Source organism: Dasypus novemcinctus, chromosome 2 (genome assembly GCF_030445035.2).
Source record: "Dasypus novemcinctus isolate mDasNov1 chromosome 2, mDasNov1.1.hap2, whole genome shotgun sequence".
NCBI lineage: Eukaryota > Metazoa > Chordata > Mammalia > Cingulata > Dasypodidae > Dasypus > Dasypus novemcinctus.
Genome location: NC_080674.1, coordinates 290,083 through 434,261, shown reverse-complemented (window position 1 = coordinate 434,261; position 144,179 = coordinate 290,083).

The window sequence follows — 144,179 nt, the reverse complement described above, 5'->3', positions numbered from 1 at the left end:
TCAGCAGCACCAGGAATCTGTGTCTCTTTTTGTTGCGTCATCTTGTTGCATCAGTTCTCCATGTGTGCAGTGCCACTCCTCAGGCTGCACTTTCTTTCGTGCTGGGCGGCTCTCCTTACGGGGTGCACTCCTTGCACGTGGGGCTTCCTACATGGGGGACACCCCTCCGTGGCACAGCACTCCTTGTGTGCATCAGCACTGTGCATGGGCCAGCTCACCACATGGGTCAAGGAGGTCCTGGGTTTGAACCCTGGACCTCCCATGTGGTAGGAGGATGCTCTATCTGTTGAGCCAAATTTGCTTCCCTCTATAGAATGTTGGCATCAAAAACCACTGTGGGATTCTAGGATGTGTAGATGCCTGGCACACAGTAAACACGTGGAAAATGCTAATTTATGTCAGAATTACCTGAGAAGTGAACTTTACAGGACACACCCCAGTGGACAGGGCCAGCTCGGTGGACCTGCCAGGTGCACGTGGGAAGGAAGGTCTCCTGAATGACAGTGAGCAGCCTGACACCCTCGGCTCTCCGTCAGCTCCCCACCTACATCTAAGCAGTGACAGCCACAAAATAATCTCCCAGAGAAAAGCTTGTGGTGCTCAGTGGCCAGGTTGGCCAAAGACCAGCTCCTGTGTGAATACATGCAGCTAGTCCAAATCCATGTAGCTTGTTTGAACTGCTGGTTTTGACTAGGGCCTCAACATACAATTACTATGAAATTCTAGAGCAATGTGGGGACAGATCTTATAGGAAGGGCAAAGGACTTTAAACAGGTAACGACAAAAACACAGACTTTTAGAAATGACAATTTAACCAAAGTTATACACTCAAGAGAAACCATTGCAGCAAATTACATACATGCATTGAGGAATTAGTGAAATTGTAGTGAAATTTGGAAAAATTAACCACAATGCAACATGGACTATAAAAAGGATGGAAACAAGAGAAAAGATAATGGAGAAAAATCTAAAATAAATTCAATCGGAATCCCAGAAGAAGAAGAGAGCTGACTGGACAAAAGCAATTTTCACAGTGATAACTGAGAAATTTCTAGAATTGATGAAATTCAGTTCAATGCATAGATTGCAGAATCCTACTGAACTCCAAGCAAAATAAATAAAAATAAACCCATCTCTGCACAGGCCATGGAGCAAAAGTTAAAGGGGGAGAGGTTTGGGTGAAGACACAGTCACTGTCCAAGGAGCAGATGACCAAAGGCAATTGGTTTCCTGAGGAAATGGTTATCTAGTGTAAGCTGTTCTCAACAGCATTAATGGAAGCCCAACAAGAGAGGAAGAGCATCACAAATATACTAAAAGCAAATTATTGTCAACCTTTAATTCTATACCCAGACATGTTTTAAAAGAGGAGAGAAAAAAGAAGAGGAAGGAAAAAAATGGAAAGAATTTGCCACTAGCAGGCCCACACTAAAGGAAATGGTAAAGAATATATTTCAGGCAGAATGAAAATCAAAACAAAGGAGGTATTAAATAAATGGGTAAATACAGATGATTAAAGACACTACAAAATAATAATAATGTCTTCTGGATTTAAAAATACATAAAATTAAAATACTCAACAATCTTATATAGGTTGGGAAGGAAGTAAATGAATTAAAATGTTCTACAATCCTCGTATACTCTTGGAGAAAAGTTGGTTAACTTCAAACTTTGATACAAGTATGCCTGATGTAGCTACTAGAATAAAAGCCTGGAAATAGAACAGAAAAATAGAAAAACAGGAGAAGTCAAACAATAAAAAGCCATTATGTTCCAAAGCACATAAGGAAACGAGACAAGACCATAGAACACGTAGGACAGATAGAAATCACATAACAAGATAATGGATATAAACAAAATGAACTCAGTAATTTCATCAAATATAAATGGACCAAATGATCTTGTTAAAAATTAAAAATGGGCAAATTAAAGAAAAATAAGAAACCAGACAGGATTAAAATAAAGGAATGAGAAAGTTTGAAAGTAAAATTCCTCATGAATACCAAAAAGAGCTGGTCTTTCTTTTTTTAATAGCTATATTATATTAAATGTAAGAATAATATCTAGTAGCAAGCTTTACTAGATATAAAGAGGGTCACTTCATAATAATAAAAGTTGCAATTCATCAGGAAAATATAGTTGTAATTGGTATCTGTCAATTATTGAACTTAAAATGTGTCATGTTACTTGGCAAATAAAAACTCACAAAACTATATGGAGAAATACATAAATCTGCAAGCATACAGGAAAAATTTTAACACCCCTCTCTCAGTAATTGATAGAAAGTCACAAATTCATTAAGTATTCAGAATAGTTAAAATATGATTAAAAAGTTAAATTAATGGAAACATATGGAATATTCCACCAACCTCTATACAAAATGCATTCTTTCCAAGCATCGATGTAACGAAGTTGATTGACTACTAGGCAATAAACAAGTCTCAATACACTGTAAAGGATTCAAATCACACAGAGCAAGTTATCTCACAATAGTGTAATCCAGCTAGAATTTAGTAAAAAGATAATTAGAAAATTATCTTCACAGGTTTATAAATTAAGAAGCAATTTCTAAATAGCCACTGTCAAAGACAATGAAATTACAGCGCAAATTGGAAATATATTTTAACTAAATTATATGACAATCTTGCATTTGAAGACGCTGGGAAGAGTTCTGGGTGGCATGCGGTGTAAGTTTACTTCTGCATCTTTCCACTTGGTATGCAAGTGCCCGCAGAAGGGACTGCTTGGTGGCAGGGTTCCCGTGAAAGTTCCCCAAGGTGGATGAGGGCAGACGCATGGCATGGACGGGCTGCCCTGGGGCCAGGCAGAGTGCACAGAGGCCTGTGGGGTGAGGGGTGAGGGGTAACGAGCTTAGAAACCACAGAGAGGGCCCAGCCCCCGAGCCTGACAGCATCAGCCAGGGGTGTCCCGGAGAAGGAAGAAAGACGCTTGGAAGCTCTCAGAGGAGCGGAGACACAACGGGACCCAGAAAGTGAGAACCCAATAAACCATGACAACCAAGGGCCCAGATTTGGAAGTCCAGGCCTCGAGGAGCTGTAGGAGCCCCAGGCAAGGCCCCCCATCCAGGGAAGACACAGGAGACGTTCCTCTAAGGAAATGTTGCCAGGCCCACCCAAGCACCTAGAATCTTTCCACAGCACCAGAATAAAACAGTTCCCTATGACCAAAGAGAGCAAAACATACAGACATAATCAATCAATCAGACAAACACACAAACAAAAACGCCATCAACAGAGGCAAGTGATGATCGACAAACTGGGAAACCAATACTTGACACTCCTGCCAAAGGCAAGAGCTTTTATATCTGATACATAAAGATGTCCAGACATCAGGAAGGAATGGTCAAAAACCAAAAAGAAAATAGGAAAAGGCCATGAACAAAGAAATAAAAACCATCCTTACTAAACGGGAAAGTCCTAGCTATTTGGTGGAAAAGCACCTAAAATGGCCACCAGTGGGAAAGACTGATTTTCTCCTGGGAACTCTGGCAAACGTCCATGAATTTGCTGCCGGGTTCAATCCAAACACAGCTTCCTTCTGCCAGGGCTGCAGCCCCTGCCTAGTTCTGTGTTGACCACACAGATATCCTGGGTTTTGTCTGGCGGCTGGTGACTGCTGTTTGACTGCTGAACTGAGGACACATTTTCTTTCTTGCCATTGGAATTTCTCCCACAATATTGGGAAACACATAATTATACTACATTGATTCTTTACAAATTTATTTTTAATAAAAGTTTGATTGTAAGATAAAGCACAGATGGTGCAAACCCTACAAAGGAAACATAGTCATTACAAGTTAAGCATCCCATAGCTCCTGGTGTCCAGAAACAAAGCTCTGCTGGTGACCCCAGGGCCCCCCCCATTTAGACCTGACTGTCCCCTGTCACAGGACCTTCTTCTGTGGGTTCATTTGCAGTTTCTCTCCAGGTGTGCTGCCCCAGTGTTGTGGGTTACTCCTCCTCATTTTTCAGTTTGTTAGATCATCTGCCTTTCTTAACCTACAGACTTCTCCAATTATCTTTTTCATTTTCTAGTTGGAAAAAATATAATGAAAATATTCTTCTCCCTATCCATTTTGTGGTTACCCAGTACAACTCATATAAGAAAGGCAAATAGATACTTGATTATTAACCTTTATTTGGCAGTTTTCAAGATAATGAGTTGGTTCTGTATCATTCTCTGGAAGTGATTTATAATTTTAATATTATTATTAACTCATGGATATAGACATAATTGCTATGTTTTCATTAATTGGAATCTCTATATGTTTGAAGTTCAAACAGTCCTATGTTTGGCCAGTGGGAGATCATCTGATTTGGCCCTTGGTCCCTTTGACATGCTCCAAGAGACACTGGCAGTTTTGCACATTACCCAGTAGGAAAGGTTTCCCAGCTTTTGTGATACTATCTTCCCTGCACCAGACATCGGGCATTTCTCCAAGAAGGCTTGGTACTTAGGACCACAATTATGAGTATGTGGGGCGCCCATCGTTGCTGGGTTGGTCGGCGTTTCTAAGCATCCAGAGAAGAGAGTTGGTATATTTACATGTACACAAAAAGACGAAACATCCCAGGAGCTCATATTGATATTGTCAGCTCAAATTCAGGATTACGGAAATTTTTACTTAACCTCTTCTGTATTACGTTTGTATCTCCTTTTTTTTCCATACAGAAACCTCTGCTTCTCAGTCACATGGCATAATATAATTAGAGTCTCTCGTAATTATTCATTCATTTTGTTCCACGTTAAACACAATCTCAGGATATCAGTAGTAATTACCACCCAAAGCAATAGAATTAATGGGGATGGAGCTTGTTGTTTTATGTTGTTGTTGGTTTATTTTTGCATGTGCTTCTACATCCCCTGTAGGTCTGCCCTATGTAGCAGGTCTGAGTATCTCAACTTTCAATACTCTACTCTTGCTTTTAACCCTAACTTAATCTCATTTCTACAAGTTCTGCTTTATGTTCATATTTACCACCAGCCCCTGTTACAAAACTTCTCTAGTCATTTTCGTTTTTCTTTACCTGACCCTATAGTAAATTTCTCAGAAAGGGCTCATGGGAATAATATAAGGGCTTTTGCATATTGATACAAGCTTTTCTACACTCTTTTCAGGCACTTTCGTATGCATCACATTTTTGTACTTTGCAGATACTGCATTTTTGCAAATTGAAGATTATCACCACCATTTTTCCAACCCCATGTGCTCACTTCCTGTCTCTGTGTCACATTTTGGCAATTCTCATACTATTTCAAGTTTTTTCATTATTATCGTATCTGTTATGATGACCTGTGATCAGTCGTCCTTGATGTCACCACTGTCATTGTCGGGGCACTATGAATCGAGCCCACACAAAACAGCAAACCGAGCTCAAAAGTGTTGTGTGTGTCCTGACTGCTCCACTCTCCAGCTGTTCCCCCATTCCCCTCTCCCTATTCCCCAAGACACAACAATATTGAAGTTAGGCCAGTTAAGAACCATACAAAGTCCTCTAAGTGTTCCAGGGAAAAGAAGAGCTGCACACCTCTCACTTTCAGTCAAAAGCTAGACATGATTCAGCTTAGTGAGGAAGGCATGTGAAAAACCGAGCGGCCAGGGCCTCTTGAGCCAAACTGTTAGCCAAGTTGTGGGTGCAAAGGAAAAGTTCTTGAAGAAAATGGAGAGTGCTACAGCAGTGAACACACGGATGAACAGTCTTACTGCTAAAACAGAAGGTTTGAGGGGTCTGGATCGAAGATCAAACCATCACCATGACATGAAAGTACAAAGTGAAGCAGCAAGGGATGACATAGAAGCTGCTGCAAGTAATCCCCAGAAGAGCTAGCTGAGACAACTGATGAGGGTGGCTACACCAAGCAGTGTAGATGAGCAACCTTACACTGGAAGAAGATGTCTTCTCGGCCTTCCATAGCTGGAGAGGAAAAGTCAATGCCTGGTTTCAAAGCTTCAAAGCACAGGCTGATTCTCTCGTTAGGGGCTAATGCAGCTGATGAAGCTGAAGCCAGTGCTCATCTACCATACTGAAAATCCTAGGGTCCTTAAGAACTATGCTAAATCCCCTCTGCTTGTGTTCTATAAATGGAACAACCAAGCCTGAACGGCAGTACATCTGTTTACAACATGGTTTACTGAATATTTGAAGCCCACTGTTGAAGCCTACTGCTTAATAAAAAGATTCTTTTCAAAATGTCACTGCTTATTGAAAATTCACCAGGTCACCCAAGAGCTCTGATGGACATGTGCAATTAAATATAGTTGTTTTCATGCCTGCTCACATGGGTCAAAAAGTTATCCTGACTTTCAAGTCTTGTTATTGAAGAAATACATTTCATCAGGCTATAGGTGCTATAGAAAGTGATTCCTCTGACAATTCTGGGCAAAGTCAATTGGAAGCCTTTCGGAAAGGAATAACCATTCTAGCTTCTGTGAAGAGCATTCATAATCCATGGGAAAAAGTCAAAATATCAACATTAGGGAAGTGGATGTGGCTCAACTGATAAAAGCATCCACCTACCATATAGGAGGTCCAGGCTTCGATACCCAGGGCCTCCCGGCCCGTGTGGAGCTGACCAATGCACAGTGCTGATGTGTGCAAGGAGTGCTGTGCCACGCAGGGGTGTCCCCCACATAGGAGAGCCCCACGTGCAAGGAGTGCGCCCCTGCAAGGAGAGCCACCCCGTGCGATAAAAGTGCAGCCTGCCCAGGAGTGGCATCGCACTGACACAGCAAGATGATGCAACAAAAAGAGACACAAATTCCCAGTGCCGCCTGACAAAAATGCAAGCAGACACAGAAGAACATACAGCGAATGGACAGAAAGCAGACAATGGGGGGAAGGGGAAGAAAAATGAAGGAAAAATAAATCTTTAAAAATACATAACATTAACAGGAGTTTGGGAGGCGTTGACATGAATTCCTTATGAATGGCTTTGAGGGGTTCAAGACTGCAGTGGAGGAAGTAACTGTAGATGTGGTGGAAATAGCGAGAAAGAGCAAGAATTAGAAGCAGAGCCTGATGAGGGGACTGGATTGCTGCAATCTCATGGAGAAGTAGAGAAAGTGGATTCTCGAGATGGCATCTGCTCCTGGTGAAGATACTCTGAACATAGTTGAAATGACGACAGAGGATTTAAAATATTACACATACTTAGTTTATAAAGTAGAGGCAGGACTTGAGAAGATTGATCCCAAATTTGAAAGAAGTTCTGCTGTGGGTAAAATGTTATCAAACATCATCACATGCTTCAGAGAAGTGTTTTGTGAAAGGAAGAATCAATCAATGCAGCAAACTTCACTGTCCTGAGAAATTTCCACATCTACCCCAACCTTCAGCAGCCACCACCCTGATCAGTCAAGGGCCACCAACACTGAGACCAGACCCTCTGAGAGCAAAAAGATTATGACTCACTGGAGGTTCAGATGATAGTCAGTATTTTTTAAGCAATAAAGTATTTTTAAGTATTTAGATATTTACATTTTTTTAGTCATAATGCTGTCTCACACTTAATAGACAACAGTATAGTATAAACAACACTCTTGTGTGCACTGGAAAACCCAAAAATTCATGTGACTCACTTTATTGCAATATTTGCTTTTTTATGGTGGTCTGGAATCAAACTTTCAAAATCTGTACGGTATGCCTGTATACCTGAAAGTTCTGATTATAAAATCCTTGGCTCGGATTGTCTATTCTTCAGTACCCAAATAAGTTGTAGTATAAAGTGTTCTTGAAAAATCTGATGATTACGTATTTTCCTAGATGCTTAAAGGAATTTTCTTATCTTCTTTGGTTAAGCCCAGGAAATTTCCCGAAATAGGTCTCAGGGTAGGTCATTTTGGTCCATATCTTCAGAACTTGCTATGTGTTTTCAATATGAAGTTTTAATTCCGCTGCTGCTTCTGCTTTCTTAATTTGCTGGAAACGTCCTTGGGTTCTTGTTTCCAGGACTTGTTCTGCTCCCTCTCACGTTGTTCTTCCTCTCCAGGACGTCGACTATTTATAGGTTGAATTTTCTTTTTTTCAGCATTTGTCAATTTCTTTCAAACTTTTTACTCTATATGTCCTTTCTCATTTTTTTCTTTCTACCTTCTATTTCTTTTCTTAAGTCTTATTTCTGTTTTTTTTTTCTTTTTAGCTTACTGTTCATTTCCAACATCTTTTATTCTACTTATTTCCTACATTCTTCATTTCTACATTTCTCCAGTTGAACTATTTATTTTGCTTTTTCCTGTCTTGTATCATTTTCTTAATGTCTTTTAACTTATTCGGAAGCACGCTGTTGGAGGTTTAACCTGTTCTGCTCGTCTGTCTCTGTTGGAATGCTATTCTGTTCCTCATTCTCTCTCCTTCTTGCAACTTTATTCGGGACTTGACTTGGTACTTGGCACTTTTCCGTTGCTCGCTTTCAGGGGAACTCAGTTTTCCTGACCTTGACAAGGTGGCGTGGATCGGGTAGTTTATTTTACTACCTAACCTTGTCTTCTGTGTTTCTCTCTAGAGTTCAAAGAGGTCCACTGCAGCCTGAGGCACCGGCTCTGCCCCTCCCTCTGCTCAGCTTCACCCCCAGGGCCTCCATCCTGCTCCATTCTGGTTCTAACTCAACAGTCTCCCCCCAGCGAGGAACCCTGCCCTGGAAGGAGCTGACTCTGGGCCTTGGACTCGACAGCTCGTCTCAGCCTCGTGCCCTTCAGAACCCAGCTGCCATTCTCCAGGCGGCCACCAGGCTATCCTGCTGCAGCTGCCTTCTTGCTTCCTGCTATTTCTTCCACTCTGAGGCACCACCCAGCGTGTCTCCTGGTCAGCGGTGGTTTGTCCACGCGCACGCGTGTTCTGGTTTATGGGGATAACTTGTACCCTAGTCTCGTGGTGCCTAGTTTTGCTCCATGCTGCTCTGCCTGTTTTTACGGGTGGATTTGGAGATGCAGTAACCATAGCTACTACCTTCCCAGAGCTATCTGGCCCTTTTCTTTTAGTTGTAAATTGTGGGTACAGGTGGGGGATAGAGATCATTAATTGATCTCTGAAATACTCTTTCCAGAAAGGATTGACACCATAAATGAGCAGGAGGGCTGCATGACTCTGATCACAGATACTGAATTCATCCCTGACTGGTAAGCTCAGCTCAGAACTTGCCTCTTCTTAGGAAACTCAGACTTAACAAGTCAGAAATAGACAAGAAAGATGTTTTCATCTCAAACATGCCCTCTCCTTCTCTTACAGATGCCAACAGATTCTCTAGCAAAGGAGATACTTTTACTTGGTGAATACAAATTTCAACCATGTGGTGAGAGCACAAAACTTTGCTCCAAGAGCTTCTGCCTCCCCCTCCACTCAGGCAACAAGGTCCATTAGCAGAGGAAATATTTTCCTTCAACCACAAGGAAGCCCTGCTCCTCTGCTGCTCCTCCCGCCGTGGCGCTTGGCGTCCCCGAGCGGCCGGCATGTTCTAAGTCTCCCCCGGCACCATCGGAACCGAGACTGCCAGCCCCACTGGGACCGGTCGTGCTCTCTTGGCTTTTCGCCTTTGATATCTATGTTCTTGTTCTATATTAATTTCAAGGGTTGCTTTTTAAAAGTACAAAATGACTACTTGTGGCATATTTAATTTAGAAAAATTAGAAAATAAGGAAAAAGGCAAGGAAAAAAGTAACTCATATTACAGGATATGGATATTTGCCTGATATGTTCTTCCTTATTTTATGATAACAATAGAAGCAGTAATTTCTGTAGCTAACATAAATTCCAGACAAGACCCCAGGCCAGGGGTGGCAAATCCCAGGACACCAGTCAAATCTCAGAATGGTTGTTAAATGTTTAAATCGTCGGGAAAAAGTCAAAAGAAATGTTTCATGACATATGAAAATTATATGAAATTCACATTTCAGTCCGTGAGTGCAGTGTATTGGAACAGAGCCACATGCGCTTGTCTACACGGACCTGTGGCTGCTTGAGGGCCACATCAGCAGGGGCAGGCAGCGAGGGCTGAAGGAGACCGACGCCACAGGCCAAAAACATTTACTGTCTGGGCTGATACAGAAATCCGCTTTTAATCCACTCCACAATTCTGTGAGGAAGTCACCATTTTTAATCCCCATTTTGCATGGAGAACTGAGACTTAGAGATTGAATGATTTTCCCACGTTTATCAGTTTAAAACCATGGCCTCGAGACTCCAGCCCCAGCCTGCCCCTTAACTGAGGGACCCCGGGTGACTGGGTCGCTCCCTTAGGTCACTTCCGTGCGCCGCGTTTACGTAGCTAACGCCCGAGATGACGCTGCATGATTCCAACGTAGCTTTATATTATTAGTATTGCCCCATGTTCTGAAAACGGGACGTAGTTAAAGTCATCACAGAAAGTTATCGTAGCCCTGAAACTGTAGGTAATTTTTAATATTTGCTGTTAACATACACTGGAAATCAGTGCCTGTGTAAATCTCTACCCATATCTGTTTATTTCTTTGTGGCACAATCCAACAAGCAGAATCAACCGATCAACCTCTTTTCGTCTTGTCCCGGTTCTCGGCCCACATTTCCACGCCGCCAAGGACTTTTTCCTCCCACCGCTCCCAGCTGCAGTGAGCGTACCCAGCGCACCTGGCTCTGGCTGAAACTGGTTTTGCTGTGTCACTCTCTTGTGTCCTTTTGAGGGATGAGGCACAGAATCCTGTTTAAGTTGCAATGTCTTAGTTGCCAATAAAACGGAACATGTTTTGTGGCATTTTGGCCTTTTTTGTCAGGTGCCTATTGATTTCTTTGGCTCATAATTTCTATTGCTTTTTCATCTTTTTTAAAATGTGTTTTTAATTTATAGATTAGAACTCCTTTTATTAAACATATTAACTTATCATGCGTCCCATTTGCTAAAAATATATCTCCACATGGGTGAAATTGGCAGTTTAATATGGTCCTTTTTTACAAGGATAGAAATCTGAAAATTTAATGTGGCCAATTCTGTGTGTATTCTCCCATTGCTTTTATGCACAGAATGTTCAGGTTCACTCAAACATTGGTTGATATCCACCTTCTGTCCCATTTTTCTTTATTTTTTAGTGTTTCGTGTGTTACTGAAATTCCATTCTCTGCTTTACTCCCCAGCCTCGATTCCCTTCCCTGCCTACCCCACAAAGGGCTGCTGTGGACAGGACAGTCAGCACATCCTCGCGGGCTGCAGAGACAACTCTCCAAGACGGGCGGGGAGCCACCTCACTTAGCACTGCCGGGACGAAGGCGCACAGCAGGAAAGCAGGGTTTTGTGGAATGCGGAGGTCGTGATTAAATCATCTTTTCCAATTCACCTTGACATCTGAAAACGTGCCTGTTGGATGCACTGATGTGGGATGCATTTGAATCAATGATGTAAATGGAAAATTTGGAGCGGGGGAGGAGAAAATGTCTTCTCAGTGCATTTCTGCATATGGCATCTGCCACATGCTACATAGTGACCTAAAACAAGACCAAGCCAAACCCAAACAATCATTTAATTAAAAGAGGCGGTGTTGGTCAGCTGCCCCTCGGCCCTGGAGACCAGAGCTCCAGGTTCTGATCTGGGTGGAGGTGGGAGGTCCCAGAGTGCAGACCCCAGTCCCAGCTCCTGAGGAGCTTGTTCTCCTCCCCCAGGAGCTGCCCCGTGACATTCTGGAGGGTGGAGTGACCCAGCACCACGACACGATCAATCGTGTGCAGGCGTAAGGGGAATGGAGGAACCACCGGAAGCCTGATTCCAGGCTCAGAGCCTGCCACCCCCCCTGGCCAGTGTCCTTCTTTGTTTAGGTCACCTAGAGCCCATGCCTCCGTCTTCTAATTTGTAAAATGGGGATCCAAAGGTGGCCCTTTCTTTCCGGTTGTTAGGACAGTGCCTAACACTTATTAATTATAAATATTGAAAAGCATAACTGCTGGAAAAAGAGCCAGATAGTTGTTGCAAGACTGAGTAGGTCGTAAGTATGCTTTAGATAACATAAGTTTTAGATGTTTAATGCAAAGACTCTACAAGGTGGGAAAACACACACTTCCATCTGACTCTGCAGCAATGGCGGAGTAAGGGATCTTGGAGGGAACAAATGGAAACATTGGAAAAGCGGTATGTTTGAATTAGGAAATTAGGAACCGTCAAGAAATCAGAGTCTTAATTTTGTCCGACAGTAAAGAAACATGGCTGGGGGGTGGGAGAGAAGAGCAGTGAATTCATATTTATACAGAGAATACTTAAATTATTCAGAAGGTAAGAAAAGTACTTGACTGTGAAATCCCAAAGGTTAATGAAATCGATCCTTTGCAAAAGAACGAACTTCAAAAGATGTATTAAAATTTACTTAGATGTTTAGCATGTTAAGAAAAGTCTTTCAAAACATCCCCTCTTTTCTTTTCCTGTCATTTTAGAAGCTCTGGAAGTTTATGGGGCGCCCCTGTTCTGTCACTTGCTTTCCTCCTGTCTTCACGGCACTTTCATGAGCATGTGCTGGAATTCTCTTGCCTTTTCTTCATCTTCTTGTTCCTACAAGCTGGCTGGAATAAAGAGGTCATTGTCAGCAGGCCACCCTGCCCAGACATCCACAGCCGAGATGCCGTGCAGGTGAAATATTGATCCGTCTTCGGTGACTGATGGCCCTCCACAGAAAAGGGTGTGCGGAAGCCAGAGATCTGCTCCCGCAAACCACAAACGAAGCATTCACGGGGCCCGCGAGCTAGAACTACTCCCCACGACAATAAACGCCAGGACGTTTTTATTTATTTACCGTGAGCAATGACCGGTGGTGGGCTCCACATTGAAAATTCATCTTACAAACCAGCACTGGACTGTCTGCTTTCCTCCAGGGATGAGGATCCCACCTAAAGCTGCCTGCCAGGCCCGGGGTGTTGCATTTGGCCGGAGGCACGGGACGGGTTCCAGGGGCACCCAGGGAAGGAGGGTGGCAGAAGGGGTTGCCGGAGCCTCTGCAAGCCTGCCCAAGAGGGTGGGGAGGAGTCCTGCCCCCCAACAGGAGGCCTCTGGTCCTTGGCCCTGCACCTGGGTAGGTTCGTCCTTCTAGACCCATCCGGAGAGCAATGCATCAGCAGGGGCAAGTACTGCCTATTCAACTCCAGGGGCGCACACGGGCCAAAGAGAACCTGGTTCCAACTTGTCCCTGGACATAGCTCCCAAGCCTGTGACAAAGACGTCCATCAACATCAAAACTCTTCCACTGTCCATAAAACACCAGCCCTGAGAAACACACGCCACCCCTAGATGGGTAGTTCACATGAGAAAGCAGAACGTCCTGTCATCGTGTGTATTAGTCAGTCAAAGCGGTGCTGATGCAAAGGACCAGAAATCGGTTGGCTCTCACAAACTATTTACTAATATTTGGGGTAAAAGCTTATAGTTTCAAGGCTGTAAAAAGTCCAAGTCGAGATTGGTTTCTGACCAAAGTCGGTTGCCGCGTGTTGTAGCAAGATGGCAGGTGATGTCTGCCTGGCTTGCTGGGCCTTAGCTGCCCAGCTGCCCTGTTCTTTTCAGCAGCAACTATCAAGTGAATGACTCATCTCTCCCTGGGGCCACAGGATCAAAATTCTTTCCTCTTCCATGTCATGACAAAGTTCTCTCCTCTGACATCCATGGAGCTCTTACTCTTTTCTCTTGTCTCTTCTGTGTTCTTTTTGAGTGAGTGCCCATTTATATAGCCCACCAAGGGGGCAGACACTTAAACTGAGCTACTCCCTACTGATGTGGTCGAATCAAAGCCCTAATCTTAACATAATTTAATCAAAGACATCTCATCTGAATTTCAACCATTAAAGGGTATCTTGCCCAGAAGAACAGGCTAGAGGCCTGTCCAGAAAACTGCAGGTTCTCCTGCCACCTGAAGGTGACAACATCAAAAAGCTGCATCGAGGTCTCCTGCCTCCCTGGAAGGAGAGGACCCACCACCCTCAGGCTGGAGACCCTTTGCACAGGTGAACAGCTGTTCTGAGGTCTCACAGGTAGTCCCAGGCCAGGCTGGTGTGAAGGATTCTCCAGTGTCAGTGCCTTTTCTCAAGGTGACCTATCCATCACAGAGGGACCCCAGGCAGGGAAGAGGGGTTCCCTGGTGCTCAGGGGGCAGTAGACAGGGGCTAGGCAAAGCCCATCCACATAGGACCCTGCGAAGCTGGGGGGTGCCTATCGGAAGTCCTGGGTGGTCGCAGTGCCCCCCAGGCAAGCTTGGGGAAATGGCCCACTTGGTGATGTGGGTAAAACCCCTTGTGGCTTTGCTGACCACAGCCCCCTAGCTTCCCATAAGCTACCTGCTCCAATTTCCTACAATAAAACCCTTTATTTGGGACACACAGGTTGGTTTCTGTGCCCCTGATGGAACCCTGATGATGCATCTGAGTGTGCATAGAGAAGACTTAGATACTTTCTGGGCCCAAGTCACATTTTTTTTTAAATTAAAGTTCTCTTTGCACTTTTTATGAGCAGCAGGTGAACTGAGTCCAACACAAACCATGCTTTTGAACAGCCTATGGTGCAGTATCCGTTCTAGAAACACAAAAGGGTGATTTCCAAGCCCAGAGCTCCCTCACCCACAGGCATGACAAGTTATGAACTCCTGAGGAGTCTCTAGTCTCTGGATGGTGCCTGAAGTGATCAAAGGTTTGTGATGACTCCAAACCCACCCAATGATCAAGGAGCCTGGGCTGAGGCTCGAGGGGTAAAGGACACACCTGTTGGCTTCCCCAGTAAAGAATGTGCCAGTGTGTGTTCAGTGTGACTTCATTGTTTCAAAAGAAACCTATGGGACTAGAGCCTGCCTTTCATTATCTCATGATAAGATGGGGTTAGTGAAAGTGATAACAAAAGTGGGAGGAAAAATAGCTCTCCAAAAAGAATATTCTGGATGATGAAAAGATGACAGGGCAGTTGGAGCCTTGTTTTCTGTGAATGCTAAAACAAAGGCAGGTGGCTTCTTCTCCATCTCACAATCACTGACCCTCTCCTTATAACAGTCTGAGTGGGCTGCAGCCTGGGAAGGATTTGACTGAGAGGTCAAATTATTGACAAGTGGATCCAAAGAGCAATGGCAAATGGCAGCAGGCTGCTAATCCTCCTGTATCAAAGCACGAAAAGGTGGCAAGAGCATTTTCCCCAGCCATACAGGTTCCCTACCTTCTCACACTCATAAAAAAACTTGTTTCTCACAAAGTTCTGTCTTCACGTAAATGTATTTGGTCTTACACTTTAGGCATTTTCCCTTATAATGAGGAGAAAGCTTCCAATTTAAAATTGTACCTTAGATCATTCTTTCCCTTTCGTGTAGTATTTGCTTACTTATCAAAGATGGTAGATAAATCAACCTAAAAAACAAAAGCTATAAAATATGTCAAAAAATTAGAAAATAAGAGAAAAGCAATTTAATGATGCTTTCCAGAAGAAGAACCCCCAATAAAATGATGATGACTGGCCCACTACTTATGAATTATCATGTGCTATCTGCTCAGCTATAAACTTGGGCTTGCCCCTTCCATTGGTCTTAATGTGTATGAAAATTTAACTTGAAATGTACACTGGACAACAGCAGAGGAACACAGGAAGCCAAGATTTCTAGCATTTTGAAATTCTTGTCCTTTGGAATAGAATCATAAAAAGAGAGATGAACTGTTGTCTATTTTTTTCTGCCAAGCTGTATTAGTCAGGGTTCAATAGGGAAACAGAAGCAAGAGGAAATATCTGTAAATATTAATAGAATGGGGTTTTATAAAATTGTCTCATGTGACCTTGGGGATGCACAAGTCCAAATTCCAGAGGGCCACCTGCGAGCCAGGAATGCTTATGAAGGCCCTCCACGGGTTCCAGAAGAGGCTGCCTGTCTGAAGTAGAGATGGGAATTCTTTCTTCTGACTGCAGAAATCACTTCTCCTTTTAAGACCTTCAACTGATTGGATGAGATGTCACTCATTGACAGCAATATCTTCATTTGATTGTAAGTGCAATCAGCCATAGATGCAATCAATCATTAATGATTCAAGTCTACAAAATGTCCTCACAGTACAATTAGGCCCGTGCTTGCTTGATCAAGTAACTGGGCACCATTACCTGGCCAAATTGACACATGAATGTAACCATCACAGTCCACCCACCCCTTGTCGACCTCACAGCCATACACATCATCTTAAACCATACTTAATCTCCAAATACAAACAATGACAGACCTATTTTTCACCTAACAATATTCAACTGTCCTGCATACAGTGGGAAACACACTAAATCCCTCCAGAGTAAGGTGCAAGTCCTTGGGTACTGTTTATTGACTTCTAAACTTGACATCCTATAATTTAAATACCAAGGCATGAAACTAATACAACTTACGTCATATGATAAGGAGATAAGATAGGGAAGAAAACAAAGATATTCGTTTCATGCACATATGAGATCATACTCATAACACAACAAGGAATGAGCATTCATGACCATTACAGTACTTGTTTCTGTAACTGGTTACATGATCAAAGCTTGTGTTTATCACTACCTTCTTCCACTACTCATTCCACGTTCCCCTGTAGTTCTTTACCTAGTGGGGTAACCCATCCCTTCATTCCTGAAGATTCTGGGCCATTGTTCATCCTGGCTGGATTGAGTTGTTGCAGTTTTCCAATGACTTTAGTCACAGGGCATGGCGGTACTAAGAGACTCTTCTTTACCTCCATTGTGTAGGTGCAGTCCTATTTCGCCTTGATAGTCAGGATCAATCACCCCAGACAGTACAGTAATTTCCTTCTTTGTCTGTTGATTCAGAGGCATGAAGAACCTAAAATGGCCATAACTGAGTCTTCAAAAGGCCATCCCACCATTCTATTAATCCAGGTGCTCCAGGACAACAGGGAACATGGTAAGACCAGTCAATTCCACGAGCATGTGCCTATACTTGCACATCATTTGCTGGGAAGTGAGTTCTTTGATCAGGAGCAATGCTGTGTGGAATTCCACGACCATGGATAAGGAATTCTGTAAGTCCACAGATGGTAGTTTTGGCAGAAGTTTTCCATGCAGGAAAGGCAAACTGCTACCTGGATATGTGTTTATTCCAGTTAGAACAAATTGCTGTCCCTTCCATGACAGAAATGGTGCAATGTAGTCAACCTGCCACCAAGTAGCAGGCTGACCACCTCAGGGAATGGTGCCATATCAGGGGCTGAGTGTGGGTCTCTGCTGCTGGCAGATTGGGCACTCAACTGTGGCTGGGGCCAGGTCAGCCTTGGTGAGGGGAAGTCCATGTTGCTGAGCCATGAATAACTTACTCCCAGTCTTGAAACAAACTGACTCAGAATGAATATTCCATAAATAATCATTATATAAATGGACATATTGATAGAAGGGTGAATGGGAGGATGGATGGATGGGTGGCTGGCTGGCTGACTAGATGTTTGGATGGATAGATGAATGGACATATATCACATACCAAAGACTCTGAGGTTTTCTGGCAAAATGCCCTGCAAGCAGGATTTCTTCTCCCATTTCCCACCTAAAGTCCTTGTATACCTTCACCAGACATCACATGCACAAACTCATACTCAGACCCTGATCTCTAAAGTGTGATGAATAAGAAGCCATGAAGCAGTCAGGACCATAGAATTCCTAATGCAACTGGAAGGAGAGTTGACGAAACAGTGGTAAACGTGACATAAGGCTGTGGCTACACTGCTCAGAGCCGAGTGTGTATTTGGTGGTATTCCATCCATGGTGACCCTCATAAGCAAATGAGCCTTGACAAAGATCAATTTTCAAACCTGGTGATGTTTTTCAGAAGGAATTAGTATTAATGAAGCTATTTTAGATCTGCGTCTTGCCAGCACCTCCCATATGCAGGCACTTTTTTAGGTCATATTGTAGGTGACAAATGATGCTGAAGGTGGCCACACTGCTGTCAATAAAGATGGATCTGATATGGCTATGCATCTTCCTTCTCCAAAATTTCACTCTCTGAACTTCAGCTTTCTTGTCCATAAAATGGTAAAAAAAAATATACTGGCTAAGTTAAGTGTTATCATCAGGATTAAATAAGATCACAGTTGTAAAACCCCTGGAATGATGTCAGCATCTAATGTGTATTCAACAACCCTTCCTTCTTTTCTTTCTGTCTTCCTTCCTTTCCTTCTTCCATTACACATTTTTAACCTCAGATTGAAGTACAACTAAAACGTATTTTTGCATTGACCATAATATGCCAAAAGAAGAAAAGAAAGCAATGTCAGTTGCCAAACTTTTCCAGCAGAGTAAGGAGGGCTTGGAAGGAAATGCCCTGGCGTTCTCAGCCTGAGCCTTTTGGAGTTATAGGGTTTTGAGGGTTATGCAGATGAGTTTTCCCAGAGTTCCCTTTGTACTTTCAGGATATCAGTACTTTCAGCAGGACCCTATTCAAGGACCCAGGTGGGAGGTGCAGCTGGTGGAATCCCAAAAGGGCCCTGCTTTCAGGTCTGTACCCAGGTGTGACCTGACAAGCAGGTGCCAGGAGCACCGTGGGTCAGTGCAACCCAGGGCTCAGTCTGCATGGAGCCACAGAGCCAGCACTCACCTTCCAAGGTCTCCACTTACATTAGGTGGAAGGGAGTATTCTTGGAAGAAACAACTAAAGCTTAGCACTGACTGGTTAGGGACAGTAGCACTATTGTGAATGTTCACCTGAAGAAACCCAAATTCCAGAAAATATTGCCCCACTTTTACTTCTGGACATTTGTTGTTGAACAAACCATTTTTCTTCAGAATTAATGAAGCTAGGCACATATGTCATTATCCAAAAGTCAGCTGAACCCACTCATCCTCCTACCTCTCATAATTCCTGGTCAAGAAAGGTCTTTTCAGGTCAAAACCACCAGCACAGAAGAAACTGGATGCCCCAAAGTAAACAAAGGCAGCCCGGGGGCAGTGCTGGGAGCGAGGCACCTGGTGGTCTCCCCACAGTGACTGCCGGATGAAGGACTGGTGGCGTTAATGTGGGCGAGAGAAGGCTGACGGCACCGAAAGCCAGTGCCATCTCTGGCAGGTGAAAACAGCCAGTCTCTGCGCCTCCATTTTTCTAACTGAAATTCGAGGAGGATGACTTGGATTCCTTAATCCTATTAACAAGCCTTTCTCACCACCTGCTCATGGAAAGGCCCAAGGAAGATGCACTTTCTAAACTGAGGACCCTCCTGGGAGGCCGACCCCCCTCCCAGCCCACACGTGATGTGCCCGAAGAACTGCTATTTCTCGTCATTGGCGCCTGTCCCTCCCACCTGCCTCTCCAACCCTCCCCCCCCCCATCCCCTCTACAGTGTGGGCTGCTGCCTTCTCGAGAATGGCCTCAGCTGTTGCCCACTCAGAATGACTGGTCAGTGTTACCAAACCTAGGGGAGAGGCCGAGCGGGCAGTGTCCTCCCTGCCCCTGCAGGGGAGTGGACATTGGGCGGTCAGGCGTGGCTCATGGACGAGCACCGTGGGTGGAGCGGCACTCTGACACGAGGGCTGAGCCAGCGTTCCAGTTGTGGAATTTGGGCAGTGTGGCACAGGTGGTTAGAGGACTTCATTTGCTCAGTGTGGGGAGCATCTGGAGCAGAGGAGGCTTTCCAAGAAGGTAGCTCTAATGATTTTAATTTTAAACGCCGTGTCTTGTGTCCACGGGTGCTTAAGGTATAGTAAGGGTAGAAGCTCTTTCTTACTGAGTTTACCAGGAACCAAGTCATCCATGCCCTTGAACAAGGAGTAATGAGAATATCAGACAGACGGCCACGCCCACGCAGACACACCGCCCGGCTGTGTCCTCCACAGCACGCCCACGTCCTCACCCCCGGGCCTGCAATGGGACCTTATTTGGTAATAGGGTCTTTGAGGAGGTGATCAGTTAAAACGAGGCAAACTGGAGAAAGGTGGGTGCTCAACGCAGTCCTGCTGGAGTCGCTACGAGCGGAGGGGGTGTGGGCAAAGCAGCAAGAGAGAGATGGCCCTGGTGCAGGGGCAGTCGCTGGCGGTGCCACAGGTCAAGGAGCACGTTGGGGGGCGGCCCCCACCGGAAGCCGGGTACAGGCATGGAAGGGAGTCTCCCCTCTAAGAGGAAGCAGGCCCTGCCGACACCTTGTAGCTTCAAGAACGGTGAGGGACCAAGTCCCCGTCCTGCGGCCCTCTGTGAAGCAGCCCTGGCAAACTGAGACACACACGGACGAAACAAACAGCAACGTTGATTAGAATTCACTGAACTTCAATACTACTGTCAGGAAAAAAGAACACGTGATATCTTCCGTTGTGTTCTTCAATGCTGAGTCCCAGGAATTGATGTCACCAGCTCCGTATCGGCAGGACGCAGTTGCACGGTGGGAAAATGTAGACTCGGCCTCGGTGAGTATGAGGCAACTTCTCACATCGTGGTGTGCCCACACAGCTCTGGGTAAGTCTGTCATCCAGTCTAACACGGAGGTATTGTCCTGTCCCAATGTCCAGTAAACAAATGGACCCCTAATCCGTCTGATGCTATCAGAAAACCACAGAGAGGGCAGTGTTGGATGAAAAGTGTCTGAAATAGTTGACTTTTAAGGTCAGCTGTGATAACATAAAGTTTTTACCATAAAAAAAGAATAACTCATAACTGTCAAAATGAGAGGAGAAAATTCCTAGGGTTCCTTTTCCTAATACAATGTACAGATTTTCCGTCAGTTTTTTTGCTGCTGTGTTTTCAAACTTGGACACACATCTCTACAGCACATTTCAAGAACCAGACGATTTTTAAAATTAATTTTTAATAATGTGTAATAATCTGAGTGGCCCTGGTCTGTGTGCAGAATTAGAATTCCTCTGATAGAAAAAGAAATATTTGTGCAGAGTTTTATGAGCAAAGTTGACCTGAGGCTTCCGGAGGCTGGTGGAGAAATTGCAGGGACTCCGCTGCTTAACCCTTTCCCTGCTCTGCTTTGCGTTTTCTCAGTCTGGGCCAAAGCCTCAACTGCTTTGGTTTACTGTACAGAGAGAGTGAGGAAGCAAAGCACCCTGGCATTATCAGAAAGACTTTTTAAAACGGAGCATGGGCTTTGTTTTAAAATGTCCGGAGACCACAAGGCCACAAGTCAAGGACTTTATCCCACCAGGCTCGGAGTCTTGGGTCCACAAAGCTCCTGCTCAGCTCTCCTGTACTCCCTCTGGACCGAGGCCAGGAGAAGGGCTGCGGGCAGCACCCGGCCTCCCCCTCTGCCAAGGCCAAGCCGCCTGAACCTCGTAAACGTCCCCCAGGGACTGAGGGCTCCTCACTGCCACCTCAGACAGGCCACCGCGCTGGAATTCTTCCCAGAGGCTTCCGAGTCATCAGTGGGGCCAAGCACATGGTTCAGGCTCCGCTGGGCAAACCCCCAGTATGGCCGCTGACCCCATCACGAGTGCCGTTGACCGCGGTTCGTCTCCGTCGTCAGTGTTTGTCCTGATCTTCTCCAGACCCCAGACTCCCTGCCCTAGCTCTGCGTGTGATAATAATTATATTTGCCAGTGATGTCAAGTGACTCAAGGGCACTGGCTCTTTCAGAGAATGTTCTTCCCAAAACAAGGTTGGAAAGAAATTCATTTCCAGCCCCCAGCCCCCATGGGGAAAAAATAGACCTAAAAACAGAGCTATGAGGGTTGGAAAGAAGAATTACAGTAGCCGCTGCAGGGGTTGATTCTCTTTTCTTTTCCAGCTGTTAATATGAGGTCCCTTTGAGCTGGCTTGAGCTATTTCAATATGCCAACCGCAGAGGGCTGTGTGGGCTGTTCAGAAGAACATGCTTCTTGGTGAACCCTTAAAAGAAAATCATCCGTTCATTTTAAATCTCGCTCTAGGAGCAGATAGTATAATACTTTTTGTTAATCAACAACAATTTAGTGTTTCAAACAAAAGAGAGGATTCTTACCAAAAAAAAAAAACAAACCCAATAAACAAAAACCACTAACTTAAGTTTGCCCAACCAGCTATCTTAAACTGGGGGCTAATCTTCATCACAGCCAGAAATAAAACACACATAACTGGGGACACAGATGCGTTTTCCTGCATCAGGTGACATGCTGCCCCGCCCTCCAGCCCCGTCGTACTCGGCGCTGGTTCAGACGTGCCCCGCGCCGCCACAGAGCAGGGCCTCTTGCGGGGCGGCTGGGTTCTTCTCAGCTAGAAGAGGCCATGGTCTCATGGACATGAGCTGGCTGCAGAGCACGTGGGCGCCCACGAGGAGGAAGGCACCATAAGGAGGAAGGCACCCATGAGGAGGAAGGCACCCACGAGGAGGAAGGCGCCCATAAGGAGGAAGACGCCCATGAGGAGGAAGGCACCCACGAGGAGGAAGGCGCCCATGAGGAGGAAGGTGCCCACAAGAGGGAAGGCACCATGAGGAGGAAGGCACCAGGAGGAGGAAGGCGCCATGAGGAGGAAGGCACCATAAGGAGGAAGGCGCCCAAGAGAAGGAAGGCGCCATGAGGAGGAAGGCGCCATGAGGAGGAAGGCACCCACGAGGAGGAAGGCGCCATGAGGAGGAAGGTGCCCACGAGGAGGAAGGCACCATGAAGAGGAAGGCGCCATAAGGAGGAAGGCACCCATGAGGGGGAAGACGCCATGAGGAGGAAGGTGCCAGGAGGAAGGCACCCAGGGGGAGGAAGGCGCCATGAGGAGGAAGGCACCAGGAGGAGGAAGGCACCATAAGGAGGAAGGTACCCATGAGGAGGAAGGCGCCCATAAGGAGGAAGGAGCCCCCCAGAAAGGTGCCCACAAGGCAGAAGGCGCCCACCAAGAGGACGGCACCCACCAGAGGGGTGCCCATGAGAAGGAAGGGTGCCACGAGGAGGAAGGTGTCCACCAGGAGGAAGGAGCCCAGGAGGAGGCCGACGCCGGCTGGGCTGGCGGCCATGCTCGCCCATCCCCGCAGGCCTTGCCCTCACTTCCTGCCTCGCTCCATCCGACGTAGAGTCTGGGCGAGCCCAGGAGCCAAGGGTGCTGATTCAGAATGCCTCTCTTGAGCCTCCTCTGGGGCCCACCTTCTACGCCGTCCCTGTGTGTCCTCATCGGGTTTTGTCATACGGTCGTGAGCCTGTTAGAGCAGATGCCCTCACGGCCACTGTGACATTTGGTGTCACACCGCAGGATCGCTGCGTCTTTCACCCCGCATCTCGAAGCCACGCTGTGTCCATGCATCTAAGAAAGGCCCAGCACACCAAGCCGCCGCGGCAAGGCGACTGTGGGGAAGGACGCCTTCCGGGGAGTTGAGGACTTTGCTAATAGGATCGGCTCATGCCATCTGTTGGGGGAGAGATGGTGCCACTAACATTTCAAGCTTGGCACATCCAACCAGGCAACAGCCCCTGCCCTTCCCTCTAGCACCCCGTGAGGTCTCACAGGGGCCACTTTTCTTCCTAGCACAGTACCCTCCTGAGACCACTCCCCAGGGCAGAGCCTGACATGGTGGCCATGGCCTCTCTGCCTGCAAGTGAGGAGAGCCCCCTGCCGCACCTGGGTACCCATGTGGCCAGTCCCACTCAACCCCTTCCAAGGCATCCCAGCCCCCCAGTGGTTCCCGTGCTGCCTGACCTTGGCGTCCTGCTCCCAGCCATGTGCCAGCCCTGCACGCTGCCCTTCCCAGCCCCCATCACCAGCAGAGTCTAGTCTGGGCTGTGGAGGGGCAGGGCAGCGTCCAGGAGAGGAGCAGTGGGTTTCCCAGGGGACATGCAGAACAAAGAACCACAGCAGCTTTACAGTTGGGGCGCTGAGACCCTGGCGGTTCCAGGCCTGCGGCTTTCCCTTAGCCCCCCACAGCACCTGCGCCAGGCAGCCCACCCCCGGTTCTGGGGAGCACTGTCCTGAGGCCAGTCCCTGAGGGTGGGATCAGACCCTGTGCGGGAGGCGCCCCCATGGCACCCTGGTGGATTCAGAGGGTGGCCCTGGTGAGTTCTTGGAGAAGAGTTCTCGGAAAGAGCCTTGGCCCTTCTAAGGAAACCACAAGGGGTGGGCAGCGCTGCATCTGGGGCCAGGGCTGCGGGGGGTCACTCGCACCCAGGGTCAGCAGGGGTCAGGGCCAGTCCTCCCAGAGCAGGGTGAGCAGGCGCTGGCCTCCTGCTGGACGCCTGGACCTCGGAGCCAGGGCAGCGGGCCCGGCACTGCCTCCTGCCCTCTGACCCTCCGGAGAGCTGGGTGGACACCTGCCTGTGGCCGAGCAGCAGGGGCTGGGGTGCCAGCCACTCAGAGCAGGTAGCAGGTAGCGGGGCACCCCGGCCAGAAGGGCGCTTTCCTCTTTTGCAGGAGAAATGCAATGCCAGGCACTTAGTTCCTTTATTTTAACTTAAAGGGATTCAAGCCACGTTTGTAAAAGTCTTTAAAATATCTGTTTTAAAGGTTTTATGGTCATCAAAGCCATTTCTTTAAAACAAAATGTAATAAACACAAAGAAGTCCGGTGTGAGATGGGGGGCACCCCATGTAAAGAGCAGTGCACCTCCACCGGGGTATCCAGCAGGGAGTGCCCCATTTCACATACAGGTTTCCTTTTCCCTAAAACCTTCTTTGTGCCTTCAGAAAATTATTTGTGTGTCTGTTTCCCCCTTGCCTAAAATAAAGCCATGAAATGCCACAGAAATGAGCTGCTTCAAAACCTTTCTTAAAACAAGGAGTTCATCAGTAACAAATATTATTCTGTTGGAATGTGATTACTTTAAATCCCTCTGCAAACATTAACTAAAATTATAAAACCCTCACAGAGGTTCATTTGAGGAAACTAGAATGAAGGTCTTATCTGTAGGACATATTTTACTCCAATTTCAGAAACCTCATTTTTCAATAACATCATTAGCAGTAATTTTTGAGGCTGTAATCTGAACCGGACATATTTTTAAGTGCTCAAATACCTGAAAGTGTCTAAAGTAACTCTCGTGTAAGGCCGTCACAACATGCACCAATAAAACCTTTTTGCCAAACCTTCAGTTAACAAATCTACAACAGTAATTAAGAGCAATAGCTCATGGCCTTTGTAGAAATGAAATGATTTTCTGAACACTTTCCCCAAATCAAATTCGTGCAAGCAAACGCAAATGTGTACTTAATCTTGCAAAAGTGTGAAATTTTAAAGTAGAATTTAAATGTTATAACTTTTATTTTTTAGTTTCCACTATCAAACTTTACTGTTTACAATAAAAAAGAAATGCCTTTTTCCATGAAGGAAAAGGACTACCGAGGAAATTAAACCACAAACCCATGAAACATGTAGCTCCTGCCCTGAATGTCCTTTACCGAGCAGGTGACAATATGGATCAAATCCAGTGACTCCTGTTCTTGCTACGTCCAGCACGGCTGCCGTTGTTTTGCAGTTTGCCTGACAGGGAACTCAATGAGAGAATTCCAGAGTCTCCAGCCCCTGGAGAGGAGGAAAGGAATTTATGGGGCCTAGTCTTTGTCCCAACTGCCCTGACGCCAGAAGACTTCCTACACAGTGTTTGAGAGTGGGGCAATTTGGCTCGCCAGAAATATTTCCCAGCCCTGCCTCACCTTCGCTTCTGGGCTAGAGGGAACAGAATCGCGCCTCCTCTGGAACCTCGCCCAGTGGCTCCGAGGGCTGCCAAGGGGTCAAGACGGTGGCGAGTGCCAAACCCCGGCAAGGAGCAGAGACCCCTGCCGGCCGAGCAGGGCGCTGGACGCCTGCTGAGATGCCCATGGCCCATTCAGCATTCCTAATCTGCCTTAGACTTGGAGAGGGAGCGGGGAGGGGCCTTTCCCACACAGGGCTGACGTGAAATCTGAGAAACGTATTTCTCCAAAGCTGTGCTCTGGGGAGCCAAGGCTCTTCGTGGCGATCACAGCTCCGTGGCCCAGCCCTGGGGCCATGACACAGACCAGGCCAGTCCGGGCTACCCGAGTTACGCCTCCTCTTGTGTGATTTCTGCATGTGTTTTTTATTTTTAATTATTTTTAGTCCTTGGACTTGGGATGGATATGACCCTGGCCCCCAGATCTTCTTGGTCATTGTTCTGTGACTGTAGACGCTGGTTTGAACTTCTGGATCCTGGGTTGGGAACGCTACCAATAAACCCAGGGATAGGGCAGGGTTGAAATTCCCGGGAGGTTCGGAGAAGCCAGTCCGTTTTCAGGCTCTTCCTCCTCCTATTTTCACATCTTTTCATATTAATTAGAGCAAAAGCGGGGTGGTCATTCCACCGTTGTGCTTCCTGCTGGTCACCTGCCCCGATTCCGAATCATGTTGGCAACTGCCAGAGGCGAACGGGCTCTGAAATTCGCAGCTGGGTGTCGGACGTGGGAAAAATGACTTGTCTGTTCTCTCGTTCCTTCCCCTTCGGCGGTGCTTTTATTCTCGTGACCCATCAGCATGCTTGGAGAGGTGCAGAGGTCCGTCCAGGAACCAAGAAAGGGGCATCGGCGGGAGAGTGTCGAGGACGCAGGGCCAGGGCTGTTGGGACGTCGGACGCACGCGCACGAGCCACAGGCGGTGAGACTGGTCGCTCGCCCTGCTCCCCGGAGCGCTTCGTGCCACGCTCGCCCGGCCCTGGGCCGCGTCGCCTTCCCCAGCTGAGCGTGCCCTCCAAGGGCGGCCGCCCTGCGCCGAACAGCCGCTGCTCTCTCCCAGGAGCCCCAAATCGTCCTGCGGGGACGACGCTGATTTCTTCAGTGAAACCCCGAGGCCGCAGGCCCGGCCCTGAGGACCCGGTAGGGATTTCCGACGCGGGCTCGGGGGAGGCCGGGTCTGGGCCGCGGGCCGCCCGCTGTCGCATCCCGCGCCCAACGCCCGCCCCGGCTGGGCCGGTCTTTCAACCCGTGTTACAGTCATGACCGATGTCACCAGGCAGGGGCCGGGGAGGGCAGCCCCGGCCTGCTCAGGCCTAATTGTTGAAATGTACGCTTCGCTCCCGTCCCACAATGGCTCCCAGGGCAGAGGGAGCGAACGCGGAGGTGCCGAGCCGGGAGGAGAGCCTCGCTCCCTGAATAGACTTGTTAAGGACCGTGGCTGATGGAGGCGGCCGGCCCGCGCCCTCCCCGGCCGCCCCCGCGCCCCGCGCCTTTGGAGGTACGAGTGAAGCCGAGCGCAGCCCCCCCGGCCTGCATTTTCTCCCCATTTCTGCCATGCAAAGATAATCAGGTTTATGTAAAGTATGTGTGCTCTTTTGACAGCCCCCGGTATCTCATTAATTCAATCACACCAAACCCCATTGTTCCCAAAGTGTTTGAAATGCGGAGAGGGCCGGGGCTTTTCTAATCCTGTCAATCACTGTTAACATTTTTCTTCAGTTGCCATGGCCAGGGCCAGAGTTCATGAAAACACAGAAGAAGAGCCAACAAAACAAGAAGAAAGCCTCATTTGAGCCACTCTTTTTAAAGGACCTCTAGCAGGCACAAAACATGGGAAGTGAATGTAGACAAGTTTGGACGCGATGCTTGCAGAGAGGAAAGAGGGTAAAAAGGGAATTTGAAAATCAAATAGGCCCATAAAAACTTGACCCAAGAGTCTCTGGGAAAAACCCGATGAATCGCTCCCTCGTCGAACAATGTTCTTTCTCTCGTGTGTTCTTCAGGAGGACAATGCCTCCTATTTTATAACACATGCCACCGGTGTCCTTACACCGCCGTGCGCGGCTCAGGCCGCCGGAATGCGCGGGGGACGAGGGAGGCCGGCGCCGCCCAGCGCCCGCTCCCCGCCGCCTCCAAGCGAGCACTGGGAAAATTATTCATGCACCGAGGCCACAGAGCTGCCCTGTCGCCCGGCGAGATCACGTGACACCCTGGAGGAAAGGCCGACGAGCATCCACCCGGAGACACTGTTAAATTCCCATTTTATCCGCATGAGCGTCCCGCAGCCCCGGCCTCTCGCGCTTGGGCCATCACGGCTGTTTTTGTCCCTCCACGGGGATTAATGACACCCCGGTGCCAGGCCGGGCACGGTGAAGCGACCACATGTCCCCCGAGCGCCGAGCATGAAGCCACGTGCCTGCGGGCCACGGGCCCAGGGTGGGCTGGGAGGGACGTGGCCAGAGGGAGGTGGCACTGGCTGTGGGTGTCTCGCCTCCTCTTGGGAGCCAGGGGCCCCTCAGAAGGCAGGCTGATTTCCGCCGCAGTTCACAGCACTCCCTTGGTCTTCTCCTTGTTTCTCCCTTCCAGGGGCACCACGTGTCCAACCCCAGGAGACCTCTTCCGGAGTTTCTGCGAGGCGCTTCGGGCGCTGCAGGAGCGACTGCTGCAGCATGTTCTGGCCGGTTCTAACAGGATCTTCACTGCCTGGCCTCTCCTGGATCCCCTTGATTTGGGCACCTGTTGAGGAATGTTCCATGGGGCGCGATGTCAAACTCAGGACCTTCCGTTCCAAACGCCAGCAAAGGGCCAAACCCAGGACGCAGCCGCAAGACCCCCGCCCTTGGCCGCAGACAGCGTCCTCGGGGACCCTTGCTCCCCCCGCGCCACCTGCCCTGGATTCTCCATCGCCCACCAGACACCAGGGCTCATCCTTCCCACACGCAAACCCCCCAGGGGTCCCCAGGGGTCCCAGGCCCCCGCAGCGGCCTCCTCTGGAGACCCCCTCCCTCATCCCTCTGTGGCTCCGCCGGCCGCCCGCGCCCTCCCACGCCTCCCCTCCAAGCTCACACAGCCGTGAAGCCCCCAGAGGCCCACCCGCCTGCCCCCCGTCCTTGTTGCTCCCTGCCACCCCCTGCCCTGATATCCCTGCCACCTCCCACGGCATTTCGCATCGCACGAGTGTGCGCCCATGTTCTGCCTCGCTCCTGGGGGGCGAGCACCCAGGTCCCCTATCCCTGGTTCGTCCAGCGGCGCCGCGAGGACGTCTGGGCGGAAGGCCTAGGGAATGTCTGGAGGAGGTCCCGGAGGGGCCGGCAGCCCTGTGCGGTCCATCGAGTGCCCGCAGCGGCACCTCCAGGCTTTGCCCCGTGGCCCCTGCGCACCGGGCATCCTGCCAGTGACGAGCTCCCCTTCTGCTGCGGTGGCGAGGACGCTGGCCCACACTGCCCGCCCCTGCTCCACATCCGCTCTCCTTGGCTAGACTCACCTCATCACACTGCGCATCTGCTTGTCAGTTGCCTCAAACCCTGATCTGGACGCAAGCAAGATATAAATAAGTTCCTCAGTAATTTGCATTCATGCCCCAAAAAGTCCCCAAAAGTCACAAACAAGTTTGGCTTAAGAGCAAAGTAAATCCTTTCTCGAAGTAAAGAAAATACTATTATAAAAAAAAAAAAAAGATCAAAAAAGAAAATGTGAGCTCCTGGCTGTCTTTGTTTTTTAAATTGCCTTATGTGATAGAATTTAGCTCTACGCCGGCTCGTTTATTCTCAGCTAAGAGCCATTTATCATCTCCTCATTTATTATTGCTTTAGTACCACCTTTAATATCTGATGATCATTTAATTCACAGAGTGCATGTGGCAGCATGTTTTCTTCATTGAACCTCTCAGTGTTCAACATTTTGTTCCCAAGAAAGCACCGGAAGTAATCGTGAGTCTTGACTCTGGCACTGGACCTGCTGGGGTGCAGCTGTCAGAGTCCCTCACGTGACACCACCTTACCTGAGGGCGCCTCACCTGAGGGCACCTGCATTCCTGGGAGCCTCCACCTGCTCCCCCACAGCTGGGTCAGAGAAAGCTTCTTGGGCTTTGTGATTGCCATGCATTTCCTGTAGTTTTTTCCTGTTGAACAGTTTTGAAAAAAGAATACTAACTCAGCTAATTCAGAAATATTTTCACCTGCTTCATCATTCTTATATTATTAAAGCTTACACAGCTCACTTTTTAATCAAATGGTATATTAGTTTAATAAAAAATTTCCTATTCATTTCCTCCCTCCAGCAAAACATACTGTACTTTTTTTTAAGAAACTATTTCTCGCTTTATATTTTATAGGGTACTTATAATAGATTCTCTCTCTGGAAGCATTTATAATTATAAAGTTGGTGCAAAAGGAATTGCGATTTAGGACTGTGAATTTTAAATCATTTTAACTAAGCTCAGATACATCTTTATTAATTAAAATAGAAACTATTACAATCAACATATTTTTACCAATGAGAAATAAGCTTGCTTACTCCTATAGCGTAAAAATTTGTGCTTTGGGATTTGACAAACCATTGGAAAGCATTTTCCGCATCCTGCTGGTTGTGGAAGCATTTTCCCTGCAAAAACACGTCGAGATCTTGAAGAAGTGGTGGTTGTTTGGTGAGAGGGCAGGTGAATAGCCCAGTTCGTTCAACTTTGAAGCATTGGTTGTGGTCAGGGGTTGTCATGGAGAATTGGGCCCTTCTGTTGATCAACGCTGGCTGCAGGTGTTGCAGTTTTCGGTGTAGCTCATTGATTTGCTGAGCATACTTCTCAGATGTGATAGTTTTGCCGGGTTTCAGAAAGCCGTAGTGGAGCAGACTGACAGCAGACCACCAAACAGCGACCGTGACCTGTTTTTGGTGCAAGGTTTGGCTTTGGGAAGTGCTTCGGAGCCTCTTCTTGGTCCAGCCACTGAGCTGGTCATTGCTGGTTGTCGTATAAAATTCACTTTTTGTCGCACATCACAATCTTATCAAGAAGTTGTGTAGAAGAGCAGATGACACTTCAAAACAACAATTTTTTTGATTTTCAGTCAGCTCATGAGGCACCCACTTATGGAACTTTTTCACCTTTCCAATTTGCTTCAAATGCTGAACGACCATAGAGTGGTTGCCATTGAGTTCTTAGGCCACTTCTCGTAGAGTTTAAGAGGGCTCGCTTTGATGATTGCTCTTAGCTGGTCGTTGTCAACTTCCGATGGCCAGCCACTACGCCCCTCATCTTCAAGGCTCTCATCTCCTTTGCTAAATTTCTTGAACCACACTGCACTCTACTCCCAGTGGCAGTTCCTGGACCAAATGCTTTGTTGATGTTGTGAGTTGTCTCCCCTGTTTTATGACCCGTTTTGTACTCAAATAAGAAAATCGCTTGAATTTGCTTTTTGTCTTAACATCGTTTCCATAGTCTAAAATAAATATAAAATAAACAGCAAATAACAAGTCATTAGCAAAATAACACAAAGTGAGAAATGCACATTAAAATGATATATAACATAAGCACATGTGTTTAAGAATGTATGCCGGGAAGTGGACTTGGCGCAGTGGTTAGGGCGTCTGTCTACCACATGGGAGGTCTGCAGTTCAAATCCCGGGCCTCCTTGACCTGTGTGGAGCTGGCCCACGCGCAGCACTGATGCATGCAAGGAGTGCTGTGCCACCAGGTGTGTCCCCCATGTAGGGGAGCCCCATGCGCAAGGAGTGTACCCATTAAGGAGAGCTGCCCAGTGCGAAAGAAAGTGCAGCCTGCCCAGGAACGGCACCGCACACACAGAGAGCTGACACAACAAGGTGACACAACAAGAAGAAACACAGATTCCCGTACCGCTGACAACAGAAGCAGACAAAGAAGATGCAGCAAATAGACACAGAGAACAGACAACTGGGGTGGGGGGGGGAGGGGAGAGAAAATAAATACATAAATAAGTAAATCTTAAAAAAAAAAAAAAAAGAATGTATGCCAATAACAAATGGCAAATTTCAGCAATGCAAAATACAATTACTTTTGCACCAACCTAATAATCACCTTTCTTCAGTGGCGATGCCCTTTCACCCCTCCTCATGGTTTGGATTTGACTCCTTCTAATACCATACTGAATATTCCTTTTTCTTCCCCTCACCTTTTCTCTGAGGGGCAGTTTAGACAACTCTAAATTTCCCATGAACATAAAAGGAAGGGATTGCCTCAATAATCCCAAACTATATATGAGCCCAAATATTTAATATTTGGTCTCCCCACAAATTATAAAGTAAAACCACATTAAGGCTTTGATTTAGAATACTTTTGCAAGGGATGATAAGTAAGTTTTTTCAGCTGTGAAAAGTATTTTTGACATGGTTATGTTGTTTCTTGAGTTGCTCCTAAAAACAAACAACCAAATGAAAAAAACAGCTTTCATTGAGGAGTGGATGTAGCTCAGTGTTCGAGCACCTGCTTCTCCTGTACAAGGTCCTGGGTTCAATACCCATTACCTACTGAAAAAAAAAATTATGTTTGCTTCCAAGTAATTTGCATGTCAATCCCCAAGTTCTCTTTCTATTAAATCAAGATCCTGTGGACCTTTCAAATTTGATATATTTGAAAATAAAATCATTAAATCTACATTAAAATTTTTCTATTTCAAACATTTTACTGATGGCAATAGGATTTCCTGAAATATGCGCCAAAGAGGGGGCTGACTTACTGTAGTGTGATGTCCTTTCTGATTATGCTTAATTCCCTGAGTATTTGCCAGCAAGCCCCCTCACCCACACTGGTCAGCTGGCCGCGGAAGGTGCAGCCTCTTCTGAACCAGCACTGAGCTACAGGAGAGCCACAGAGAGGTGAGCTGGCCACAACCCCCCAACAAATTAAGCCGGGCTGTTTCTTAGACAAGAACCACGCAGCCCTGCCAGGCCTCACCTGAGCGTGTGTGGACTCTCCCAGAGAGCTCTAGAGAGGTCTGTGGTAGGCAAGGGTGCTGGCTCACACCAGTGAGTCACAGTCACACCTGGGAGCCTTGAGGCCTTCCTTGCAGGGAGGCACTCATCAGAGAGCTGGCAAGATGGTCATGAGTCAGGCCGAACGTCCGATGGGGGCAAAAGGAAGCATTGCCTCTATTTCCAAACCTGAAACCTGCACTTTACATGCCTGACATACACTGCGCTACTCATTCGTTTAAGTTGAAATCAGACGATGGAGTACTTTGAAAGAAAACTGTGGTGAGCATGGGTTTAAATTGATGCAACCTTTTCCAGAGGTGTTTATAATTGTAAACTCAATCATAAGGTAAAGGAACAAAACTGTGACTCTAAGTCTGTTAAAAACAGACATACTGTGCCCTGCCCCCACTCTGGTTGACCAATCTAGTGAAGTAAGATGCCCCAGTGTGCTGGTCACTAACAGAACCTTTGAATCACTGGCTCAAGGTGGCAGAGTCATCTTCCACTTGAAAGGGCTGTTGCGACTGAGCCAGTGATGAATCAAGAAAACTGTAGGAGAGGCACACAATGCCCTTGTTGGTCCCTCCGCCACGCCCTCCACGGTGGTGTGGAGTCAGTCTACTCTACCATTTTGGGTCCATGACCCTGTTCCGGGGGAAGCGGAGTAACCCCTATGTGCACACTGGGTGCCTATGTGAGTGCCAGTCTACCAGATGGAAGGCTGGAAGCCTGAAACAGGAGACTCATCCCTGGCGTGCTCCCCCTGAACTTGCCCTGCAGTAGAAGCAGCTTGTAGATAGTTTAAGCAGAATAAGGAACAGTTGAGTCAAAGCAGTCAGAGCAAAGGATTACCTGCCTTAAGTCATACCATAGAGCACCCTGGAAGAGATAAAAGTCAATTTCTTAGGGAACAGAGGAGACATCTAAATTCTTGTAAATGGGGGAATCTCTAAGGTCCCTAGCAAGCACAGTCCAGGATAAGACACAGGCTCAGAATTGACAGAAAACCCAAGTACTTCAAATGTGCCTCAGGCTGATCTTTTAATAGGAGGGCTAAATTCTGACGGAGAACACAGGCCAAAGCAGAACCAGTTTGAAAAGGGCTTTTTCCCATTGGTTTGTTTATTTTGTTTAGTTACAGGCACTCAAAGAAATCTCTGGCATCTGACTAGTTGGATACAAAGTTAAAGAATAGACATCTCAGGGACTAAATTCCAAAATTAACACTTTAAAATATTATGATGTACACTACACAACAAAAAAATTACAAGGCTTAAAGAAACAGGAAATGATGGCCTACCAAAGATCAAGATCAAAACCCAGAAACCATCAATAAAGAAGAACACACTTTGAACATACCAGAAAAATACTTTTAAAAAATGATCCTCAATAGACTCAAAGAGGTACAGGAAAACACTAAGAAAGAACTAAAGTCTATCAGGAAAAAGAGGAATAGGGAAAAAAAGAATGGAAAAAGAGGGCACAAAGCCTAAGAGATCTGTGGGACATCATCAAGTGTACCAATACATGCATTATGGGAGTCCCAGAAGGAGAAAAATGTAGAGAATGGTACAAAAGGAATCTTCAAAGAAATAATGGCAGAAAACTTCCCAAACTTAAGAAAATGTATGAATATGTACATTCAAGAATCCCAGTGAACCCCAAACAGGATAAACTCAAAGGGAACCATGCCCAGACACATGGTAATCAAACTGTCAGAATGCCAAGGATAAAGAGAGTCCTCAAAGCTGCAAGAGGATGTGTTATGTCCAAGGGACCCCAATATGATTAAGTGCTGATTTCTCATCAGAAACCATGGAGTCAAGAAATTAGTGGGACAAAATGTTTAAAGTACAGAAAGAACACAATTGCCAACCATGAATTTTATAACCAACAAGACTATCTTTCAAAACTGAGGGAGAAATTGAGATATTCCCAGATAAACAAAAACTGAGGAAGTTCAGCCAGACCTGCCTTAAAAGCAATGTTAATAGGAGTTCTTCAGACTTAAAGGAAAGTATACTTAGACAGTAGACAGAAGCAGCAGAATGAAATAAAGCTATCATAGGTAATCATATGGGTAATTATGAATGCTGTACTTTTGTATTGTACATTTTGGTATATAGTTGCACTTTTTAATTCCTACAATTTCTAAAATGCAAATGCATAAATAGTAATGATAAATCTATGGTTTCATACACATGATAAATAAAGATGTAATCTGTAACAAGTGCAACAAAAAGCTAGAAAGGTAGAGGGGTATGTGTATGCTACTGAAATTGAGTTGGTATCAAACACAATTGTTACAAACTTAGGATGTTAAATTAAAGCCTCATGGCAACCACAGAGAAAATATATGAAAATATATATACAGAAAGAAATGAGGAAAGGATTTAAGATAGTACAAAAACTCAAATTATTATGAAATCAGGCATTAACTGAAGAAGTGAGGGATGAAATGATGTAAGACTAGCAACAAACAAATAGCAAAAAGGCAGAAGAAATTCCAGTATTATCACTAGTTACATTGAATATAAATGGTTTAAACTCTTCATTCAAAAGACAGGGAATGGTAAAATAGATAATAAAGATTCTATTTTTTGAATCATATATGATTCAACTATATGCCTTCTGCAACTGACTCACCTTAGATTCAAAGACACAAGTAGGTTGAAAGTGAAAGGGTAGAAAAAATAAACCATGCAAATAGTAGCCAAAAGAGACAGGTGTTTTCTATATTAATATCAGATAAAATAGACTTTAAGTCAAAAGCTGTTATAAGGGACAAAGAAGGTCAATATACTGAAAAAGTGCTGAAGTCAACAAGAATACATACCAATTATAAACATACATGCACCTAGTTGCAAAGTCACAAAATATATGAGGCAAATATTGACTAGATTTGAAGGGAGAAAGAAAAGTTTTTATATTAATTGTAGGAGACTTCAATATACCACATTTAATAATGGATAGAACAGAAGATCAATAAGGAAATAGGAGACTTGAACAATACTATGAGCCAATGAGAACCAACAGACAAATACAGAACACTTCACCCAACAGTGGCAGAATATATAGTCTTCTCTAGTGCATATAGACCATTCTCCAGGAAAAACCTGATGTTAAGTCACAAAATAAGTCTCAATCAATTAAAAAAAGTTGAAATCCTACAAAATATCTTCTCCAAGGGAATCAATCTAAAAATCAATAAAAGAGAAATGGAAAATTTACAAATATGAGGAAATTAAACAACGTATTCTTGACCAAACCAGGGGTCAAAGAAGAAATGACAAGGGAATTAAGGAAATATTTTGAGGTCAATTAAAATGAAAACACAACCTACTAAAACGTGTGATACAGCAAAGCAGGGCTGAGAGGAAAATTTCTAGTTTTAAATGCTTACATCGAAACAGAAACCTAACCTCAAAACTGGGGAACTGAGAAAAAGAGTAACAAATTAAAGTCACCTAAACTCAAAGTGAGAAGGAAGGAAATAGGAAAGATTAGAACTGAGATAAATAAAGTAGAAACTTAAAAAAAAAACAATAGAGAGAATCAATAAAACCAAAAGTTGCTTCTTTGAAAAGATCAATATTGTCAACAAATCTGTGCCTTCATTGACAAAAACAAAAAGAGAAGATGCAAGCCAGAAAAATCAGGAGTGAAAGGGGAACATTACTCCTGACATCAGAGAAATGATTATAAGTGGATATTATGAACAATTGTATGCCAACAAATGAGGTAGCCTAGATGAAATGAACAATTTCCTAGAAACATACAAACTACCTCCACTGACTCAAGAAAAACAGAAGATTACAACAAACCAATAACAAGAGATTGAATCAGTAATCAAAATTTCCCAACAAAGCTTTTACTGGTGAATTTTACCAAATATTGCAAGAACTCATATCAAGCCTGCTTAAACTCATCAAAAAAAAACAAAAAATTGAAGAGGAGAAAACACATCCTAAGTCATTCTGTGAGTCCAATGTCACCTAAATCAGATAAAGATGCCAACAAAAAGAAACTGAAACTACAGACTAATATCCCTTATCAATGTACATGCAAAAATCCTCAAGAAAATACTAGCAAACCAAATCCAAAAGCATTCCAAAAGACTCAAACAGATATTTGCATCTTAGTCTGGTCCTCAAACAGATATTTGCACACCAATGTTCATAGTGGCATAAGTCTTAGTTACCAAAAGGTGTAAGCAACCCAATGTCCATCAAATGATGGATAGATAAACAAAATATGGTATATACACAGAACAGAGTATTATTCAACCATAATAAAGAAGAAGTTCTGCTACAGGTGACAACATGAATGAACCTTGAAAATACCATGTAGAGTAAAACAAGCCATATACAACAGGACAAATATTGCATGATCTCACTGATATGAAGTAATTAGAGCCAGAAATTAGAATACAGGTTTCCAGGGGCCAGGGTGGGGACTTAATGCTTAATTGGTACAGAGTTTCTGCATGTGGTGATGGAAAAGCTTTGCTAATGGATAGCGGAGATGGTTACACCACACCATGAGCACAATTAGCACTGAATCATGTATTTTAATTTTGTCAAAGGGGGAAATTTTAGGTTGTATCTATACTTAGTTGAGACCACCTGGTGGGTATCTTGAGGTGGGGCAGACATTTGAGGAGCCCAAGACATCTGGATGATGGCAACAAACAGAGGTTCCACAGGGCACGTCCCTGCACTCCACTGGTGGCTTATCCCTGCAGCGCCGGCAGCGTCCGCTCAGGAGTGCAGCTCGCCCAGCTACCCACTGTCTTCAACTCCATGGGAGATGCACAAGACCCCTCAGCCATGTGCTTCTGCTCCCCCCGATGCCCAAGCACCATGAAAGTGGACGTCAGCCAAGTCACTGATTCTCCCGAAGGTCCTGCTGTCTTCCTCTCTTACAGTTGAGAAGCAATGAGTCCTGACAGGTCCAAGGTCGTGCCCCACCTTCCTTCACACCCCCTTTCATGGACAGAGTGGACTCTCCGTGGTCAGACCAGCTGCATCGAAATGCTCTGGTCAGCCTCACAGCTTCAGGTAGGCTACTCAACCTGCCCAAGCCTCAGTTTCCCCACCTGCAAAATAACAATGACACTGGTTCCCATGCCCTGAGTTGTGGGGAGGTTTAGTGGGATGACCAAGGAGAGGTGCTCGGTACAAGGATGTCCTTGAGGACCCAAGAGTGCCCCAGGAAAGCCGGCCAGGGAGCATCGGGGCCGGCCAGATCCTGAGCGCTCCTTGGAGACCAGCCTCTGCAGGGGCATCGCGCTTTGCACTCCCCTTTTGGGTCCAGTCCATGGTGATGAAGAGAACGTCCTGGCACGTGGCCTTTGTGTACCCCTCTGACTCAGGTGGTGACTTCAGCTAACCTGGGCCAAAAGGTGCCATCCTAGCAGCTTTACCTTTACTTTAATGTGTACTTGAAAAGTCAGTTCCACATGAGAACGCCATGATTTCATAGACAGGATGACTCAGGAAGTGTTGAAATTTAAAAAGGCATGTGGTAAAATAACATGACTTTAAAATGCTGTTTGACCTAAAGTAAGGGGGAAATGGAAAGGAGAAATGAGTTTATATGGCTACGAGTTTCTAAAAAAGAGTCTGGAGGCTGGCAGAAGGATTGCCCTCATGCACAACTGAGCAGAGTCAGAGAGACAGATAAAGCAGATACAACCCCCAGATATTGGTTCCTATGAAGGCTAAAGAGACCCATGAGAGTTATGGTCATGGCCGATGGGGTTTACTACCAGGGCAGATGGCCCCTCTCTGGAAATGCTGTTTATGTGTGATGAATCTGGACTCAGATGGGATCTCCCTTCATAAGACTTTCATACTAATCTGCTGGAGGTGCAGTTAACGTTGGGGTTTAAGATATAGTTAGGGGATTTGAATCTCTGGACTGATAATGTGATAGCCAGGTCCTGAGCCTCAACAGACTCCAGCACCTACAATCTGATTTATTGGACTTACCACACTCAGCTAAGATGGAGTTGAAGAAGGACAATCACCACACCATGGAGCCTAGAGTGATTACAACTGAAAATGGGAGGATGGCAGCCAGCATCCATGTGGAATCTGAGCCTCCTCTTGACATAGAGGTGCAATGGACACAACCAATCCAATGTCCACATAGAAGAGATGGCATTGGATTGGGAAAAGTGGACATGGTGGACGATGGGTATGGGGAAGGGCAGGAAGAGATGAGAGGTGGGGGCGTATTTGGGACGTGGAGCTGCCCTGGATGGCGCCTCGGGGGTGATCACCGGACATCGTGGATCCTCACAGGGCCCACTGGATGGAATGGAGGAGAGTATGGGCCATGATGTGGACCATTGTCTATGAGGTGCAGAGGTGCCCAAAGATGTACTTACCAAATCCAATGGATGTGTCATGATGATGGGAACGAGTGTTGTTGGGGGGGGAGAGGGGGGGTGGGGGGGTGGGGTTGAATGGGACCTCACATATATATTTTTAATGTAATATTATTACAAAGTCAATTAAAAAAAAAAAAAAAAAGGCATGTGGACTTAAAGTTCCCGTAAGGAGACACATCAGGAAAATGGTATGACAGCTGGTACCAGGCATGGCAAGACCGGTGCTGGGACTGAGGCTGGGAGGTGCTGGGCAAGGAGAGAGGCGGGTACCAGGCGGGGCCACGCACTCTAGGTGCAGCGCCAGCCAAGTGGGTTGAGCCTTGGTCAAGATCCCGATATTTCTCTTTCTCAGTTGCCTCCTACCAAACATGGCCGAGGCTGTCTCAAGATGCTTTCCAGTCTGGAAATCTAACAATTTGAAACAACGGGCGCTGATGCCATAGATTAGAAGCCTTGGAAATGCTCACCACACATGAAAAATGGCACTGGGGTTGGTGTATACTCAGGAGATCTGAATCTATGGACTTTCCATGTGACAGCCAGGCCCTGAGCCTCAGCAGACTTGCAACTCCTACTCTCTGGATTATTGGACTTACCCTGACCAGTTAACAGGGAGGTGAAGAAGGTCAACCACCACACCAGGGAGCCAAGAGTGCCTACAACTGCAAGCAGGAGAAGTGCATCCATCAACCATGTGGAATCTAAGCCTCCTCTAGATATAGAGGGAGAGTGGACATAACCTTCCCAGGTTCCACAGGATAGAGAAATAGAGTATGGATTAGAGTGGACTTACTGATATTCTACTATGGAACTATTGTGACTAGTAATGGAAGAAACTGTAGCATTGATGTGGAGAAAGTGGCCATGGTAGCTGCTGAGGGCAGGGAGAGGGAAGAAGAGATGTGATGTGGGAGCATTTTCAGGACTTAGAGTTTTCCTGAGTGGTGCTGCAGGAACAGATGCTGGACATTGTATGTCCTGCCATGGCCCACTGGGTAGACTGGGGGAGAGTGTAAACTACAATGTAAACCACTATCCATGTGGTTCAGCAGTGCTCCAAAATGTATTCACCAAATGCAATGAATGTGCCACGATGGTGAAAGAGGTTGTTGATGTGAGAGGAGTGGGGTGAGGGGGGTGGGGGTTATAGGGGGACCTCTTACGTTTTTTGAATGTAGCATTTAAAAAAAAAAAAGAGGAAAAAAATCCAACAAAAAAAAAAGGCTCCATCGAGAACGTATTCCTCTACAAAAGCATTCTGTACCATGCGAAGGAGAATGAAAATTAAAAGTCAAGTTCGACCTGCTCTCAGTCTTCGTGTTCTCTTCCAAAGAAAGCCAGGCCAGAGCTGCCCTCTCCTCTCCAGGGGCTCCTCGGACACCCTGGCTTCTGGTCAGAACTGCTACTTGTGCAGGAGCCAGTGGAGTTTCGCAGAAGCCTGCACAAGGGAGGGCAGTGGCTTTGCCGTCCAGATAGAGATTTCTCGGCCTGTGTCTTCATTAACTGGGGCGCGGGGTCATCCTGCTCGCAGCAGCCGCAGGCCATGCCCCCTCAGAGCTGAGCGGGGCAGCGAGGCGTTTGTGGCTCATGGAAGCAAAGAGGAAAGGCCATTCTAACTCACTCTTGCAGTAAGCTGATGCCCTTTGAGCCCGTTAACTGGGGAAGAAGAGCCTTTGGCCATTTCCTCATGACCAAACATGAAAGAGGCAAAACAGGGTCCTGCGTCCAGCCCCACTGCAGCCTCCAGGCGTGGGGGTGGGCAGAGCCTGGGCTTGTGAGGGCCTGGGGGTCTGTCTCTTTTGGCCCTAAAGCTTTCCTTGCATAAATCAGCTTGGGAGTCTTTGGGGTATTGCCGGAAAGATGTCTTCTTAAAAGATTCCTTTTCTACTTCCCTGGAAATCAGCTTAGGCATTTTTAGAACTTCAGGTAAAAGTGAATTTGCTTTAATAACAAATGATAGTTTGATGCCATTGTTTTCTTCATATGTAGGATGAGAGCATAACTGACTTCTAATCCTTTTGGGGTTGAAGGAAAGAAGTAAAATGCTTATCTGAAATCCCTAGATAATTTCAAAATACATTAAAATTAAATATTCAAAAGTTTCAAACGTTTCTTCAAGAGAACCACTGTAGACATATTTTATTTTTGATGGAGCTAAGCTGTACTGAAAAGGATGGCAATTAGTCATGGAGAAACAGTAAATCCACCTACTTTAGTCACAATGTATTTTAAGAATTGCCTGATTGGTAACTATTCAGTAACCTAGTCTCTAGTATTTCAGCATTTCCGAAAATATGGATGGCAACAGCCGCTAAAACACACTTTATTCATCACCTCTAAAGAAGTAAAGTAAGAGAATCATTGCTATAACTAGAATTTCAGGTATGCAGTGTAAGCACTTAGGAGACTAGAAAATATTTGCAAGTACTCTTAAGCATTTTAGAAATATGTATTTATGTATAAATGACTTATGTGCCAAATAAACATTCCATCTTCTAAATTGATTTGGCATTAAGAAAGTTACCTCTCTTGACAAATATCCAGGGGCAGCTCTGTTCAAGCCCCGTGAGCCTTTACTGTGTCTTGTGTCATCTGATGGCTACAGGCACGCAGACAGGGGTTCCAACGCTCCTGTTTGACTCAGTCTCTAGAATGGTGGTTATTTTCTAGCCTGCGCAAGGCGCTGCGGTGCTGCCAGGTAGCAGCTTCTGGATATTTGCTCACATTTCGGGGGGGGGTTCATGGGTCTCACCCCCACCTCCTCCAGGCCGCAGAGGGAGGGGGAACTCCGGAGCCCTGAGCCCGCGAGGCGCTCAGTCACCCTCGGTCAGCGCGGGCATGTGTCCAGCCACGTTGTGGAGTAGCGCGCCTGACATTCAGCGTGGACCTGGGGACCCGAGCTGCCCCAGGCGCTCTGCGATCCCGCGAGGGCACCTCGTCTCTCGTGCAGATGACACGGGGAGGAAGAGAGAAGGCGCCCTGGAGCCGGGACCCTTCCTCCATCCTTCCACGCCGGCCGCCTTGACGGCCACGCGAGAAGGGCAGCGGCGCTGCCCGCTGGGAACAAGCCCGCGAGGAGGAAGCGGCGCACCGGGCGTAGCCCGCACGCCTGCATCCTGCCCTCGAAGGGCCCGCGCTTCTCGGGGGCTGTGCCGGAGTGTGCAGAACCCTGACATTAGGTGTGACTATTCATTTTTGTCACCTGCTCTTGATTAATCCCATTCTAAATGGCAGCTGCAGACCCTGGAAGCTCATACTACTTAATTAAATTAGCAGCACATTTGTCTCCCCCGTTTTCCTATCAAAGGGCTGGGCTGGGGAGGAAGGAAATCTTTGTTCCCTGCTACTCCGTATAATTTACACTCTCTGCTTCCCCTTTCTCACCCGGCTCCTGGCTCAGATGCTAAACTCTAGTGGGTACGGGGAGCTATTAGTCTAGCGAGGCATGGCGACGCAGCCGCCCGCGAGAGCGAGCAGGGTCAGCAGCCCCGGGTCCAACTGTTCTGGACCGCCTGGGAGAAGAAGTCGCACTTTCTCAACTAAAGCAGCGTTTGACCTCTGGGGAGAAGAAAGCTGCTTCTGAAGAGGGTGATGGGCGGCAGAGGACCCCGCACGACGGCAGCCCTCGGCACACGCGGCCGCGGGAGCGCGGGAGGACGGCTGTGCGGTCATCCAGGGCCGCCGTGGCCAGGGCGCGGCGGAAGAGCCCGTGTGCCGCGACGTCCACCAAAACTGCCCGAGCCACAAAATAAAGTAACTAACAGCTAATTCGAACAATACCGTAGGCGAGGGAGGGGAAAGAGCGATAGTTTTCGGGAGCTGACTAGCCTGGGAGCCTTTCCGTGGGGACAGCACCCCTCAGCAGGACGTTCTCTCGTGTGGATGATTTTATCCCGCGTGGAGGCACCGGGAGGAAGAGCTCAGATTCTGCACGTTGAGCCTTGGGAAAGCCTGAGTCCTGGGCCCCACGCACGGCAAGGAAGCCGCAGCCCTCCCTGAGCTGGCCCTGGTCTTTCTGCATCCAGGAGGATGGCCATTCCAGAAGGACCCATGAGGACTCAAAGGCACCCTAAGGGCCGCTTGGCTTACAGAGCTTTCCGTCTTTGGTTGGCTTATAGAGCTCTCCGTCGTCTTCGGGGGTCTCCGTAACAGTGTGCATAGACCCTGCCAAGCTGGCCCGACATTTTAACCAGTTTTGGAGGCCTATTGTTTTCTTGCACAGGACACGTCCACTTTTCAGCAGAGTCCCTTCAGCATTCTACTACTTTATGATGGAAACAAGCATATGCACAGCCTGGGCTTGTAATTAATTTAATAGAGTACAGGTGACATGAAATTCAATAATGGGATTCCAAATGAACACAGAAGGCTAATAAAAGTGCGCACAATCAATAGAAGTGTAAAAAGTGTGGGAATGAATGGGAGGTGTATTTTAGAGATAAATAAATGAAATTTCGGCACATGAGCCTAACCATGTGAATAGTAAAAGACAAAGCCAATCTGTGCATCTAGATACAAAATATTGTTTGCATATTCATTGCCACCGTCACACTGACTGCCAAGCAGCATGTCAGATTCCCACATGATCAATTCTGTTTGGAAGAATTACATGCCATCAATTTTTTCATAATGTGATTGCTGTGATCACGATAATGATGAAATATAATTGATCACATGACAACAGGGTCATTACTGGTGGATTATCTGGCAGATTAACACAAATAGATTCTTATTTTTTGAAGCATCCAAGAAATACACTAAACCGACTCATGCTCGTTATAAATGGCAAAACATTGTCATTCATTATTTCAAATCCAGAAGTGTAATTTACAAGAGCAACCCAGCAGAGTGTTGACGGATCTGAACATGCCTTTACAGTAAGGTTAGAGAGATTCAGGGAAAAATGGAGAGTGGATTCCTAAGAGTGAGCTGAGGGGCAGGAGATCAGGTGGGGTGGAAAGGTCGCCTGGGAGACTGGGCTGCAAGACAAAGGTGGACACGCAGGCTTCCAGGCACAGGCACGCAGTGAAACGGTCTAGCCCAGAGTGGTCTACCGCAAAGAGAACCAAGGCAGTGCCCCGGGAGCTGTGACGCCTGCTGACGGCAGAGCTGGCTTCCGGAGCCCTGGGGGGTGGGGGGGCAGAGAGAGCCCTCCCGCCCTGGTCAGCCGTGTGCACAGCCCTGCCTAGTCTTCCCTGGCAGAGCGAGCGTCCAGTGTCCACCCTCTAGCTCTAATAGCCCATGGCGGCCTCATCCCCACTGCTGATCCTTGGGCACACCGTGGCAGGCTGTCTCACCTGCCTGTAAGAATTAAGACACGCCCCATGCGGCACGACCCCTCTAGCAGTCCTACCAAGAGACGGAACTCACTCTCTGGGCCCCACTTCCTATGGAGCCCCCTCCCCCCTTTACACAGCTCCTCACTGTAACTTCTCCCAAACCATCTGCTTAAGAATATATTAATAAATGTTAGCTTGGTCAGCACATGCTTTCCATAATCATTACCTTCTCTACGAAATCCCCGAAACTGACCATGGCCAGAGTCGTGCCCTCTGCCGGGCTCTCTGTTTTAGCAAACACAGTATGTCAGGAAATTTGAGCCCTCGTAATAGTTTTCGGGGACTGCAGGACAAATGGCCGCAAACTGGCATGGCTAAAACCACAGACGCTTATCCCCGCACCGTTCTGGAGGCCAGAGGTCCAGAATGAAAGTGGCTCAGGACCACACTCTGCCCAGGCTCTCGGGGGACCCCAGGGGGGGCTCGGCCCTGGCCTCTTCCAGCTTCCCCAGGGGTTCTTGGGCCTGGGGCTGAGTCCCTTCCAGGCAGGTGGGGTGTCCCTGAGTCCAAAGCCCCCCTCCTTTCTCTTACAAGGACACTGGCCCTTGGATTCGGAGCCCACCCGGCTAGTCCAGGAGGAGCCCATCGCAACACCCCTCACCTACTCGTACCTGCGGAGAGCCGCTTTCCCGAATGAGGGCACACAGGCTCCAGTGGGCGTTGATTTCGGTGGCCGCCCTTCACCCCCTTGCTCCCCTCAAAGCAGTTTGCATATAGGAGCATTATGTTGAGATATCCATGGAATGAAACAAAATATAGGATGGGGATTAATGGAGAAATCTGAGTAGAGGAAACTTGAGACCAAAAATGCATAGAATGAAAATCCTGAAGGTAGGAGTTCCCCATCACCACCCCGCAACAAACACCAAATGAAGACTGGCTGCCCGAAAGCCACAGAGCACAACGGAAAACAGGTTTTTAAAAAGTAGGAGGCTGAGGAGCTCGAAGGCACTCCACTTTGGCTTGGTGAACGGGCAGACCACGGGGAGAGGTAGGGGTTTCCCCAGAGAGGCTTGTGCAGCTACGAGAAAACCTCTCGAAGCTCAAGAATGACATGCATGTTTAGGTTGCAAGGATCCATCGAGAAAACATGCTTGGCACAGCCTGGTGAAATCTCAGATTTCCAAGAACAAAGGAGAAATCCTAAAAGCTTCTAAAAAAAAACAAACACTTGACTCTCTACAAAGAAACAGACATATGATCTTCATTAAATTACTCACAGGAGTTACCACAGGATTTAAGACGACAGTGGAGTGACATTCTAAGTGTTCTGGGGGGAAGAAAAGAGAGTTTGTAACAAATGCTGCAACTGGACCAGCCAGTAGCCAGGCCAGAATTTAGGAAGCCAACTCTCTAGAATCCAGGTATTGTTCACTTACGTTTCCCCAGTAAGTGCTCAATAAGCATTCTCACTTAATCAGGAGTTCAGAAATGATTATTTTAGAATGTCATCTTCTAAAAGGAAAAATGGACTAAAAAATGAAAATAGAAATATTCAGGACTGAGGAAACATTGGTGAGCAACAGAAACAGAAGGCACGTGAGTAAATTTAAGTATTTAAGGCTGTGTAAAAAATGTGACAACCTGAAAGAAAAGACTTTCACCTCCCCGACTTTGGGAATGGAAGGGGGTTGGTTTGAGGACCTGTTTGTGCTGTTTAAGGATGAGACACATTCCAACTCCAGACAGCAGGGAGAAGTCAACCGTTTAAATACCCATGTTACAAAAGCAAGGGCAACACCTAGAAGAAACAAAAGAGGAAGCATAATTTCCAAATCACTAAAGGAAAAAAGAGCAATAAACAAAACTAAGAAGAAAAGCAAAAACAAAATAGCAAAAGAGAAAGGAAAAAGAAGAAAAACATAACTTCCTGAATTTTGCCACCAGAAATAACTGTTGTTATTTATTTATTTATTTATTTATCTCCCTTCCCCCCCCACCCCGGTTGTCTGTTCCCTGTGTCTATTTGCTGCATCTTCTTTGTCCGCTTCTGCTGTTGTCAGTGGCACAGGAATCTGTGTTTCTTTTTGTTTTGTCAAAATCGCTAATTTCCTGCCCATCTTTTTTTTTTTTTGCCTATATGATTCGTGAATTTAGCTTTCAAAATGTTGCATATTATTTCAACTAAAATATTACTGTCATGGAATTGTTTTCAACTGTATCATTTTATTTTGTAATATCTCATCTTATGGATAGACCACTTTTTACATTTTTTGTGACTAAACATATAGGCTATTTTGGTTTCTTTTCCACAACAGAAATACCAACATGAAAGATAATTTTATAACCGAATGCAAACATTTCTCAGGGGGTTTGCCCAAGATAAATTTCTGAAAGGGAAATAAAAATGGCAAAAAAAAAAAGGAAGTACACTGGGACACTCTTTCCACGAGGTGAACACTGCTCCTGCGAGCGCGTCCGAGACCCCTGGGCCACACCGTGGGAGGGGGATTTCCCCACAGCGTTCTTGCCAGCACCAAGATCAGTTTCACCTTGGTGTGTAACGTGGTAAACAAAATAACCCATTCTCTCTGTTTCCCATTCTCTTCTTGCTTGCTTGCTTTGTTTTCTCATGAGCGCGTATTGTAAGACTTTTTTTTCTCTATTTTATTTTAAATGTTACATTCAAAGTGTATAAGAGGTCCCCCCCCACACCCCACCCCCACTCCTCCCACATCAACAACCTCTTTCATCATCGTGGCACAGCCATTGCATTTGGTGAATACATTTTGGAGCACGGCTGTACCCCATGGATAGTGGTTTACATTGTAGACTACACTCTCCCCCAGTCCACCCAGTGGGCCATGGCAGGACACACAATGTCCAGCATTTGTTCCTGCAGCACCACCCAGGACAACTCTAAGTCCTGAAAACGCCCCCACATCACATCTCTTCTTCCCTCTCCCTACCTTAGCAGCCACCATGGCCACTTTCTCCACATCAGTGCTACAATTTCTTCCATTACTGCATTTTGTCCGGCCTCTGTCCAGTTTCCCACGCCTAGCCCCAGGGACAGTGGCTGTGTCTACTTTCAATCCCTCCCTCCCTCCAGAGCCCCTGCCCAACTGCCGGCTCCTGTGTCCTCTCCACGACTCTCTCCACCCAGGCGGCCCCAGGCGGGGAACAGCATGTGCCCTGGAGCCTGGTCCTGGCGTCTTGGCACGGGGAGGCACTTCGCCTTGTCGGGCCCCAGAGGCCAACAGCAGCCCCGTCCTGTCCCTCACTCCCGTGCCCCACCTGCCGACAAGCCCGAGGTCACTCCTGAGCATCTCAGCACATCTGGCCCTCTGCGCTCCTGCGCCGTCCCCCCCAGCGTCCTCCCTGACAGCCCGCAGGGCGCGCCCCACCTGCCGACAAGCCCGAGGTCACTCCTGAGCATCTCAGCGCACCTGGCCCTCTGTGCTCCTGCGCCGTCCCCCCCAGTGTCCTCCCTGACAGCCCGCAGGGCGCGCCCCACCTGCCGACAAGCCCGAGGTCACTCCTGAGCATCTCAGCGCACCTGGCCCTCTGCGCTCCTGCGCCGTCCCCCCCAGCGTCCTCCCTGACAGCCCCGCAGGGCGCGCCCCACCTGCCCCGGGAAGGCCCCCACAGCTGACTCCGGGCAGCAAGCCCCAGCACTTCCCTCCCCTTGGAATATGGCCCGGTCGCTCCCAGTGGCCACCGCCATCTCTCCACGCCCACCCCCTGCCAGCCCCTCGGCTGCACCTGTGCAGCCTCCTGCTGCTCCAGAAGCACTCTGGCCCCAGCGCGTTTGAACAGCCGTCGCTCTGCCGGGGAAGCCATTTGCCCACCCCCGTCGGGTGCCCTCACTTCCCTGCCTTCAGAGCCACTCGCTCGGAGCAGGTCGCCCGATAACACTCTCTCAGAGAGCCTGTCTGTTCTTCTGTCCCTCACCCTGTTTGGATCTTCCTCATAGGAAGCACCACGGCTGAAAATTTAGTGCAAGTACATGTGGGTGAGGTGTGTGCATGTGTGAGGGTGTGTGCATGCGTGTGCTTGTGTGCATGTGTGGGGGTGCGTGTGCATTTGTGTGCTTGTGTGCATGTGTGTGTGTTCGTGAATGTGTGTGCATGTGTGTGCTTTCCTTGCACGTGTGCTGTGTGCTGAGCGAGTCTGCAGGTGTACCTTTAGGCGAGTGTGTGCATGTGTTGCCCCGCTTTCCACCCCTTTGTAATAATGAGCAGGTGGGTAAGGTCATCCCTTCCTTTCTCTCTGCTTTCCTGGAATTTAGAAGGGTCTCAGTCCCATTCACGGTGCCTACAATGCTACCTGTGACCTTTGAATGAGCGTGAGAAGTCTACACGTGGAAGCCTTTCATGTTCAAGGCCTTTTCCATCTTACTATGGTGACCTGAAAGCAAATTAGGTTACATTAGATTTTTTTAAATGTTCAGTGTGATCCCACTTCCTTGGAATCCCTGGCCACTGCGGTCATTTTCTAAGCCTTCTGACTGCTGTCACCAAGTGCCACGTCTTAGTGCCCTGGCGAGGGGTCTGAGTCTGCCCAGCATTTCCCTCCACGATGGACCCGCCCTTCCCCGCTGGGTGCTGGGGAGCTCATCCAAGGCCAGCTCCACGGCTGGGCAATGCCCTGGGCCCTGGGAGTGGGTGTGTGGGTCCAGGGAGCCGGGGGCCTGGGGCTGGGACCGGAGGCCGGGCAGCAGGGTTGGGGGCTGCTCCTGCAGCTCGTCTGCTGTGCGACCTCAGCTGGCTTCCTCTGAGCTCTCGGTGCCCCTCCGTCCAGAGGGGCTGAGCATGGTGGGGGCAAGGGTCTCCATGTCCACCGTGGCCAGGGCTGCCCAGTCCAGGGCAAAGGCCTGCCCAATGGGCCCGAGCCTCTGTCCTCTTAGCCAGAGACCCAACAGGAGCCGCCCCTAGAGGGTCTTACCAGCACACATGGACTTCACCCCTTCCCAGGACCCCCACCTCCCTCCTGGGGCTTGTCCTTGGAGAGAGCCCCCTTGCCTGGACTCGTCCACCCGTTCTCCCACCCGTTTTCCATGACCTCACTTTCCTTTGCCAAGTCCCTGGAGCCTGGGCCCCAGGTCTGGGGACGAGTGTGGGTGGGTTTCCCCCGCATCCGTCAGGCTCCTGAGGTCATCAGCCGCACTGGGCCCTGGGGCGTCGCTGCCGAGAAGTGAGTCCTCCTGAGGCGGCTCTCTCCATCCTCCACAGAGAACGCCTAGGAGACCTGGGCCCTGCGGTTCTAGGTCTCGAGGCTCTCCAAGGGCGTGGTTTCTATCTGCCTCTCTACTCGGAAAGCCTCAACTCTAGTGCTTTTAATACAGTAAGTCCTTTACCTGCCAGAACAAACAGGCAACTGTATAAATACATAATATACAGTGTATGTGTACAAAAATTAGATACAGCTAGAGGTGTATACACACATGAGGGAGGAGGGAGAGAAAATGCGTTGACTGGCCAGGTGATGGTGTCCAGTTGTTTGGTCAAGCAAGCATTGGCCCAATTGTACTGTGCTGGTGCTTCAAAGGTACATTTGCTTCTAGAGTCAGCTGAGTGCATCTATAGCTGCTGACTGCATCAATAACCAATAAAGGAGTTGCTTTCAGCAATGGGGGGTGGTCTCCTCATCCGACGAGCTGGAGGTCTTAAAGGCAGAACTGACCATCTCAGATGTCAGGAAGAAGTCCTGCCCACAGCCTCATCATAGTTTCTAACTTGCAGCCTGCTCTTATTGGATTCAGATGTACCAATCCTGTCAATCAGGACAACCAATTCCTATAGTAAATCTCTTAATAGTTGCATATATAAAAATATATGCAACTTCTGTCATTCTGCTGGTTTTGTTTCCTGGAGAACCCTGGCTAACATAGGTACGTAGGTAGGTAGGCAGGAAGGTAGGTAGGCAGAACGGTAGGTAGGTAGGTAGGCAGGTAGGTAGGTAGGCAGGCAGGTAGGTAGGCAGGCAGACAGGTAGGTAGGCAGGTAGGTAGGCAGGCAGACAGGTAAGTAGGCAGGCAGACAGGTAAGTAGGCAGGTAAGCAGGCAAGCAGACAGGTAGGTAGGCAGATAGGCAGGCAGGTAGGTAGGCAGGTAGGTAGGTAGGCAGGTAGGTAGGCAGGTAGGTAGGTAGGCAGGTAAGTAGGTAGGCAGGTAGGTAGACAGGTAGGTAGGTAGGCAGGTAGGTAGATAGGTAGGTAGGTAGGCAGGTAGGTAGGCAGGCAGACAGGTAAGTAGGCAGGTAAGCAGGCAGGCAGACAAGTAGGTAGACAGGCAGGCAGGTAGGCAGGTAGGCAGGTAGGTAGTTAGGCAGGCAGGTGGGCAGACAGACAGGTAGATAGTGTCATCCTTCCCTAAGATACTTGCTGTTTCTACACTAGGGAGATAACTGTGTCAGCACTGGGAACGAATGATCCAGATGAAAACAGGTAATCAGACAGAGACGGGATAGGAAGGCGGACAGACAGGACCCCCGTGGCCGTGGCGCCTTCCGATGGGGCTGGGCCCAGCACGGACGCGGCCCACCTGTGAGGCGGGGGAAGGCCAGGCCCGAGCTCTGCCTGCTCACGGGACCCCAGCGCCCTGGCCCCATGCAAGGCGGGCGGCACTCCCGCCCAGCCACGTGGCCGCAGCGTCAGCAGGGATGAGCGTCGGAGGAGCTCCCGGCCGAGGAGTCCAGACGCCGGCACCGTCCTTCAGCTCACCCACACCCTGCCCCGCAGGAGGCAGAAAATGGCCCTGGCTCGCCCCACCCTCGGGGCTGTTACTCTGGACTTCAACGTCACGGACACAGCCCCCAGGGGCGCCTTCCGGAGCCTTCCTAGACCGTGGAGTCAGAGGAGGTGGTGACTGGGAGACCTGTCTCATGGCCTCCTGGGCTCGGGCAGCTGCTGGGCAGAGCCTTGGGCATCCGAGGGCCTTGACCCGGGCCAGGGAACCCTGGCCGGCCGGCCGCTCCCACGCTGCCCTCGTCCCTCCTCCCAGCGCAGGGCTTCTGATGGACACCGACCCTCCCAACCCTGCCCGGCCCCTGCCCCTGGAGGCCCCTGTCCCGGCGCCAGCCTCCGCCCTGGCCAAGGTCCTCGCTGCGCAGCATCCCCGGGGCCTCCGGGAGGCACGGAGCCTCGGGCCGCACCGCCACGCCCGCCTCCGCGTTAGCCAGTGTCCCGCGCTGGGCTGCAGGGTCGGGGACCCCTGCCCAGCGTCCGCTCCCTCCGCCCCATCGCCAGCACTGCCCTGGGCACTCCACGGTCACCCGCCCCGCCAGGCTCCGTCCCGCAGCGCGGCCTCACCTCCGCGCCTCCGGGAGGGGCAGAGGGATTTTTTTAATCCCTTCACGCGGAGCTTGACGCTGGAAACCCCCCGGGGACTGAGTAAGTCCATTTACTTATAAAAAAGGCAATGTATTATGATAGGATTCAGGTTTTCAATTGACTGCTGTAAGGGAAGTTTTAAAAGTCACATATAATTTGATTTAATAGGGTCGCTTCTCCGGCTCAGCAGGAAAATGGGATGCAGACGAAGTGTGATTTTCATTTAAATGTCTTCTTATAGGAGGTGGCGGCACCATCAATCTTCCCGGCGACAAGGAGAGGGGCAGGGGTTCCTGATGTTTAGGAGCCACACGCCGTAAGCGGGGAAATGCAGAGCGCGGCCTCCTTGACAGGGTCTCGTCTTCACCGTGGAAAGCTTTGCCTGTTTCCCACGTGGAGAGGCGGGAGCGTGAAAACGGCTGCAGAGCGTGGGTCACTACGACGTTATCACCCGAAAGGGAAGTGCCCAGCGTGGAGTAACGAGCTTGACCCCGGTCTCCTCCACCGCAGCAGCCTGGCGGGGTGGCGGCAGATGCAGCTGTCTGGGGCCTCTGAGTTGGAAGCAGCTGAGCTTTGGCTCTGTAGGCTTTGGGATCGGCTTAAATGCCATCAGTGTATCCTAGAAGGCCACGCTGAGCCCACCTGGGACCGAGGACTGGGGGTCTGCATCCCCCACTGGCCGCCAGCCCTGAGAGGTGGCACTGGTCCAGCCAGGCTCCTGCTGAAGGCTACCTGCCCAGCCAGGTGCTGCTGCCTCGCCTTGCTGCTCAGGTGCAGGCACTGGACTCCACAACCTGAAGACACGGTTATGGGAACACGAGAGCCAATGTTCGAGAAATCACAACGTGAACTCTAAGGCACGATGCAAAGCTGAGCGGTTCATATAGTGCCTTATGCTGTGGGCTGATTTCCTTCTCTTTGAAGGACTAATATTTAGAGGTGTACTTACTTGTTCAGTAGCTGAACTGCCCACAAACGCTGCAGCAGGGCACTGCCCAGCTTCCCAGGCTCTCTCGGCACCATCTGCGGCATGAGTTTGGGTTTGTGGCAGGAGGCAGTGAGTGACAAACATCACTAAGGCTTTTCACGGTGCCAGAGCAGGTCCTTACAGAAGGCTTTCCTGTTGCAGTAAGTTTCCAAGCTTGCTGGGGAGGGAAACACCATCCTCAGGTCATCTGCTGGCCCATCCAGTGGCACGATGGGCTGTCAGGTGAGAAGCGACAGGTGCCCTTGGCTAGGGGAGGTCCACCTGGCTGAACAATGGACGGACCTGCCCAGTCCTGTCCAATATGCTCACTGTCCATCGCAAGAACCCCTGAGGACACACTCAACGGCGTGAGAAAAGCCACCTGGAGACAATCAACTTGGGCAAGGTTTAAACAACCGACTTAAAGATGCCATGGATTATCTGCAGAATCCACGTGGGAAAGCGCTGATTGTTTAAAAACCCACCAGCCTCTCAAGTGCTGTCGGCTCATGAGACCAAATGAACATCTAGATCGCATGGACAGGGCACACGACGGGAGCAGGGAGGGCAGACCAGGGGGGGCCAGCCCCTGCAGCAGGACCAGCTGGCGGGAAGAGGACGCCAACCCACCCACCACCCATATAGCACACGCTTGGAAGGGAGGGACAGGCGCTCCCAGCCACGGAGCCTTCCAGATAGAAGCCGGTGGCAGGAACCACACAGCAGGCAGGTGCTGCATCACCTTCTCGGCATCATGAGCTCAGAGGACAGGTGGCTGGGCCCTCAGCGGCCAGCTCTGCAGGGGAGAAGCGGCATGGAGGAGCCCTGCCCAGGAAGCTCAGGAGAGCGAGGCTGGTGGGAAAGAAGCCAGCTCAGGGGCCAGGACACTCCTGGACACTTCACATGACCTGTGGACTCCTGAAGGGGTCACAAATTCCTCGGTAAAAGCCACATCTCACCAAGTTTCAGGTGCATATGTCAATCTGCCTTGATTTAGAACTAGGGGATATTCAGTTCCCTGAGGGAATTCCCAGTCTCCAATCGTCTGCTCCTTGGGAGGGAACAGCCAAGGAATGAGTTGCTTCCTGCAGGAGCTTGTAGGGATTCTTGGAAAGGTGTGTCATATGGACATGGCTTGCTGCTGAAAATCACCTCATCCCCGATCCACGGAAGGAATCTTCAGAATTAATATGTTCTCACTCCAGTGTCATAGTGCAGGGTGATGAGTGAGTGAAGACTGGAACCATCATCACGCAAGTATCCCAGGCTCACAAAGCCCCAGGATGCCGAATGGTATCAGTTCCATCCGGCGCCCAGTAAATCTCAGGCCTTCCCACCTGACTGCGCCTCCTGCACCTTCGGTGGTGCTTCACTTCGCATGATCTAAGATTCACTGGAGAATTAAGAGATGGTGATTGATTCTCAACTGGGGCCCATCAACCACAGTTAAAGTCTCCTAATATTCACCTTGATTAAAGTGCTTCATTGTCCATTTTCTTTTGCGCAGAGTCACTTGGCACTGTTGAGCTTTGGAAAAATAAATAGATTTGAAATGAAGCACCAAGTTGGAACATCTCAGCAAGCCAGGAAACAACTACAAAATACTGAAACGTAGGTTAGGAAACAGTTGCAGAGATACATTCCCTTAAATCAAGCAACCCCAGCAGGGGCCTGTGGTGCCATGTGAGGTTTCAGACAGATGGCATGGTCTTGTGACTCAGAAAATACTGAATCAGGATTTTTTAAAAACATAAATTTACAATCTTACTGACAACATTATGGCAAAAAGTTTCAGAAGTCAGGAGGCAGGTCCTCGAAGCTTGGCAAGGCCGAGCCGCCCCAGGGAAGCTGTGGACACTTACGCCCCTCGTGTTTCCCTTTCAGGGGCTCACCCCACTCAGAGATGACCACTGATTTCTGCTGGCCCAGAGACCACTAAAGGCAGCAGCCCTGCTGGCCCCTCCCCTCCCAGAGCCCTCTCATTGTGGACCCCGTAAGGTCTGATAGCATGAGGCCATTTCAGGTAGAGCTGCCCTGGGTGGCCAGAGAGGCGGGGCCAAGGGTGACTAATCATGCCGTGTGTCCACTTAGCTGGGCTGGAACTCCATGTCCAGGTGTTTGGTCCAATGCTGGCCGAGATGGGCTATTACAGGATCAGCTTCTACAGTCAGTTGACTTTCAGAATAGGAGATGCCCCTCAATTAGTTGGAAATCTGAAGAGCAAGAACCCCCAGTTCTAGAGGTCAGAAGAATTTCTTCTGCAAGATCTCAACACCATCTGTTACTGGAAGGTCTAATCTGCCATCTTCTCCTGAGGAACTTGGACTCAGGGCTTTGAGATGATCTTCACTGGAGTTCCCAGCCTGTGACTTGCCATCAGCTGAGCCAGTTCTTTGCAGCAAGCTTCACTCACACACCTCCTGTTGGAGAACTCTGAATGGCACACTCTACCTGGGCAGGGGCCTCCACTACTTATGTTTCTTCTCTTAAATAAACATCAGTTACTTAAGCCCCTTGGATTTTGTGCCTAAGCCTACAGTTCCATGGAGTTCCTCCATTTGGGAAAGAAGGGTTCAAATCCAGACTACACCAGGGTTACCTGTGTTGCCTTAGCCTAATTACCCCAATCTGTGTACCTCATTTTCCTCACCTCCAAGCAGAGATAAAGTGGGACCTCCCTCTTAGGATTGTTTGAGGATGAAACAAGTTACCTGCTACTGGGTGACACCTAGAATGGAAAGTATTATCATCTCCATCATCATCATCATACCTATCCATACTCTAGTATTCTGTAGTGATTTGCAGAAAATATTAAAATTTCATTATTTGCTCTTTATTTTATTTCACATGGGGAATAAGTCAAATAAACTCTGATGTAAAAAACCTGACTTTGAAATCAATTGGACATTTTTGCCTAGTAGGTAGATAAAGTGTAAACTTCATGTGCTCTAGCACACATAAATCACATTGCTCCCCATTCTGCTAATCTGAAAATATTCAACTCTGCTTACAACTAACTGTGCGGATCTAAATAGAGAAGACTAATCATAAGGTAATTTTCTAGAAGGTAGTAGCAGGTTTTTACTCCCCTGGAATAGACCTTTTTTCTTTTAAGATTTATTTTTAATTTATTTATCTCCCTTTCCCCTTCCCCCAGTTGTCTGCTTGCTGTGTGTTCTTTGACCGCATGCGTTCTTGTCAGCAGCACCAGGAATCTGTCTCTTTTCGTTGCGTCATCTTGCTGTTGTCAGTTCCCTGTGTGCGTGGCACCACTCCTGGGCAGGCTGCACTTTTTCATGTGGGGTGGCTCTCCTTTCGGGGCACACTCCTTGCGTATGGGGCTCCCCTATGTGGGGGACACTCCTGCATGGCACGGCACTCCTTGCACCCATCAGCACTGCGCATGGGCCAGCTCACCACACAGGTCAGGAGGCCCTGGTTTTGAACCCTGGACCTCCCATGTGGTAGGTGGATGCTCTATCAGTTGAGCCAGATCTACTTCCTGGCATTTTTTCATGTAAACACAGGGTGTCTCCAGAAATACTCTAAGGAACAGGGGTACCTCCCTGGGAATAAGTGAATCACGTTTCTCCTTGTGCATGAGCCATGTCGACGTGCCCAGTGGCTCACCCAGGAGTGGGAGCATCAGCTCAACACCAGTGGAGCCGCTTTGCAGTTACATGTCATGGCTCTTGTTTAAACTCTGAGCCTCAGTTTCTTCTTCTATAAACTGAAGACAGTGAAGTACAGTGGTATGGATAACAGTCACCTGGCACTACAGCATAGCAAGTCATTTTAAAAAAGCTTTAAAAAATGTAAACTTGTTTGTGTTTTTCTTTAAGTAATACCAGAAAAGTGTCAATTTACTGAAGAAGACAATATCATAGTGTTGGGCTAAACACACTGGAATTGTGTAAACACATCAGAACAGGACTACACTGATCTGTGGGACTGCGGCATGTCACATCTCTGTTTCATTTATTTCCTCTACAGAAGGTCAGGAGTGAGAATCTAGAAGGAGAGATTAAGGGAGATTAGAAAATATATATGATTCCTCGGATTTCTACAACTCTTAGAATGGATTAAAAAAATAATGCAAAGAAAGATCAGGCCTTCTGAAGGCAGTGCTTTATTACTACATGAAGTAGCCTGACTGAGTCCCTCCCTAACCACAACAGAGTACAGGCACAAGGATAGGAAAGAACAAAATTGATAATGCAATGTTCGTCAATGATGTGGTAAATGTTCCCAAAGCTACTACTGGATGGTTTTCTGCACTGACACATCTCAACACCAATCATTTTATTTCAAGATAGGATGGTGAACAAGACCGCTAGAATGGCTCTTGTACAACTACAGATCTGTATAAAATGTATTCCCTATGCATTTAAGAATTGGCCAGATTAATTCTGAACATTTTGAATATTTCTGAACATTTGGTGTATGGCCTGACAATCATAAAAATTAAAATAATAATCTAGGCTTACTTTATATGCCTCAGATCTCACTAACCAGAAACAGAAATTGGAACACAACTCAGTAATTTTCATAAGAAAGCACTGAGTTAGACAGAAAGATGATTTTTACTCCTCCTTACAAGAAGTAAAACTGTTCACAATATTCTTCCTCAATTTTTGAAAATGGTGAGGAAATTCTGTCAAAGAAGATGTAAGGATGAAAACTATGTAAAATTGTAATAAGTCTGAAATTTGTTAGGAACAACCTTACAGTAGCTGGAGCTTGAAACTGACAAGGAAAGACAGTAATGGGAAGTAGAGACACATGCCATGTAGCCACTACGGGGACACCAGGATTTCACTGGCAATTACTGTAGGTCTTGCAGTGCCAAGAAAATGATTGAAATTAAAATTAATTCCTCTTTGGTGCTGGTGAAATCACTTTTAGCTACAAATTTAAGGGTAGAATTACGAACAGTAGGGAGCTATGTGTAACTTCTACTGTCTGTAAGAAGGAGACATTTCTGGGAGTGAAAGGTTTTGTTAACTCTTCACAATGGAACACTGACTTTAGCACTCAGCTTCAAATTTCTCATATTCCCCTTGGATGGAAAGCCATGTGGCTCAACAGCTCTTCTGTGCATGGTGATCAAGGTATAGAAAGTTTCCAGAGTAAGGAGAAGACCTTTTCAGGAGTAAGAAAATGATGATGATAGTGATAATGTAGGGAACAATGATGGTGGTGGTGATGGTGATGATGATGATGGTGATGATGGTGGTGACGGTGGTGATGATTATGATGGTGGTGGTGATGATGGTTATGGTGATGATGATGATGGTGGTGATGGTGGTGATGATTATGATGGTGGTGGTGATGGTGATGATGGTGATGATGATGATGGTGGTGATGGTGGTGATGATTATGATGGTGGTGGTGGTGATGGTGATGATGATGATGGTGGTGATGGTGGTGATGATTATGATGGTGATGGTGATGATGGTGATGATGATGATGGTGGTGATGGTGGTGATGATTATGATGGTGGTGGTGGTGATGGTGATGATGATGATGGTGGTGATGGTGGTGATGATTATGATGGTGGTGGTGATGATGATGATGGTGGTGATGGTGGTGATGATTATGATGGTGGTGGTGATGGTGATGATGGTGATGATGATGATGGTGGTGATGGTGGTGATGATTATGATGGTGGTGGTGATGGTGATGATGGTGATGATGATGATGGTGGTGATGGTGGTGATGATTATGATGGTGGTGGTGATGGTGATGATGGTGATGATGGTGGTGATGGTGGTGATGATTATGATGGTGGTGGTGATGGTGATGATGGTGATGATGATGATGGTGGTGATGGTGGTGATGATTATGATGGTGGTGGTGATGATGGTGATGGTGATGATGGTGGTGATGGTGGTGATGATTATGATGGTGGTGGTGATGATGGTGATGATGATGATGGTGGTGATGGTGGTGATGATTATGATGGTGGTGGTGATGGTGATGATGGTGATGATGATGATGGTGGTGATGGTGGTGATGATTATGATGGTGGTGGTGATGGTGATGATGATGATGGTGATGATGGTGGTGATGGTGGTGATGATTATGATGGTGGTGGTGATGATGGTTATGGTGATGATGATGATGGTGGTGATGGTGGTGATGATTATGATGGTGGTGGTGATGGTGATGATGGTGATGATGATGATGGTGGTGATGGTGGTGATGATTATGATGGTGGTGGTGGTGATGGTGATGATGATGATGGTGGTGATGGTGGTGATGATTATGATGGTGATGGTGATGATGGTGATGATGATGATGGTGGTGATGGTGGTGATGATTATGATGGTGGTGGTGGTGATGGTGATGATGATGATGGTGGTGATGGTGGTGATGATTATGATGGTGATGGTGATGATGGTGATGATGATGATGGTGGTGATGGTGGTGATGATTATGATGGTGGTGGTGATGATGGTGATGGTGATGATGATGATGGTGGTGATGGTGGTGATGATTATGATGGTGGTGGTGATGGTGATGATGGTGATGATGATGATGGTGGTGATGGTGGTGATGATTATGATGGTGGTGGTGATGGTGATGATGGTGATGATGATGATGGTGGTGATGGTGGTGATGATTATGATGGTGGTGGTGATGGTGATGATGGTGATGATGGTGGTGATGATTATGATGGTGGTGGTGATGGTGATGATGGTGATGATGGTGATGATGGTGGTGATGATTATGATGGTGGTGGTGATGGTGATGATGGTGATGATGATGATGGTGGTGATGGTGGTGATGATTATGATGGTGGTGGTGATGATGGTGATGGTGATGATGGTGGTGATGGTGGTGATGATTATGATGGTGGTGGTGATGATGGTGATGATGATGATGGTGGTGATGGTGGTGATGATTATGATGGTGGTGGTGATGATGGTGATGGCAATGATGGTGATGGTAGTTGTTACGGTGATTACAACAGTGAGGATGATAGTGGTTATGGTGATTATAATGTTGGTGATGATGATAGTGGTGGTGGTGATGTTGGTGATGTTGGAGGTGATGATGGTAGTGGTAATGGTGGTGATGATGATTACAATGATAATGGTGATGACGATAGTTATCTACTAAGCTAGTATCTTAACAAGTGCTTATTTACTATGTGCCAGGGATAGTTTTAAGGGTTTCTACCTCCTGAAATCCCTATAATCCAGGGACAATTATTTTTCCTATTTTGTACCTGGGAAGACTTATGTTTAAAGGGTTGGAAAACAGGCTCCAGAACACTCCAGAATCTGCTTTAATCCACCTAAAACAGTGTGGCATTGGAAGAGGAAAGAGTGCCAGTAACAGAATTTAAGAAGTAATGCAGATCTCATTCAGCATTCTCAGCCACTGGCACACATATCGTCTTCCTTGCCTTCATCATGGGTCACCTTGGCCAAAGGTGGCCTGCCAAGATGAAGGGCAACTTGAGTGTTGAAGGCTACTCTGGACATATCTATCAGCAACATTAGTTTTCAGCCTTTTCTATAGCATGACTGCTGTCAAAACATGATTTTGAGTTCATCTCTTCATTCTCATTCAGTGTTTCAACCTGGTCTGGAGACAATGGCAGGAATATGATTCTAGGCCATCTCTGATGGTCATTGTCCTGGATGTCAAAGAACCAGAGATCAAGATTTTATTCTTGATGCTGATTAAGTCTTTAATATGGCAAGAAAATACCACTACTTTTGCCCAAGCCTCAGTTTCTTCTATCTATGGTGTTCTTCTTACTTACAGCTCATAAATTCTGGAATATCAGACAATGACATGGACAAGCTCCTTCTTTGCTTAGAACTCCCTTGACCCTGATGTCTGCAGAGCCACCATGTGTATCTTCACAGGAGCTGACTCCATGTCCTCAATGGCCACCATATTTGAGAGTACACACAAACCAGATTCCTCATCTTCCAAGATCAAGATTCTTTTTCTTCCACTGTACTTATCACAACCAGACATGATATGCAGTTTGCTTATTTGTTTATTGTCATTCTGCACCTAGAATATGAGCTCCACTTGGGGAGGGATTTTTGTCTGCTTGGTTCACTGCTACATCTCAGCATCTAGAAAAATGTCACACACATGGCTGGTGCTTAATTTATAATAGTTAAATGTATGAACTAAATGATGCAACCTGTTTACATAGGTAATTGATTTAAATAAAATTTAAAAAATAACCTGAATTTCTGCTTCTGACCAAGATGAGTAACATGGCTGTGATTTATTCTCCCATCTGAATTAATTAAACACCTGAAAAAATCAAATAAATAATAGTTTTCAGAGTTGAATCACAGTTTAGAGGAAGAGGACACAAACCACATGAAACTTAGGATTGTCCCAACATAGAGTCTGGATAGAGTCCAGGTGACAGCATAAGGAAGGGAAAATGAGTCAAACCCCAGTGTATTCTTTAACTTGCTAAGGCAAAGTGGGGAGTTTTGGAAGATCAAAGAAGATAGAATGTCGGAGTATCAGAGAAGAGCTGCACAGATCAAGTGAAAGCTCTGTAGCTCTGTACAGGACGTCTAGCCTTCCTGACTCTTTGGCTGAGTACTGAACAGAGCATGCATTTGGAAAATTTTAGGCTATTATTAATTCAAACATTTCTTCAACATTTTCTCTCTCTCCCATCTTTCAGAGTCTCCAATTACAGATTTAGTAGTAGTTAATTTGAAGTTATCTCACAGCTTACTGATGGTCTTGCTATGTTATTTAGACTTTTTCTCTCTGTGTTATAGTCTGTATAGCTTTTGTTGCTATTTCTTCAAGTTCATTAATCCTTTCTCCTCCAGGTCTAATTTGCAGTTATCCATTCAGTATGTTTTTCATCTCAAACATGTTATTTTTAATACTGAGAAGTTTGATTTAGTTATTTTAATAACTTCCTTATCTCCTCTTAAAATTATCAACTTTTCCTCTACTTTATTACATATATGGAATACAGTTATAATAGCTGCTTTAATGTCTATTAATGATCCCCTTTGTGTCATTTCTGGGTCTACTGCTATTTATTGATTTTTTTTTCATTATGATTCATGTTTTTCTGCTTTTTTTATTTGTCTCGTAATTTTTATTGTGAATTTTGCCTTGTTGGGAGATGGGCATTTATTCATTTCTATAAAAATCTTTAAGCTTTTTTCTCTGGACTGCAGTTTTCTTTGAATTATTTGGAAAGAATTTGGTCCTTTTTTCCCTCAGAAAACGATGTTTACTAAACAAACCTCTAGCATGAGAAACATGAACAAAATTAACCCAGGGTAAATTTTAATCAAATTGTTTTAAACCAATGATAAAGAAAAATCTTAAAATTAGCTATATAGACATATTATGAACAATAATCATAATTTTCATTGGAAGAAACTCAAGCCAGAAGTCAGTGAAACAATATCTTTAAAGTTTGAAAGAACACAAACCAAAGCCAAGCAAAAAAAAATCATCAACCTGGAATTTTATACCCAGCAAACATAACTTTAAAAAATGAAAATCAAGGATATGAAAGCTAAAATAATACACAATTAACAGATATGCTTGCAAAAAATATTCAAGGAAGTCCTTTGAGCAGAAAGAAAATGACAGCAAAGAACAATGTGGAACCAAGATAAATAAAAAAAGAATAGCACAAAATATAAATATGTGGATAAATGTTAATTTTTTTAAATAAAAAAAGAATAGCACAAAATATAAATATGTGGATAAATGTTAGTGATTTCTTTTTAATTTAAAATAATTTCTTTAAAGATAATTGACTATTTAAAGAAAAGTACTAATCCTTTGTAGGGTTTATAACATATCCACAAATCTAGTGAATGACAAAAAATAAATAAATAAAAACATGAATGCGTTGAGGGCTAATAGAAGTATACTCCTACAGGACTCTTATACTATGCATAAGATAGTGTAATATTACTTGAAGGTAGACAGTAACAAGTTAAACAATCTTAATTTAACCACTAAATGAACAACTAAAAGTAATAAGACAAAGAGATGCATCTAATAGTCCAACTAAGGACATAAATAGAATCATAAAAAGTCAATCAAAAATAAGGCAGGAAGAGAGAGAAAAAGGAAAAAAGGACAAATTGAACAAATGGTAAACCAATAGCAAGAAGGTAGGTTTAAACCCATTCACTTCAACACCCATGTTAATCTAAATATTTTAATTGACCCAGTTAAAAAGGAAAGATTTGCAGATTGAAATTACAAAAAACAAAGACCAAAATATGTTGCTTGAAAAGCCTACTTTAAATATAAAGAAAGGAAAGCGTATACCATGCTAATACCATTCAAACCAAATATAAGCTGGCTGTTTTAATATCAGACAAGAAGATCTGAGAACAAAAAATATTACCAGAGATAAAGAGGCTCATTTCATAATAATGAAGTATCCAAGCCATCAAGAAGCCACAGTAATCTTAAACATTTATGCACCTAATGACAAAGCTTCAAAATGCATGAAGCACAAACTGAAAACACTAATGTTTTACAAGTTTTAGAAATATACACACAATTATGGTGACATATTTTAATACCTCTCTATCAATAATTGGTAAAGCAAGTAGACAGAAAATCTGTAAAGAGAGAGAAGACTTGAAAATTCCAAAGAATGTATTTCACCTAGTTGATATTCGTAGAACACAGCAGGTACCCCTGAGAGCAGACATCCTTGCCTTCATGATCTTAGGTAGGAATGCATTCATTCTTTCAGCATTAAATATAATATTCTCTATAGGGTTTTTGAAAAAAATATTTCGTAGATTCCCTTTAACAGGATGAGGCAGTTCTTTCTACAATGAGTTGTCTGAGGTTTTTAATAAGCAGTAGATTTAAGATTTTTTGTCCAAAGTACTTTTTTAATTCTATTAAGATGATCACGTTTGTTTTTAGTTCATTAATGTAATTGATTATATTGATTACCTTTCAAATGTTAAAACAACTTTGCATCCTATGGTAAACCCTATTTGATCAAGATGTTAAAAGTCACACAAAATACCAAGGTAGACATACTCTGGGTCATAAAACCAATCTTAACAAATTTTAAAACAATGCAAATCTTAAAAATTATGCAAAATATGTTCTCTGACCACAGTGAAATTAAATTAGAAATCAATAACAGAAAAAAAATGTATCTGGAAGAACCCTAAATATTTGAAAATTAAATAAAATACCTGAAAGAAGAGTTTCCGAAGAAGAAATTTAAGTAAAATTTAGAAAATATTTTGAAGCAAATGAAAATCATCAGATAATATATCAGCTTATCTTATGTAGGATACAGCTAAAGCAGGGGTAAGAGGGGTATTTATGACACTGAAATATCTATAATAGAAAAGAAGTAAGGCCTCAAATTAAAAGCCTTTACTTCTTCTTAAGCAAATAGAAGAATAATAGCAAGTTTAACCTACCATAAGCAGATAAAAGAAATAATAATGTTAAGATCAGAAATCAGTGACATAGGAAACAGAGAAACAGAGAAAATAAAAAAATTAAAAGCTGGTTCTGTGAGAAATCAATAAAATTGATAAGCCTTTAGCTAGATTTATTAGGGGGAAAAGAAGAAGGCCATATTTTACCAATAGCACAGATAGAGGCATCATTGAGCATTCTATAGAATCTAAATAATTCTATTCCCTTAATTTTGACAACTTAGTTTAAATAGACAAATTTATTGAAAGAAACAAACAACTAAATATCACTTAAAAAGAAATAGATAAACCAAACAGCTCCAACCTATTACAGAATGGAAATTATAGCTGAACATTTGCACTAGGAAAACAGCAGTGTCAAATGGATTCACTGGGAAATTTTCCCAAACATTTAAGAAAGAAGTAATATCAACTCAACACAAAGTATTCCAGAGAACTGCAGAGGAGAAAACATCCTGCAGCTTTTTGATTTTTTGAAGCATTACCCTGATACCCAAACCAGAAATGATGTATTACAAGAATGGAAATCTACAAAACAAGACCCCTCATGAACATAGATACGAAGATTCTTAACAAAATTTTGGTGAATCAATTTCAACAAACTATAAATGCTGATACATCATGGCCAAATAGGGTTTAGCTTAGGATGCAAAATTGTTTTAATATTCAAAAGTTAATCAATGTAATCAACCATATTAATGAACTAAAAAACAATCATGTGATCAACTTAATAAAAAACAGAAAACTTTGACAAAAATCGTTTATCTATAGCTTATAAAAGTCCTCAGCAAACTCAGTGGAAGGAACTATCTCATCCTGCTAAAGGGAATCTACAATTTTTTTCAATAACCTTACAAACAATTTTATACCTAATAGTGAAAAAATTAATGCATCCCTCCCTAAGATCAGAAACTTGACAAAGATGTCTCCTCTCACGATTTCTAGTCAACATCACACTGGAGGTTCTTGCCAGTGCAACAAATAAAAAATCATAATAGAGAAAAGGATGTGGCTCAAGCAGTTGGGCTCCCACCTACCATATAGATAAATAAATAAATAAATAAATCTTTAAAAAATAATAATAAAATTTTAAAAGGCGATAAAAGTCATCCAAATTGAAGTGAATCAAAGCTGCCTTTATTTTTCAGACATTTTATCTGTTTATAAAATTATTTTTGATTTACAAAAAGCTACTAGAACTAATGAATGGTTTTAAAATCATTGTGAAAATAATGACCAAAATACAAAATAAATTGTTTTCCTTTATCTAAGTAATGAGTAATTGAAATAAAAAACAAAACAATATCATTTACAAAACCATTAAAATTAGAAATACATACATGAATTTGATAGCGGATGTGTCAGACCTGTAGACTGAAACTACAAAACCTAATTTAGAGAAATTAAAGCAAATCAAACAAATAAACAGATAAATTATGTTCATGGATAAGAAGATTCAAATTTGTTAGATATCAATATTTTTCTATATTGATCTATACATTTCATACAATCTCAGTCAAAATTTCAGCAGTATGCTTTTGTTTGTGTGTGTGCGTGTGTGTGCGTGTGTGTGTGTGTGTGTGTGTTTTGGCAGAATTTAACAAACTGATTCTAAAATTAAATGGAAATGCAAAGGACCTAAAATGGTCAAATCAATCTTCAAAAAGAAAAACAAAGTTGAAGAATGTATACTATGGCTTCAAGCTTTATAATAAAGTTACAGTAAGCTAGACTTGCATTTGCATAAAATAGGTAAATATGTCAATAGAAAAGAGAATCCTGAAATATGCCCATATACAAATCAATGGGCTCAACTAATTTTTAAAGGGTAACAAATAAAGGATAATATTTTCAATAAATGGTACTGAAAAATATGGCCACCATTTACAAAATAAGAATCTCAACCTTTACATCACACTACAAACAAAATTATCTTTAAATGCATCATGAACCTAAATGGAAAAGATAAAACTTTAAAACTTCTTGAACAGAAAAAAATTTTATTATCCTAGTTTTGGCAAAGATTTCATAAATGCTTCACAAAAAGCAGAAATTATAAAAGGGAAAACCAGTAATTTGGATTTGTCAAAACTAAGTGCATTTGCTCATCAAAAGTTAAAAAATAAAATTGGGGGGAAAAGTTTGTAAAGCATAGATCTGGCAAAGGGCTTGGATATCTACGGCTTATAAAGAACACATATAGGTCAAAACAAAATCACAATTAAGAAACTGTCCTAGAAAACTTCTAGGAGAAAACGTAGGGATGCACACAAAGATCCTTTGTGTGGCAATGGTTTTGTAGAATTTACTCCCAAAACACAAGCCACAAGAGAAAAAAAACAGATAAATGGGACCTTGTTAAAATTTAAAACTTTATGCATTAAAGGACTTTATCATGAAAGTAAAATTACAGCCTACCCTATGGTAGAAATATTTAGAAACCACATATCTGATAAGGATTTAATATCTAGAATATAAAAAGTAACCCTACAACTCAAAAGTAAAAAGACAAACAATCCATTTTTTTTAAATGGGCAAAGACTTAAATAAGCATTTCTCAAAGAAGATATAAAATGGCAAAAGGCACATGAATAGAAGCTCAATATCAAACTATTAGGAAAATGCAAATCAAAACTACCATGAGATCCCATTTTACTTCCACTTGAAGGGCAATTATTAAAAAAAGAAAGAAAATGACTAGTTTTGGAGAAGAATTAGAGAAATAGAAACATTTGTTATTGGTTGGAATGTAAAACACTGCAGTCACTGTGGAAGGCAGTTTGGTGGTTCTTCACAAAGTTAAGTGTAGAATTACCGTATGACCCAGCAATCCCACTTCTAGGTATATACCCCCGAAATTGAAAGCAGGGACTCAAACAGATATCTGTACACCAAAGTTCATAGCAACATTTTTCACAATTGCTCAAAGATGGAAGTAACCAATGTCTGTCAGCCGATGAATGGATAAAGTGTGGTGTCAACATACACCGGAATATTAGTCGGCCGTAACAGAGGGGTGAAGTTCTGATACATGTGACAACGTGGATGAGCTTAAGTAAGCCAGACACGAAAGGACAAATATCGTATGATCTCACAGATATGAAATAATTAGAATAAACAAACTCATAAAGTCAGAAACTAGAATACAGGTTACGATGGGCTGGGTGGGAGTAGGGGATGGGGAGATAGTGCTTAAATTGTGCAGAGTTTCTGTCTGGTTGATTGTAAAGTTTTGGTAGCAGATGGTGGTGATGGTAGCACAAGATTAAAAAATATTACGATGTGGGCAGAAGAATTGGACAGACCTTTCACCAAAGTATAAATATCTATAGCAAATAAGCACAGGAAATGCATTCACCTTTACCCATCATTAGGGAAATTTAATTTGAAATCACAAAGGTCTAACTACTGCATCGCAGCTAGAATGATTAAATTTACCAAGACTGGCTGCTTCAGGTGTTGGCAAGGATGCCAAGCAAACTGAAATCTCTTACATATCTGGTGGGAATATAAAATGGTACAACCACTTGGAAGGGCTAATTAAAATTAAATTAAAAATTTAAATTAAAATGGTATACCTAATCCTACTATATAATGCACCATTTTACTCCTAGACATTTACCCCAAAAAGCATGGGCTTGCCCATAATTGTTCACAGCAGATTTATTTGTAAGAGCCCAAAATTGGAAATGGCCCAAATGGTTGTCCAGCCACAGGGACTAGGTAAACAAAGCGTGGCACGGCCACACGGTGGGGACCCGCGGCAGAGAAAGAGCCTGCGGCAGCTTGGCTGCATCTCGAGGGAACGATGTGGCGGGAACAAACAGCGTGCGCCGGGCGTTCTCATTCCCATGAATCCTGCCCCAGGAAGCTGATCAGTGCTGGCCTGGAGACCTGGAGGAGACGGAGGAAGGAGGGGGATTGCAAAAGGAATTGGGGGCTGTTGGGTAAATTCACTGCTGACTGTGGTGACGTTTCCAGGATGCGCATGTATGCAACACGGGAAATATTAGCTTAAACATGCAGTCTACTGTGTGTCAATTATATTTCAGTAACGTTAAAAAAAATCTGAGCTTCCAATGGCAGTTCTAAACCGGCAAGCCACACGTATGCTCTTTCCACTCAAATCTGCCTGTTTGGGGAGAGGCGAAGGGACCCGGCGGCGCTTGGGGCGTCCTCGGGGGCGGGGACCCTGCCTGCAAGGCCAGGCCTTCCCCACCTGCTAGGACTCGTGGGGCCCGGGGGGCTGCCCCGCAGGTCGGTCCTTCTCCCACCGCCCCTGGCCCGTGCCCCCGGCCACCTGCCCTGGGGTCTGGTTTTCTCTCAAAGTGACGAGCGGTATCTCCTCGGGAGCTTAAGCTTCCCTGGAGCGGGCGAGGGCGCTCCTTTGAACAAGGAATACTTACAAGGGAAAGCACAGCTGCCCCGTCCAGCCGCCTCGGCCAGGGCTGGGTCTTCCCGGCGGGCCCTGGGGTGGACGCCCGACCCCATGGGGTGAATGCCCTCCCCATGGGGTGGATGCCCTGCCCGTGGGGTGGACACCCGGCCCGTGGGGTGGACGCCCGGCCCGTGGGGTGGATGCCCTGCCCGCGAGGTGGACGCCTGGCCTTGGGGGTGGACGCCTGGCTCACGAGATAGACACCCAGCCTGTGGGATTGAAGCCCGGCCCAGTGGGGTGGATGCCCGGCCTTGGGTGTGGATGCCCAGCCTTGGGTGTAGACGCCCGGCCTTGGGTGTAGACGCCTGGCCATGGTGGACGCCCTGCCTGTGGGGTGGATCCCTGGTCTTGGGGGTGGACGCCCGGCTCCTGGGGTGGATGCCCGGCCCGTGGGGTGGATGCCCGGCCCGCGAGGTGGACGCCCGGCCCGTGGGGTGGACGCCCGGCCCGTGGGGTGGATGCCCGGCCCGTGGGGTGGACGCCCTGCCCGTGAGGTGGACGCCCGGCCCGTGGGGTGGATGCCCTGCCCGTGGAGTGGACACCGGCCCATGGGGTGGACGCCCGGCTCGTGGGGTAGACGCCCGGCCCGTGGGGTGGATGCCCTGCCCGCGAGGTGGACGCCTGGCCTTGGGGGTGGACGCCTGGCTCACGAGGTGGACACCCAGCCTGTGGGATTGAAGCCCTGCCCAGTGGGGTGGATGCCCGGCCTTGGGTGTGGATGCCCAGCCTTGGGTGTAGACGCCCGGCCTTGGGTGTAGACGCCTGGCCATGGTGGATGCCCTGCCTGTGGGGTGGATCCCTGGTCTTGGGGGTGGACGCCCAGCTCCTGGGGTGGACGCCCGGCCCGTGGGGTGGACGCCCGGCCCGTGGGGTGGATGCCCGGCCTGCGAGGTGGACGCCCGGCCCGTGGGGTGGACGCCCGGCCCGTGGGGTGGATGCCTGGCCCGTGGGGTGGACGCCCGGCCTTGGGGGTGGACGCCCTGCCTGTGGGGGTGGACGCCCTGCCCGTGGGGTGGATGCCCTGCCCGTGGGGTGGACGTCCGGCCCAGTGGGGTGGATGGCCTGCCCGTGGGGTGGACGCCCTGCCCGTGGGGTGGACGCCCTGCCCGTGGGGTGGACGCCCGGCCTTGGGGGTGGACGCCCTGCCCGTGGGGTGGACACCCTGCCCGTGGGGTGGACGCCCTGCCCGTGGGGTGGATGCCCGGCCTTGGGGGTGGACGCCCTGCCCGTGGGGTGGACGCCCTGCCCGTGGGGTGGACGCCCGGCCCGTGGGGTGGACGCCCTGCCCGTGGGGTGGATGCCCTGCCCGTGGGGTGGATGCCCGGCCTTGGGGGTGGACGCCCTGCCCGTGGGGTGGACGCCCAGCCTGACATCCCTGGCGCCCTGCCACACCCGCGATTTCATCTGCCGCGGCGTGCGGGGCAGCCAGCCTCGGAGCCCTTATTCCCGCAGCAGCCGGAGGCCCTGAGCCTCTGCTCCTGGCCAAGGGCTGGTGGCAGGGCCTGTCCCCAGGGTCCAGCCCCAGGCACCTGCGGCTCTGGCCGCAGCCCCTCTCCACCCCCGGAGGCCAGCACCAGAGCTCTGCGGCAAGGAAAGTTGCTTCCTTGAGGGATGCACAATGTCCCCTCCGTCACCTAAAGCGCATCTCTAATCACCTCACGCACTTTAATTCAGAGAGCAGCTGTGTCTCAGCCGGAGGAAACGCGCTCTGTGTAGCGGAAGGGCTCCCCCACCAGACGCCTCCAGTCTCCTGGTCTCCCCGGTCCCACCGTCAGCCCAGTGAGACGCCCCGGGGCCCTGGCCTCCACCCTGCACTAACGAGGGGTCTCCGCCAGGCGCGGGGCTGCTTCCTGGCGATTTGGGGAGGCCTGCGGGGAGCAGCAGGGTGCGGCCGCAGCCAAGCGGGGACTGGCTTTCCTCCCTTCCACAGAGGCGACCACCGCGGGAGAATGCGGGTGCCAGCGGCGCCGCGGGCCGGGGACACGTGGGCTACACGCGTTGTACTTCCAGGAGATCTGCCCACAGAAAGGGCAGGCGTGCAGAAGCGGAGCCAAACCCCTTACCTGAGCCGTAGCTCCGTCTCCGACAGCCCTGTCCCTCCCTATCCCCACGGGGTCTCCCGGATGTCACCCAGCCTCAGAGCTCGGTGCTGCTGCGTGGTGCCTCCCGTTGTCCGGGCCCGCGGCCGGCAGACCTGGACTGAGTCAGAGCAACAGCAGCAGACGGTCCTAGTTTCCCCAGGCTGCCGGAACAAAGGACCACACAGCAGGTGCCTTTAGAAAACACAGCCATTCACTCGCAGTCTGGAGGCCAGAAGTCCAAGATCAAGGAGTCAGCAGGGCCCAGCCCCCTCCACAGGCTCTCGGGAAGTCCTTCCTGCCTCCTTCAGCTCCTGGTGCTGCAGGCACTCCTGCGCTTGCAGCCGCATCCCTCCAGCCTCCACCGGTCAACACAGGTCCTCGCTCCTATGTCTGTGTCCGCAAGGTGTTCTCCTCTCTCTCTTCTCTTCACATAAGGACACCAGTCCCTGGATTAGGAGCCCCCCCCTAATCCACTACGGCCTCGTCTCAACTAATTACATCTGCAGAGAACCTGCTTCCAATCAGGGGCACAGCCACAGACTCTGGGGAGACATGACTGTGGGGAACACTGTTCCAGCCTGTGCAGGGGAGACACCTGGACAAATGCAAGGCCGTGGCCCTTAGAAGACCCCAGTGACAGGGGCCAGGGCCCGGTGCCCACTCGGCTCCAGCAGTGCCAGCCTTGCCTGTCCTCAGCTGGGCGGGCACTGGCCCTTCAGCCTCCAGCTTACAGTGTCGGGCCCGTGGGTTTTCAGGTCCTGGGCTCCAACTCCCGCCACAGTGAAGTGGGCCCTCTGAGTCATCCCCCGCGCTAACTCCGCCTGGCACCCTGTGCTCCTGAGCTCTGCCCACCTTGTGCCTGGCACCCCGTGCTCCCCTGAGTTCTGCCTGCCTTGTGCCTGGCATCCTGCACATCCCCAAGCTCTGCCCTCCTTGTGCCTGGCACCCTGCGCTCCCCTGAGCCCTGCCCGCCTTGTGCCTAGCACCCTGCACTCCTCTGAGCTCTGTACTTGTGCCTGGCACCCTGCACTCCCCTGAGTGTGTGCCTGGCACCCTGCACTCCCCTGAGCCCTGCCCGCCTTGTGCCTAGCACCCTGCACTCCCCTGAGCTCTGTACTTGTGCCTGGCACCCTGCGCTCCCCTGAGTGTGTGCCTGGCACCCTGTGCTCCCCTGAGCTCTGCCCACCTTGTGCCTGGCACCCCGTGCTCCCCTGAGTTCTGCCTGCCTTGTGCCTGGCATCCTGCACATCCCCAAGCTCTGCCCTCCTTGTGCCTGGCACCCTGCACTCCTCTGAGCTCTGTACTTGTGTCTGGCACCCTGCGCTCCCCTGAGTGTGTGCCTGGCACCCTGCACTCCCCTGAGCCCTGCCCACCTTGTGCCTAGCACCCTGCACTCCCCTGAGCTCTGTACTTGTGCCTGGCACCCTGCACTCCCCTGAGTGTGTGCCTGGCACCCTGTGCTCCCCTGAGCTCTGCCCATCTGTGCCTGGCACCCTGCACTCCCCTGAGCTCTGCCCTCCTTGTGCCCGGCACCCCGTGCTCCCCTGAGCTCTGCCCACCTTGTGCCCGGCACCCCGTGCTCCTGAGCTCTGCCCGCCTTGTGCCTGGCACCCTGCACTCCCCTGAGCTCTGCCCTCCTTGTGCCCGGCACCCCGTGCTCCTGAGCTCTGCCCACCTTGTGTCTGGCACCCTGCGCTCCCCTGAGTGTGTGCCTGGCACCCTGTGCTCCCCTGAGCTCTGCCCATCTGTGCCTGGCACCCTGCACTCCCCTGAGCTCTGCCCGCCTTGTGCCTGGCACCCTGCGCTCCCCTGAGCTCTGCCTGCCTGTGCCTGTCACGTTCGGCTGTGCCCTCCCCTGGCCTCTGGCCCTGAGGAGGAATGCAGCCCCTCCTCGCCCCCCCCCCAGGCACCCTCCTTCTTGAGGCACTCGCACAGCTTGCTGAGCTTGGGGGCTTCCCCCCCACCCCCACAATCTGCTCGACCTCACCTCACTCCTCTTCTTTGTCTTTCCAATCCCCACTCCCTGTTCAATTTGCCCTAAGCAGCAGAGCTGGGGCTTTTAAGTCCGGCTTTCTTTGGGACCACCTCCCAAGTGCCTGCCCATCAGCCACCACGTCTCTTCCCAGGTGTGTCCCTGAATCAAGGGGCTCAGTAAACTCTCCGCCCCTTCCGGGAGAAGCACTTGCCCTCTGCCTCCTTCCTCGGAGGACGCACTGACCTCCTGCAGCTGGGCGTGGATGCCTGCCCCCCCCCACAGACCCCGGCTCCCAGGGAGCCTCACAGATCAGGGTCAGCGGCACCCCCAGAAGCTTTGTGGGAGTGCAGTGCTGCAGGCCGTGCCCCAAAGAGAAACAGGTGTAGATGCACAGGCACTAGGGTCTTTTAAAGTTTATTTCCCCAGTTATAAGTGAAAAAAAACCTTAAAGAATAAACTCTTTTTCCTCCTCTTCCACCCCTTCCCATGGCACAGCTTCCCTCTTCCCCTATGTCTCCACAGCACGAAGCACAGGTCAAAGGGTAGAGGGAGAAGGTCAAGTTGCATGGGAAAATAAAACATTTCATTCATTACTTTCCAACTCCTTTCCTATTCCAGGAAACACTTTAACTTTAGCTAATCTTGAGTAATATGTGTCAAAACTTGAAGTGTATACCATGTTCAAGGTACATAATTAAGTCATGTCTGCAAAATCTCTTTATTACTTTAGTGAGAGCGGTTAATTAAAAAACGGCAAAGTGGCCATCTGTTTTCATGCACTGGTCAGATCTAATTCTGTTTATACTGGGTGGAAGTGTTTTTATGACTCTTATTGATGACAGGGACAATTAAGGGGTCTGCCATGACTCTGGGCCCTCCCTCGTCAGAAAGCACAATTTCCTCCCCTGGAAGAGGAGGGATGGGGGAGGAAGCAGGTACAAAGCTCAGAAGTGCTGGCTCTGCTTTTCTAGGTTGAAAGCCTCTCCATGGCTGCCATTTGTCTGCTGGAAGTGAGCTGCTGCTGTCCTCACAAGGGGAACTGTGTCAGCCAAGGAGCGCAGGCTTGCAGTGGCTGCTTCTGAGAACAGCCCACCCTCAGACAGACAGGACAGACCTGCTGGGGTGAGAAGGGCTCCCGGCCAGCCCCAGCCCACCTTCCACCCTGGTCAGTGGTTGCGGTAGTGGAGGCCCCTCCCCAAGCGCCTGGAAATCCTCAGCACCCCAGCAGCGTCCTCAGCACCCCAGCTGCATCCTCAGCACATGGCTAATTAGAGGACAGGGCCCTAATCCAGGCGTGGCTCATAAATGCACTGCAGGTGGCACAGCCTTAGGTTGGCTCCCCACTGACCCCCCGAAGCCTGACCCACCCCTCCCAGGTGGATTTGCTGTCCCTTTGCAAAGGGAAGGAAGACAAAGCAGAGCTATCACATGACAACTTCTTAAACAGATGAAGGCACATGGTTGAGAGGGATTTCTCCAGGGCCTGTATATAGAGTATATAAAAATGTTTGGATATATGTTGGGTATTTTCATAGTAGTTAAAGTTACAAACAACAACTGAGGGAGTGCTGAGTTCCCAGCCAGGGGAGCTCTATCACATTCCCCAATGGATAATGGGGAATGGGGAATGGGGAATGCAATGGCAAATGCAATGGCAAAGACCAATGAAGACGGTTGGTCCAACAATGAGCCCTTGATACTGATGGCTGTGATTATGAGCCTGTGTGCCTGAAATTTCAACTAGGCCTAGAGCTGCAGGGTACCTAAGAGTTACCTGCTGAGAGCCTCCATGTTGCTCAAATGTGGCCACTCTCTAAGCCAAACTCAGCATGTAAATGCATTACCTTCCCCCCAGTGTGGGACATGACTCCTGGGGATGAGCCTCCCTGGTGCTGAGGGATTACTACCAAGCATCAGCTGGTAATGTAACTAGAAAAAGACCTTGAATAAAAGGGTCAACTCAGACCAGCAGAACATCTCAGCCTACATGTAGGATCATATGTTAAAAACTGCTTTTTGACCTTGAATAAGAGGGGGAAATGGCAAAGACAAATGAATTTATATGGCTAAGAGTCTTCAAAAGAGAGTCAGGAAGTAATCAGAAGGGTCACTCTGATGCAGGTCTCAGCAGGACCCCAGAGACAGTCAAAGTAGATACAACCCCAAGTACTATTCTCCTGAAGGCTACAGAGACCCACAGGTTCTATGGTAATGGCAAATGGCTCTGGAATTCAGTGCCATGTCAGTTGGACCTACTTTGGAATTTGTGTTCCTGAGTGTGATAGAGCTAGACTCAGATGTGACCTCTCTACACATGCCTCTTCTGTCACTTTTACTGAACCTGGGGTTGGTGCTTGGGTTGGTATAGACTCAGGAGTCCTGAATCTCTGGACTGTCCATGTGACATCCAGGCCCTGAGCCCCAGCAGACTTGTAACTCCTACCCTCTGGATTATTGGACTTAGCCCAGCCAGCTAACAGGGAAGTGAAGAAGGTCAACCACCACACCAGGGAGCCAAGAGTGCCTACAACTGCAAGCAGGAGAATTGCATCCATCAACCACGTGGGATCTAAGCCTCTTCTCGATATAGAGGTGGAATAGACATCACCATCCCAGAGTTCACAGGATGGAGGAATAAAATATGGATTATAGTGGACTTACTGGTATTCTACTATAGAACTATTGTAACTAGTAATGGAAGGAACTGTAGTGTTGATCTGGAGAAAGTAGCCACAGTAGTTGCTGAGGGCAGGGAGAGGGAAGAAGAGATGAGATGAGGGGGCATTTTTGGGAGTTGGAGTTGTCCTAAATGATATTGCAGGGACAGATGCAGGACATTATATATCCTGCCATAACCCCCTGGGTGGCCTGGGGTAAAGGGTAAACTACAATGTAAATTATTATCCATGTGGTGCAGCAGTGCTCCAAAATGTACTCACCAAATGCAGTGAATGTGCCACGATGGTGAAAGAGGTTGTTGATGTGGGAGGAGTGGGGTGAGGCAGGGTGGGGGTATATGGGAACCTCTTATATTTTTTTAATGTAACATTTAAAAAATAAATAAAGAGAAAAATAATTTTTTTTTAAAGGCAATTCACTCGACACAGCCCCTCTTTGAATCCTGGTGTTGGAAGAGCACCCATTTTCATTTAAGGCAGATGATGGCGCAGGTGGAGATGGGCTGTGGGTCGCTTGTTGGGACAAGGGCTGTAGAGCGGCCCGGGTTGGTGACCTCTGATTTCTGTTCCCATCCATGGGAGAAGGGGCACCACCTGAAACTTGTCACGCTCAGCAACATCTCCCCACCGGCGCAGAGAGGACCCCACGAATGTGGTCCTGTAAACTCCAGGAGCTTCGCCCCAGGCTCGCCTCCATGGACCTGCTCCGCCGCGGCAGCTCTCTCTGACTGGCCCGCCGGCCTCGTTAGTCCCTCTTCCATTTCCTCCTCCTGCCCTTGGTCACTCCAGGAATCCTAAACCTCTGCTCCACTCTCTGCACAAGCGGCTCTAGAAAACAGGCTTAATGTTATCATTTCAAAACTTAAATCAATCCTAAACTTAACGTTTTTATTTATAATTGTTACCTTTGTATTTCCAAAGGAATTGTTATGGCATAACTTAATTAAAGCACTGCAATCATAAAGTGAAGGAAAGTGATTTTTTAAGTCAGCATCCAGATAAGAAAGAGAAAAGGCAAAAGTAAAGCTAACAAAAGCATTTCTTACAAAGCAATGTAATTAAGCACGAAACTTATCTATACCGCTGAGGAGCCATTCACCTGTGATTCACAGAAACCTGGCCCAGCAGTGGCTTAAGCAAATAAAGAATATTTTCACCTGATGTGAAGGCGCAGATAAGTGTCACATATGGGCTTTCCCATCATTTTGTGTTTCACCATTCTCCCATGTTGACTTTCATGTTGATTCTTGTTGCCTCATCATCACAAGACAGTTGCTGCAGCACCAGACATCACATCCCCACTGGAAGGAGGATGAAGAGGCTTTGGCAGCCTCACCTGCACTCTGTCAAGCAGCTGCAATCTTTCCTCGGACTCCTGAAATTGAGAGCCCAGGGTTATTTGCCCACTGCTTGCTGACAGGGAGGCTGAGAATCCTGTGGATATCACTGCCATGACTGGCTTAGTCCAGCCACAAGGCATTGCCCTGGAGTGGGCACATGGCTGCCTTAAACACAAGCAGGTCCCATTCGCAAGGCAGCAGGCAGGTCACATGACCGCAGAGCCTCCTGGAAGCCAAGTAAAAGGAGAAAGCAGGCATGTGACACAGCTTCTACTAGAAGAAGTAAAATACTGAGAAGCACTTGCCATCAGAATTTTAGGGAAGGGACATGGAGCGGGACGCCCACCAGACATCGCCCTGGAAGGCAGTTTCCCTCAACAGCCGCACCCTCTGCAGGAGGGGCCCAGCGTGGCCGTGGCGAGGGGCAGGCAGCTGGTTCCTGGATGGTTCTCTTGGCCGCTTGGCCTCAGGCCATTGTGACTTTGGACTGGCCGTGACCTTGACTCTTCCAGGGCCAAGCCCCTCCCTGGAAACCCCCCTGGGCCCTGCCAGCTCCGGGGCTCCACGTCCTTGTGTGGGATCTGGCTGCACCTCCAGGGTTCCGCCCAGAGCAGAAGCCCAGGCTGGAGGGTCAGCGCACAGGGCCGACGATACCCCCGCGGGATCCTCGACGGGCCTGGGCGGTGGGTGCCGGCCAGGGCAGAGTCCAGTCCCCAGCGCCACTCCACCCCCCCACGCTCGCTGCCCCCCACCGTGCAGGAGTCGGGCGGCTCGGAGCATCCCTTGTGGGGTAAAGACGTGCACACTGGGGCACCCCGGCCCAGGGGTAGGGGCTGGGGTCTGCAGGGGCCTGAGGGTGGCCCCCAAAACATACGCCCACGCCCTGACCCCCGGGACCTGCGGAGGGGCCTCCTCTGGAAGCGGGGTCTCTGCAGATGAAGCTGAAGCTCTTGAGAGGAAATCGATCTATTGCGGATGGACCTACGTCCAGGGACAAACGTCCTCATAAGGTGCAGGAGAGGAGCAACGCGGGGGACACCGGAAGACGCAGGCGGAGGGTGGGGGTGACCTGGAGGGGCGGCGGGGGCGCCCCAGGCTCGAGGGGCACAGCCCTGCCCACACCTCGAGGGTGGAGACGGGCGGCCGGGGCCCGCAGGCGCTGGCTCAGGCCGGGGGTCTGCGAAACCCGCTCCGTCTCCCCATCGCGGCAACGGGCCGCAGTGCTGCGCCTCACGGAGACACTTTGAGGGGCAAAAAATTAATAAAAAAGAGCACTTAGAAGCGCTAAGTGTCTGTGTTGTCCTGACGTCCTCTCGGAGCCCTGAAACTGCCACAGCTATTTCAGGGGCGTAGTAACGAGCTCTCCTCGCTGGCTGTAAACGAGCCTGTCTGATCCCGTTGGCATCCCAACTGCATGTAAATATCAACTAATTTCGGTGGGATCGGGTCTGGGGTAAGAATATTTGGACCTCTCGGGGCAATATGTTCCAAACTTTTCTCTCTCTAGGATGTAACTGCAGAGCTGGCTTCATCGCGAATCTGCCCTGAAAGCTCTGGGCGGCAGGCGGTCGTGACCTTTCCAGCGAGAAACCTCAAGGACAGAGGGCGGCCCTGCCTTGCCGTCCAGGGCGGAGCAGGGTTGGAAGACGGAGAATTCGGCAGGTAGAGAGACACCGAGCTCCTGTAAACAGCGTTTCATTTCATTTCATTTATTTTATTTTATTTTATTTTATTAATTTTATTTTAGTTCCTGAAAGTTTTGTTTTTTTATTTTATTTAAAAAAAATTTTTTTTTTAAATGTTACATTCAGAAAATATAAGAGGTTCCCACATACCCCCCATTCCCTCGCCCCCCTCCTCCCACATCAACAACCTCTTTCATCATCATGGCACATTGATTGCATTTGGTGAATACATTTTGGAGCACGGCTATACCCCATGGATAGTGGTTTACATTGTAGTTTACACTCTCTCCCAGTCCACCCAGTGGGCCATGGGAGGACATACAGTGTCCAGCATCTGTCCCTGCAGCACCACCCAGGACAACTCCAAGTCCTGAAAATGCCCCCACAGCACATCTCTTCCTCCCTCTCCCTGCCCTCAGCAGCTACCGTGGCCATTTTTTCAATAACATTTTATTTCAAAGCCCCTCTAAAAGTAGGCATCGGTCTTAATGAACGCTGAGGAAAAAGAGCCCTCCCCTTTTTTTCCTATAAAATGAGAAAAGCCGTGTATCAAATCAACACCCCATTAAGTAAGAGAAACGCGCTCGCGTCAACGAGCCGCCCGCTGGGCCGTGGACACCAGCCAAGGCCAGGGCGACCGGGGAGGGCCACACTCCGAGCACGGCAGGGCCAGGCGGTGGGCGGAGCGGGGGCTCGGGTGGGGGTCCCGACCCCCCGCACAGAGGCCGGCTGGACAGGGGTGGCGGGGCTGACCCAGCCCACTCAGCCTCCTCTGCACCCAAGGCCCTCCCGGCGGGCTGGACCTGAGGGCTAAGGGTGAGGCGAGGAGGGTGCAGGAACTGAGCTCACGCGCTTTATCAGGAAAGGAAGGCCAGTGCCCGCACAACGGCCCCGCTGCGGGCGGCCACCCCAGTCCCGCGGCCCGCCAGTGGTCCAGGCCCCTGGGCCCTCGGGGGAGGCTCCAGAGAGGTGGGTCAGGGGGCAGCAGGGCAGAATCTGGGGGGGAGACCCCGGGGTCCAGACCGGGAGGCCCATTCTTTCAGGCTCCACCACCACGAAGTCCACAATCCAAAATTGAAATGCGAAAACTGGTTTCTTATCTTCAACGGGCTTGGAAGTACATGAAAGACATTTTTACATTCCCAATTCCCGTTCTTCTCCCAGCTGTTAGATGTAGCACCACCTCTCTATACAAGCTTTCTTTTCTGTACAACAGATCATTTAAATCATTCACTTAAAGTCGGTGTTTCATTCACATTCAAATGCATTCATTTGAAATAAATTCACTTTTAAATAAATCATAAGATGTATGCATTACAAATCACAGTAATTATGATGAGGGCAAATGACAGGCACTGACTTAAAAATAAATCAGGCGTTTTTCCAGCAAATGATTAAATGATAAATTGCCCATTGATGTTTTGACTCACATTTTTATCCAGAATTCCATCTGCAACACTCAACGTGTGTTCAAAACGCCCAGATTATTCCACAAGCCATTTCTACCTGCTCAGGCAGAACCATCTCACTCTTGGACGCGAGTCAGGGCTTCGCCTTTGATATTTCTTTAATTCCCTGCCCAGGTCGTTTACTCGTTCCAAAGAACAGAGAGGAGTGCTGGGTGGATTTCTACACTATTCACCATCCATAACCTTTATAATTTCATGTTTTCTGTCTTTTTCTGTTTCTCTGAATCTGTTTAAATGCCTTAAATCACAAGTGTTGTTGCCACTGCTTTACCTTACCAAAAAAAAAAAAAGTCAATAAGAAGTAAATTGCAAATAGTTAAAATAATTAACAAAATTGATTAAAAGGCAGAAGTGATTCTCTGAAGGAATGCAAAAGAAGATTTCTAAAAGTTACTCCATCTTCATTGTCCATTTTTATATAGTATAAGACAAGTTCAAAAAAAACTTGCTGAGTGGTATCTTAAATATGATTAAGAGAGAGAGGCAGAAGAGAGATAAAGGGAAGGAAGGGGAGGGAGGGAGGGAGGGAGGGAGAAATCACAGCAAGGGAGACCGATTGCATAAGTCCTTGGTTCTCAAAGTGTGCTCCCCCCGCAGCAAATCAGCACCACCTGGAAACCTGCTAGAAATGCAATTTCCTATCCTCCCCCCAGACCTGAAGACACAAAATGTTGGGGGGTGGCACCCACAACTCCAGGTTTTTTAACACATCTTCTAAGAAATTCAGGTGCATGTTCGGTCTTGGCTTGCACCCACACCCTTGCCATCCTGTCTCTCAGCAGGCCCAGGGGATTCAGAGCGAGGTGACTGGATCCCCGTGGCCTGTGTGTGCCATGGAGGGCGGCAGCTGCCCCCCCGCGCCATCGGCCTGGGCCTCCCAGGAGCTCCGAAAGAGCTGCTAGGCCAGCGGCCTTTCTCCTTGAATCGGCAGAAAACAGGAGTCCACAAGAAAGAGCAGACGCTTCCCTCGGGAAAAGAAGTCGTTTTCTGTTTCCTTCGAAGCCAAACAAAGGGAGGACAAAGCAAAGGCGCTCGTCTCTCGGAGGCTTGTCCACCAACCCCCGCGTCCGTGTCATCCGAGGGGACATGCTTGCGTTTCCGCTTTCCAGGCTGCACTCCAGAGCTCTTGAGTTAGAGTATTTGGGCATCAGGTTCAGAAATGAGTTTGCAACAAGTTTCCGAGGAGGGCCGGTGCCCGCTCTGGCCTTGCTGATCGACTGAAGGTTTGGGAGGTGGCCGCGTGGTCCAGGGCAGGCTCTCGGGCTACACGCAGGGCACCAAACGCCTCTGAGCTCTGCTCACCCACGTTCTAGGAGAGTCGGTAAAGGCCCGGCACCAGGGCATCTGCCTGCCACACCTGGGGCTGCCTTCAGCCAAAACAGAAGCAACAGGGCAGGACAGGGAGAGAACCGACACAAGCCCACGTTCAGAGCTGTTCACTGAGCAAGGGCCGAGAATCGAATCCAGGGCCATCCTTTCCTGTTAATAGCTCCAGGATGGAGGCCTCTTGAGCAAGGACCTTGTCTGCCCACACCTGGACCCACAACTGGACCTGGACCTGGACCTGGACCTGGACCTGGACCCACAACTGGATCTACACCTGGACCCACACATGGACCCACACCTGGAGATGCACCTGGATCTGCACCTGGATCAGCATCTGGACCCACACCTGGACCCACAACTGGACCTGGTCCTGGACCTGGACCCACAACTGGATCTACACATGGACCCACAACTGCACCCGCACCTGGACCTGCACCTAGATCTGCACCCAGACCCACGCCTAGATCTGCACCTGGACCCACAACTGCACCTGCACCTGGACCTGCACCTGGACCTGCACCTGGACTCGCACCTGGACCCATAGATGGACCTGCACCTGGACCCACACCTGGACATGCACCTGGACCCACACCTGGACCTGCACCTGGACCTGAGCCTGGGCCCTCAGCGGCCCTACGTGTGTGCTCAATCCAAACGTCCTGCTGACCCTTACAACTAGTATCGATTTTTACAGGATTCAGTATAGACAATGTTACCTAGCTTTAATTTTTTTAATCAACAAAAGACAAATATGCTCATTTCCTACAGTTTACACCGGTGATGTTTGTTGCCACTTCCTGTTTTGCTGGGATTTCACGCCTTGGCATCTGCATTGCCGGAGAAGGGACAAGAACACCCAGAACAAACGGGCTCTGTTTGAACGCAACTGTGTTCCAGATTCAAGTCAAAATTTACATCATTTCCAATCAACAATCCGAAGGGGTTCTTTTAAATAATCTGATGAGTTGATTCTAAAATTTGTCTGGGAGGATCCACATGTGAGGCTGGAAGGAAACTTTGCAGGGCGGGAAGGAGGCCGGCAGAGCACGGCACTAAGCTGTCTTCAGGTGCAACGAGTCCATCAGGATTCCGCCCGCAGAGCGGGCCAGCCGCGGGCGACGCAAGAAGCAGCCCGGGACATGGGGACCGTGTGCGTCTACCACACCCGCGCAGAGGGGCTCCACTGGACACGGCTGGGGCCAGGAGGGCGGCGGCGGGCCGGGCGCGGGGGGGAGGGTCTCCCACGCAGACCACTCGCCGACGAGCGCACCCCACGCTGTCAGGAACACCTGGGAGGCCCTGTGCACGCAAACGCTCTCTCCAGGCAAGTCAAAGTTTAAATGGAAACAAAGGAGCGCATAGGCTACCGGGACAAAACATCTCTGAAGATTTACAGGAACCGGGGGCGGGGAGCTGTGGCTAACCAGGCCCGCCCCGTGTTTATTGAGTAAACAGGGACAGCTGCACCGCGGAGGCACAGCGCATGCATGTAAAGGCCACGGGCACGGTGTAAACAGCGCTCTCACTACCTGCGACAGCAGGAGCTGCCGCCTTAACCGCAGAAACAACAGCAAAGGGATAAAATGCAAGTCAATTCCCAAAAAAGAAAAAGAATCACTCATGGGAACTAGTGTTCATCCTCACGTCCCTCCAAGACAGGAGGGAGCCCGCGGGAGCCGCCACGTGTCCCCAAGCGCGGCGTGGGAAGGCAGAGTCCCACACAGCTGGCCAGAGGGCCCCGAGGGACCGACCAGCAAGACCCTGACACCCCCACACACATGTCCAAAGGGAAACAGAGACAGCACCCAAGGACCCTAACTCAGGGAAAGGATTGAAGGAAAAGCAGAGCACACGAAGGAAGACACAACACACACTTTACAACCACAAAAAATGATATTGTCAAAGAGTAAGAGGTTGGTTCAACTGAGTTTTTCCTAATGGGAAAAGTTTACAAAGGAATGTAAAACATGATGCTTGTTGCTATTAAATATCTGAAATATACATATACATATATATATAACATGTATTACCTGATTATATTTAGGTGATAAGACACATTCATGCAAATTCTTTCTATTTCCCCCCTTTAGCTGACTTCCATTTGAAAACATAATTTTTTACCATTACTTTATTATAATCATACCAAGGAAATCAAGATTATAACTAAAAAAAAAATTCTTAAAGTTGTACTTAAATTCTCTACAAGATGATGGTATCATAGAAAACATGGCTTAGATCCCATCAAGCACCAAAAAAAATTCTTAACTTGCCTTGAAACTCAACCTTCTTTCCATCCAATGGATTTTAAATGGTAGAAACATCCCAGAAACTGATAGCCCTACTCTATCACTCAAAAGGGCTCTGTGAATAAAACAGGGTGCAAAACACCCTGATGCTTGGAAAAGTAAACACTGACATTCAAAAATAAGTTGTTGTTATTACTACTCCGTAGCTCATAGAATTCATGCAAAAGAGTGCCGACAGAGATTTTGTCCTTAGGTATTATGTTCACTCTCATTGTTTGGATTCTTAGATTCTATAGCAGGGACTTCCAAAGCCCTCTAGCAGACCTGCTGTCTCCCGGCTCCCTTTTGAGTGCTCACGTGAGCAGAGCCCGCACAAGTCTACAGAGAGAGCTCTCTGGCTTTCCAAGCGATGTAAATCTCCCTCCTGTCAGGAGGTAGGCTGCACTATGAATAACCCAGGCTTCCACATCTGTGCTATGCCATCATCTCCGCTCCCCGCCCCCCAGGTCTGAATGCTCCCTCTACAAATAGCAGCAGAAAATCATGTGAAGCCCTATTTACAGAGTCCCCAGACCATGCCGAGGCTTCACAACCATAGATAAGATGAATAATTTCATGCACAGCCCTTCCAGGACACGGCCGTCTAATTTCGTTGACTCTAGGGCTCAAGAGAAACCCAAGCACAATTGCCAACAGGCTCCGTTGAAATGAAAACATCATTTTTCCTTCCGTCCATCTCAGGAAAGTCTGAAACTGCCTCTGATAATTAATCCACAGAGAGAAATCAATACTACAACTGGTTGAAGATGAAACAACCCGTAGCAAAATAAACTTTTCAGTGATGCTTCAGCAGTTTCTGCAAGCACACGGTATCTGCTGCAGATGTGGAATCTAAAGAAATGCTGCTTTCTCTCCAAAAATAATCCCACCCAAAAAGTCAATTACCCCGAACCATTTTATGTTGTACAACACTTCGCTATAAATATAGTCTTTGTCCTCCAAATGTTGACTAATTGGTTTTCTTTTTCCCATTAGGTACAGCAAATGAGTCTCCAATTTGATAGTTGCAAATAGACTGAAATAAATAGTTTCAGATGTGAAAGTCTTAGGAATGATGAGAAAAATTCAAGATTGTCCAACGAGCTGTTGGTAAATCATGGGTACTTTACTTCTGGTTTGGTTTTGGTGTTGGTGTTTTTATTTAGCTTTCCTTTAAAAAGCCACACTGAGCCAGCCACACAAATAGATTATGTATTACAGTTTAGCTTATTGGTCACTATAAAGTGTTATAGCATCAGAGATTAAAGACAGGACTGTGGCATAGAGCACTGGTTTGTTCAGAAGAAGGCAATGTCCTATCCAGTTGTGTGAAAGACTACGATTCATGGAGGAAGGGAATTTGAGCTCTCATAGGTAAATTCAAGATGGCAAGTCATGAAACTTTGATCAAAGTAATATTGTCATGGCAAATGATTTCTCAGTTAGCAACCTTTGGGACCACCTAATTTAGTTTAGGCTAGATAGCTCTATGCATAGAAAAGGAGGATAGAGAACAAACGTTGGCAGAATACACCCTGTGTTTGGCAAATGTGTGTCATTTTCTTAATCAGGTCATACAACAACTGTTGCAGTAAATCCACTTTGACCCATTTAGTACCTCTCTCATGAGATTGGCATGACGATTAACGAGACATGATGTGCGATACCGCTTAGAACAGAGCCCGTCCCGGCGTAGGGCATGTGCCGGGAGCTGGAGAACGTCGGTCCAGGAAGGACTGGCCCATCCGCCCAGGGCTCACGGCGGGGATGCGGGGAACGACTTGCTCACATCTTCTGGACGCCAAGCTTCATGCTCCTTGCATTGCCTCCAGACCTGGAAAGATGAACAGAAGCCTCAGCATAAACTCGCTTTAACGATGCTCGGGAAGTAGGTGATGCTTTGCATTCTTTTGAAAATGGAGGATAATTCTGGGGAGCAGAGTCAAATGCAGCCAACATCTTGTTTCTGTCTTCCAACCCCTTTCCTCTCCTCTAAAGGTTCTGTGCAAAAACTACTGATTATATTGATCGAGTTTTCCTTTACAAAACTAATGCATGCTTTTAATAAAAGCTTGGGGAAATAAAGAATATCTAAAGCAAGCATACTCAAAGTCATACTCGCAAAGAAAGAAGCAGCACGTCAATGATCAGTCCTTGCTGACCCCCCGAGTTGCCTTTTCTATGTAATTCTGGTCAAATGGTGTTAAACCTTTGTAGTTGAAGGTGAGTAAGATGATTGAGGCATTCTGAGCCACAAATAAAGCACGATTCTCAGTTGATAATCTATCCTGTAGAGGCAAAAAACAAAAATTCCCCTCTGCTGGGAAAAAGGCACAGCAGCATGTGCGAAGAGAGGGTTTCGCGGCCACTAGTTGTTGTTTTCTTCCTCTGTGCATTTACCTAAGCAGCACCTGTCCTAGGGCTGGAACTCTGTGACGTTTCTAACCCACCCTCCAAACCTCTTCCTTCACGACGCGTGCTCCGAGGGCTTCAGGTTTGCATTTTGCAAAAAGGCCCCAGTGGCCGGAATGCTCAAGAAGAGGTCCTCTTGGGGATCCACCATGTTCTGAGCTCTCCCCTCCTTTCCTTGCAAAGCGCGTTTGAGGAAGATGCTTCGCACCTCAGAGGAATGTCCATCACCGCTGACATCCGGGGGGCGGCCCGAGCGCCACACTGGCTCCTTCGACACGCCAAGTTCTCCCTGGAGTACAGAACAGATTGAAATCGTTTTGGAATCTCCCTCTGGGGAGTGCAAGCTCTTCTCAGCAGAAGTTGCTTTTCCACTATCGATCGGCTCATGGCTCGCCTCCCCCTGCAGGTCCAGGTCCCTGTGTTTATTTACGAATGGCCAGCAGCACCAACGCCAATTATCATCACTGTCTGGACAAATGCCGAGAGTCTCCCAGACACTCGCAGGAGGCTGGAGGCAGCTGGGACCTGGTCTCGAGGGGAGAGCCCCTCGCCGGGCCTCACCCCACCCTTCCTGCTATGGTTTCCATGGTCCCAAACTGCCCCCCGTTTGCAACCCCACCCCCAGCTGGGAAGGCAGGCAGCTGGGGGTCTGCACGGCCCGGGAAGGTCATTGGGAGGAGCCCAGCCCGATGCTCCCGGGGCAGCCCTGGGAGTCACAGAGCAAGGACAGTGTCCAGCAGACAGCCAGCCCTCCCAGCTGGCACGGGAGACTCCGGCCACTGCAGGACAGGGGCCCAACAAGGGCGCGGCCAGCCAGCCAGCCCCTCTCCGGAGCTGCCTCTCGTTTGGCTAAGGAGGCGCTGGCGTCTGCCCCCCACCATTTCCCTCGCTCTGCGCTGCAGGGGCTGGTCTGACTCAGAAGTTGGGGGGGTGGGGGCTGGCGCTGAGGGGTGCCCCCGCGCGGAAGCTGTCCCAGCCCTCTCCAGGCAGGGACGGCTGTTCTCCAGCTCCGAGGCGCAGGCATGTCTGCGAGGGCGGCCTGAGAGTCCCCTGGCCTGCCTTGTCCACTTAAAAGATCATTAATCACCACCCAGTTTATGAGTCATGGGGCCAGCTCGCCGTGCGCAATGATGAGGTCCAAGTGCCCAGAAGTACTTAGCCAATTCCCAGGCCCACCCGGCGCTCCCTTCTCCCCGCCTCCCACCACCCGGCCATCCATCATCCCCACCCACCGAGGCAGGGGACATGACAGGAGAATGCCTGGAGGCCAGACAATCCCACTCCTTCAAACTTGGGGCAGGGAGCTCTTGAAGATTTCCCACCCGTTCCTTGGCTTTGTGGGTTAACGAGAAATCTATCCATTTCTCCATCTGGCAGTTCAAACTATTGTAGACAAGCCCCCATGATGAGTGGCTTTGGAGAGAGCCCCACAGACCTGTGCGGCCGGCGGGGGCACAGACACCCAGCACAGTTGGCGGTGCCGGGCAGAACCCGGAGGAGAGCTGGCCACGCAGGGAGCCTTGGCACCCCACCATCCACCAGCCCAGGGGCGCTCACCTGCTTCCCAGAAATGGAGAGGCTTTCCAGAGGCCTTACAGAAAAGTTCCCCGTACTATGCATATTTGACGTTTAAGAGCTTTTGGGGACACAGATTTTTTAAATTGTCACAAGGGACAAGAAACTATAAAGAAGAGAGCAAAGAGTTCTATTTCTATTTTCCATGAGTGGCTAAGTTGCTTTTACATATTTCAAACAGGAGGTTTTATCCTGCAAAAAAAACACCTAAATCATTCATTGTCCAGAAGAAAATGCAGGAGATGAGTGTTAAGTGAAACAGACAGTTTCCATTACCCCTCACACACGCAGGAAAGTGATTTGCAAAGACTGAGAAATTGCGTTCGAAGCGACGTCATGACGTGTAATAATTTTCTGCCGGCATGTCAGGGAGAAGCACAGTGAGCGGGATTATTTGGAAAGAAGAGTTGTGTGTGCGGCAGGAAATGGATAAAGCGTGGGATGGCTTTCGTGGGATCTTCGGGTTCATTAACTCACGAAAGTATAGTTTTAAGAAGCAGGTGCAGGGCATGATAAAAGCTGGCTCTGGGGAGCAGCCCACCCCGATTCCTATTCTTATTTGTGCCCCGTGAATCTTACATCAAGATACCGACTCACAGGTCCAGCCAAGGGCAGTGCTACGCAATTTACAGGGACAGGGGAGCAGGCCGCACTGGAGGACGGGCCGTCAGGAAACGCGCTTTCCTGGCTGTGGAAACTGCCCACACCACGACACACAATAGTATTTTTCATCTCCTGTCTCCCTGAACGAAGGGGAAAAGACAACGCAACAAAGCCGTAAAGACAAAACGACTTTGAACGTGCGTGATATTCGCATTGGTCTCAGGAGAGCCTGTGCCCTGAGGACCCCGAGGGCCTCGGTGTACGGGCCAGCCGAGGGGTGGCCATTTCCCACTGCGCTTCTGGCAGGCGCCCCACCTTGTGCTCTCCTTGCAGCTAACGGGGGATACAGGCAGTTTATTACTTTTACTTTTGTTTCTTTATCTTCCTGGGAAAACTGGCACAAAAACATTAATGAATCCTGTCACTGCCCCAGAAATCCTCACAAACCCGCCCAGATGGGCCACCAAAGCTTTACCCCCAGGCAGGCGGGGCCCTCTGGGGTGCTTCCGCGCACGAGGGTCGGGGGTGAGGCCACCCCGGTGTAAGGTGGTGGCCCCGAGTTGGCCCAGCGGCTCCTCTGAGCCTCTCAAGAGGGCCCAGGCCGTCCTCAGCACCTGAGCGCAGCCCTCCGATGACACCATTCGTCTCTGGAAACGAGCGGTCCTCTCTGAGAGACTCCGTCCCCACGGCGATGTGCGCAGAGCGCTCTGTCCCCAGCGTAGCTGGTGCCGTGCCAGCCCCGCCCGCCGCTTCTCCAAGACCTCAGAGTTGCCTCGCTCGAGTGACGAAGGACCAAGAGGCAGCTTCATGCGCAGGCCTGCCGGTCCAGCCGACGCGAGGGTGCCAGGCAACCCTTTAATGAGCGTGGAGTCGCTGGACGATTACACCAGCGTCCTCCGTCTCCACCCCAGCGAGGGGGGACGGGGCCGCCCGCAGAGCGCCCCGCAACGCAAGCCGTCCCCGAGCCACGCGCTCCTCGGCCCTCCCGCATCCCTCGCCCCTTCCGAGTGGGCAGTCATTTCACCCTCCTCTCCCAGGCGGGATAAAACCATCCCCAGGAGCACGGACGTGACCTGAAACGTTCAAGTGTTACCTGCGTCACTGGGCCTTATCACGTAGCAAGCAGCCAGGGCCCTCTGGGTTCCCTGAAGGCCTGTGCGTCTAATCACAGGACTTCGAGCATCCCTGATGGCTTTAGTCCGCTATGTCGCACAAGTTTCTGCCAACACAGCGGGTTAGAAGAGCACGCACGGGTCGCGGCTTGGTCAGAGGCCAGGGCGTGGCTTGGTGGGCACTGTGCTCGGGTCACGGAAGCTGGGCTGACTCGAAGCTGGACCAGGGAAGAGTGCACTCCACGCTCATAGGGCCGTCAGCTGTGAGACGCGTTTTCCGGGGTCCCGGAGCTCACTGGGTCTTGATGGGAGGCGCCGCCAGGTCTGGGAGGGCCCCCAAAATGGATGCTCTCCTTGTCAAGCCACAGGGAGAAGCTCTCCCTCTGGTCCAGTAAGACAGTCTTTAAAAAAACAGCAGAATCCTCCTTGCCAGATTTCACCAAGCTCCAGATGGGGGCTTCCACGGGGCGGCCCCGGGCGGGTGGGAGGGGAGGTCTGCAGGCCTCCTGGGCAGTAGGCTGCGCCCCCACAGCTACTGAGGGCTGGGCCTGCGGGACAGCGCGAGTTTCTAGGGCCTGCTCTGTGTGCTGGAAATCTGCTTAAGCCCGCTCATGAGGACAGTGCCCCACTGGACCCCCGGCAGGGGCAGCGGTGTGAGCCTCCGTTGCTCAGTGCCTGGCAGTGACAAAGCTCAGCACAGAGACGCCCGTGTGAGGCCACTTTCACCTCTGTCACCGCGGCCTGTCCCGGACTCCAGCAGAACTAGAAGCGGTTTCTTCTCTCGGTGCTGTGGACGCAGCATCTGCTGTGAACCCGCAGGTCTGCAGGACACACCTGCCCTCGGAGCGTGTTCTCTGGGGTCGCGCCGACCTCCGCGCCAGCACCCACCTTCCCTGGAGAGCGCAGTCTGTGGCCCTGCGTGTGGCCACAACTCTCTCCAGCTCCGCTTTCTCAGCTGACAAGAGCTGGATTCGGAGAACTGAGAGGAAAGACCGCAGGTCAAGTGCAGGAGCCTTCCTGGGGCAGCCGGGGCACCTTCTGGCAGGCTCCCAAACCACGGTCCATGGCTCCTGGTGGCCGCCGAGGTGCTCTTTCCCTGCCATCGAGGCTTTGCTTCGGAACCAAGATGGTGACCCAGTTGGGGTGGGCCACACCCAGCTCACGAGCGCCATGTTGCACCCAGCAACCCTCCCTCGCAGGCGTGTGATCCCCGTCCTCAAGCTGCCTCCCCCTGCACACGAGGCTTGGAACGGTTTGCACTCGTCCTAACTTTCTCTTGGGGTGCACCTTCTCCTTGGCCTCCAGCCTCCCAGCTATCTCCATGGTTGCCACTGCGCTCCCCTCAGCCACACACTGCGTCCTCGGCCATCTCTCTTCTGCCGCCAAGTACGATTGGCTTCTGAGCCACACGGGGGTCTCAAAGGCGCTGCTAGGCCGAGCCCCCTCCCCTCGGCCACCTCCTTCCCGCCCGTCGCCACCGCGGTGCACCGGGGCCCCAGCCTCCTCCCCGGGGCCACGCCCGCGCTGGGGCTCCCCTGCTTCCCCTCGCCCACCTGTGGAACGGGGCCCAGAGGACCCGCTGCGGGGTCAGGACACGGGCGCTGAGGTGAGGGCAGGCAGATGGGCACGGCGCGGGGGCGTCGGGGAGCGCTGGCCTCACCCTGCGCCGTTACCGCCGTGGGTCCAGGCGTTGCCGTGATCGGAGCCTCCCGCTGGCTGATGACCAGCTCCAGTGACCGAGCAATAAAGCACGAGCTCCAGCTGCCTCCTGGCACGGTCCGACCACCTCGGGGTGCCCTTTACCTCCGGCCACCCCCTCCCCGGCACCCAGCTACGCACACAGCCCTCTGCCCGCGCACGATGCCCCACACCCTTTGGTGGCGCCAGGGCCCGCGCCCCAGGCTCCTCCCTGGACGCCTTCCCCGCCCCTTTCCTTCCGGGGGGAACTCGCTCCGCTGGAGCTGAGGCGCCAGCCCTGCCGCCCAGCCTGCCTTCCTGGGTCAGGAAATATTTTACTTTTTTATTTAAAAAGAGGTTTTCGGGGTCAGCTTGTCTCGTTCCCTTTTGGGTCCTCAGAATAGAAGGGGGTCCAGCCCCCAGGCCGGGCCGGGGACACGATGGAGGGCTTTCCCCACCAGGGGCTGCCCAGCTCCTCTGTCCTGGGGACACGTGGTTGAGCAGTTTAGTGCTAAAAAGAAAAGGGAGGAGTGTGTGTGCGTGCAGAGGTACATGTGTGAGAGTACATAAGTGAGTGTGCATGGGTCTAAGTGTGTGTACACACACATGAGTGCATGAGTGCACACAAGTGTGTGGGTGTGCACATGAGACTGTCACTGTGTGAGGAAATACCCGAATGTGTGCATGAGTGTGTGAGTGTGTAAGAGAGTATACGAATGTGTGCATGAATGTGTGTGTGAAAGCACATGAGTGTGTGCATGAACAAGTGTGCAGTAATGCATGCCCACACACTCTCCTGTGAGAGACTGTGTGTGACTTGTGTGTGTATGCAGGTGCAAGCATGGTGCGTGTGTGAAAGGTGAGTGTGTGCACGAGTTTGAGTGTGTAAGCATGTTGGTGTGTAAGAGGATGAGTACAGGAAAGTGAGTGTGCACGTAAGTGTGCCCACATGTGTGTGAGCAAGCAAATAAGTGTGTTCAAGTGTGCGCAGGTACACATTTTTTCCTGATATCATGTGAGCGCCTATGAGTGTGTGTGTGCATGTTTGTAAGTGTGGAGTGTCCCCGTGAGCACGTGAGAGCACACGAGTGTGTATGTGGGTGAGCGTGCATGTGTGTGAGCGTGGGCAGAGCTGGGGGAAGGCGAGTGCCCCTCTGACTCCCGCCTCTTAGTGCCCTAAAGCCCCGGGAGCGAGGAGGCGCGCCCGGCGAGGAGGGGGTGGGCGGCAGGGCGGGGCCAGGGCTCCAAGCCGGGCAGGAGAGCCGCCACCTGTGCAGAGGCGACACACGTGTCCCCTGAAGGCCCAGACGAGGCACGACACGGCGAGGCTGGCCCCTGCCCCATCGCCAAGAGCCAGCAGGCCCAGCACAGGGGCCTCCACCAGGTGGGTCGTGCTACTAGCCTCGGGCCGCTCCCGGTGGAGGCTCCTCCTCCAGCTCCCACGCCAGTGCCAACCGAGGCCCCCCACTTGGCGCTTCTCCACGTGGCCCCCGTGCCCGGGGCCTGCAGGCCAGGTGTTGCCCGATGCGCCACGCGTGAGGGCACACCCGGCACTTGGGCTGCAGTCGCAGCCCCGTTTCATGCACATGCACGCTAGACACACACACACAGGATCGTGCACACACTCACGCACACGTCCAGGAACGTCCAGCACCGCCGGGGCGCTGTCTCCACAACACACCAGCCATGCCATGAACATTTTCTCTGAACGAGCTCTCTCATATTGTCACTGTTACTGGCCTTTAAAGGTTTTATAGACCAAGGGAAAGCAATTACACACCGTGTAAATTATGAAATTGTAAAGTATGTTTTAGACACTTAATTATAGGGAAAGTGAATTGCTGCATCTTTCATTGTCCATGGGACGTATAAAGACATAGTCGTGCTCTTTTTGAACTTTACCAAAAATAGTGAGTACTTAGTCAAGCCCATTACTTTAATCTGTAAAAAAGTCTTTGTGGTGGCTCAGGGGGGAAAGTGAAGGGAGGGGTCTGCTGCCCTCAGCCTCCCGCCACGCCCCTGCCCATGGGCACCGTGGTGCCCGCTGGCCTTCGCGCTCCGCGGCCCTCTGCGCGGGTTCCGGGCTCCAGCCGCGCTGTCCCCCAGTCTCTGCCCGCGTGGGTCGGCTGGCCCTCGGCCAACGGATCCCGCGTTTCTTCGGCGCTGGCACCTGCTCTACGGAAGCCTGAAACTCGAGTTTCCTCTCTGGCCTCCGGTGGGTTTCAGTGCAGCAAGCAGGGCTGGGAGAGCAAGTGGAAGGAGACTGAGCCAGCAAGTCCGCGAACAGGGACTGTCAAAACTCTAGGAAAAATGGGACCGAGCACAGCGGTAAAATTAGACTGGACTTACTGGTATTCTATTCATGAACCATTGTGATTAGTAATCAAAGAAAATGTGGCACTGGTGTGGAGAAAGTGGCCATGGTGGCTGCTGGGGGTAGGGAGTGGGAGGAAGAGATGAGATGTGGGGCATTTTCGGGGGTTGGAGTTGTCCTGGGTGGTGCTGCAGGGACAGTTACTGGATATTGTATGTCCTCCCATGGCCCACTGGGTGAACCGTGGGAGAGCGTGGGCTATGATGTGGACCATTGACCATGGGGTGCAGCGGTGCTCAAAGATGTACTTACCAAATGCAATGAATGTCTCATGATGATAGAGGAGGTTGTTATTATGGGGGGAGAAGGGGGGGAGGGGAGTGGGGGGTATATGAGGACTTCAAATTTTTGAATGTAACATTAAAAAAATAAAGAGAAAAAAAAATCCCAACCAGGGGTGAGGGCCATGGTCAGTGGCTACTGAGACGTCTGTCCTCCTGACCTGGGACCAACTGGGAGGGACCCCCCTGGAGGGGGGTCAGGTAATGACCAGGCAGCTGACCGGTGGCCCCGACATGTAGGAGCATAAGCGGGAAATGGAAAGGACAAATGAGTTTCTATAGCTATGAGTCTCTAAAAAAAAGTCTGGAGGTTGTCAGAAGGATTGCCCTTATGCACACCTGAGCAGAGTCTCAGAGACAGATAAAGTGGATACAACCCCAGGTATTGGTTCTTTTGAGGGCTAAAGAGACCCACAGGCTCTATGGTCATGGCAGATGGGATTCACTGCCATGTCAGCTGGCCCTTCTTTGGAGCTGGTGTTTCTGCATGATGGAGCGGGACTCAGATGTGATCTCTTTTCACAAGCTTTTCACGCTACTTTACTGGAATTGTAGTTGGTGCTACGGTTTAAGATATATCTAGGGGATTTGAATCTCTGGACTGACAATATGATAGCCAGGCCCTGAGCCTCAACAGACTTCAGCTCCTACACTCTGATTTATTGGACTTACCCTACTCAGCTAACATGGAGTTGAAGAATGTCAACCACCACACCATGGAGCCTAGAGTGCCTACAACTGAAAGCAGGAGGATTGCATCCAGCATCCATGTGGAATCTAAACCCCCTCTTGACATAGATGTGCAATGGACACAACCAAGCCAAGGTCCACAGGAAGGAGGAATACAGTAAGGATTAGAGTGGACTTAATGATACTCTATTCATGAACTATTGTGGTTAATAATCGAGAAAATGTGGCATTGGTGTGGAAAAAGTGGCCATGGTGGCTGCTGGGTGCGGGGAATGGGAGGAAGAGATGAGATGTGGAGGCATTTTTAGGACTTGGAGTTGTCCTGAGTGGTGCTGCAGGGACAATTGCTGGACATTGTATGTCCTCCCATTCCCCACTGGATGGAACATGGGAGAGTGTGGGCTATGGTGTGGACCACAGGCCATGGGGTGCAGCAATGCCCAGATATGTACTCACCAGATGCAAAGGATGTGTCATGATGATGGGGGAGAGTGTTACTGTGGGGGGAGTGGTGGGGTGGGGGCGGTGGGGGTGAATGGGGACCTCATATTTTTTTAATGTAATATTTTCTTAAAAATGAATAAATAAAATTAAAATAAAATAAAATAAAATAAAACATCACAAAAAAAGATAAAAAATGTGAAAATAAATATGAATTCACTAAGTGGCTTATAACTGATTTAAAATACAAAATCAATATTGTTCTTATTTATAAAACAATGATCAATTTAAATATTCAAAGGAAGATCACCTTAGTTCACAACTAAAGAAAAGAATGAAAAAAAATCTATAAATAAACCTAAGAAAAATAAAGCACCCCTATTTTTAAAAAAAACACTGTTTAGAGCTATAAAAGAATATTTTAACAAAAGGCAGCAAGTCTTTCATCAGAGAAGGGCTTTGTAAGTATAATAAAACAAGTAACCATGAAAGAGGAAACTGGTAATTTTGACTCTACAATATTGAAAAATTTCTTTGGGGCAAAATTTCAGTCAAATGTCAAATTACAAGTTGGAGTACATATTTGCAACATATGTTATCAAAAAGACCTCTTACAAATTAATAATTAAAGAATGAGTGACTCAAGAGGAAAAATAGCCATTTGGAGAAATAAGAAATAATTACTGGTAAACATTTGAAAAGAAATGCAAACTACTGCTCTCACAATTTCTTATATTTCAAATTGGCAGATTAGTGTTCTAATCTCCTCTGCTCAGGTGTGAAAAAGTAGGGCTTCTGATCATCTGTTGGTTGTAAACTGCTCTAGAGCAGTGTTTTGGATGACAGCTTGGCAATTACCATCAAGGGGCGTGCTGTATGCCCTTGACCCTGAGATCACACTTCTCTAGTTTATCCCACAGGCACAGGAAAACAAGGATAATCAGTGATGGGGAAAGGGAACCGCCCTGGCTGGCTATCTCTAGGGAACCCTGGAGTACCAGGCAGCCTTCAGGAGAACGAAGTCGAGTTATAGAAACAGCTCACTCCAAGAGTCATGGCTAAAGGGAGAAACAAATTCATAACAGTAGGTGTAATATGACGCCATCTGTACGTTGAAAGAGGATGAGTGGAGGGATGGATGGATGGATGGATGGATGGGTGGATGGGTGGACTGTTGCATACACGGACTGTTGGATAGAAGGACCAGTAGAGGTACTGATGACAGGCAAGTGCAGTCTTACCTATACACAGGAAATACCTGGACATATTTTTAGGAAACTAATAGTAGTGGCCATGCCTGGGGTGGAAAACTGAAGAGAGTGAGGGCCATTTATTCTTTTTGTTGTAACCTTTTTAACTGTTTGAGTTTATTTACAAGGAATAAATACTGCCTTTACAATTAAAAGAAATAACAACATAGTTCTAAAAGCACGGTCCTGTTCTCAGCTGGCTCTCAGTCTTGGTGTGGGAAGGGCCTCCTTCCTGCGTGGTACTGTATGTCCAACAGTGCAGTAAGGGTGAGTGGTAACCCAAAACTCCTTCCCTGGACTCATCAGGGAGCTGCCTTGTTTTCTGGAACTCTCAGGCTGCAGAGTTCCACCAAGTATGAGATGAGTCTGATCAACTTTCCAGCTTCAGGCACTTTGGTCATGTAACAAGTGTGGGAAATGATTTCTAAATGCAGAAAAAATTATTAAAGCTCAATTATTCATGGTGTCCCTGATTATTTTCTACATCTTTCCATCCAATCTGTCAAATCTGGGTTCCACTGATGAAATACAGTGCTCAGTCCACAGACAGCCAGAGGTGGAATTAATAATTAAAGACCAGTTGATGATAATTACGTGATAACTTTATTGACTGAGCTCAAACTGAAGGTGTGATGCAACCAGGTTCTATCGAGTGACCCAGGGAACTGCAGTACATGGAGCTGACAGTGTTTCCAGAAACAAGCCATTTAAAAATGCCACATGCCTGATATCCATCACTTTTTACCCCCATTGAGGGTTTGAATCGGGTTCTTATTAACCCAAAAACACACTTTTAAGATCTGAGATTTACCTGGCAACCTTCTCACATCGTTTAGCAATTACCCACTTTCTTCTGTGTTCCTATTTCAGGCTACAACTGCCTGTGCTGTATCAGGCATCATTTGAATAATTACTAAGGTTAACACCATCAAATGCAATTAAAAACATTGTTGCTAAGTAGCAAAGAAAATTAAAAAAGTACTACGTATTAAAGTGGTTGAGAAAACTTTTCTCCTAGAATGGGAATGAAGACTAATCAGAAAAGCTTGATAAGCCAATCTAGTAGGTAGTACATGTTTTACTCGAAAAATAGCCTTAAGATTCCCTAAATAGTACATTGGAAGAGTTTCTGTGCTTCGTTTCCTGTGGGAGTCAGGGCAGTTTTCAGCATTCTGTTAAGACGAATACTTGTCTGGCTGAGTTTTTATGAGAAGCTCAAAATAAAATGGAGGGATACAGAAAGAAAAGAACGTACTTGGGGATGAGCTGACTTGTGAAACTCTTAATTTTTTCAGTTGATTTTTTAAACAATTGGCTCAGAATTATCTAATTTGCAACAAGTCCTAGGTAGTTAAGACCTTTTTTTGAGTAATTCAAATGATGGCCACTCGTCTTCGCTCTTCTCCATGGTATGTCCACCTCATCCTCCTACGTATTGCCCTGCCTACCAGCACATCCCCCAGGATTTCCAGTAGATATCTGCTGGGAGTTCTCAGAGCTCTGTCAGAAAACATTTGTGGAAATAAGAGTATGAGAACAGCAGCGTGGCTTGATTGCTTCTACATGTTCTGGACAACTTGCAGGGGAAATAACAGTAAGCCCATAGCTTGGAAAGTCCATCTTATACAGATAAAGAACAAGAAAGCTCTCGTGACTTCTGTGCCAGTTTGAAGCACAGAAGATCCCATCCTTAGAGCCACTCTCTGTCAGATCACCCACAGCTACAACTTGGTGAGGCAGCATCTCTTGATGATGCCTTGATCTGGACCCTTTCACAGCCTCAGAACTGTAAGTTTTTAACTTAATAAATCCCTCCTGTAAAAGCTAACCCATTTCTGGCACCTTGTATTGGAAGCCTTTAGCAAACTAAATCTAACTCCCTGAAATATTTTCTTACCTCTTGTAGCTATAGGTTCAAGACTTCTGAAAACCAAACTCAAAGTGGAAGAAGTACCATACATACTAAATCCAAAGACATGAAATTAAATTAAAACATTTATTGGGAAGATTCTGAATCCTAAAATTTGGAATGGGACAGTTGGGCAGGTTCGAAAAAAGCTGTGAATCTTATTTCCCAAATTCTGTCAAGCCTCCTTTACAACTAGAAGTAGCTCTTCTTCCTCTTGGAGTTGTGTTAGTCAGCCAAAGGGGTGCTGATGCAAATATCAGAACTCTGCTGGCTTTCATAAAGAGTATTTATTTGGGGTAGAAGCTTACAGTCACAAGGTCCTAAAGAAGACAACTCAAGGTAACATAAGAGGTACTTTATCACCTGAAGTCATCGGGCACGTGTGGGAGAAAGATGACGGGTGATGTCTGCAAAGGTTCAGCCTTCCTTCTCTGTGCATGGCTCCATGGTTCCAGCTTATTCCAATCTCAGCTATAGGCTGGTATAAAACTTGTCTCTCAGACTGTAGCACTGATCTGGAGACAGTGGCCATGGTACTTGCTGAGGGCAGGGAGAGGGAGGAAGAGATGTGATGTGGGGGCATTTATAGGACTTGGAGTTGTCCTAAATAATACTGCAGGGACAGATGCTGGACATTATATACCCTGCCATAACCCAATGAATGTTCTGGGTGAGAGTGTAAACTATAATCCGTGCAGTGTAGCTGCTCCAAAATGTATTCACCAAGTACAATGAATGTGCCACAATGATCAAAGAGGTTGTTGATATGGGAGAAGTGGGAGGGTAGGGCATGGGGTGTGTGGAAACCCCTTATATTTTAATGTAACATTTTTTGTGTGATCTATGTATCTTATGTGTGATCTATGTATCTATGTATCTTTTAAAAAAAAACAAAAAGAAAAAGGAAAAAGAAAAAAGCTCGTCTCTATCCCCAGCACAGGGGCAGCTGTAGGCTATTAAGCTCATCTCTCTTCCCAGGGCCTCTACTGTGTCTATGAAGCTGTCTCTATTCCCCTGTGTTCTTCTCCTGTGTACTTACTTCCCAGGGATCCAGCATCAAAACTCAACTCTCTGCTCTGCCATGTCATTTTCTCTGTGGAAACATCCTGGTGACATGGCCAAATCAAAGCCTTAATTATAATCTAATCAAGTAAATGTGAAACCTCTAAATCTAATGCAATCTAATACGCCTAGTTTACAAACATCATCCAATATCTATTTTTGGAATTCATAAACAATACCAAACTGCTGCAGGGGTTAATCTCCCCTTGCCCAGAAAACATGTCATAGTCTTTCCTGAGATACTGGCTTGCAGGTAAATGCTGATCCTCCTCAAGGACCAGGTCCACCAACTTTCATTGCTTCCAAACCACGTTTGAGCATCTCTGGACCATTGTTGTAGGGATGGATTTTGGAATGACAGACTGATATGCAATGAAGGATTGAAGATAGAAGTCACCCATGAGACAAACCATACACACCAAAAGATTGCAAGATTTTGCCAATTTATATTAATAGAAACCTGCAGACATTATAAAGGGGTCCTAGGAGTGTTGGATCTTGGTAGAAATAATGTACAATGTAAGAATTGAACAAATTAATTCACCAAGCAGAAATTCTGGATTCATTGTGGTAATTCAAGTGCCTGGGACTGGCTCCAACATTTACCCAGTTGGTTGACAAAAACCTGGACCCACAGGTGGTCTGTAGAGTGTGAAACTGAGATTCAGGAACCTCCTTGCTAATATGGTAGAGAAAATATCCAGAGGTTTAGGGAGATTGCAATTCTGGAATAAATATAGTATATAATATCAGCTTACCCACCCTGATCATGTCCCCAGGAGGGTCCAGAGGATGCCTTATTTACCATGTGTAGTAGTTTGTTATGGTTCATGAATTCCAAAAATAGATGCTGGGTTATGTTTGTAAACTGGTCTGTACCTGGGCATGATTAAATTAGGATTAGGGCTTTGATTGGCCAACATCAGTAGGGTCTTGAGTGCCCACCCCTTGGTGTGTGGGGATTCACAGATAAAAGACATGGCACAGGACAGAGCTGGAGTCTTGAACTGGAGACTCAGGAAGTAAGCACACAGAGGAGCTTCGTCATGAGAAAAGAGAGAAACAAGCTATTTGCCTAACAGTCTACAGCTGGCCTTGTGGAGAAACCAGAGGAGCAAAGCCCAGAGGGAAATGAATGCCAGGAAGAGAGGAACCCAGGAAGCCTGAACCCTCACAGACGTCGGCAGCCATCTTGCTCCAACACATGGAAATAGACTTTGGTGAGGGAAGTAACTTATGCTTTATGGCCTGGTAACTGCAAGCTTCTACTCCAGATAAATACCCTTTATAAAAACCAACCAATTTCTGGCATTTTGCGTCAGCACCCCTTTGGCTGACTGACACACCTTGCTGTTTGAGAGCACGTCAGGGAGGGGAAAGAGGCATGTTTGAAGAGCTCTGTATTGACAAGGCTCTGCAAATCAAAAGAAGAGAATGAGAAGTGCTGTCTGAGTTCAGTGGTATGATGACGGAACTAAGCCCAGAGGCAAGGGGAGCATGGCCGCCACAGGGGCAGCAGAACAGAAGCAGGGATCAGAAAGGTCTGACCTGGGGTTGGTGAACTGATCTTGGCTGCCCTAGAAATGAAATGGATGTGCACTGCCTTCCTTGATGTGTATAAGTGGAAAACCTCAAGATAGAGTAAATAAAATCTGATCTGAATTACCTGGGGAGTTCTGGCTCCTGGACTTGCTCCAATTCACCAACCAGCCCACGGCACTTTAAAGGAGAGGCTGGACCCCCTGGAGGAAAGACCTTGCTAATCTGCCAAAATGTGTATGGTCAAATCTGCCTTCTAACCTATTCCAAATGAAATTTTAGCCATTGGACAGGAGGACTGTGCATTTGGGGAGAGAAAATAAGCATGTGTATTGTAGTGATTGGATATTAGGTATGAACTAAAACTAATTTCTAGCAGGCTAACATGCTCTTGTCTCTCACTATGGGAACTTATGGAAGGCAGATGACTAATAAGTTTTTGCTGAAGGCCAACTTACTGTAGGCCAAATGGGTTCTGAACCCCCTCCACAGTTCCAGAAAGAACAGTTGGAATAGGTATGGTCAGAAACTTGCAGAATTTTACCATTGGTTGCCAAACCTGTAGAGTGAAACCTATCAGGGTAGAAAAAGTCAAGTTGAATCTCCTGGGACTATATTTAGCTATCAAAATAGTAAACCAAAAGCCACCCCACATTCCTGCAAGAATGTGAGCAAGAACTACAAGGGTGGAAGGTGAGGATTCTTACTACATCCCTATTCACTCCACCTTTTGGTCCATGAGGAAAAAAGAGAGATCTTGGAAAATGGCAATAGATTATTACTGACTTAATTGAGTTTTAACTAATCAAAGCTGCTTATGGCAGTTACAGTTACTTTACTAAACAAATCACATCTCTTGGCACCCAGTGCACAACTACTGAAAGGGCGAATACTCTTGTCTCTATATCCACTAGTATAGACTATCAGAAACAGTTGCCTTCACTTGGCAGGGCCAGCAATGTGACTACACCATCCTACCTCAGGACTATATCAGGTCACCAGTCCTCTGACAAAATCTAGGCCACAGAAATTTGATCTTATCCTCATTCCACATAACATCAAGATGTCCCACTACATGGATGATATCATGAGATTGGACGTGATGAATGGAGAGCAGAAAATATTCTACACATCTTAGAGAGACAAATACATATCTGGAAATGTTGAGTAAAGCTCACAAAATCTCAGAAACACCACTGTTGTGGGAAACTGGCTTACCTGTTTGTTATTGTAAATGTTACACCTGTTAAATGTTGCAGTTGTTAGATGTGCAGTTGTTCCCTGTTATTGTAAATGATGTTGCAGTTCAGATAGCAAACAGCTGCTTGGTAGTTTCCTAATAAATGCGATGGGAACATTAGGGTTGAGGCTTTCAGTTCCAGAAACTGTGAGTCCCCTGGCCCCAGGTTTGTCTCCCCTCTTGTGTCTCTACCTTTATTTCTGCATTGCCTTCCCTTTGAGCCAACCATTTGCGAGCTGAATGCAGCACACCACAGAGTCATTTCTAGAGGTTCACTAATCTGGGGCCTACAGAGATATCTCTCCTAAGGTGACAGACAAATTCCTTCAACTGGACTTTCCTCAATGCACTCCTTCAGATTTTGGAGGCATCGTATGTCTCCATATTTGAGTGTGCTGCTTTGCTCCATTTACCAGGTTATCTAAGAGGCTGCCAGTCTTTGGCAGACCCATAACAAGAGAAGACTCTCCAGCAAGTTCAGGCCACAGTACAAGTTGATTTTCCACTTGGCTCATTGGATGGAGCAGATCCAATAGTGCTTGAAGAATCTGTAGCATATATCAATACCGCAAAGAAGTTTTGGAAATGATCTAAGGCTGGAAAGTGGACCCTTTTCAACAGAACACTTGAATATGGACTACCAAGTTACCACATCACCTGAGCTTCTCATCATTAAGTGGATGTTGTGACTCATTAAGCCATGAAGTTGGGTGAGGTCAGCATCATTGCATGATCAAATGGAAGGGGTTTATATGAGATTGGGTTTGAGCAGGTCCTGAAGACATTAGGAAGTTTTGGATCCCTCAGTTCTTACTCCTGCTATTTTTACTTCTCTCTTCCAACCAACACCTATGTCCTCATTGGAATTTCCCAGTAACCAGTTGACTGTAAAAAGTTGGGTGTGGTTTGCAGATGGTTCTACTTGATACCTGCTGCACCATGCAAACTTACAGAGACACAGCCCCAGGATAGTGGTGAAAGAAATCCTCCCAGTAGGCAGAACTTCATTCAGTGCACCAGGTTGGCCATTTTTCTTGGAAGGAGAGGTAAACAAAAGCACAAATCAAGTTTGGCTGGATGGTGGAGATTTGGGAGGGTCATGATTAAACATTAGTGATAGGAGGGCTAGAGAAGGGGTATTCAGATAGAACTCCCCAAATGAACATCAAGCATAATAATGTTTCTGTCCCACATGAGTGCTCACCAAAGAGCAATCTCAGCATAGGAGATAGACAAGATGACCCACTATAAAGGTGCTGGTCAGCCTTTACTCCAGCTACCCTTGACTTTGTTCAGTGGGCTTCTGAATAAAGGGAACATGGCAATGGGAATAGAGATTATACAAGGGCTCAGCAACATACTGATCCACAAGAAGTCACTACATCTAAAGTCTCTGCACAACCAGGCCTAGAGCTGCAGAGTGCCTAAGAGTTACCTCCTGAGAGCCTCTATGTTGCTCAAATGTGGCCACTCTCTAAGCCAAACTCAGTATGTAAATGCATTACCTTCCCCCCAGTGTGGGACATGACTCCCAGGGATGAGCCTCCCTGGTGCCAAGGGATTACTACCAATTACTAGCTGGTGATGCAACTAGAAAGAGATCTTGAATAAAAGGTTCAATTCAGACCAGCTGACTATCTCAGCCTACATGTAGGATCATGAGTTAAAAACTGCTTTTTGTCCTTGAATAAAAGGGGGAAATGGCAAAGACAAATGAGTTTATATGGCTAAGAGTCTTCAAAAAAGAGTCAGGAGATCATCAGAGGGGTCACACTTATGCACACCTCAGCAGGACCCCAGAGACAGCCAAAGTAGATACAACTCCAGGTACTGATTTTCTGAGGCTAGGGAGATCCACAGGTTCTGTGGTCATGGCAGATGGCTCTGGAGTTCAGTGCCTTGTCAATGGACCCTACTTTGGAATTTGTGTCCCTGATGGAGTTGGACTCAGATGTGGCCTTTCTATACATGCCTATTCTGTCACTTTTACTGAACCTGTGGTTGGTGCTAGGCATGGTGTATACTCAGGGGACTTGAGTCTCTGGACTGCCCATGTGCCAGCCGGACCCTGAGCCTCAGCAGACTTGCAACTCCTACTCTCTGGTTTGATCGACTTACCCAGGTCAGCTAATAGGGAAGTGGAGATGGTCAACTACCACACCAGGGAATCAAGAGTGCCAACAACTGCAAGCAGAGGAATTGCATCCATCATCCCTATGGAATCTAAATCCCCTCTTGATCTAGAGATGGAGTGGACATCACCATCCCAGGGTCCACAGAATGGAGGAATAAAATGTGGATTAGAATGGACTTATTGATATTCTACTATAAAAATATCGTGACTACTAATAGAAGAAATTGTAGCATTGAGATGGAGAAAGTGGCCACAGTAGTTTCTGAGGGCAGGGAGAGGGAAGAAGAGATGTGATGTGGGGGCATTTTTGGGACTTTGAGTTGTCCTAAATAATATTGCAGGGTCAGATACTGGACTTTATATATCCTGCCATAACCCGCTGAATGTACTGGAGGAGAGTGTGAACTACATGGTAAACTATTATCCATGTGGTGCAGCAGTGCTGCAAAATGTGTTCACCAAGTGTGATGAGTGTGCCACAATGATGGGGGGAGGTTGTTGGTATAGGAGGGGTGGAGTGGGGAGGTGGGGGGTATACAGGAACCTCTTAAGTTTCTTAATGTAACATTTTTTGAGATGTATATATCTTCAAAAAATACAATTTATGGGAAGGGGACTTGGCCCAGTGGTTAGGGCGTCCGTCTACCACATGGGAGGTCCACGGTTCAAACACCAGGCCTACTTGACCCATGTGGAGCTGGGCCATGCGCAGTGCCGATGCACGCAAGGAGTGCTGTGCCACGCAGGGGTGTCCCCGTGCAGGGGAGCCCCATCTGCAAGGAGAGCCAACCAGCATGAAAGAAAGTTCAGCCTGCCCAGGAATGGCGCCGCACACATGGAGAGCTGACACAACAAGATGATGCAACAAAAAGAAACACAGATTGCCGTGCTGCTGACAACAACAGAAGCAGACAAAGAACACACAGCAAATAGACACAGAGAACAGGCAACTAGGGCAGGGCATAGAAGAGGAGAGAAATAAATAAATAAATCTTTTTAAAAAAATACAATTTACAAAAATGATGAGGATGGGGGCCTGGGGAGTGGGTTATATGGGAACCTTTTTTTTTTTTTTAATGTAACTTTCTTCGTGATCTATTAACTTTAATTTTAAAAAGTGTTAAAAATAATAAAATAAAGTCTCTACATAACCTGCCAGTATCAGAGATGACCACTGAGACAATAGATCAGCATCCCCTGGGAAAGATCAACCAGCTCCTTGGTGTCAACTGGATCACATTGGACCACTTCCATCATGGAAGAAGCAGCACTTCATTCTCACTACAATATGTATTGCTCACAATGCTTCTGACAAATCACTATCTGTGGACTTACAGAACGCTGTACTCACCATCATGTATGCCACCCAGCATTGTTTCTGACCAGGGAACACAATTTATGGCAAACAAAGAGCAGCAATAGGCTAATGCTCTTGGAATTCATTCGTCTTACCATGTCACACACCACTCCAAGCCACCTGCCTAACTGAATGATGAAATGCACTGTTGAAGACTCAGTTTCAGCACCAGATGGGTGGCAACAGTTTGAGGATCTGGAAGATATCCGAATCAGTGGCCAATATACAGTGACGATTCTCAATCTTCAGGAGTCATGTCTGGGAAGCAAGAAATGGGAATTAGAATTACTCTTCTTACCATTACTTTCAGTTATCAGCTGGGGGGTGAGGGGATATTTCCTATCCCTGCAACATTGGAGTCTACTGATTTAGAGATTTTAATTCCCAAGGACGAATGCTTTCACAGGGAACACAGTGGATCATTTGAACTGGAAAGCTGAGTGCAACCTGGCCATTTTAAGCTCTTTATCCAGTGACTTGGTGGTCGAATAAGGGTGTGACTGTATCATCAGGTGTGGTTGAGGCTGACCATCAAGATGAAATGATCAGAGGGAGCAGCAAGGAATGTCTCAAGCACGAAATTCTCTGTATTTCTTTTTAGTGCTCCCATATTCTGTGATAAAAATTAATGGAAAACTGTAACAGTCCAGTAAAGTAGGGCTGGTATTCTCATACACCCTTCAGCAATTAAACTTCTGGTCATCCCAAGAGTAAGGAAGCTCAAACTGCTGAGATGCTTGCAGGGCAAAAAGAATATGGAATGGGTGACGGAAGAGGAATTTAAATATTCCCTATGATTAGGGGGCCCCTTGAAGAAATGAGGACTGTTGTAGCTATGAGTATGAACTATGCTTTGAAATGAACATATTTATATTTAGAAGCCAAATTCTTTTGCCACCTTCTCTAATCCAAGATTTATTAATTGTGTTTATGCTTGAATCTCAGTATTTGAGCTACAGGCCATCGATGTAATAATGAAGAAAACCTTATATATCAATGGGGGAACAATAGCCTATTCCAAAAGACCTTCCTTAAGAAACCCAAACTAAAATTATATCTCTACTTCATAATATTCACAAAAATATATTTCAGGTGGATTATAATTCAAATGTAGAAAAAGAATACAAACTATAAGAAATATAGATGATAAGAAATGATTTCTCAAATAAGGTACAAAATGTAAATGAGGCAGATAAAATTGACTTATTTAAATTTTAAAACTTCTCCATGAAAAAACAACTTTAAACCATTTTTTTTACAAAGCAATATCCTGGCAGAAGTTGTTGCATCATCTCTGATAGAACAACTGACTAATATCTAGAATGTGTAGAGAACTTTTTATAAATCACTAAGAAAAAGGCCAATAACCTATCCCCAAAAAACATCACATACTGAATCTTACTAGAAATGAAGAAAAACAACTTTTTACAAATGAATTGCTGTTTGAACTCTGGTCATTGATGATCATTTACAAGTTGGGCCACCCGGTGTGGGTGAGAATGCGGGGCGTGAGGGTCCTCGCACGGCTGTGGGTGCTGGACGAGGCAGCCCTCATATTCACCTGGCCATGCACGCACCTTTGATTCAGCAGTGCTAACCTCAGGCAATGCCCCTAAGAGAAACTCTGCCTGCGTAAGGAATCCAGTCACTGATGTTTCCATAGGATTATTGCCAGGTCCCAAACTAGAAACATCTCTAATGTGCATGAATATGGGTACAGCTAAACTCGTCTGGGTGTTCTCTTAAGTTCTCCATGTTTCATCAAAGTCATAGAAAAAGCAACTCTAGAATGTACTATGCATGTTAAAACATGCAAATTATTAAAACTAATAGTGTCTACCAATACCCATAAAACAAGTAGCACGTAAGCATGCACGGCATTTCTAGAGTGCATGTGATAACAGGGCAGGAACGGGAAGGGGAGGCACACGCCATGCACCACATGCAAAGGAGAGAGTGGAGAGCAGCAGCTCTGGGGAGAACTTAGTAGGCGCTTGTCCATCTGCAATGCTTTATTTCTACATATAACTTGTAAAAATCTGGGGCAAATGTTGGCCTTTACTCATTTAAGGTGAAGTTTCATGTTTGCTTATTATATTGTCCTATGATTTAATTGTAGTTTTATTTTTTCAAAATATCAAAATAATAACACTCATAACATAATATTGAAAGATGGGCATCATTCCTTGATTTATTTCCCAAAAACATATTTAAAAAACCTCCCTGTGCACAGGTTTTAAAATTCTAGTCTGTAAGACTTCAGCTTTATAATTTTGGCGATGGGAGTATTAAAAACAAACTAGCCACCACCTGTCAGTTGGCATCTATTTAATAGTTTAACTTCTATTGCTCTTTTTTTAATGCTCTTATAATGCACCATTCATTTTGTAGAAAAATCTAATCTTGATCTTCTAGTGTCCATTTTTCTTAGCTTTTTAATAATAACCCAGACAGTGGCATATCAGAATGGAAATTTCTCCTAAAGAACATTGTAATAAATATATGTCAGGCATATTACATAGGTTTGCTTACTTTTTATTTAAAAAGACAACATTTAATCTAAGAACTTAGAACTCAGAGTATACATGTCATACTTCCAAAGCTCGTAAGTAAATGCACAGCAGGGAACAGTGGGTGTCTTCCTCCCTACCCATTCAAAATCAATCATTTGCCATTTGCCTCTTAAACTGTGGGTGCCTGATGGACATTGCATATTCTAGTGCTGGGCAAATATTGACTCATAGAGCTGGCAAGCACTGTAGTCTGGGCAAACGGCATTTGCCAAGGAGTAATTGGGGTCTTGAGAGGGGGAGAGCTGGACTTGAAGTGTGTTCAACCCCAATGTGTAAGGGGCACGGGCGACGAGGCATTAAATGAATGTCTAGTGCCCTCGACTGAGGAGCCGCTCTGAGCAGTGCACGGCTATATTCAAATACTGGTTCTATTTGTAATATTTTAATGCAAAGAAATTGATGTTAAGCTATTGTTATTAAAATATTACTTCAATATTCCTTCCGGAGAGACCAGAAATCTGTCCTACAGTTAAAGAATCATCACAGGTCAACTTCTATCTTCTTTCTGAATATAGGAACAGAGATCACTGCCTGTTTTTTAATGATATAACAGGAAAAGCAGAATTTTAGAAGAGAGAGGAAGCTTCAAATTTAATTCTAATTCCCTCTTTCACATGAGGAGACTGAAGCCGAAAGAGGTGAAATATCTGTGTAGAGCAGGTGCCATTTGCATCCTGAGTTCTCTGGCCCAGAAAGGGGTTAAGCGTGATGTCAGCTGTGAAACTGGCTTTAATTTCAGCAAACACCCTGCTGGAGGCACGACGGTGGCTGTTCTGGATTTTTGCAAAAGCTCCTGGCAGGTCCTTGCTGTGGCTTTCTTCAATTCTTATTCAAACCACAATAATCGTCATCAAGTCAGAGTCTGAACAGATCAGCAGGACCCTGAAAAAAGTCACAACTGCATCACGTGGGCCACAAAGCGCAGACCAACGAGCTCCGGCTCCAGGACGAGTCTCAACTCTCCTGCCTTCGACAGCTCTGGCTGCACTACCAGCCTTGCCAGCCCCCTCTAAGTGCTCAGAATGTTCCAGACCACTGGTCCCTTCCACCCTCCAGGCTGTGGTGGGTGCTGTCCCCCTGGCAGGAACCCTGCTGTCCACCTCCTGGGTTCTGCTGCCCTTTCCTGGGATTTGACCTGCAGATGTGGGGGTGAGGAGCTCCCCTTCCTCTGGGTTAGTTAGGGGGCTGATGGCAGCTTGGAGCTGCCCAAGGTCAAGCCTCCTGGGGCGGTGCTCATCCCTTCCCTCCCCGCACGCAAGCGTCTTCATTGGCGGGGGGTGGCATAGGTGCCCGGCACAGGCAAAGTCAAGGTGGAAAGAGCGACGCTCATGACATCACTGGTGACCCACCACGCTGGGCCCTTGAGCCCGCTCCTCCCTTGACTTCAGCCAGTTCATGTTGCGTTTCCCGCCCGAGGGTCCTCACACCTCTCCTCCTCTGCATTCTCCAGTCTCCCCATCTGTGGCTGAGAGTGTTCTACTAAATAATCTCGATGTAGAGGGGGACTGGACATGGCCATCCCAGGTCCACAGGATGGCGGAATAGAGTATGGATTAGAGTGGACTTGCTGGTATTCTACTATGGAACTATTGTGATTAGTAAGGGAAGCAATTGTAGTAGTGATGTGGAGAGGGTGGCCACGGTGGCTGCTGATGGTAGGGAGAGGGAAGAAGAGATATGATGTGGGCACATTTTCAGGATTTGGAGTTGTCCTGGGTGGTGCTGCAGGGACGGATGCTGGATGTTGTGTGTCCTGTCGTGGCCCACTGGCTGGACTGGAGGAGAGTGTGGACGACAATGTGGACCACTGTTCATGGGCTGTGGCGGTTCTCCAGAATGTATTCATCAGGTGCAGTGGATGTGCCACAATGATGGAAAAGTTTATTGATGTGGAAGGGGTGGTGTGGGTGGGGTGGGGGGTATATGGGGACTTCATATTTTTTTAATATAACATTTAAAAGAAAATATAAAAAAAAAGAAAATAAAGAAAAAATGAAAAAATAAAACATTCATATTGCAATATTAAAAAAATAAAGAGAAAGAGAAAGAAAAAGAGAGAAAAAAGAGAAAAAGGAAGAGAGAAGAAAGAGAGAAAGAGAGAGAGAGAAAGAGAGAGAGAGAAAGAGAGAGAGAGAAAGAGAGAAAGAGAGAGAGAAAGAAAGAGAGAAAGAAAGAAAGAAAGAAAGAAAGAAAGAAAGAAAGAAAGAAAGAAAGAAAGAAAGAAAGAAAGAAAGAAAGAAAGAAAGAAAGAAAGAAAGAAAGAAAGAAAGAAAGAAAGAAAGAAAGAAAGAAAGAAAGAAAGAAAGAAAGAGAATCTTGAAGACCCTGGCCAACCTCGGCATGGGTCTGTGAACTGGGAGGGGGCTGACTTGGAAGGAGCTGGCCCAGAGCCTGGAGGTTTCCCACCGCTGGAAGAGTCCAGAGTCAGGACCGCAGCCCAGTGGGGCTGCTGCCACTGAGGTTGATTCCGTGTGACAGATGGGAGGGGATGAGCTCCAGGCTGCTTTCTGGAACATCTGGAAATGTATGTCTCCTAAGAGGTTTATCCTGATAAAACTAGGACGACTGTTCGTTTTTCTAGGCTTAAAATCCCAGCACAACAGCCTCTGTTGCATGAATAAATGAGTGAATCATAGATTCTGGGGCCCGGGAAACAGTGTCCACAGTTCAATGGCGCAGCAGTGTCCACAGTTCAATGGCGCAGTCACTAGATGTCACTCTTGTTCGTTTTGGCAGCAGATATCCTGGTTTCCAGTCTTCGCAGGGGAGGGACATGGGACAGAAAAGGAGGGGACCTGTGTGTTTCTTTGGCGTTGTCCTTCCTCCTCACGTTGAGGCAGCGGTCAGGGACACGGCCAGCTGGGAAAGAGGAGGGTCAGTACCTCACTAACCTGACAGCCCCTGCTCGCTCCCTGAAACCAAAATGAGTTTTATACCAGAAGTCTATTCATCTGATTTTCACAAAGCGGGGCTGGGCGAAAGGCAACGTTAACTGCAGAGAAGTTAGTAAAAGTGTGACAGGAGCAAATAAAACTCAGTAAAGCAGGCATGCAGTGTAGGTACTTAAAGGGAATTTCATTTCCAGTAACCACGGTTACCCCCAAAACAAGCTTTATGGACAATGAAAACCTACGTGGGCAGCGCAGCTCCAAGCCGCTTCTCCACTTGCTCAGGATTCACTGCACCAGTGGCCCCACCCAGCTCTCCAGGCTCGAACTCGCTGCCGTTTGCACTGGGCTTCCCTTGTTTCATGGCTACCTGCCCTACAAATCGCCTGTGCAAAGGCTTCCTTGGGCCTTTCATTTGTCTGTTGTGAGGACTGAAGGGGTCACCTTTTCCTCTCTCCTCCTCAGCCCACTGCCCCTACCCAGCAGGAGGTGCCTTCCTGCTTTCACCTTGAGAATCTGAGTTCTGCACAAGCAACCAGATGGCTACTTTTAAAAATTCAGGAAGACACAAATAAAATAACATCGGTCAGAACCACAGACCTGACAAAATGTCTCCTGTGAAGGCAGATTATTTTAATTTTTGAAAAAGATCATTAGCCAAATATATCCTTTGAAATGATGATTGCCTCCCATCTACGTTCTGAAAATAGAGAGGGACAAGGGCAGGGACAAGCCGTGGTCATGGAAGTAACTTTCGGTTGGGCTTTCTTGACACACTCTTGTGTGCTTGGTGTTTTGAGCTTTGTTTGGAAGCAGACATGTGTAGGTGGCATCCCTTAACTTCTACCAACCGACGCACGTCGCTAACAATAATGCAAGCATTTGCACAGTCCTCCACGGTTTGCAAGGAACTTTTTTCCACATTAGCTCTTTTAAATCTCCCAGCAGCTTTGTGAGATAAATTGTATCGCAGCCACAAAACTATTAACTGTCATCTTTACCACCTTGCTCTTCCATGGACTGTTTTGTTTTTTTATTTTTGTTCTTTTATCTTTGGCCATGGAGTCTTGACTGCCTGAGCCTCAGGAAGGACTGGCATAAGAAGTGCCCCCAGGTCCTGATGAAGAAATCCCCACTTCATGGGAGGGAGGTTTGCCAGTGAAGGCGGGAGAGTTCACACCCTATCCTGGGATCTTGATAAAAACCAACACCTAATCTAAAAGCAAACAATGGACACAAAACCAAATAGAATCTGAAAGATAGACTGGCCAGCTCCCTTGAAGCATATTCTATAGATGAGGCTTTGCAGGCCTTTGCAGGCCAAGGAAGTTGGCGATCCTCAAAAATCAGAACTTACCGGTCATGGATTGTGTAGCTGGGAGTCAGTGAGGCTAAGCGTTCCTACCCAGGATAGACAGTCAGCCTTCTCACAAACAGCAAACAGAAAGCAGGAATCACAAACTCTCCATACCCTTGCTCACCCCCTATGTTAACGACTGCTAGCCGTGGGCAGAGTCAAAATGTTCACCAGGCAATCACAAAAAGACTTCTAAATCACACCTTTCCCCAGAGAGGTGAAGAATGCCTGCCTCCACCTTCATTACATGGCAAAAGTATAAGAAATCCTTCCCATTTATTCCTGTCTGAACTTCCTGTCTGAACTTCAAACTGTGAGCAAAAAAAGTGACTTAAATGGGAGTTAGCTTGAAACATGATCACGTTGCCAAGAAAGAAGCCTGCTGCTCTGAATCAACAACATTTAACGCAGGGTATGTCAGCCACTTGTACTATGGTTCAGAAGTGTCCTTCCACGTCTGACTGTCTTATGAGAACCTGATGACCTGGCTGCACGACAGCTGCCCTAGGAATTGGAGTCAGAAACTTACATGGGAAAAGCAACCCAGTAGGGTAGTTTCTTTCCATTTTCCAAACCTTGCTAGAAGAAAGGATAATTACCTTACACTTTACAACACTATATCAAGGAGTGGACTTCTTTTCCCTGAGTGCCTCCTAAATCAGTTAATAACCAAACATAAAAAAAAAAAACTATGAAAGGCAATGACTTTTGTAAATCCTAGAATTGCAAGTAAAGTAATTCTAGGTCTAATTACCAAAAAAGATCTAGAAAAATTCTTTTGAAATATGACCGCTGGAATCCCATCCTACACAGCAATGCTCAGATTATAAGAACAGCTCCTCTTTTGGCACCTTGTGATACTTGCTTGTGTGATATGGGAGCAACAGTTCCAGTCTGAGCAATCCTGGCTGAGTGAAATAGTTCTAAAGTCTGGGTCACATTAGGATCATCTGGAGAACTTTAAAAGTACAGTAGTCTGGGTCTCATCTGGTCCAATTGCATGAGAATCACTGGGAGAGTGGCCAGGCATCAGAACTTGTAAAAAGCCTCCATATGAGACTGGTATGCCACAGGCTGTGGACCCTGGCAGAGGCAGCAGCTACAAGGCTGCCCAATGAGTTTACCTCAAATTCACATAAGAAGATGACCACTGGGGAAATGAATGGTGATTAAAATGTGTGGACTGGCTAGAAGATATGAACAGGATGGGAGAATTCAGTGAGCCCAGCAGCCTATACCCTCTGTGTAGGATTGTAATATCTGGAATATTCCTGGCTTTGTTCAGTCTTCTATCCAAACATTAACAGAGGACTCATTCACCTGATCCAACAAGAGAGCGAGCAGAGTACTGACTGCTGCATTTGCCTTGAGGAAGCCTTTCATTCGTGGCATGCATTGTGGCTTCTGGGACTTCTTTGAGTTTACTAGAAGAGGCTATATGGCTTTGTATGACTGTTTTAGTGCCTGTTTGAAACTCAGCATTTGTGTAGTGGTGAAATTCCAACTGGAATGGCACTACATTGTACTATCCTACTTGGTAACTGATGAAGGAGAGATGTTTGAACTCCACCACTGCCAACTCTTGAAGTCCACAGTATATGCCTACTGATCCTGATGGTTTAGTGGACAGAATGGCTTCGCTGGGTTTAGGTCAGTGTTGTTTTTCACAATAATAAATTAATGAAAAGGTTTCCATAATATTAAGAAATAATTTGTGATTTTTTGAGTGTTAGCCAATGGTGGCAATTTTCTTCCTAGGTTTAAAAATGTCCACGGAGATTTGATAGAGTTCTTCCATTGAGTGGGGCACCTTATCTATCTCTAAGCTGCCTCTCTGTTACATGGTGTGAGCCATCATCACTCTTATTAGCAGCTGATGTAATCTGGAAACATCCTGGTAAGCAGCAGATTGGAGAGGATCATGTTACTGATGGAAGAGATAAAAGCAGTCACCATAGGAAGATTATAAACTTACCTGTGTTTTTGTTTTGTCATCTGTAAAATAGGGTAACTCGTGAGATTATTACAAAGGTTAAATGATAATATAAGCATACCTTGTAGATATTGTGGGCTTGTTTCCAGACCATCACAATAAAGCAAATATCAAAAAAAAAAAAAAAAAGTCACATGATTTTTTAAATTTCCCAGTGCATATAGAAGGTATGCTTACACTCTACTGTAGCCTATTAAGTGTGCAATGGCATTATGTCTGAAAGAGTATAGATCTTAATTAAAATATGACACAGATACACTAGGTGAGCACATGTTGATGGAAAAATGGCACCAGTAGACTTGCTCAACACAGGGTTGCCACAAATCTTCAATTTGTAAAAACTGCAATACCAACAAAGTACAATAAAGCAAAGCACAATAAAATGAGGTATTCCTGTATAGGTAAAGCATTCATAACAGTGCCTGCCAAATTGTAAGTGTTAATATGAATTAACTTTTTATTTAGCACTTGCCATTTGTCACAGTATGTGCTAAGCCTTTGTATTGGGCAGGGTAGACTAAACTACACTGCAGTAACAAATGAGTCCAGAATTTTATTGTCTTAACCCAAGAAGCACTTAATTCTGGTGTACTAATTTTCTGACACAAGTTGGTGAGAGGTTTGACTCCAGGGTCTCAGGGTGAAGGAGGGTCCTTCATCTTGGAGCGGAGCCAAATGGGTATTTTGTCACTTTGGCAAGATCAGAGACACTGGCTTCTCCAGACTTCACTTAGAAGTATCACCTCTTCCTGCAACGCCTTGGCCAGCAGCAGGTTTGTGACTCTGCCTAAATGTGAAGAGACTGTGAATTGGAGGAAGGGGGTAGTGGATGAGGGGGCTAGTGCACAGCACAAGGCCTGCCATGGCACCTTCTCTGCATTGCCTACCTCATTCCATCATCATAATCCTATAAAATAGATGTTCCTACTATTCCTTTTCTAGAGGAGTAAATTCAGACTTGAAGAAGCCTCATAACCTTCCCAACACTGTACGAGTCAGTCTTCTGTCTATGGCTATACTTCAAAGTCCAGCCTCTTCCCGACCTGAGGTGCAGGGCTTGCAAGACATGCTGGATGGCTCCAGCCACACTTCAGGATACCCAGGCTGAAGTTATCAAAACCATTGCCCAGGATAGAGGGCAGTGAGGGCACAACATGAGAGAACTTGTGGTCTTTACAATTGTCCCTCAAAGCATCACTTTTAAAAATCACACTGAAGGCATGTTTAATTCTGTGTAAAAAAAAAAATTATTTTGTAGAGGAATTCCAAGACGATGGCATCTTGTAGGACAGGAGGGCTCAACTCTCTGATAAAAACAAGGAAAGGCAAAAAGCTGTCTGAGGGAGCTGATTTTTGAAGGTCTGCTGACCAGGACAGTGCTGCACATTGTCCAGGAAGGAGAGGAAAAGAGACAAAAACCCTGAAGCAAAAATACTGACTTATAAACCACCATGGCCATCCCTCACCCTCAAGGAAAGCAGCCTGGATAAAGCCTATGACTCATTGCAGCCACCTGAGAGGGGAGTGGACATCTTCATCCCTGGGAGGAGGGGGTGAGGTGGAGGGCAGAGAGTAGTTTGTCTTCAGCGAGTTTGGCCAGCAGAGCTCGCTTTGAATCTTGGCTTTCATCAGACCAGAATCACTAGAGAGTGAAGGTTGAAAGAGAGACACCTGCGTGGAAAGCTGAACCCAAGAGCACCTTCTGTTGGCTAGCCAGGAAACTGAAAGAAGTAAAAAAGCATTTTGGAGTCACTCATGTCCAGGCCTTCTTGAATCTGGTATGTAGCCCTTTAATGGGTACCTGGCCCTGTTTGGATAACTTAAGTGGACAATCTTAAAAATTTAGAATAATTTGAACCAAAACTCAAAGAGCCATGAAAAAAGCGTTAGGCAACAGGGAGAAATTGATCATCAGAGTAAATTCACCAACACAACCAGAAGCCTACACATCAGCAAATTACAATCCATACTAAGAAACAGGAAGATATGGTCCAGCTGAAGGATCAAATAAAAAATCCTGATGAGACACAGAATTTAAGACAACTAAGCAAAGATGAGCATACAAATCTAAATCAATTGAAGGAGGTGAAGGAAAATATGCCTAAAGAGAAAAAGGATATTAAGAAGACACTGGGTGAAAATAAAGAACAATTTGAAAACCTGTAAAGAAAAGGAATGTAGCTTAAGAGAATGAAAGACACAATGGATGAGATTAAAAATGTCTTAGAGGTGTATAACAGCATTTCAAATGGTGGAGGACACAATTAGTGAATTGGAGGACAGAGCATCTGAATTTGAAAAGACAGGAGAACAGAAAGAGAAAAGAAAGGAAAAGTGAGACAAAGTTTCAGGGAATTGAATGACAATGTGAAATGCACAGACATATGAGTTATAGGTGTCCCAAAAGGAGAAAAGAGATAAAAAATTTTAAGGAAATAATGGCCCGAAACTTCTCATCCCTTATGAAAGACATAAATATCAATATCCAAGAGGGACAGCAATCCCCAAACAAAAAATATGAATAGGCTTACTCTGAGACACCTACTGTTCAGACGTTAAATGCCAGAGATAAAAAGAGGATTCTGAAAGCAGCATTATATGCAAAGGCAGCTCAGTAAGACTAAGTGCTGGTCTCTCTTCAGAAACAATAGAGGTGAGAAATAGTGATGATTTATATTTGAGGATCTGAAAGAGAAAAATTGCCAGTCAAGAATTTTTTATCCAGCAAAACTGTCCTTCAAAAATGAGGATGGGTTTAGTCTTCACAGATGAAAACTGAGAGAGTTTGTTACCAAAAGACCAGATTTACAAGAAATACTAAAGGAGTACTGCAGCTTGAAAGGAAAGAACAAGGGCAAGAGACTTGGAAAACTGTGTGAAAATGAAGATTATTAGTGAGGGTAAATAAAAGGGTAAAAAGACAGAAAATAAGAATATGTGACAACAGGAAGTCAAAAGAATAAAATGAATGAGGTAGGTAATGCCTTTCTGGTAATGACATTTGTAGCATGTATGATTTTGCATTTTCTTCCCCACCGCTTCTTGTTCTTGCCCCCTCCCAAATTGCAGCAGCATTCCTGAGTAGTTAAAAATGGCAAGCCTCAGGTGAACTGGTGACTGATCAGGAATCTCATAAAACTGCATTCTTTAGAAGCCCTGCCGCCCCTCACGTGCCTTCCCATCTACACATGGACATGCATCATAAAAGATCCTTCTACTTCTGCATCAAAAGTGGACTACCAAGCTTGGAAAATGTTGTCTCTTCTCCTGCTACCAAGGATGAAAACTGCACGTAAGCCCCCTAAATAAGTGCCCATTACTCACCAGGCTGGACTTAGTGAATCTTTCTTTGGTCAGATGTATCCTTATCAGTTTGGCAGGAAGCTGATGCTACACACAGCTCCTAGTTATACTCAAAAAACCTTGAGTGTTAATGGATTGAACTCCCTAATCAAAACACATGAACTGACAAAAGGGATTAAAAAAATATGAACCATATATGCTGCTTACAAGAAACTCATCCTAGACACAAGGACACAATCAAACTGAAAAAGAAAGTGTGGAAAAAATATTCCCTGTAAATAGTAACCAAAAAATATCTGGAGTACTGATACTAATATCAGACAAAATAGACTTTAAAATAAAAACTATTACAAGAGATGAAGCTACAGAGACACACAGATTCTATGGTCATGGCAGTTGGTTCTAGAGTTTTAGTATCTTGTCGGTGGGCCCCACTTTGGAATTTGTGCTCCTGAATGTGATGGAGGTGGACTCAGATGTGACCTTTCTACACACTTCTGTCACTTTTCTGAACTTGTGGCCGGTGTGGGGTTGGTGTATACCCAGGAGACTTGAATCTCTGGACTGGCCATATGCCAGCTGGGCCCTTAGCCTTAGCAGAGTTGCAACTCCTACTCTCTGGTTCATTGGACTTACCCAGGTCAGCTAGCAGGGAGGTGAAGATGGTCAACTACCACAACAGGGAACCAAGAGTGCCTACAACTCCCAGCAGGAGAATCACATCCATCAACCATGTGGGATCTAAGCCCCCTCTAGAAATAGAGGTGGAGTGGACATCACCATCCCAGGGTCCACAGGATGGAGGAATAAAACATGGATTAGAGTAGACTTACTGGTATTCTACTATAGAACTATTGTGACTAGTAATGGAAGAAACTGTAGAATTGACGTGGAGAAAGTGACCATGGTAGTTGCTGAGGGCAGGGAGAAGAAATGTGATGTCAGGGAATTTTTGGGACTTGGAGTTATCCTAAATGATATTGCAGGGACCAATGCTGGACATTATATATCCTGCCATAACCCACCGAAGGTCCTGGAGGAGAATATAAACTACAATGTGAACTATAATCCATGCATGCAGCAGTGTTCTTCAAGATGTATTCACCAAATGCAATGGATGTGCTGCAATGATGAAGGAGGTTGTTGATGTGGGAAGAGTGGTGGGGTGGGGTGTGGGGTATGTTGGAACCTCTTATATTTTTAATGTAACATTTTTTGTGATCTATATATCTTCAAAAAATATAATAAAAAATTTAAAAAAGAAAGAGATGAAGAAGGTCATTATGTATTAATGAAAGGGCAATTCACCAAGAAGAGATAACAATCTTAAATATTTATGCACCGAACCTGAGTACCCCAAAATACACAAGGCATATACTGACAAAAATGAAGGGATAAATAAACATCTCTACAACAATATTTAGAGATTTCAGTACACCACTCTCAGCATTGGCTGAGTTATCTGAACATAGAATAAATAAGGAAACAGAGGGTTTGAATAATATGATAAATGAACTAGACCTAAGAGACATTTATAGAATATTATTCCCCAAAACAGCAAAATATACATTCTTCTCAAGTGCTCATTGATTCTTCTCCAAGATAGACCTTATGTTGGGTCATAAGATAGGTCTCAATAAATTTAAAAAGATGAAAATTATACAAATCACTTTCTCTAATCATAATGGAATGAAGCTGGAAATCAATAATAGGTGGAAAAGAGGAAATTCTCAAGTATATGGAGAATAAACGACACCCTCAGTAAATATCTGGAGATGAATGAAAATGAGCGTGCAACATATCAAAATTTATGGGCGGAAGCAACCTTGGCTAAAGGGATAGAGCATCTGCCTACCACATGGGAGGTCCATGGTTCAAACCCAGGCCTCCTTGACCCATGTGGAGCTGGCCCATGCGCAGTGCTAATGTGCTCAAGGAGTGCCATGCCACGCAGGGGTGTCTCCCATGTAGGGGAACCCCATGCGCAAGAAGTGCACCCCATAAGGAGAGGCACCCAGCACAAAAGAAAGTTCAGCCTGCCCAGGAGTGGTGGCTGCACACATGGAGAGCTGACGCAGCAAGATGACACAACAAAAAGAGATACAGTTTCCCGGTGCTGCTGACAAGAATAGAAGCAGACACCGAAGAACACAAAGCAAATGAACACAGAGAACAGACTACTGAGGTGGGGGAGGGGGAAGGGGAGAGAAAAAAATTAAAAATCTTAAAAAAAAAAAAAAACCTCTGGGATACCATGAAGGCCATGCTGAGGGGGAAATCTATAGCCCTCAATGGTTACATTAAAAAAGAAGAAAGAGAAATCAAAAACCTAACTACAAACTTGGAGGAAATAGAAAAAGAACATCAAACTATTCCTAATGCAAGCAAAAGGAAAAAATTAACAAAGATTAGAATAGAAATAAATGAAATTAAGAAAAATAAAATAGAGCCAAAAAAACAAACATTCATTCTTCAGGAGGATCACCAGATGACTTCAGAGGTGAATTCTACCAATGATTCAAAGAAGATCTAACAAAACTCTTGTTCAAAAAAAGCGAAAATGGGGAACACTACCAAACTCAGTCTATACCCTAATACCAAAACCAGACAGAGATACTATGGCAAAAGAAAATTACCAACCAATTTCTCTAATAAATATAGATGCAAATATCCTGAACAAAATACTTGCTAACCAACTGTCCACGTGCTAGCTGGGCCCTGAGCCTCAGCAGAGTTGCAATACGCTCTCTCCAGTTCGTTGGACTTCCCCAGGTCAGCTAACAAGGAGGTGAGGATGGTCAACCACCACACCAGGGAACCAAGAGAGTCCACAACTGCAACCTGGAGAATCCCACACATCAGCCATATGGAATCTAAGCCCCTTCTCTATTTAGAAGTGGAGTGGGTATCACCATCCCAGCATCCTCAGGATGGAGGAATAAAATATGGATTAGAGTGGACTTATTAGTATGATACTATAAAATTACTGAGATTCTAGCAATGGAAGAAATTATATCATTGATGTAGAGACAGTGGGAGTTGCTGAAGGCAGGGAGAGGGAGGAAGAGGTGTGATACGGGGACATTTTTAGGACTTGGAGTTGTCCTCAACGATATTGCAGGGATGAATGCAAGACATTATGTATCCTGCCAGAACCCACTGAATGCACTGAGGGAGAGTGTAAACTACAACATAAACTATAATCCATGCTGTGCAGCAGTGCTCCAAAATGTATTCGTCAAATGCAATGAATGTACCACACTAATGAAAGAAGTTGTTGATGTGGGAGGAGTGGGGGTTGTGAGGAATGGGTATATAGGAACCTCTTACACTTTTTTAATGTAACATTGTGTGTGATCTCTATATCTTTTTTAAAGAAAGAGTAATTTTAAAAAAACACGTTAAAAGAATTATACACCACAATCAGCTGGGTTTTATCCCAGATACACAAGGATGGTTCAACACAAGAAAATCGATTAGTGTAATACACCACATTAATAAATTTAAGAAGAAAAATCACATGAGCATCTCAATTGATGAAAGGAAAGAATATGACAAAATGCAGCATCCTTTCTTGATAAAAAAACACTCTGAAAGATAGAAATAGAAGGAAATTTCTCAAACACGGTAAAGTGCATATATGAAAAACCTACAGTGAACATTGTACTCAACTACGAAAGACTGAAAGCTTTCCTCCTGAGATGGTAAACAAGACCTGGGTGTCACCCATCACCACTGCTTTTCAAAATTGTGCTAGAAGTTCTACCTAGAGCAATTAGAAAAGAAAAAAAAATAAAAGTCACCCAAATAGAAGAGGTAGAATTAAAACACTCACTTTTCACTGATGATTGATCCTATACCTAGAAAATACCAAAAAATCCACAACAAAGCTTCTAGAACTAACAGGTGAGTTTAGAAAAATGGCAGAATGCCAAATCATTTTCCAAGTATATATTTTTTTTATTTTTCATTTTCGTTTTTTATTATCTTTCTTTAAAGATACATAGATTACACAAAATGTTACATTAAAAAATATAAGAGGTTCCCAAATACCCCACTCCCCACACCCCCCACTCCTCCCACATCAACAACCCCTTTCATCAGTGTGGCTTAATAACTGCATTTGTGATGAGTACATTTTGGAACATGACTACATGGCATGAATTATAGTTTGTTTTGCAGTTTATACTCTTTCCCAGTCCATTCAGTGGGTTATGGCAGTATTATAATGTCCTGCATCCATCCCTGCAATATCACTGAGGACAACTCCAAGTCCTGAAAATGCCCCCATATCACACCTCTTTTTCCCTCTCCCTGCCTTCAACAACTCCTATGTCAACGGTCTCCACATTAATGACACATTTTTTCTCCATTGCTAGAATCACAACAATTCTATAGTAGAATACCCGTTAAGTCCACTCTAATCCATATCTTATTCCTCCATTCTGAGGACCCTGGAATAAAGTTACCAGATTAACATGCAAAAATCAGTAGCATTTCTATATACTATACATGAGCAATCTGAGGAAGAAGTCAGAAAAAAAATCCATTTAAAATAGTGACTAAACAAATCAAATATTAAGAATAAATTTAGCAAGGACACAAAGGACCTGTATTTAGAAAGCTACAAAGCATTGCTAAAACAATCCAAAGAAGACCTAAAGAAAGAAAGGTAAGGACATTCTGTGTTTATGGAGTGAAAGGCTAAATATTGTTAAGATATCATTGCTACCTAAACCTATTGATATCTTAAATGCAATCCCAATAAAACATCAAACAGCATTTTTTTGCAGAAATGGAAAAGCCAATTATTAAATTTATTTAGAAGGGTAAGGGACCCAGAATAGCTGAAAATGTCTTTTAAAAGAAGAACAAAATTGGAAGACTCTAATGTCCTGACTCTAAAGCATATTACTTAACTACAGTGGTAAAATCAGGAAAGTATTGGCATAAAATTAAACATATTAACCAATGGAACTGAATTGAGAATTCAGAAATAGAGTCTCACATCTACAGTCTAGTGACTTTTGACAAGGCTATCAAACCCACCCAGCTGGGTCAGAAGAGTCTGTTCAACAAATGGTGCTGGGAGAACTAGATATCCATAGCTAAAAGAAAGAAAGAGGACCCCTACCTCACACATTATACAAAAATTCACTCAAAATGGATCAAAGACCTAAACATAAAAGCTAGAAACGTGAAACTCCTAGAAGAAAATGTAGAGAAACATCTTCAAGATCTTGTGGTAGATGGTGATGTTTTAAACCTTATACCCAAAGCACCAGCAAAGAAAGAAAAACTAAATAAATGGGACCTTCTCTAAATTAAAACACTTCTGTCATTCAACGGACTTTGTTAAGAAGGTGAAAGGGCAGCCTACTTATTGGGAGAAATTTTTCAGAAACCACATATCTGATAAGGGTTTGGTTTCCGTGATATGTAAAGAGATCATACAACTTAATGATAACCTGACAAGCAGCCCAATTAAGAAACAGGCAAAAGACCTGAGCAGACATTTTTTCCAAAGAATAAATACAAATGGCCAAAGAGGACATGAAAAGATGCTCAACAGCACTAGCTATTAGGAAACCGCAGATCAAAATTACAACGAGTTATTTCATGTCTTACAGAATGGCCATTACTAAAAAGGAAGAAACTGCACGTTCTGGAGAGGATGGGGAGAAATCCACACTCCTTCACTGTTGGTTGGAATAGAAAATGGCACAGCATCTGTGGAGGATAGTTTGGTGGTTCCTCAGGAAGCTCAATACAGAACTGCCATATAATCCGGCAATCCCACTGCTAAGAATATATTCCAAAGAACTGAAAGCAAGGAGGCAAACAGATATTTGCACTACAATGTTCACAGTGGTGTTATTCACAATTGCTTAAAGATGGAAACAAACCAAGTGCCCATCAAATGATGAATGGATAAACAAAATGTGATAGATATATACAATAGAATACTATTCATCTGGAAGAAGAAATGAACATGGAATGCATATGATATCATGGATGAACCTTGAGGACATTATGTTGAGTTAAATAAGCCAGGCACAAAAGGGCAAATATTGTATGGTCTCACTAATATGTACTAAATATGATGAGTCAACTCATGGAGTTGGGCTATAGAGTATTGGCTGAGAAGGGGGAGCCAATGCCGAATGTATGTAGAATGTTTTGGGGGGGATTGTAAATGTGGGGACGTGGTTAGAGGTGATGGTGGCACATTATAAAGAGTGTAATTTACACTGCTTATTTCTAAATGTTATAGTGACTGAAAGGAGTAGTCCAAGGAGTTTAATATGATTTTAAGACAACTAGAGGATAATCTAGGGACTATATAATATAGTGATTTCAGTGGTGGATGATAGTGGTTAATTGTACAAATACAAGAATGCTCCTCTATTACAAAGGGTTAAGAATATGTGGATACATGGAAAAATAAAATTAATATAAAAGATAGACTATAGTTAACAGTAATATTGCAATATTTTTATAGCAATGGCACGCAAGGTACTATATCAATGTTAAGGGTCAATAATGGGGGGCTATAAAGGGGCGTGGGATTTTTCCTTTTAGAATAATGAAAACATTCTGTAGTGGGCTGAGCTGATGACAGCACAACTCTGTGAAGAAACTGAAGGCCACTGAGTGTATACTTTAGATGGATTGTACAAGGCCGGGAACTGTATAATATAGTGAACACCATGGAGAATGATGGACTGTGGATAACAGTATAAATATGAGAATATTTGCTCATGAATTATAATAATACTAATATATTATGTCAATAATTGGATTGTTTGTGGGATAAATAAACAAAATATAGGTTATGGACTGTAGATAGAAGTAATATTACGACTTTTTCCATCATTTGTAACAAATATGTCCAACAATGTAAGGTGTTGGTGGTGGGGAGTTATATGGGAATCCTTTATGGAATGCATGTTAGCTTTGTTAACTCATAACTTCTCAAATAAAAAGCATAAAAATCTATTTCATAAATTTTGTAAAATTCTATCATCCCTTGGTTTTAAAAAGGGCAGTGTATGAGCCCCTGAAAGTTCTTATCCATCTCAATTTCATCTCTGATTTGATCCTCAATGATAAATAGACACAATTCTGGTCCTGATAATCCAAATTTCTTAAAAACCTGAACAATAAAGCTACCTCCAATTTCCCAGGTCTCCTATTTTCTGTACCTGCATATTCAGAATGGATTCTGAAATGTCTATCACCCATCCTTAATTTGTTTTCTGTGCTTCCATGGTCCCTGCCAGTATCTGAGCAAGAGTCCCCACCTCCTGCCCCATGACTTAGCTGTCCTTTCCTCCTCTTTGTCCCCACCTTCCCTGCCCACTTTCATTTCTTTCCCGGTTTCTTTTCTGACCCTCATTCTCTGGTCCACTGTTTCATGCTTCGGTTTGTGTTTCTTGACCCTAGGACCCGGACTTGGAGGAGTGCAAGAAGCACAGTGGGAGTCATCTGCTCCTAATTGGCCTCCTGTGAGGGCCCTGGGCTTGCCTTCCCTTTTTATTCATCCTAACAGTGGTTTAATTTCCTAACTATTGCCTTCATGTGGAGCTTGAACTGAAGTTGGACACCGCATCCCAGCTCAGCTCTGTGTCCCCAACATCTGCCCTCAGATAGTGATAGCCATGTGACCTGGGGACCCTGCCTTGGTCTTGAAATCATGTGAACAATTGGGATCACTTGTAGATGTCAAGTTCATTTTAATAGATATCAGCATCTTCCGATAGTGATGGGCAGGGCAGAGCTATAATGCTCTGCTTCAAAATCTAGCCTCCATGCGGTATGTAATAATGCAAGCGAGTCTCATACCAGGCTCCACTCTGCCATACTTGACATCATTTACTAGCAAGTAAGCATACAAAAAAATCTTATGGTCTATGCTGTGGGGGGATGAAAGCCCAATTCATAATTTTAGGAGCTCCCAGAGCACCTGGCATATAATTTTGACAGGATGCATATTTAATGATACTCTAGCTGCAGGTTTCAACTATCCTGCTGTCAGTCAGACCAACCCAGCACTCCAAGACACCAATCCACAGGGTGGAATATGAGTGTATTATTGATTCTCATCCTGACTTGCAAGGCTGGAATTTCCCAAGCATACACCTTGCATACACTCATGTGACAGTGTGAAGTTCTTTTATGAATCTCAAAAAGAAAGAGATTATGTTTTTGAACTAATCCATTCCTGTAGGCGTGGGGCCTTTTGATTGGATGATGTCAGTGAGGTGTGAACCAGTTGGGTCTCCGCCCTCTTTCTGGGTCTGATATAAACTGAGACAGAAAGAAAGGAAGCTGCCATATTTAATGCTGCTATGTGTGAGAGAGGACTCACACATTTTTATAACTGCAAAATTGCAGGAAATAGGAAAGACTCAAGAGACTGAAAGGGGCCCTGGAGTCTGGAACCAATATAACACAGAGGCACAAAAAGAGGCCCTTGGTGGGCTGGGCCCACAGAGCAGCCCAAGGTTGAGGAGAAGCCCTGCCATATGCCTGATCACATGACAGAGCAGCAGGTCACCAGGAGCTGAGTTGGTGAGAAAGTATCCCTGAGGTGCCTTGATTTGGACATTTCATGGCCTTGGAATTACAAAGCTTTGACCCCAAATAAAATTCCTATTATAAAAAACAATAATTTCTAATACTTTGTATCTGCAGCTCTGGGGCAAACTAAGACAACTCATAATTACCAATTAAAATCACTTGTAGCTTCCATTATGCTGATGGGCAAAGCTGGGAAAACTGGATATCCACATGCAAAAGAATGGAGTTGGAACCTCACACCATACACAAAAATTAACTCAAAATTGATCAAGGGAGAGGACTTCGGAAAGATTGCAGAACAGGAAGCTCTAGGAATCAGTCCTTCCACCCAAACAACTTTTGAACTGGCAGGAATTGTCTGAATCGCCTACTTTTACACTCTGGAGTCTAGTGGAACACTGTAAAGCATGTGCGAGGAGCAGGAGAAAGAGCCTGGTGAACTGCAGGAAATCATGGTAAGTTTCACCTTCCTGCAGTGGCTACCACCCTTCATCTCCCAGACTTGTGGGAGACAACAGTTATGACTGGAGCTCTGGCTCCTGGTGCCAGGGTGGAACCCAAAGACCTAGTGTTACAAACACCAGGGGTGTGTGGTCTGACTTCAGATCTCCACCTTTGATCAGCTATTTCAGATCACTGAAGGCTGGCTCTGAGGGTGGCCATTGTTACAAAAGCCTTTTGGCAAAGATAGCACACAGCAAACTTCCTTAAAGCTATAGAAAACAGTTAAAGGGCTGCATTAACTGAACAAGAGCTGAGTAAAGAAAATTCAGCTTCAAAAGCCTTAAAGAAGCTCCTGGTGCCTTCTCTGGCCCTTCCATCATCCCCCACACAACACATGGTGGAGCCAGGTTCTGCTCCCATCATAGGTCCCTGGCCCTGTTCCAGAGGGCACAGGGCAGCCCCTTTGTGCATACTGGAGTACATGTAAGTCAGTGCCAAGCTGTCAGGTGGAATAATGAGTGACTGGGCTGGGGAACATGTCTGAGGCTCATCTTTCCAGTTTGTCTTGAGGGTAGAGAAGTGACTTGCAGACAGTTAGGGCAGTGTGAAAAACAATTAAGTTGAAGAAGTATGGGGCAGGACTACCTGCATTAAGTCATTCAAGAGAGAATCCAGGAGGAAGTGGAGATCTATTCCAATGAAATTAGAGGTGGCATTCAAACTCCTGTAAACTATAAGTGGGGAATTCCTAAGCCTCTAGAAAGCATGAGCTCCAGAAAAGGAGCAGGTCCCATGGCTCTAGCTTTATGCAGAATCATATGAGACAGAGAGAACCTGGTAATTCCCATTTGCCTCTGGTCGAACTTCTTGGCAGGAGAGCTAGGCGCTGAACAAGACAACTAACCAAAGCAGAGGGAATTTCCAAAGAGAGTGAGGAGTACTTCTTGCCTGGGTTTGTTTGTTCTTATCATCTGGTTTTCAAGAAAATCTCTGTCATATCATTAGCTGTATATAAACTTAAGGAACACACCATTTAGGGTCTAAATCCCTGAGTTAAAACTTTAAAATATGAAAATGTACAGTGTGCAAGACAAACAAAAATGGGATATGAAGGCCTATCCAAAGGAACAAGATAAAAATACAGAAAACATCAACAAAGAAGTCCAGACTTTGGACTTCTCAAGCAGACACTTTAAAAAATGATCTTCAATATACTGTGAAGTAGATAAAGGAAAACATGAGAAAGAAATAAGGGATATGAGGAAAGCAATAAACGAACACTATGGGAATATCTCCAGAGAAATATTGGAGTTGAAGAACACAAAAATTGAAATGAAAAATAACCTGGATAGTTTCCAACAATGTATTGGAAGTGGAAGAAAAATGAATCAGTGATCTTGAAGACAAGAACACTGAAGTGATTCGGGCTGAGGAGCAGAAAGAAAAAGGAATAAAAAAGAAGAAAAGTACCCTAAACGACTAATGGCACACCTTCAGTATATCAAAATGTACATCATGGGACCCTTAGAAGGAGAAAAAGAAAGAAAGCAGCAGAAGGAATATTCAAAGAAATAATGGCAGAAAACTTTCCAAATTTAGTGAGATATGGCTATGCACATTCAAGAAGCCTAACAAAATTGAAACGGGATAAATTCAAAGGGAACCACTCCCAGATACTTAGTAATCAAATTGTCCAATGCCAAAGCCAAGGAGAGAGTTCTGAAGGAAGAAAAAGAAAAACAATGAGGCATTATATTTACAGGGGACTATCATAAGATTAAATGCCTATTTCTTACCAGAAACCATGGAAGAAGAGTTATGAAATATTTAAAATGCTAAAGGAAACTATTACCAACCAAGAATTTTATATCTGGTAAGATTTTCTTTCAAGTATGAGGAAGAAACTAAGATATTCCCAGATAAACAAAAGCTGAAGGAGTTCGTTATCACTAGACTTGTTCTGTAAGCAATACTAAATAGAGTTCTTCATACAGAAAAGAAAGAATGCTAGACAATGGATCTAAGCAGCAAAAAGAAATAAAGACCTCTGGTAAAGATAACCATTTGAGTAATTATAAATACCAGTATTATTGTATTTTAGTTTTTGTTTTGTAATTTCATTTTGGATTCCATAAAAAGTATTAATAAATTGGTGGTTTAGGACATATTACAATGTGCAAAAATATAATTTGTAACAAGAACAAAAAAAAAAGGTGGGGGATGGGGTAGAGGAACACTGTATCTATATGCTACTGATGATAATTTTGGTATCAAATATGATGATTATATATTTGAGATAGTGAATTTGAACCCCATGGAAATCACAAAGAAAATAAATGAAAAACTGTACTCCAAAAGAAATAAGAAGTGGCTCAAAATGATACAATAACAATTAAAAAAAACCCACAAACAAACATAAATAACTATGGAAGTAAGTATTGATAGAAGAAGTGAGGGTCAAAAAAAAACTATAAGATTGGGAAATAAACAATAGAAAAATGATGAAATAAAATACTGCTGAATTAGCCCAAAGGGGTGCTGATGCAAAATACCACAAATCTGTTGGCTTTTATAAAAGGCATTTATTTGGGGTAGAAGCTTACAGTTACCAGGCCATAAAGTGTAAGTTACTTCCCTCACCAAAGTTTATTGCCATGTGTTGGAGCAAGATGGCTGCTGACATCTGTAAGGGTTTAGCCTCCCTGATCTTCTGAAGTCTCTGTGGTCCCAGCTTCTTCCAATATCAGCTATAGACTGGCAAAAGTCTCATCCATCTCACAGGGCTCCTTCCTTTCCATGCTCAGCTGCTCAGGGCTCTGGTCTCTGTGGTTGCAAACTATCATGTGAAGAGCTCACCTCTCTTCCCAGGGCCTTCACTGTGTCTAATGGTGCCTGCTCTGTTTCCTCACATAACTGCTTCTTTATGTGTTTACTTCCCAGGCTCCAGTATCAAAATCCCAACTAACTCCTGTGTCTTGTTATTTTCTCAGTAAGTCCCCACCCACCAAGGGATAGGAACTCAATGCCCTACTGATGTGTCCCAATCAAAGCCCTAATCATAATTTAATCAAGTAAAAGTGCAACCTCAGACAGACAAGTTTACAATAATAATCCAATATCTATCCTTGGAATTCATAAACAATATCAAACTCCTACAACTACATTATAAATAGTTACTTTAAATGTAAATAGATCAAACTCTCTAGTCAAAAGAGAGTTCCAGAATAAATAAGAAGATTTTCAGAATAGATAAGAAGCATTACCCATCTATATGCTGTTTACAAGAGACTCACCTTAAATTCAAATATATAAATAGGATGAAATTGAAAGGATAGAAAACATATACCATGCAATTATTATCCAAAAGATAATTGGCACTATACAGTTATCAGCTGGAATAGACTTTAAGTCAAAAACTGTTATGAGGGACAAAGAAGGTCACTACACACTAATAAGGAAGTCAATTGAACAAGAAAACATAGCAAATACAGTTATATATGCATGGAAGAGCAGAGCCCCAAAACGTATGAAAAAATATTAACAGATGTGAAGGGGGAAGTAGTTCTATATTAATAGTAGACAATTTCAATATACCACTTTCAAATAATGGATATAACATCTAAACAGAAGATCAATAAAGGAATAGCAGATTTGAACGATATCTAAACCAGATACACATAACAAATATATATAATGCTTCACCCTACAGCAGCAAAATGTATTTTCTTCTCTAGTGCACATGGATAATTTTTCAGGATAGATCATATGTTAGGTCAAAAGACAAGTATCAACAAATTTAAGATATTGAAGTCATACAGTATATCTTCATAGAACGCAATAGAATGAAGCTAGGAATCTATAAAAGAGGGAGAAGTGGAAAATCCACAAATGCATGAAAATTAAACAATGTACTCTTAAACAATCTTAAACAACCAATAGGTCAAAGAAGTAACCACAAGAGAAATTAGAAAATACCTTATGGTGAATAGAAATGAAAACATAATACATGAAAACATATGGGATGTAGCAAAGGCAGTGCTGAGAGGGAAATGTATAGCTCTAAATGTTTACATTGAAAAAGAAGGAAGTCTCAAATGAGAACTATAACCTCAAAACTGGAGGATCTAGAAAAAGAAAAACAAAGTAAACCCAAGGTGAGCAGAAGGAAGGAAATAAAGATTAGAGCAGAGATAAATTAAACGGAGAATTTTTTAAAAATAGAATCAACAAAACAAAAGTTGGACATTTGAAAAAAATCAATAAAATTGACAAACCTTTAGCTAAACTGATAACTGAAAAAGAGAGAAGATACAAATAACTAAAATCAGAAATGAAAGAGGTCTATTACTACCAACCTCACAGAAATAAAAGGACTGTAAGACGGTACTATGAACAATTCTATGCCAATAAATGAGATAACCTAGATTAAATGGACAAATTCTTAGAAAAACCAAAACTACCTACACTGAATCAAGAGGAAATAAAAGACCTCAGCAGACCAATAACAAGTAAAGAGATTGAATCAGTGATCAAAAACCTCCCAACAAGGAAAAGCTCAAGACCAGATGACTTCACAGCTGAATTTTACCAAACATTTCAAGAATTATCCTGCTCAAGCTCTTCCAAACATTCAAAGAGGAGGGAACACTCCCTAATTCATTCTATGAGGCCAAAATCACCGTTCTACCAAAGCCAGATAGAGGTACCACAAGATAAGAAAACCATAGAATAATATTCGTTACGAAAATAGTTGCAAAAATCCTTAACAAAATACTCACAAGTCAAATCCAACAGTATATAAAAAAAATTATACTTTGTATATGTCATATATGATCAAGTGAGATTTATTCCAGGTATGCAAGGATGCAATACCAGGTATGCAACTGATGCAAGTTTCAATAAAAGAAAATTGATAAATGTAATATACCACATTAACAGCACATTAACAGAACAAATGGAAAAATAAACACATGGTCATTTCAAACGATGCAGAAAAGGCATTTGCCCAAATCCAGAAATCTTAGAAAACTTCCTCAGTATGATAAAGGACAGAGATGAAAAACACACAGTTGACATCTTACTCAATGGTAAGTGATTGAAAGTTTTATTTGTCCTTGAAAAAGAACAAATTTGGAGAACTTACATTTCCCTTTCTTAAAATTTATTACAAAGCCACAGTAATCAAAACAGAATAGTACTGGCACAAGGACAGATATCTAAATCAAAGCTTACAGTTACAAGGCCCCAAAGAGCCCAATTCAAAGTTGCTTTCTCTCTGAAGTCCCTTGCCACATGTTGAAGCACATGTGGTCACTGATCTCTGCTGGGCTCTCCTTTCCCTCTGGGCTTCCAGTCCTCTCTCTCCTGGCATAGGGCGTTTTTCTTCCTGGGCTTTCTATATCAGTCTTGGATTTCTTCCCAACAGTTTTTGTAAACTATCAGTCAAATGACTCATCTCTCCCCAGGGCTACAGGATCAAAAATGACAAAGTTCTCTCCTTTCTCTCCTCTTCTGTGTGTCTTCTTGAGTAAGTGTCCATTTATATCATCCCACCAAGGGGACAGGGACGCAACCTGAGTCATACCCTACTGATGTGGTTGAGTCAAAGCCTTAATCTTAAAAGGTAATTTAATCACAAAATCTCAACTGAATCTAATGCGACCAAAGGGTATCACTCTCAGAGGAATAAAATTAGTTTACAAACATAATCTTTCTCTTTTTGGGACTTACAAAAATAATTCCAAACTGTCACAGATGCCAAGACACACAATTGGGAAAAAATAGTCTCTTCAATAAATGGCACTGAGAAAACTGGATCTCCTTATGCAAAATAATGAAGGTGGACCCCACCTCACACCATATACAAAAATCAACTCAAAATGGATCGAAGACCTAAATATAAGAGACATAACTAAAAAACTCCTAGAAGAAAACATAGGGAAGCTTCTTCAGGACCTTCTGTTATACAATGGTTTTGTAGACTTTATCCCAAAAGCAAAGCAACAAAAGAAAAAAATAAATAAAGGAGACCACATCAGAATTTAAAACTTTGCACATCAAAGGAATTTATCATGAAAGTATAAGGACAATCTGATCAATGGAAGAAAATACTTGAAAACTACATATTTGATAGGAGTTTAATATACACAATATGTGCTACAACTCAACGATAAATATACAAACAGCACAATTTTTAAAACCGTCAAATATCTTGAATAAGCATTTCTCCGAAGAAGATATCCAAATGGCCAAAAGTACATGAGAAGATTTTCAACATAATTATCTATTAGGGAAATAGAAATCAAAGCCAAAATGAAATACCATTTCATACCCACTAGAATAGCTACTATTTATAAAAATGGAAAATTACAAGTGTTGGAGATTATGTGGAAAAATAGGAACATTTATGCATTGCTGGTGGGAATGTAAAATGGCACAACTGCTCTGAAAGATAGTTTGGAATTTTCTCAGGAGCTAAGTATACAATTTCCATTTGACCCAGCAATCCCACTTCTAGGTATATACCACAAAGAATTGAAAGCAGAATTCAAAAATATACTTGCACATCAATGTTCATAGTGGCATTATTCACAATTCTCAAAAGATGGAAGCAACCAAGTGCCTATTAATTAATAAATGGAAAAATAAGATGCAGTATATACATTCAATGGAATATTATGCAACCATAAAAAGGAATGATGTTCTGATTTATGTGAAAACATGGATGAAACTTGAAGACATGATGTTGAGTGAAATAAGTCAGACACGAAAGTAAAATATTGTATGATCTCACTATATGAAACAATTAGAATAAGCAAACTCAGAGTCAGAATCTAAAATATAAGTTACCAGGGGATGGGGGGGAGGGGATGGGGAATAAGGAGTTAAGGCTTAAACTGTACAGAGTTTCTATTTTGGTTGATGGAATAGTTTTAGTAATGGATGGTGATGATGGTAAGCCAGCCTTTTGAATATAGTTAACAGCATTGAATTATTACTGAATGTTGTCAAAAGGGGAAATTTTAGCTTGTATACATATTATTAGAATAAAAATTTTAAAAGCTCCTATAGCAGTTTGATATTATTGATGAATTCCAAAAAGAAATATTGGATTGTTTGTAAACTCATCTTCTCCTCTGGGTATATTAGATTATATTGGATTCATAGGTTTACTTAATTAAGTAGTTATGTAAACCTCTTGTGTTAGTAGGGCGTTGAGTCCTCACCTTTGGTGGGTGAGGACCCACAGATAAAAGGCAGAACAAAGGACGGAGTTGGGAGTTTTTGATGTTGGAGTTTTAATTTGGAGTTTGATGCTGAAGTCTTAAGCCGGAGCCCAGGAAGTAAGCACACAGGAAAGAAAAGTAAGCCCCAGGAAAGGAGGAACCCAGGAAGCCTGAATCCTCACAGACGTCGGCAGCCATCTTGCTCCAACACATGAAAATAGCCTTTGGTGAGGGAAGTAACTTATGCTTTATGTCCTGGTATCTGTAAGCTACTACCCTAAATAAATAACCTTTATAAAAACCTACTGATTTCTGGTATTTTGCATCAGCATCCCTTTGGCTGACTAATACAGCTGCAGAAAACGAAAATCATGGGAATGTACAACACAAGCAGTACACTCTATTGTAAAGGATGGGCTATAGTTACAGCACAATTATAAAAACCTTCTTTCATGAATTATAACAAATGTACCACACTATTTTAACTTCTTATTAATGGCATAGTATTGGGAACTCTATTTTTATGCATGATTTTTCTGTAAATCTACAACTTCTCTAAAAAATTTTTAAAAATTGATCAAGTACCTTAACATAAGAGTTAAAAACATAAAACTCTTAGATGATTTTGGCAGTTTGAATTTAGTGAATACCCAAAAGATTATGTTTTTTAACTAATCGATGCCTGTGGGGGTGAAACCCTTTGATTGCATTAGATTCTGTTAAGGGACCTTGAGTAGATCATTTTATTAGACTGCTTTTGATTGGACTATGCGTCAGTGAGGCATGGCTCAGGTTAGGTCTCTATCCTATTCTGGGCTTTATATAAAGGGAAACAAAGCGGAAGAGACACACAGAAAAAGGCAGTTGTCATTTTGAACCTGCCATGTGAAACAAAGGAGAAATTAGAGGGAGAGGGGACACCAGGTTTGCTGACAGCTACACAAAGGCAGAGAAGCCCCGGGAGGCTAAGCAAGCTCCTGGAGTATGAAATTAGCAGAGCACAGAGGCCCCAAAAGGGCCCCCCAAGGGGCTAGGCCCACGAAGCCACTCAAGGCTGAAGAGACAAGCCATACACCTGAGAGCTCACAGCTGAGCTCAGAAGAAGGCAGAGAAACCGAGCCTGAGAGAGGAAGCCCAGAAAGAGACACGCCCTGTGCCCCGTCGCCCACAGCAGGCATCTGATGGAGGGGAAGTCAGGGGCCTTGGCCAGATCTCGTCTCACCACGTCACGCCTCCAGTGGTGCTTTGATTTGGGCATATCATGACCTTGGAATTGTCAGCTTTTACTTCAAATAAAATTCCCCTTATAAAAGCCAACTCATTTCCGGTACTTTGCATCAGCAGCCCTTTGTAGAATTAAGACAATAACATGGGGCAAATCTACATGAATTTGATTTGGCAATGGATTCCTAGATCTGATACCAAAATGATGAGCAACAAAAGAAACAATAGATAAATTCAACTTCACCAAAATTAAAGAGTTTTGTACATCAAAGAATATTATCAAGGAATGAGAAGACAACCAACAGAATAGAAGAAAAGAGTTGAAAATCATATATATGGTAAGGATACAATGCCCAGAATATACAAAATACTGCTACAACTCAACAACAACAACAACAAAAAAAAACAATTAAAAAATGGGGAAAAGGACTTGAACAGACATTTGTCCAAAAAAAAAAAAAAGATATACAAATATCCAATAAGAATATGAGAAGATATTCACTATCATTAGTCATTAGACACAGAAATGGACATTATTCAAAAAAAGGAAAATAGTAGGTTCATGAGAGGATAAAGAGAAACAGGAACCCTCATGCTTCCTTGGTGGGAATGTCAAACAGTGCAGCTCCTGTGGAAAACAATATGGCAGTTCCTTAAAAAGTTAAATATAGAATACCATATGACCCAAGAGTTTCATTCCTAGGCGTATACCCAAAGAAATTGAAAATAAAGACTCAAACAGATATCTGCACACTCATGTTCTTAGCAGCATTGTTTACAATAGACAAAAGGTAGAAAGAGCCCAAGTGTCCATCAACAGATGAATGGATAAACAAAATATGTTACATACATATACACAATGGAATAGTATTCAGCCATAAAAAGGAAGGAATGCTTCAAGATGAATAAAACTTGAAGATATTGTCCTGAGTCAATAAGCAAGGTACATAAAGACAAATATTATATGGTTCCACTTATATAAAATATCTAGAAATTGCAAATTCACAGACACAAAATAGATTAGAGGTGTTAGTGGGTACAGAGTGTAAATTTTAGCAGCTAAAAGAAAAGGAAAGAAACATGTAAATGTTAATGTAAAATTTCCATTAAGGATTACAGAAAGAAAAACAAATAAAACAAGGAGAAGGACAGTTTGTATGTGTGATGCCGTTTTTCTGTCTAGCTGGACTCCATATGTCCATCCCATGTACTAGAGGTCAACAAGTTTCAAAAGACAGTGAGAAGGAGAACCAGCAAAATGGGGGCAGAGTAAGGAGCTCCTAGAGTCAGCTCCTGCTACAGGGCAGTTAGTAAACACCCAGGACTCTCTGGAGCTAGCTGAAGCACCTATTTGGGGGCTCCAGGAGGCCAGAAGAGCATCCTACCACATCCTTGAAGAAATGGGAGGAAGAGACTGCCCATCTTCAGAGAAGACTAATAAATAGAGTGCTCCACACCCCAGAGGCTGGTGCCCATCCTCCACAGGAGGCACAAGCTGCCTCGAGAGCGGTTCTGCAGCTGGAATTGAGTGCTCCACTTCCCAAAAATGGGGGAGGAAGAGATGGTTGGGCACCAATTTCAGCTACTGGTGAATAAATTTGGTAGGCTAAAGTATAATCCAGAGAACAGCTAAGGTTTGAGCCTGTCCAAGTCGGAAAGAGGCTGGAAGTTGCCATCTAACTCCACACCTGGCATGAGGGGAAGCGGGGTCAACTGAGAATTCCAGTGCTGGTGGAGACCAGCTTCTTTCCATTCAGGTCAGATTGCAGCTCTAGCCTAGGCCTCAGCATGAGCCACCCAGGAGCTATTCTGTGGCTGGAATTAGAAGCTCCATTTCCCAAAAACAGGGGAGGAGGAGATGGTTGGCTGCCCATTTCAGCTACTGATTGGTGGACTCAGCTGGCTAAGATATAACCCTGGGAATTGCTGGAGTGTAAATCTGCCCAAGTCAGAAAGAGACCAGGGGCGGCCATTTTAACTCCATCCCCAGCCTGAGGGGAAGCCAGGACTGAAAATCACAGTGATGATAGGAACTGGTTTCTTTCATGCAGATCAGCCTGCAGCCAGCCTAGGCTTCAGCCCCACCTCTGGCAGGAAGGAGGCTGAGGAGCCCTGCCCCAGCCTACACAGGTAACTGCAGGTAACTTTGGCATAGACTGAAAATTAGAAGTCTACCAGGGCAACTGCGGTCATCTTGGACCTGCACTGCATAGATTGCTGCCCACACCTGCAGCTCCATCCCTGCCCCAGGCAGGGGAGAAAGGGATGTGAAGCTTTATCAGTCTCTCTGGGAAACTACAGTCTAGGCCTGCACTTGGATTATTCCATACAGCTGTGAGTCTGTCCCTATCTCTGGCAAGGTAGAAAGTTGGAAGAAGCTTCATTGGTCCCTGAGGCAAAGAAGGCAGTTTGAGCCTCCGCAGCTTACAGCACCAACTACATGCTTGGCTCCTACTATACAACCAGCAAGGGAGAAAGGATAGGAAGCCATAAACTAAAGAGATAAACTGCACCCAGAAAAAATACTCTAGTAAGCCAAATGCGAAGACACCAACAAAAAATTACAAGCCACACCAAGAAACAGGAAGCTATGACCCAGTTAAAGGAACAAGATAAGCCTCCAGATGACAAAAAGGAGTTGAGGCAACTAATCATAGATGTTCAAACAAATCTCCTTAATAAATTCAATGAGATGGCTAAACAGATTAAGGATATCAAGAAGACATTGGATGAACACAAAGAAGAATTTGAAAGAATACATAGAAAAATAGCAGATTTTATGGTAATGAACGGTGCAATATATGAAGTTAAAAAACATTGGAATCATATATGAGCAGATTTGAGGAGGCAGAGAAAGGATTGGTAAGCTTGAAGAAATGGCCTCTGAAAGTGAACATACAAAAGAACAGATGAAGAAAAGAGTGGAAAACATTGAACAAGGTCTCAGGGAACTAAATGACAGCAAAAGGCATGCAAACATATGTGTCACGGTGTTCCAGAAGGAGAAAAGAAGGGGGAAAGTGGCAGAAGGAATATTTGAAGAAATAATGGTAGAAAATTTCCCAACCCTATTGAAGGACGTAGATATTCCTGTCCAAGAAGCACAATGTACTCCCATCTGAAAAAATCCAAATAGACCAACTCCAAGATATACTCATCAGAATGTCAAAGGCCAAAGACAAAGAGAGAATTCTGAGAGCAGCAAGAGGAAAACAAAGCATAACATATAAGGGATATCCAATAAGATTAAGTGCTGATTTCTCATGAGAAACCATGGAAGCAAGAAGACATATTTAAGACACTACAAGAGAAAACCTTCCAGCCAAGAATCTTATATCCAGCAAGACTATCTTTCAAAAGTGAGGGTGAGATTAGAATATTCAAAGATAAACAGAAACTGAGAGAATTTCCAAGCAAGAAACCAGAGTTTCAGGAAATACTAAAGAGTGCTAGAGCCTGAAAAGAAAAGACAGGAGAGAAGGGCCTGGAAGAGAGTCTAGAAATGAAGATTATATCAATAAAAAGTAACTAAAATTGTCAAAAGAGTGGTGAAAATAAAATATGACAGATAAAACTCAAATAGTCAGAAATAAACCTGACCAGTGATGTAAAACACTTGTATCCAGAAAACTGCAAATCGCTGTTAAAACAAATCAAAAAAACCCTAAATAACTGGAAGAACATTCTATGTTCATGGATTGGAAGACTAGATATCATTAAGATGTCAATTCTATTCAAATTGATATACAGATTTAATGCAATCCCAATAAAATTTCCACCAGCATTAAAGAAAAAAATGAAAACAGAATCATTAAATTTGTTTGGAAGGGTAAGGAGTCCTGAATAGCCAGAAACATCATCAAAAGGAAAAATGAACCCTCATCTCCAGACTTTAAATCATAATACCTACCTATAGTGGTAAAAACAGCATGGTACTGGCCTAAAGACGGACACAATAGACCAATGGAACCAAATTTATGGTTCAGAAACAGACCCTCACAGGAATGGTCAAGTGATTTTTTACTAACCTGTCAAACTCACACAGCTCAGGCAGAACAATCCATTCAACAAATGGTGCTGAAAGAATTGGACATGCATAGCTGAAAGAAAGAAAAAGGACCCCTATCTCACACCTTACCCAAAAACTAACTCAAAATGGATCAAAAAACTAAAAATAAAACAAAAAACCATAAAGCTTCTAAAAGAAATTATTGGAAAATATATTCAAGATTTGTTGGTAGGTGGTGGATTCTTAAAGGAGATAAGAGAAGGACTGAGTGGACTACTGATGTTTAATGTATGTAGAAGTTTTAATTAGCTTTATTGTAAAAGTGTGGAAATGGATAGAGTGGATGGTAACACACAGTGAGTAACAGCTGGTTTATAAATGGGAATGTGGCTGAAAATGGTAGTCTTGTTATGTAAATGCCAATTGACAGAATGTTAGAGAATAATCTACAAACTGGGTAGCACAGTAAACCAAGAGGTGGATGAGAATTGTGGTGATGGTACAGATGCAAGAGTGTCTTTTGTTATCTAGAGCAAGTGTATATCACTACTGTGGGGTATTGGGAATGTGGAGAGGTATGGGAAAAATACAGCTGGAGTGAGCTATGAACTGTGGTTGGTAGTAATAATATAATATTCTTGCATCTATGCAAAAGATGTACTGTGTTGATACTAAGGTAGTATGGAAAATGTGAGCCAAATAAATACTATGGACATGGTAACAATCAGATGATATTATTTTACCTGTAGCAAAAAAGCATGCAAACATATGTGTCATAGGTGTCCTGGAAGGAGAAAAGATGGGAAAAGGGGTGTTGTTTGGGAATTCTGCCCATGTGCATGATTGTTTTGTAAGTTTACAACTTGTGTAATAAAAATATATTTAAAATTAATAATAGGGTGGGTTGAGGGAAAAACACACCAAATGTAAGATAAGAACTATGATTAGTAGTAAGATTTTGACAATATTCTTTCATAATTTGTAATGAACATCTTATGACAATGCAAGGTGTTGGTGGAGGGTTGATGTATGGGACCCCTGTGTGATGTTGTGTGTGTTTGCTTTGTAGGTTCACTACTTTTACTATACACTTAATTGTTGATGTATGTTCATATATAAATGATATAAAGATAATAATAATAGGATTGGTTAGGGGAAAAATACTTTGTTTAGTGGTAATATTTTGACAATGTTCTTTAATCATTAGTTAAAAAGGTTTAACAACAATGCAAGTTATTGGTGGTAGGTGAGTTATGAGAGTCCTGTATGATGCTATATATGTTTGTTTTATAAGTTCACAACTATCGTTATACACTTATTGTTTCTGTATGTTTATGTTTGAGTGATATACTTCAAAAAAAAAAGACAATGAGAGCTGGTTTCACACTCTGTCCAGTGGCACAGAACAAACCTCGGTGTGTCCCGCAGCCCCTTGATGTGATTGTCGCCGGGAAACTCTGCAGACAAACACTGGAGCATTTCACGCAGACAATGTGCAGATTCTCTGCTTCTGGAAGTGCTTCAGGAATCTGAACCACGGCTATTCTTCCAGCCATTTGTGCTCAAAAGAGGTAAATCACTCACAAAACCTTTGGGAGGTGGTTTTTAGTCAAACGTGAAATTATTGTCTGTTTTTCTAGGTCATCCTTGTTTGGAATTACACCCGGCAGAAGTCAGGTGGAATGCGCTGCAGGAAGAAATAGCAGGTTTCTAGATTTATCGAATTGTTGTCTGAACATTTAGGTAGGAAAAACACGTTTGCATCGCTTGCTGAAAGTTATTATCTTGGAACAGAGCTTTGTCTCCAGGGAGGAAGAGCGCTTCCAAGCGGGGTCCCGCCGAATGGGGCGACCCTGACTGCACTGCGCAAAGTGGCGGCCAGGCGTGATCACAGGGCATTACGGGACGCCAAACTTTAGGCCTCCTGCGCATTTAGAAGCTTTCCAGGATTCCAGAGGGGTTTGGAAAGTTTGTGGAAAAGCACAGTCTGCCGCGGCCCACACCTGCCTTTGAATCCTCACCGCACGATGCTCTTCTTTCACTCAGACTTACGTCCCGCGCGCCGCCGACGCTGGCAAGATAACGTACCGAAGAAAAATCATACCCTCATATCCCCAAACAGCAAACAAAACAATTTTATATTCTCAGCTGTGTTTCCCTGGCTCAGAAACAAACAGAAAAGAAGAATTTTAAAAACGAGCAGACGCGCGCACAGACGCGAAGCCCAGCACGAAGCGGAGCTTGCCGCGGGCGTCGGTGCCAAATCCTCCTGGGGTCTCACCTGGAGCGGTGGAGGCATGCGCCCATTCCCGCCCTCTCCACAGAGGGGCACCGCCCGCGCCCACCGCGAGGACGGCGTCCCCGCGCCCGGAGAGAGGCGCGAAGCCGGAATCAAGGGAGCGGCCGGTGGGGACAGCGCCCGGCCTCCCGGCAGGGCCTCGGAGCAGCGCGGCCGACGCAGAACAGACCCCTCAGGTGCGGGCTCCAGGTGGACGTGCGGGACCGACCCCTCAGGTGCGGGCTCCAGCTGGATGTGCGGGACCGACCCCTCAGGTGCGGGCTCCAGCTGGACGTGTGCGACCGACCTCTCAGGTGCGGGCTCCAGCTGGACGTGCGGGACCGACCTCTCAGGTGCGGGCTCCAGCTGGACGTGCGGGACCGACCCCTCAGGGTTAGGCTCCAAGTGAAAGTGCGGGACTGACCCCTCAGGTGCGGGCTCCAGGTGGACGTGCGGGACCTACCCCTCAGGTGCGAGCTCCAGGTGGACGTGCGGGACCGACCCCTCAGGTGCGGGCTCCAGGTGAAAGTGCAGGACCAACCCCTCAGGTGCGGGCTCCAGCTGGACATGCGGGACCGACCCCTCAGGTGCGGGCTCCAGGTGAAAGTGCGGGACCGACCCCTCAGGTGCGGGCTCCAGGTGGACGTGCGGGACCGACCCCTCAGGTGCGGGCTCCAGCTGGACGTGCGGGACCGACCCCTCAGGTGTGGGCTCCAGGTTGACGTGCGGGACCTACCCCTCAGGTGCGGGCTCCACGTGGCCGGGCATCAAGGCCCGACGCTTCCCCCATGGCCGCCTGGAGCCCGAGCAGTGCCCAGAAGCCCGCCCTTCGGCCTCCAATGGTGCCCGCCCAGGTACCCACCAGCACAGCCGCCCCGGCCATGTGCAAGCAAACGTGGGACGCTGCAGCTGGAATGGAAACGTAAAATCCCGGCCTCACCCCTTCATGTTCACAAGGACCCGGGACGTGGAAGGCTCCACCCACACCCACCCAGCCAAAGGGGTCCGGAGCACCCACCCGCCGAGCCCCAGGTGTGCCTCCTCGCCAGCCCTCTCTGCCCACTCCCGATCAGTCTGTCCGAAGCTGGTGCATTGGCCCAGCTCGTCCACTCGCGCTGTGGCCCTTTGGGCCGGCTGCATCCCAGTGGTGGAGCCATCCCAGGCACTCCAGATGTCCAGCAAGTCCCTGCTTCTGCCCCCACACGCCAGTAGTGTCCCCCACCCCATTGTTAACCCAAAATACTTCCAGGCACTGCACTGTTCCCTGGAGAGGGGAGAAAAATCGCTCCCCGGAGAGATGGCTGCTACGAGCAGGTCCTCGTCGGGACAGAAGAGGGTTGACACCCGTCAGTATATAAATCTGTCTTCATTGTCAAAATGCTGTGAGTAAAATCTAGGTTGTGCATGACCAGAATATGGAAGAAAGATAAAGCAAGCTAAGCAAATTTAACTTTTAAAAGTTTAGAGCTGATGATGATCTACAAAGAAATAAAATGTCCTTGCACTGAGAAGCAGATTTGGCTCACCTGATAGAGCATCTGCCTATAATATGGGAGGGCTGGGATTCAAACCCAGGGCCTCCTGACTCACGTGGTGAGCTGGCCCACGCAGGGTGCTGATGTGCAAGGAGTGCTGTGCCACGCAGGGGTGTCCCCCTGTAGGGGAGCCCCACGTGCAAGGAGTGCACCCCATAAGGAGAGCCACCCAGCATGAAAGAAAGTTCAGCCTGCCCAGGAATGGCACCGCACACATGGAGAGCTGATGAAGCAAGATGACTCAACAAAAAGAAACACCGATTCCTGGTGCTGCTGACAAGAATACAAGTGGACACAGAAGAACACACAGCGAATGGACACAGAGAGCAGACAACTGGGGGATGGTAAGGGGACAGAAATTAAAAATTAACTAATCAATTAAAAATATTGATTCCACTTCTGAAAAAAAAAAAGTCCTCGTACCACCCCCTCTTTGTACGCTTGGCAACCTGGAGTGATGTGGAAACTTGAAGAAACTCAGAGGACTTCACGTGTTTTATGCCCCCTTTTGGTGCTGACCTGTAGTCTAGCTTCCAGGAAGCTTGGGATATCTGAAAAAGTCGTTTAGACATCAGCACTTTTTCACTGAAATGAAACCTCTTAGGAAAGAGAAGAACTTAGGACCGCAGGGTGCTTCTCCTCCAACGCCGGGCTAATTCCCTGAACAGTTGAAAAGCCCTTCTCCCTGATTGTGAAGCTGAGGTGATAGTCTCTCCCTCCCTCTGCTGAGCGTGTGGCCAGTGCCCTGTAGCATCGGCTGTCCTCCGCCGGGCATCCCCCAGGGACAAGACCCGCACCAGCTGCTCCCCGAGGAGCTCTACCTAGCAGCTCCTCTTTCCCGACTTTACCCCTTTAGCGATTCAAAAAGCAACCACGACGTGACCACAAGGCACGTCCCGTGGCCCTGACATCTCAGCTTCTGGTCTGCAGGGGTTTCCTTCCTAACCAAAGGCTGGAGGTGCAGCGCCGGCCCGAGCTGGGGGCCTGCAGCTCGCCGTGGCTGTGCACCCACCCTGTGCCCCGCCCCGTGGTGAGGTGCTGCCCCCCCCCCGCCCCAGCCAGCCGGAGCCACAGGGTGCCCAGGCCGGGCGTGACCGAGGCCCTTCCGCTGACCACCTGCCCGGGCGGGAGAGCTCCGTGTGGACGCGTCCCTCACTTTCTAGAACAACACCTCTCTCTCTTCCATTTTGGGACCATCCCTGCTGCTTCTGTAGTGACAATATAACAAAATGTAACTTAGCAGCGCATCCTCTGAAATGACTGTGGCGCTCCCGTGATGTAGAGAAACGATACATCAGAAGCAGGCACGGGGGAGTCGGAGCAAAGCGTTCGCTCTAAAATGCAGCCGCCACCACCCCGCGTTGGGAAGGAAATAAACACAAGCTCTTGTGTCTAGTCATTCTTGGTTGTTAAATAAGATTCTTTGTGACTCGCAAGAAAAGGAGAACACAGTGAAGAATTATCAGTGCATCCTCCACAGAAGTAATCTACATGTGTTTATTTAATAAACAGAAGGTGGCTTCATTATCCACATTTGGTTTCCGCGCGCGGTCGTTTCCTTATCTGTCACTTGCATCTAAGCAGAGTGTTTTATACGAATCTGAAAATGAAAAATTCAGCACAGGGCACAGGAAACTCATTTAATGTCGAGTGCAGTCAAAATCAAGATTTCTTTATTTGTAGTAACAATGCTGTTAAATCAGAAAATTACTCTCCCTTTCTGCACGTCCTTCTTCCTTTACAATTCAGTTGTTTGATCATAAATTGTTGAGCGCCGTGGCTTGTCGCCTCCACTCTCCACACTGCCCGAGACAGATTAAAAACTCCGGCACAACACCGGCCGGTCTCGGCATACCATTAGCATATATATGAGATTTGAGACATTTTCTAATATTCTCTAGCAGAACTCATCTGTCAGCCAGGTGATGA